The sequence below is a fragment of the Aethalodelphis obliquidens genome, unplaced genomic scaffold (genome assembly GCF_003676395.1).
Source record: "Aethalodelphis obliquidens isolate GAN/ISIS:26980383/991018 unplaced genomic scaffold, ASM367639v1 scaffold8, whole genome shotgun sequence".
In the NCBI taxonomy this organism is placed as follows: Eukaryota; Metazoa; Chordata; class Mammalia; order Artiodactyla; family Delphinidae; genus Aethalodelphis; species Aethalodelphis obliquidens.
The window spans coordinates 13,182,870-13,285,058 of NW_020837952.1; the positions used below are offsets into that span (position 1 = coordinate 13,182,870).

The 102,189-nt window shown below is 43.6% G+C and overlaps 1 protein-coding gene across 2 annotated transcripts; it reads left to right on the plus strand.

Annotated features, from left to right (window-relative positions):
• Positions 1-20,379: 20,379 nt before the first annotated feature.
• On the plus strand, positions 20,380-89,004 carry RASSF3 (Ras association domain family member 3). 2 transcript variants are annotated; one of them, XM_027106913.1, is made up of 5 exons: positions 20,380-20,622; positions 78,431-78,538; positions 80,770-80,998; positions 83,155-83,264; positions 86,311-89,004. In XM_027106913.1, exons 1-5 carry the CDS (start codon positions 20,512-20,514, stop codon positions 86,458-86,460), a joined length of 708 nt encoding a protein of 235 aa, XP_026962714.1. In that variant the 5' UTR covers positions 20,380-20,511; the 3' UTR covers positions 86,461-89,004. The 2 variants fall into 2 exon arrangements, with proteins under 2 accessions (XP_026962714.1, XP_026962715.1); XM_027106914.1 differs by lacking the exon at positions 20,380-20,622 and adding an exon at positions 73,761-73,856.
• Positions 89,005-102,189: the final 13,185 nt, after the last annotated feature.

Sequence of the window (102,189 nt, forward strand, 5' to 3'; positions counted from 1 at the left end):
GTTTTGAAGGGTTGATCCACTAGTACACAGTGGCGTAAACCCTAAGTACACATTTCAGAGAGCACCCTCTACTTTCTTGTTGCTTTCAACACGAGCAGTTGTCAACCCTCCAGAGATCTCCTTTACCCCACCTGCACTCCACTCCCTACACAAGGTAATGAGAGGGACTCAGGAACATACACAACGCACAGAGGATTTAGTCTGTCCCAAAGTGGGAACAAAATGGTCTCCACCCTCTGGCATAGTTAATGCAGCTGCTTTGTTGGGGCTCCTTCTGAAATGAAAAAGAAGCCCTTTTTTTACTTGCTGTTCATGGGGTAAAGAGCTCAAGTGTTCCATGTCAGGTAGGGGAAATCAGGCTTGTGTTTTAGTCATCCACACGATATTTGCTGGTACCAGGCACACTTCTCCACCCCCCTGTCCCTCAGGTCTTCCATCCTGGCAGCCCTCACTGTACTAGACTAGAAGAGACCAAGGCTCCTTCGTGGAGTTTGCTTGACTTGTCCCCCAGTCCTGTCCTATTCCCCCCCGCGAGTCCTCTTTTCTTTTGAACCTCACTGACAAGGTCTTATTTTGCATGAAAAACATGGTGGGTTTATCTGTGCTATCAATTTCTGATAAACGTACGTTTTAATCTTCGTCAGCCAATGTTCCAGGCTCTAACCTTGCTTCAGTGTAACTGCACAGCTCTTGCCCAGAAATGCTCTCGGCCAACTAAAAGCATGTATTCAGGCAGCTGATTACAGCCAGAGACCCTGACCTTGAGCTGCGTTGCTGTGCAGTAATCCAAGCCATCTGTACGCAGCAACAATTAAAACCTTCAGATCTCTCAGGCGTTTCCTTCCTTTGATGATAACTTATGGGTTGCAGCAAAACTCGGAGGGAAACAGCAGTCTTTGGTGCCAGCTTGATTTCTGCAGGGCAGTTCTAAAGAGAGAAATCCCCACTTGATGTAACAGTTCTTTTCTCAGCTGAATTGCAGGTACTTAAGGTCTAACAAACCCTGAACATTTAATTATTCTGATTGCCTCTTTTGCCCAGAGGGGCAGAGGTACCTTTTGTTTATGAAGCCAGAGTCAGACAAAATTATGAGGTAAAGTTTGTCGTGAAGAGCTCATTTCTCCCCTGTTGTCCAAATTTCTTTTTTTGGCCTCTCCTGCCAGCTTTCCATACCCTCAGAGGTCTTGCTGCCTTCTACTAATGAGATCCAAAAAAAAGAAAGTTATTGTTCCACTCCTTATCTCCTTACCTCCTTTCTTTCCCTTCAAATTTCTTGAATCTTTATGCTTGTGACCTTTCCTATGAATTCCAGGGGAAATGCGTATAATAAATACATTCAATCAAAGTGTCCAAGAAAGTCTGTCACCCTTGGGAGATGGAGGTGAGGAGTTATAAGGAAAAGTCCTTACAGGGAAAAGAATTTGAAAGAGAATAGTTATATGTATGTGTATAACTGAATCACTTTGCTGTACACCTGGAACTAACACATTATAAATCAACTACAGTCCAATATAAAATAAAAATTTAAAAAAAAAGAAAAAAAGAAATGTCCTTACAGAGAATTGCTTTCTGATGGAAAGCATCAAATCTTTAGCAAATCCCTGGGGAGGAGAAAAGGGTTGGTTGGCTGGAGTGTAGCAACTTACACTGTGTCCATTGCACTATTATTCTGTAGGAGCAAGCTGTTTTATCTATAAGACTGCTATGTTGCCTGGCCAGGGTATTGTTAAGTGGAATGTAAAATACGTAATTTGATTTAGTTTTTATTTGATTTTTAAAAATGTATTTTATTGAAGTATAGTTAATTTACAGTGTTGTATTTTTTTAATGTTATTTCTTTTTTAAAAAGTTATTTTATTGACGTATAGTTGATTTACAATGTTGTGCTTATAATTTAATTTTAAAGTCCTGGGTTTTGAGAGTAGTGGGTCACCATCCAGAGGACTAATGTGCCTGGAGCTTGGTGGTGTCACCCGACCTCCACCCCCATTTCACGTGTGGGATAAGGGACAGATGCTTCTAGTGCAGAGCGTGGTATTCTGTTGGTATTTGCCAGGCCCTTGAGCTTGCACAGTTGTGGCTTCTATACTAAGAGGCAAGGTCTTGGTTGGTTTTTATCATTCCAGCCACTTACAGCATGTAACTGTGTGAAGAAAATGGAAACTGTAACCGTTCTATTTTTGCTCTAGTTAAAAATACCTCAACACAGACAATGGCATCTCAACCCAGTATTTTTTCAAGATCATAGTATTCAGTTCTTTCATGGCTGACCTTATTTATTTCTTTAAATAAACATGGCTGCATCTTTAGCTTTCTATATTTATCAAAATCCATTTGATAAATTAGTACATCAGGGAAGAGCAAATTATTCCAAGTTTTACTCACATGGTTACTGAGAATAAAGAAAGGGAATAGAGGAAGATGTCACAGGGGAATATTTCTTTACATTTGGGCTTTTGCTGCTGTGATGGATAGAAAACTGGAAAAGTGAATTGTGAACTGTCCAGTCAATTGTACATTTTGTAGTGCATTTCTACATGCCACAGAGTTGTTGAGGGCTCTGTATAATCACTATTTAAAATATTCATTCATGTAGATCAAAATCTGGCACAGAAGATTTTTAAATATATTTTTCTTATGGTAAAAGCAATATATATCGATTATAGAAAATCCATTGAATGTAAAAAAACATAAAAAAAGAAAAGAAAAATGACCCATAATTCCTCCAGGCTAAGATGATATATATAAACATTCTAGGCTTTTAATCATTTTTCTGTGCATAAATTATTTTTAGACAAAATTGGGGTTGTGCCATGTATTTAGTTTTGTATCCTACATTTTTTACTTGATATGAAATCATGAATATTTCTCCATGATACTAAATAAGATGATTTTAATGTCTATATAATATACACATGTAAAAACCTGTTTTTATGTAACTTCTAATGTGGCTGAATATTTTTAATGGGGTAAAAATATTTACCTTTTAATTTCTATAACTTTTTCCATGACTTCTTTTTAGCTTTTAATTTGTAAAAAGTTTCTGTGACCAAAATTTTTAAAAACACTGAAGAGAAAACAAAACAAAACAAAACAAAACAAAACAAAAAACACTGAAGGGAATATAGCTGATATTTTATAATAACTGTAAATGGAATATAACCTTTAAAAATTGTGAATCACTATGTTGTACACCTGAAACATATAATATTGTACACCAACTATACCTCAATAAGAAATTTTTAAAATAAAAATAATAAAAAGTAAAAAAACTTAAGGAAAAATTAGAAAGAATTATACGGTCTTTTGAAAAATAGTAAAACAAAGTATTCAAATAATACCAAATGTGTTGGGCTTCCCTGGTGGCACAGTGGTTAAAAATCCGCCTGCCAATGCAGGGGACACGGGTTCGAGCCCTGGTCTGGGAAGATCCCACATGCCGCAGAGCAACTAAGCCCGTGTGCCACAACTACTGAGCCTGTGCTCTAGAGCATTTGAGCCACAGCTACTGCAGCCCGTGCGCTTAGATCCTGTGCTCCACAACAAGAGAAACCACTGCAATGAGAAGCCTGCGCACCGCAATGAAGAGTAGGCCCCACTCGCCGCAGCTAGAGAAAGCCTGTGCACAGCAACGAAGACCCAATTCAGCCAAAAATAAATAAATAAATTTATTTAAAAAAAGAAGAAGAAAAAACAAAAAAGAAGAAGAGGAGGTGTTCAAGACTTCGGCTTGCCCTGTAACAATGCATTCTGTGAAATGTTTGATGAACATTAACCTCCTAGCTCAATTCTTCCCTATATAAAGGAAAGGATAGTTTGTGCTATCTTGTGTCAAGATAGCACAAACACATTAAATAACCACTGTGTTCTACCACAATTATTTTGTAGACATATGCCCATGAACCTGACTTTCAAATTAATGGGAAGGGACACCCTTGATTTCCTAGTAGTGTTGAAAAGGAAGACAGGTGGACAAACACACACACACACACACACACGCGCACGCGCGAAGGGAAAGCCCAAATGCACAGCAAGGTTTTTAACTAGTTCTAGACTATTCATTACATATGAAATTTAGGGTTTTAAGGTGATCTTTCTAATGTGTATACTATTTAACCAGAGTGCTCAAGTAAAAGCTAAAATATTGTGAATTTTAATCTCATCTCTTGTTAATTTCCTCTGTAGTCAGTATAAAATAGTTGAACGGGCTGGTAGGAAACCTGACTCCCAGGGTCAGTTCAGCTGTGATCATGGGCCCATCACTGAAATTCTCCAAGACTCAGTTTCCCACCTGTGAAGTGACAGTAATTACAGAGCCTTTAGGTGAAGCTGAGATAACTACGTGAGAAAGTACCATGAGCATTTTAAAAACCATGGCCCAAGATACATCAAGCTATTATTATTATACTCCTATTGTTTAATTTAGGAGTATAATTATTATTATACTCCTATTGTTTAATTTAATTGCTGCATGTAGAAATGCAGCAATTAACTGAAATACCACCCAATGACACAATAAAACTCTCTTTGAGGTTTTTAAAGAGCTTTGAAGATGAAAGGACGCTAAGAGGTTTCTTCATAGGAGATCGGGTCGCAGCTGAATTTATTTTTAAATAATGTAAGAGAGTCAGTGATTGTATTCAAGTGGAGGTACTAAAAATAGCATCTTTTAAAAATTGTTATTATAAAACTTCACATGAGAACGAATTGTATAATGAATTCCCATGTACCCATCAGGAACATTTAACAGTTGTCAATATTTTGCCACCCTTGTTTTATCCATTCCCTTTTCCTTTCTTTTGCTCAAGCAATACCCAGACATCATATCATCCATACATACTTCAAAATATATTTCTAAAAACTATGCACATAAAAACAATGCCTTCATTGTCACTTAATAACTTTATCCTACAAATATTCCTATAATCATTTAAAAATAATAATACCATTATAACACTTTTGCAGCTTAAGAGCCCTTGGTAAATGTTTTATACTTAGAACATCTCACTAAGGGACATACAGTCAAAATACTTTTTTTTTTTTTTTTTTTTTTTTTTTTTGCGGTACGCGGGCCTCTCACTGCTGTGGCCTCTCCCGTTGCGGAGCACAGGTTCCGGACGCGCAGGCTCAGTGGCCATGGCTCACGGGCCTAGCCGCTCCGCGGTATGTGGGATCTTCCCGGACCGGGGCACGAACCCACGTCCCCTGCATTGGCAGGCGGACCCTCAACCACTGCGCCACCAGGGAAGCCCTCAAAATACTATTTTAAAGACTTCAGAACAATTATTTTCTTTGTGTGTCTCAATACTAAATATCATTAGTTTCATTTACCTTAATGTGTTTTCAATTTGTAGGGGGGTTGTTTCTTCCCCCTTTTGATAAAACTTTGATTTTAATTATGTAAACCTTCACACAGTTCCAAAATCCAAACTATATACCAAGATATGTTCACATAGTTGTGATTCTATCTCCTGTGCCTCCACTGGTTCCCTCCATCCCTCTAGAAGTAACTAATTTTTATTATTTATTTTGGTTTATCCTTCTGTTGCTTCTTTTAAAAAATATTCTCCAAATAGATAGCATGTGACAAACTGTTCTGCACTATTCTATTGGAATGATTAATGCTGGAGATCATTCCATAGCAATAGGTTGAAATTGTTCTCATTTCTTTTTATGGCTACATAGTATTATTTAGCCCATTGCCCAATTGATGGATACTTGGGTTTTTCCATTTTTTAAATTGTTGTTATAAATAATGGTACAATCATAACCTTGACCATGAGACATTTTATATTTTCATCAGTGTGTCTTTGAAATTGTTTCCCGCAAGAGGAAATGTATATGTAATTTTGCTAGATACTGCTAGATTATCCTCCCCTAGAGTTGTACCCATTTTGCATTCAAACAACCATATGTGATGTACAGCACAGGGAAATATAGCCGTTATTTTGTAATAACTTTTTTTTGTGGCCACACCACGCAGCTTGTGGGATCTTAGTTCCCCGACCAGGGATCGAACCCAGGCCCTGGCAGTGATAGCAGCAAGTTCTAACCACTGGACCGCCAGGGAATTCCCTGTAATAACTTTAAATGGAGTATAATTTATAAAAGTATTGAAACCCTATGCTGCACACCTGAAACTAATATAACATTGTAAATCAACTATACTGCAATTTAGAAAAAGAAACAAAGAGGAGTGTATAATTGAAGATGTAGTATAATGACAAGAATTAATAGAGTAAAAGACAAAATACGCTCATGATAAAAAAGAAAAAATAGTCACTGTGATGGTTAATTTTTTGTTTGTTTGTTTGCGGTACGCGGGTCTCTTACTGTTGTGGCCTCTCCCGTTGCGGAGCACAGGCTCCGGACGCTCAGACTCAGCGGCCATGGCTTACGGACCCAGCCGCTCCGCGGCATGTAGGATCTTCCCGGACTGGGGCACCAACCCTTGTCCCCTGCATCGAGAGGCGAACTCTCAACCACTGCGCCACCAGGGAAGCCCGTGATGGTTAATTTTATGCGTCAACTTGACTGGTCTGAGGGATGCCCAGGTAGTTGGTAGAACATTATTTCTGAACGTGTCTGTGAGGGTTTCTGGAGCAGATTAGTATTTGAGTTAGTACACTGAGTAAAGAAGACCCCCTCACCAGTGTGGGTAACAAATAGGACACAAATAGGACAGAAGGGTCAACTAGCTCTCTCGGCTTGAGTGGGGATGTTTATCTTCTCTGGCCTTCAAACATCGGCACTCCTAGTTCTTGAGCCATCAGACTCAGACTGGGACTTACATACATCATTGGCTATCCTGGTTCTGAGACCATCAAGCTTGGACTGGGACTATACCACTGGCTTTCCTAAGCCCCTGGCTGGCAGACCAGATCATAGGACTTCTCAACCTCCGTAACCTTGTGAACCAATTCTTCATAATAAATCTCTTTTTATATACCTAAAAAAACAAAAAACCAAACCAAAACAAGAAAACAATCATGTGAGAACACCTGCTTCCCTGCAACCTCAATAACAAAGTTGTCTAACTTTTTTGGATTTTTGTCAATTTGATAGAAAAGATGTTGTATCTTGCAGTAGTTTTAGTTTGCTTTTTTTCCCTTTCCAATTTTATTGAGATATAATTGACACACAGCATTGTATATGTTTAAGGTCTACAGCATAATGATTTGACTTACACGTATCATGAAATTATTACCACAATAAGTTTAGTGAACATCCATCATCTCATATAGATACAAAATTAAAGAAATAGAAAAAAATGTTTTTCCTTGTGATGAGAACTCTTAGGATTTATGCTCTTAACTTTCACATATAACATACAGCAGTGTTAATTTTATTTATCGTCTACATTTATATCCCTAGTACTTATAACTGGAAATTTGTACCTTTTGATTGCCTTCGGCCAATTCTCCCTCCCCCACCCCCATTTTGCATTTTTATTGTGAGGTTGCACATTTGTTTTGTAGGTGTAAGGGCTATTTTCCTTTGTTTTTCTGTGAACTATCTGAACTTATCTTTTGCCTATTTTTCTACTGGGTTACTGCTCTTCTTGATGTTTAGGAACATTTTTTGGATTATGGATATTTGCTGTTTGTTACAAAATTTGCATTATTTTTTTCCCCTTATTTAAAAAATTAGGGCATAATTTATATACAGCCCAACTCACCCTTTTTAGAGCACCGTTCAATGAGTTTTGACAAATGTATGCAATTGTGTAACCCACCATGACCACAATCAAGATTTAGAATAGTTCCTGTCATTTATCTTTGACTCTACCCATTGTATTCTATTTTGCCATGATTTTGTACTTTTTTTTTTATCTGCTACAACCATAACTTAATGTAAACAGTCTCTTTCAACAAATATCTCATAATTCTTTTATGGGGTTTTTTTTTTCTTTTTTAAAGAAGATGTTGGGGGTAAGAGTTTATTAATTAATTTATTTATTTTTGCTGTGTTGGGTCTTCGTTTCTGTGCGAGGGCTTTCTCTAGTTGTGGTGAGCGGGGGCCACTCTTCATTGCGGTGCACAGGCCTCTCACTATCGCGGCCTCTGTTGCTGCGGAGCACAGGCTCCAGACGCGCAGGCTCAGTAGTTGTGGCTCAGGGGCCCAGCTGCTCCGCGGCATGTGGGATCTTCCCGGACCGGGGCACGAACCCATGTCCCCTGCATTAGCAGGCAGATTCTCAACCACTGCACCACCAGGGAAGCCCCTCTCTTCTGGGTTTTAAACAAACATTACATAGCCTGAGTGTACATTCTACCTGGTAAGGACACATATAACTAATAAAGTGCATTTTTTTTTCTCTTAAAGCTGTTAAAGCAAAGCTGAATAGGGTTGCTCTTTTTTATTTGAGGGGTTGTGGGACAAGCAGTAGTATTGCAGGAAAGGGGGACCCCTTCCAGGGCCCCGAGAGTGGGAAATGAATTGTTCGAGGAGACACACATGCTGACAGAGCAAGAGACTTTATTGGGAAGGGGCACCTGGGTGGAGAGCACCAGGGTAAGGGAAGGCAGGAGGACTGCTCTGCCACGTGGCTCCCAGTCTCCGGCTTTATGGTGATGGGGTTAGTTTCTGGGTTGTCTCTGGCCAGTGACTCTAACTCAGGGTCCTTCCTGGTGGCGCACGCATTGCTCAGCCAAGATGGATTTCAGCAAGAAGGATTCTGGGAGGTTGGTAGGACATATGGACTGGAGTCTCCTCTCTCCTTTTGACCTTTCCCGAATTCTTCCCGTTGGTGGTAGCTTGTTAGTTCTGCATTCCTTACCAGGACCTCCGGTTTAAGATAACTCGTGCAAGTGGTTACTATCGGGCCTGGTGGTTCCCCCAATAGTAGGTTGAAGGTGCAAAAAGGAATATGGCAGCCTTTAAAGGACTTTTGGTAGTTTTGCTATTTCCAATGTGCTACTGAGGGGGATCAGGACACAACACCCCAAAATACTAAAGATCCTTTTGAGTGGAAAGCAACTGAGAAACAGCCAACTCCAGAAAAGCTCCAAAACCAGAGTGTAAATTTCCCTTTTGTAAAGGAAATTTCCATTTTTATAAAGGAGATTTCCATTTGTAAAGGTGTCTTCCTCTCCTGTAGGCAGAGAATGGCCAGAGACTCTTATCATATGAGAGGACTTAAGTCTGCTTAACTAATCCTACTTAAACAAACCTTATTTACCTGGTGCCTTTCCTACAACCGCCCCTCCTCCTTTGCCATAGTCCTAGACCCCTTTCACACTGATAGAAAGATATTTAAACCCTGGGTCTATCTGCTGCTTTGGGCTTTCCATCATTTTCTGGGAAGCTCCCTCCTGCCTATGTAACAAATCCTTTTCTCTAAATGTGTCTTTTGTCAGTTTAATTTGTAGGGCCCTAGAACCTGGACCTAAGAGGATAAAGGAAAAAGTTTCTTCCTCCCCCTGTGACTTCCCCAGGTAAAATGTACATTCAGTCTGTATAATGATCATTTAAAATCCAGAAGAGAAACATATTTGTTGAAAGAAACCGTTGACATAAGTCATGGTTGTAGTAGGTTTTTTTTTTAAAAAAAAGGACAAAATCATGGTAAAATAGAATACGATAGGCAGAGTCAAAGGTACGTGATGAGAAGTGTCCTAAATCTTGATTGTGGTCATGGTGGGTTACACAGTTGTATACAATTGTCAAAACTCATTGAATTGTCTTTATTACTTGCATTTTTTGAGTTTAGCAGGAGATTGAATTTTGCTAGGTTGTTTTTGACAGCAGCAGTCAGTGATACAAAGTTCAAGGATTTGGAGTCATGTCTCACAATGCAAAACCAGCACTCATCCTCTCTGCACTGTGAGAGTCCCTCACAAAACCACAGGAAGTTTCACAAGAGATGGTCAAGCTTGTTTGTTCTTCTCTGGTTGGTGTTACAACACAAGCCCCCGACCCTGCCTCCCAACACTCTCCTTCATGTCAAACCCGGGCTGGTAGTTCCCAAATGCCTGGAAGATAAAGTCTTAACTCCTTATATTTCTACACCGTGACCCCTCACCTCTCTTGTCAACTTTTCTTCTCATCTTCAAGTGTTTGAATCAGCCATTTAATAGGCTGTGCTTAAGTTTCTGCTGGTGACCTTTCCTCTCGTCCCCGAACTTCCTACTCTCTTCTCTGCCTGTCTCTCTGCTTTATGTCTCATCAGGTCTCTTCACATTTTCTGATCATTGGTTTATATTTTGATACATTCTTCCTAGATGGCCTTGGCACAGTCTGTCTGTCACCATTATGTAATGGTTCCCTTGGGTATGTTTTTCTCACCAACTGAAGTATGAACTTTTGAAGAGCAGGGAACCTACCTTACACTTCTTTTATACTTTACCTGGTTTCTCTGGTGCTGTGCACATAGTGAGGTCTGAAATGGTACTTAATGTAACAAAAGAATGGAGGTTACAGAGCACCAGAGGAGAGCAGGGGAGAGCTTTAATCCTCCTCCAGAAATCTAGCCCCATCAGCAATTCGTCTCTTCATTTTTTATTATGTAACTTTAAAAAATTTTTTATTTATTTATTTATTTTGGCTGTGTTGGGTCTTTGTTGCTGCACGGGCTTTCTCTAGTTCTGGGGAGGGGGGGCTACTCTTCGTTGCGGTGCACAGGCTTCTCATTGCAGTGGCTTCTCTTGTTGCAGAGCACGGGCTCTAGGCGTACGGGCTTCAGTAGTTTTGGCTCACAGGCTTAGTTGCTCCGTGCCATGTGGAATCCTCCTAGACCGGGGCTTGAACCCGTGATCCCTGCATTGGCAGGTGGATTCTTAACCACCGTGCCACCAGGGAAGCCCTCTTCTCTTCTTTTATGTGGACAATTTATGTAGCCCAGTTTATGCTACCCCTAAGGCCTCCTCCATAGAAATTCTGACCATTACGTTTCCTGGACAAAAAAAAAAGCATTAATATTTAGCTAAAGCAGTTGCCTTAAGACACAGATTTCAAAGTCAGACATTTGGGGCTCTGGGTATAGGTACTATTTACTGAAAAACAGTCCTCAGATCTCTGCCTTGTTTTTGTGTTAAATGTTCCACAGTCAACCAGTGTTGAGGAGAATTTTCCTCTACCCTTCAAAGGTTCTTTTGGCTGGTCTAATAAGCAAATTGACATCAGACAGATTAACAGGAGAAAAGCAAATTTAATTTCATATGTATGGGAAGTTTGAAGACAGAAGGCTAAAATGAGGTATAGATGCCATCCTGAGCTAAGGAATGGGAAAGGGGCCTGGGTCTTCACCGGGGAGGAGGGCAACTCACAGGACAAGTAGAAGAGCAAAAAATTAAAAATTAAAAAAATTAAAATAAAAAAAAGAGGAAGAGCAGATGTTTGGTAATCAGATGTTTGCCCTGCCATGCTGATAGGTCACGCAGATAAATTTATCTCTGGTAATAATTATCATTCTGGGAAAGACCCCCAATTTAAATTCTTCTAGCTAGTTAAGGCAGAGGCACACGTTTCTCTTGAGCCCGCAGGGTTTTGACTGCCTTTAGCTCAAAATAATCCACATGCCAAAGTGGCACATTTTGGGGAAGCTCGTTCTGAACCCCTTCACCACAGAACTCTCCTAATTCTCCATTCTTCCCTCCATCTCCCAGCCCCTTGAGATTAGTTACATTTTAAGCAAAAATTGCAGAAAATGTCCTTTTATTCTTCACAGGTTATAAAATGAACATGTCTGTGGAGAGAACATTGCTTGACAAGTAGGCTCAGCAATGGATAGTGACTTTTTTTTTTTTTTTTTTGGTGGTACGCGGTCCTCTCACCGTTGTGGCCTCTCCCGTTGCGGAGCACAGGCTCCGGACACGCAGGTTTAGCGGCCATGGCTCACGGACCCAGCCGCTCCGCGGCATGTGAGATCCTCCTGGACCGGGGCACGAACCCGCGTCCCCTGCATCGGCAGGCGGACTCTCAACCACTGCGCCGCCAAGGAAGCCCTGTGACTCCTTTTTTAAAATCTCCCAGTCACAGCTCTGCTTTTAGAGGCCCCTGCAAGAGATGATGCCCGTGTGAATGGGCCATAATAATGGTGACTATTCCATGGCCGAATGAATGCAGGTTCTCCCTACCTGTATTCAAAATAAAAGATCTGGAGCTAAAAGCCCTTGGCAGAAGTATCAGGGTAGGGTGGGGACTTAAATTAGTTGGAAGGACTGGTCAAAATAAATATTGGAAACTTTGAAGTCCCAGCCAATTGAATAAGAATAATCATTTCTCTCATTTAAAAACTTCAGATAGCAAATATTTTTCACACAAATACACTCTATTATAACACATTTCAAATCAATTAACTGCAAATCATTCTGGCTGGCAGAAACCTGGTTTTTCTCTGAGGCAGTCTGACTAGGTTGGTTAAGTCCCAAAGGCAATGTAGTACAGTGGTAAGGAGGGCAAACATAGAAGCTGAGACTGTTTCATCCAGGGTAGCTGTTACAGTTACTACATGCTTCTTTTTCATCAGGGGATAACGATGGGGCTTTGGGGGATTAAATGAGTTAATACAGACCAAGCACTCAGAATAGTGCCTGGCACATAGTAAAAGCTAAATAAATGTTCAGTGAATTTTATTTATTTATTTTTAATGAAGTACAGTTGATTTACAATGTTGTGTTAGTTTCCGGTGTACAGAAAAGTGATTCATACACATATATAATTTTTCAGATTCTTTTCCATTATAGATTATTATAAGATATTACATATAGTTTCCTGTGCTATACAGTAGGTCCTTGTTGTTTATCTGTATTTATTTTTGCCTTGTCTGAGTGATCCTCTATGGTAATAATATCTTAGGAATTAAAAAACAAGATACCAATTGCTTCAGGTTTTTTCCTGTAGGATTTCTTTCATTGAACGTGACTAAACTAGTACTTTAATGAAGGCAAACAAAGTATGTTTACTCAGTAAAATTCCCAACTATTTGAGGAACAACTCACCTAATTAAGTTTTAGTTTCAAATGCCCTCTGGAAGTATCTTTCCCAAAATGATTCAAAATGATGTTTTTAATGTTTCGTTTGGGGTTTTGGGTTTTTTTTGCTCATTTGAGGGCAACTAGAGTTTTCATTCTAGAATTTTCATTCACCATGTATAGGTCCATCTTTTTAGCTTGGCTTATAAAAATTCTCAACTGACCCATATGTAGTTAATGGTAAGTGGGAAATACCAATGAATGTCTTAGACCCCAGTGGTGGTTTTGTGTGGTGTTGGGTTTTTACAATTTATGAAGCTATAGCAAACAAAATTTTATTTTTGCTATATTTGGTTTTTCAGTCTTAAACTAATTTTTACTCTGCGGTATTTTTGCTTGTTTTCTTTTGAGATTTGCATGAGAAAAGAAATGTGTAGGCATTGAAGTGCTAAATGTTTTTTCTCCTGTCTTCATAATTTTCTCTTACACCATCGCAAACACCCAGAGTACCTAAACCAAGATCATATTAGATTTTTATCCATCTGGGCCTTATTGAAACTATTCTAGTATTTATTGCCTTTTTAAAATAAAATATTTTTCACAAAATAGTGAGTCTTCAGGTGTTTTAGGGCTGAGGCCCCCTCCTCTTATTCTATAATCCATGGATGAAGTTCCTTGTAGTGTTAGAATGTAATTGTTTAAAAAGTTGCAGTTATTATCTTTTAGTTTCCTTTTGATTTTAAAATTAAGAAATATTCCAGGCATACAAAAAATACAGAAAATACCATAAAAAAATCTCTTTTCAATACCTATATAAAATATTTATTAACATTTTAACATATTTGCTTTGCTCTTTTCCTTTTTAAAGAAATAAAATGCCACAGCTACAGTTAGAGATTGCTCCCCATTCTTCTTCTGAAGGGAAGCCTTCTCATCTGTCTTTTGTTTATCTTTTAATGGAGACAAGTAATTATCACTTGAGAGTTGTGTTAACTCAAGGGCTTTGAGGGTCCCAGAAAGAAGGTAACATGATAAAGTATCATAATGATAAAGGACTTTTTCATCAGCTATGTGCTTTCCCTTGGCCAGTTCTTATCAGAGTAATGAGGAAATGCAGAAGCCCAAGATGAAATCTACTTGGACACAGACACCAAACTATGGGGTTAATTTGGGAATAATCATGCCAGGTAGTATCCTTTGTGTAAAATATTTTGGCTCATTCTAGTAGGTCCTAGTTAGGTTGGATTAGCAAATCTAGCGATGGGAAAGACCATTTGTTTTTTCTTTCATCTTGTCCTATACACCTGGGTAACCTCCAGGTTCATAGGTAGTGTGCCATTTTCTTGTGTACTGGGGATGTGTCCAAACATGGAAATATTAGCCTTACCTGTAATCATATTAGCTAACGTTAATTGAGTTGTTTTTATGTGCCAGGCACAGTGTATTATGAGCCTCATTTTATTTATTCCCTGTAAGAACTCTTCAAGATAAGTACTGTTATCCCCCATTTTCCAGATATGGAATGGAAGGTTAACCAAGTTAGACAATATGCTGTTGGTTACACCATCTTGGCCTGCATTTCAACATAGGCAGTCTGATCTCCAAGCCCATATAGTTAACCACCAAACACACAGCCTTCCAGATATTATATTGTTTATTTCTGTTGTCATGAACAAAATGGATGTAACAAGAGTGATAGTTGATGCCACAGTCCCTGTTTGTGTTGAGACAGAAGAGTTACTGATTGTACTGGTATAGCTACCCTGGTGCATATCCTCTAAGTATCAGCCCTGAAGCGATGAACTGCCTCATCTTTAAGTTTGAGCATCATGGAATTTTTGAGAGAAATTTTAGCATGTCTCGTTTCCTTTTTTAAAGCCATTTTATTTTATTTTATTTATTTATTTTTAAGCCATTTTATTTTTTTTGTTTGTTTTTATTTTTGTTTTGTTTTGTTTTTTTAAGCCATTTTATTTTTTAAAAATTTATTATTATTATTATTTTAGGCCACACCATGCAGCATGCAGGATCTTAGTTCCCCAACCAGGGATTGAAACCGTGTCCCTGCACTGGGAGCACAGAGTCTTAACCACTGGACCACCAGGGAAGTCCATAAAGCCATTTTAAAGACCAATCCCTTTGGATGGGGTCTGTTTGTTTCAATGTGAGAGAATGGCCTTTCTAAATTATTTTCAGGGGAACAGTGTATCATTTTGAAAATCTTACTTCTGATTCTCTCTGTGTCTCTATTGATTCTCTCCAATGTCAAGGAGAACAGAACTTGGCAGGAACATGATGAGAGGGACTTTCCAGCAGGAAAAAAAAAAAAAATGATATGATGGGACTATCTCAAGATAATATGGGCTGACTCAACTGGCTTAAACAGTTTAAAAAAATATATTATCTCACATAACAAGGAGTCCTAATTAGGGCATCTTCAAAGTTGGTTAATTCAAGGACCCGTGCCAGTTCTTTGCATCATTCTGCTTTGCCATCTTTAGCCTCTCCGTTTTGTCTACAAAATGGCTACAGAATTCCCGGGAACCACACTTAGGCATGACAAGATCCAGTGGAAGAGAGCCTTATTTGCTGAGTCTCTTTTCAAGGTGAGGAAAAATTTCCCAAAGGCCACCCAGCTGACGTTCCCTCAGGTCTCAAAGTCTCAACGGCCAGGTCTGTAGGAGACCTGCTCACACCTTAAAGGGATCCCTGGGAAGGGCCATGGGACACCACAACTGACTGAAAAATCAGGCTTTTCTCCCAAGCTGGGATTGGATCACCTTCCCTGGGAGGGGAGGATTCCTGAACTAAAGCCCTTGTTTGGTTAACAAGGAAGTGAGTAGTGGATATTGAGTATGTAACAGGGTCTAATATTTAGGTCAAGAAAGACTAATATTTGCTTGGCCTTATTTTATGCTTAGGGCTTTACATGGGTTCTCTTGTTTAATCCTTAAAGTAAACTAAAGGAGCTAAAACAGGGACATTGTTATTTCCATTTTACTCATGATGAACCTGAGGCAGAGAAGCTAATTAAATTATTAAAGATCACACAAGAGTGAGTGACAGTATTATTCAAATTCAGGCCTGCCTAACCTCTGAGGCCACGCTTCTTCCACAGGACAAAGGTATCAAAGCAACAGTTGTCTGTCAATGTGACCTTTACTATAAATCTCCCAGATAAATTACCTCACTTTTTAGTATAACTTAAGAATATTACCTACAATTATGGTTACACAAATGTAGTCATAGCATACATGCTGTTTCATGACCTGTTTTAAAAAATACTTGCTAATCTCATGAATGAAAAATGTACCTTGTTGTTTTCATTTGCTTGAGTTTTCATAAGCCTTAACAGTTTATTTTCTGCCCAGCAACCAAAGGATTCCTTTAAAAAGGTAAGTCAAATCATGTCATTCCTCTGCTCAAAACCTCCAGTGGTTTCTCATCTCAGAGTAAAAAGCGAAATCAAAGTCCCTGTAATTGTTTCAAGGTACTATAGGAACAGTAACCTTTCTGTACCTGTAACCTTTTGTATCGCAATTCTTATAACTCTTCCACTCACCCATGTCAGACACACTGACTTCTCTGCTCTTATTCAAACATGCCAATGCACTCCTGCCTCAGGGCCTTTGCACTTGCTGTTCTCTGCCTGAAATATTTTCCCCAAGGATATCTGCATGGCTAGCTCCTTACCTCCTACATCTTTGCTGAAAAGTGACCTTTTTGGTGAGAGTGTCAACAACCAGTCTATTTAAAACATTCTTCATCTTTCTTCCATAATTTTTTTTTCTTCTTCCATAATTTTTATGTGAGAGTACTTATTACCTTCTGACATATTATATAATTTCCTTATTCATTTTGCCTATCTCCCTCTAACCTTCACTAAAATACATGCTCTCCTAAAACAAAGATTTTTGTCTCTTTTGTCCAGTGATATATCCTGTGCTGAAATTAGTGTTTGGCAGATAGCATGTGCTCAATAAATATTTGTTGACTGAATGAATGTTTTAATTTATAAGTGACTGATAAGGTATTTCTATTTCTCCTTTTTTTAATAGTTTTTATATACTTTAAAAAATATTTATTTATTTGGTTGCACTGGGTCTTAGTTGTAGCAGGCAGCCTCCTTAGTTGTGGCATGCAAACTCTTAGTTGAGGCATGCATGTAGGATCTAGTTCCCTGACCAGGGATCAAAGCTGGTCCCCCTGTATTGGGAGCACAATCTCAACCTCTGCACCATCAGGGAAGTCCCTATTTCTCCTTTTATAAACTGATTGTCATGTCCCTTGCTTATTTTTTCATTAGGTGTTGAAATTCTAATTGATTTATACGAGCTCCTTGTATTTTAAGGATACAGTTATGCACAAAATATTTCCCCCAGTTTTTCCCGGTCTTTTGCCATTATGTGTGTTAAAATATTAAAAATTTTACATAGTCAAACCTAGAAGTCTTTTCCTCTGTGATCTTGTGTTTTATTAGGACAAGTTGACAAAAGAAAAATTTTACCTCTAAATATATTTAGTCAAAGGGTGAGCTGTGTCTAAATTTTTTTTCTACATTTATTATATTGATATTTGAGTTTCTACTATTTGTGGATATATAGTACTTAAAGAATCTGATTTAAACTTCGTGATTTATAATCACATTTATAGGATTATTTTTCTCCTGGGTGGTTTATTTGGTGAGCAAAAAGGGTTATAACTGTTACTAAAGCCTCTTCTTACAAATTCTTACAAATTCTCCTGTGTATTTGACAGTAAGTCCATTCAGCTGAATTTGGTTGCACACATTTTAGTTATTCCATCCCCTTCCCTGAATTTTAAATGTTAAAAATGCTTAATCTGACATTTTGAATTTTTACAGAAAATTATTAATTTTTTTTTTTTTTTGTGCTACATGGGTCTCTCACTGTTGTGGCCTCTCCCGTTGCGGAGCACAGGCTCCGGACACGCAGGCCTAGCGGCCATGGCTCACCAGCCTAGTTGTTCCACGGCACGTGGGATCTTCCCAGACCCGGGCACGAACCTGTGTGCCCTGCATCGGCAGGCGGACTCTCAACCACTGTGCCACCAGGGAAGCCCCAAATACTAATTTTATGAACCAAATTTTAAATTCATAATATTTTTTTATCAAGAATACTACCAGGGGAACTGCCTGGCTGTCCAGTGGTTAGGACTCCACGCTCTCACTGCCTAGGGACAAGATTCAATACCTGGTCAGGGAACTAAGACCCCACAAGACACGTGGTGTGGCCAAAAAAAAAAAAAGGTACTAAAGTTTGCCCAAGTGTTTAAAAAAAAAATACTATCAGAAAAATATATGATTACTATGCTGATTTAGGAAACAGAATGCCAATTCTTCTTTCCTTTATTATTTATTGCTTTTTGTTGTTTAAAAGCAGTGCTTCTACTTCATTATTCAATTATGCCTTTTTGTTACACCTGATTCTAATGGTGTGCTGACAGGTATAAAAATTCTGTCCTTTGGAACTTAAAAACAATACCAGGAAAAAATCCTATTTATGGTATGGTGGATCACAAAGCACTTTAATGTATTTTTTCTTTTAATATGTTTCTTCAAAATATTCAGAAACTGCGTAAAATAATTTGTTCTGTGTGGGGTTATTTCCTTCTTTCCATTCACAGTAAAACACGTTGTTTAAATTCTTTAACATACACATGACTCTTAAATTGGAGTATTTAATGAGGATTATGTTAATGAAATAATGGAAACCAAATGACAAAAATCTATCATAAAGTAAGTATATCATCTCATTCCCTTACATTAGGTTATGTACATGGCATACATAGGGATCAGCTTAGACTGGGTGAAACAGTATAGAATTAGAATTCCTGGTTTCTAATTATTCAGTAGCTGTGTGGCTGGGAAGGCTTTAATGTTGCAGCATCTTTAAAATGGGCTGTAACTCCAAGGCCTGCCTCCTGGGGTTGCTGTGAATCCCTTGGGTTAATAGACAACTTTGCAAACTGGATGTAAGCCAGAAGGAAGATAGAGCAGGTATGCAAGCCTTCTTTCTGCCTGAAATAGGATGACTCAAGAGCCAATTCTCTCCTTCTTCTCATCTCTGGGCCAGCTGTCCCTCCCAGCTAGTCCACAAGCGACCATGGCTGACAAGGACCAAGCAGAGGACCTAGAAGTGTATCTGAAGATCTTTAGATCATAATGATCCCAGCCCTGCCACCTTACAGCTCCCTTCCTTTCTTTAAGCCTCAGCTGCTCTAGGTGTAAAATGAGCATAAAATAGTCCTAACTACCTTATAGAGTTGTTTTGAGGACTAAAGGAGATAATGCAAGAAAGTTTAGCTATAATGGCTGAAAAATTTGTTTCCTAACCCGTCTCTTCCCCTCCTAAGAAACCTCTCCTAAAGTCGGCTTACTGAAACCGGCAGGGCTGAAACTTCAAAACAACCTTTCGGTCAGGATCTCTGCAAGGAAATTAGTGTGATTTAAATCAATTCAATAACACCAAGGTGTAAATGGCTAACATCCACAGGTGGCTTGGAGGAAAAATTTGCATTTTAAAAGAGGATTAGCTGACAGAAAGGATTCAGAAAATAGGGATTTTTTTTTTTTTTTGAGGAGGAGGGTGAATAGAGTTCCCTGAACCCTTCACCCTAACGCTGAAATCATGCCTTGTAGCTTTAAAGAGGATTGTGGAAGGGGACATTTAAAAAGCACGTTTAATTAATACGTACTCGAACTGCAGAACTAGTTCACCCCCCTTCGCACCACGTGGCCTCAAAGATCATAATGACCTTGGCGGTCCTTATCTGGGAATGAACCCTCACTAGAAAGAAGGGCGAGAGGGAAAGACCGAAGCTCAACTGAATTTCCGGAAAGGATGTTTTCATTTGAATAAACTCAAGCCAGTCGTTACCTCCCCATTCGTCTCAGCTAACTTTTAACCCTCCTGGAGGGCCGAGTTGCCGGAATTCAGGACGGGGCGAAACGGCTGCGGGACGCCTGAGGGCCTTGTGGGGGGGGTCTCTCGGCCGGGCAATCTCCACTGCCACCAGCTGGACCCCGAAAAGGGGCGAGCAGTGCGGGGACAGCGGAGAAATTTCCCTGCTCTGCTTGGGCCCTCCCCCAAACCCGAGTTAGCCGGGCGTGGGGCGGGTGGACTGATCTCAGAGGAATTGGCAGGATCCGGGAGGCTGGGGAAGCGACCGGGTGCACAGACGCAGCCATCGTGGCGGGGCTCCCGGGGTTCCCCAAATACAGCTAGGGAAGAGCAGCACGCCTGGAACAAGCCGCCTGCACCGCCCCCACCTGCGGCCGCGCTGGGAGTGCCCAAGCAGCGTGCGGAGCGTCCCGGGCCTTTCGGGGCGGGGCCCCAGGGGCGGGGTCGCAGGGAGCTTCAGGGCCCCAGCCGCGCCCATAATCGGGCCGGGAAGCCGGGAGGCGGCAGGAGGGGCGCGGACGGCCGAATTGAGCGGCGGCCGCAGCTGCAGCAGGACGGTCCGCCGGCGGCTCGGGGCCGCGCGCCGGGAACCTCGCGGGGCGGGCGGGCGCGACACCCCCTGCCTGGCCGCCAGCTCCCCGGGGAGGCGGCCCGCGCGCGACGGGACCAGCAGCATGAGCAGCGGCTACAGCAGCCTGGAGGAGGACGCCGAGGACTTCTTCTTCACCGCCAGGACCTCCTTCTTCAGGAGAGCGCCCCAGGGCAAGCCCCGCGCCGGCCAGCAAGTGAGTGGCGTGCCCGGTAGGCGCAGTAGCCGGCGCTCGGTCGCTCCCGGGGAGTCCCGGCGCGGCGGGACCCCCAAGTCCACGGGTCTCCGCGGGGCGCGTGGGGGGATGCTCGCGAGGGAGGAGGAGGAGGAGGAGACCTCCGAGAAGGGATTTCTGTCTTTCCGGATGCCGGGGTAGTGCCTTGAGCTTGCGCGTGCGGGCGTGCGCGGGGCTCCCTGGGGAGGGAAGCCGGAGGGAGGGCGGGGAGGCGGAGGGTCCGCTCCCGCCTGCTGCGGCAGATGGCCTCTGTTGCTCTGCCTCCGGCGGTCGGCGGCTGGGGGGGCAGTTCTGAGAGCCAGGAGGCGTCCGCCGGCCACTCCCCGCTTTTCCCCTGCGCCTGGGGACGCCCTTCGCCCCCTCGCGGGCCTCACGCCGGCCCCCACTATTAGTCCGTTCCCTGGCCTGTGGCCCCTGGAGTGGCCTGGGGGCCGTGTAACACCCGGGAGAGGACGTGGGGACCTGGCCTCCCCTACCTTCCCGGTCCAGGCGCCTCTCGTGGCGGTATCGGTGGGGGAGCGCTGAGAGGAACGCCTGGCCAGACCAGAGCAGGCGTTCATTAAATCTTGGTAGCGGGAGTCAAGGTTGTGCGGTTCCAGTAAAGTCAATTGTATAGGTGCCTCGAATGTTTTGCAAACAAGTTCCGGTGCTAGGTAGGATCGGCCGGCGAGAGCTGAGCCTTCGGCTGGTTTCTTCCTTTTTTGGAGGAAGCGTGCAGTGTGGGAAGCATGACTTGGGAGAAGATGGGAAGACTTGGGCCGGTTTCGCCGACCGTGACAGTGTCAGGGAGGTTACCCCGAAACGGGACACTTGGGCAGACTTCGAAGTCGGGCGCTTGAACCCCGCGGCCTCCTGGCCCTGGGAGCCACACCAAGGAAGCCCTGCCAACCCTGACGTGCTCGTATCAGATGAGAGAAGGCTGGACCGGAACAAATTGGTTGCTCTTAAAAAACAGTAGGCGCGCTCCAGACATCGCCATCAGACTTACTTCTAGAGACTAGAAGCAAGGAAAATCGTTCAGGGCCGGGTGATGCCTTCTGGGAGGGGTGAGGACGGAGTAATGTGTCAGGGTTTCCTTGCCAGACTTTTAAAGTTTATTTAACCACTTTATGAGGTCAAATTTCTTGTTACGATTCGGAAGTTTTTTGAACCTCTTAACTTCCAAACCAGAGGAAGGGGGGAGAGGGGAGAGGGAAGGGCAAGAGTGAAGTCGGGTACCCTTATTCAGTAGCAGTTAACCCCAAGTGAAGTTCTGGTTCAGTAGGTCTCTGTTCTTTATTGTTTCTAAGGCTTAAAGCCATACTATTTACTAGTCACTTTAACCTGAGGCTGCTGTAACGAGTGCTGCGAGCTAGGTGACTTCAACAAGTATGTGTTTCTGACAGTTCTAGAGGCTACAAGTCTGAGATCTGGGTGCCAGCATGTCGGGTTCTGATGAGGGCCCTTTCCTGGCTTGCAGACAGCCGACTTCTGGCAGTGTCCTCACCCGGAGAAAGGGCTGCCTCTTTCCCGCTTAAGAGGACACTCATCCCATTGTGTGGGGGGCACCCTCAAGACTTGGTTACCTCTCAAAGGCCCCGCATCCCAAATCCTGTCACATTAGGGCTTCATCATGTGAACTGGGCAGGGGTGGGGCAGAAACATTCGGTCCATAGCAAGTGAAATCTTATTTTTAGTGGAGTGTATTTTAAGGACAGGAGTTTGCTGTGAGGTTTCGAAGTCAGAAATAACCACCCTCCAATCACTCGTAGAAGGATTGCATTTCCTTGTGCTTTTTTCACTTTGCTTTTCTCTTTCTTTCTTGACCTCCCCTTTCTTTCCTTTCTCTACTTTCTTGCTGTCATCATTTGACACTTGGAATAGAGATTGTCAGAGATGGTTGTGGTAGTTTGAAGTCTATTCCGGAGGTGACTAGTATCTCCAAAACACTAGCTGGTCTTGAATTCTCCAGGTGTGAGATGCTCCTTGACAAGGGCCGAAGTATCCAGGTTGAACTTGTATGAAAACGCTTTAAAGGTAAAAATAGGACTTCTCTGGTGGCGCAGTGGTTAAGAATCCACCTGCCAATGCAGGGGGGACATGGGTTCGAGCCCTGGTCCAGGAAGATCCCACGTGCCGCGGAGCAACTAAGCCCGTGCGCCACAACTACTGAGCCTGTGCTCTAGAGCCCGTGAGCCACAACTACTGAGCCCACGTGCCACAACTACTGAAGCCCGCACGCCTAGAGCCCGTGCTCCGCAACAAGAAACCCACACACCACAACGAAGAGTAGCCCCCGCTCGCCACAACCAGAGAAAGCCCGTGTGCAGCAACGAAGAACCAACACAGCCAAAAATAAAATAAATTAAAAAATTTATTTAAAAAAAAAGTAAAAATATTTTTTTCTGGGTTTATACACGGTGTTTCTATGTTACACTCATTAACTTATGTAATATTCATCTAGTATATATATATTATACTCATTTAATGTTACTTATTTAGTATTTAGAATTGGTTTGACATCAATATGTATTTTGAAGATTGTGCTGAAAATCAGGACAGTAAGACCTAGACCTTTGCTTAAAGAGCTTCACAGTATATTCTGAAACTTTATTGCCTGTGTATTTCCCCTTCTAACATAACACATACAGGGTGCTGAGTTAGAGGACTTATTTGCCAGTTGGAGAAGGTGTTCTAATTGAATTTTTGTGGGCATTTGGGTTTATTTAGAGTGAGTCTGTTAAATTCCTGATAAGATTTGTGAGTTAAATTTAAAGCAAGGCGCTCTTAATACAGAACATTTCTTTTACCTGAGGTTAGATAAGCCTTTTTTCATTTTTTACGCCGGTGATTGTAAGAATTAGGTGGGCACTCCTGCCATATGGTGTAGAAGTGAAATTTATCGTTTCTTCAGAGAGTTGGAAAGAGAAGTGTTGTCAGAAGGATCTATTATTGATAATAGTGAGTTTTTTTGGTGCTATACCACCTGGTGGAAAAGCCAGGAAAATGTGGTTTCTAGAACTCTTGAAAATATCCAGGGAAAGCAAGATGTTTGTGGTAAAAGCAGGATGGGGAGAAAGGGGGTTGAGAAATTTCTTTCTTCTCTTGCCAGGCAAAGGAACATAGCCCAACTTCTTTCTTTCTCCAAGAATAACAAAAATGTTATTTTCTTTCTTATTTTATATTGGTGCCCTCTTTAAGAATGAAAAAAAAAAAAAGGAAAAGGCTTAAAAACCGGTCTGAAAGATATAGAGGGAATGAACATGTGTGGCTTTTTGGTGGTAGTTTGAATGTCATGCTTACTGCTGTATCCCCAGGGCCTCCATCAGTAAATATTAGTTGAAATGAATGAATTCTTTCCTGGTTTGATAATTGTTGGCTCTTTATGGGTTTTCAATGTACCCTGTCTCATGATTCTTCCAAGAATCCTCTGAACATTAACCTAATGAAAGGTTAGGCCTTGTTAAGTGGTTCACCAAAGACCTCCATTTAGGTGGGGGAAAGGCAGAACTCGTTTTCCTGACTCAAATTCCGGTCTCCTTTTTGCTGCTTCTGGGCTATAAAAATAATTTTTTTTTTTTTTTTTTATTTTTGGCCGAACCATGCGGCATGCGAGATCTTGGTTCCCTGACCAGTGATCGAACCTGCACCCCATGAAGTGGAAGTGCTGAGTCTTAACCACTGGGCCGCCAGGGAAGTCCCCCAAAAAAATATATATATTTTTTTGCGATACACAGGCCTCTCACTGTCGTGGCCTCTCCCGTTGCGGAGCACAGGCTCCGGACGCGCAGGCTCAGCAGCCATGGCTCACGGGCCCAGCCTCTCCGCGGCATGTGGGATCTTCCCAGACGGGGGCACGAACCCGTGTCCCCTGCATTGGCAGGCGGACTCTCAACCACTGCGCCACCAGGGAAGCCCCTTAAATTTCATTTTATTTTTTTATTAATTAATTAATTTTTGGCTGCTTTGGTTCTTCCTTGCTGTGCGCGACTTTCTTTAGTTGCAGCGAGCAGGGGCTACTCTTTGTTGTGGTGGGCGAGCTTCTCATTGCGGCGGCTTCTCTTGTTGCGGAGCACGGGCTCTAGGCGCGGGCTTTAGTAGTTGTGGCTCGAGGGTTCCAGAGTGCAGGCTCAGTAGTTGTGGCGCACGGGCTTAGTTGCCCCGCAGCACGTGGTATCTTCCCGGACCAGGGCTTAAACCCGTGTCCCCTGCATTGGCAGGCGGATTCTTAACCACTGCGCCACCAGGGAAGTCCTGGATTGTTTTCTTTTAGGATAGATGTACAAAATAGAATTTACTGAGCATGAGGGTGTAACCATTTTATGGCTCTAGTTATTTATTGTCAATTTAAGACTATATTTTTCTCTGGTTTCACTGCACCCTCAGCTCCACTGGGTATAGTCATTAAGATAGAGGAAAAACTTCGTAAAGACATCTCATTGTTATTGCATTCCTTTAATTAACAGTGAATTTAGGGACTTCCTTGACAGCCCAGTGGTTAAGATTCCATGCTTCCACTGCAGCACTGCAGGGTGTTCAGTCACTGGTTGGGGAACTAAAGATCCCACATGCTGCGCAGTGCGGCCAAAAAACCCCCCAAAACAAAAAACAATGGTGAATTTAATTTTTTGTACTTCTGAGTGGGTCTTCCTCTTGGTGTGAGCAATGTTCATGGCTATTTTTTTTTTTTAATTTGTTCTATTTATTTATTTTTGGCTGTGTTGGGTCCTCGTTGCTGCGCGCGGGCTTTCTCTATGTGAGCAGGGGCTACTCTTCGTTGCACTGCGCTGTCTTCTCATTGTGGTGGCTTCTCTTGTTATGGAGCACAGGCTTCAGTAGTTGTGGCATGCGGGCTCTAGAGCACAAGCTCAGTAGTTGTGGCGCACTGGCTTAGTTGCTCTGCGGCATGTGGGATCTTCCCGGACCAGGGCTCGAACCCGTGTCTCCTGCATTGGCAGGTAGATTCTTAACCACTGCGCCACCAGGGAAGTCCCTGTTCTTGGCTTTTGACCATGTGTTAGGTCGGTGGAAATCTTGAGAACACTGCTCTTTGCGTCTCATGCCTATTTAGCTGGGTAGATGCTTCCCCTTTTTTGTGGTCAGCTGAACTTCAGGTTATTTTTGACTTTGTTTGTACCAAAGGGTGGTTGCATGTTCTGGCCTTTGGAAATACTTTAGAATGTGTTTCAGGCTGACATCACTGAAACTCAGAGCAAAATCCTTTTTTAACTCCTATAATTACAGCACAGGAAGGGCATTGCTAAGACAGCAGCAGCATCCTGTGAATACACTGTGGAATATTGAGTGTGGGGAGCTGGATGATGTGTCTTTGGTAACCATGTGAAAAAGGGTGACTGGGGGTGCCTGCTTATCTTTGAATTTCAATACATTTAGCATCAGTTTTCCAGCCACTATGGTAGAATTTTGAGGATTCTAAGCTCTCTTATAAACAAACTGGAAACTGAAAAAAAGTTTAGGACAAACTAGTAAAAATCCCACCTACAAAAGAGGATTTTTATACTGTTTACCTGTGAGCTTATTGTTTGTGGTTGAAAAATTGCAATTAGATGGAATCTGTCCCTACAGTCTGCTTTAAGGCTCACCTGTGTCCAAAATTGTTGCTTAATGTGTTATAATCTGATTAACCGCTAATTTGATCTCATTTAATTTTTTTCTTCTTTCAGAGTATTTTAATTAAGTGAATCTTTCAAAAGGATGTGAAGAGTTATTTCTGACTTTAGATAGATTATGAACTCTCCTTAATCCTTATATTCTTAGACAACTCAAATTTACCCTGAAAATTTCCTACAGTTGCTTGTTTTGAGGAATATCTTTTTTGGTAGTTTGCCATTTAGGTCATAGAAATTTATGTGTGATACAGTTCTTAAAGAGCAAAACAAAAACCAAAAAATTTTTATGAAAATAGAAAACATAGCTAGGTGCATTACATAGGAGAAAAAAAATACCAATACTAAAATGAAGTTTAACATTCCATGATGTTTTACAGTTAAAGGAGCTTTCCAGGGGAATTAAGGTTCAGTTGGTATATTTGGACTCTAATTTCAGTGGAGCTTTGAGATGAGGAACAAAACAGAAGTTATATTGGTTTAAGCAGATCCAGGTTTAATGGCAAAGGTGAATTCAGGGGTTGCTTGACTGTAGTCAGTGATTTCCCAGCTATGGGAAAATATAAATATTATGTAGGTGGCTTAAAGAAACAGTATTACTTTTGTATGTTTAAGGCCTGTTTCTGTTTGTTTAAACACGCTTGTGGATTGCTTTTTCTTGCCTGTTTTCCTTTGGGGGGAAGTACTGCCGTTTCAGATCTGTCTGAGGTTTGGGAATTCCTTTCTTGCTTTTCCTAATGGTCTGGGGTGGGCACGTAGTGCAGTTGGCTGGCATGAGTGTGGTCGTTCTGCTGTACTGAGGTGTGGGGTTGGATCCTCGGCTGTACCGTGGGTCTCGTCTAGAGGAAATTTGTCCTGTGAACTGTACCCAAAGCTTAATTATTCCTGCCATTCAGTGGAGAGGATTTGGAGGTAGGCCCTGTAGAAGAAGGAGTACCTTTCAAAAAGGCAAACCTAGCACCAATATCAACAAATCAACTTGAGATCCATTCTCACTGCACTAGTTCCTGTGCAGTTTTCATTAAAATGGATCTTAGCGGGGAGGGGCAAAATAGGGGTACGGAGTAAAGAGGTACCAACTGTTATGAATAAAATAAGCTACAAGGGTATATTGTACAAAATAGGGAATATAGCTACTGTTTTATAATAACTATAAATGGACTATAACCTTTAAAAATTGTGAATCACTGTATTGTACACCTGTAACATATATTGTACATCAACTGTACTTCAATTTAAAAATATCTTTATAAGAAGAAAAAATAAAATGGATTTTGTTCTTTTTAGGTGAGGCTATTACTATAAAGGGGGGAACTGGATTTTGTTACAGGCTAAAAGGGCAGTGTGTTCTTTTATTAAAAAAACTTATTTTTGGCTGCATTGGGTCTTCGTTGCTGCACGCGGGCTTTCTTTGGTTGCGGCGAGCAGGGGCTACTCATCATTGCAGTGCGCGGGCTTCTCACTGTGGTGGCTTCTCTTGTAGCAGAGCACGGGCCCTAGAGCGCGCAGGCTTCAGTAGTTGTGGCACACGGGCTCAGTAGTTGTGGCTCGCAGGGTCTAGAACACAGGCTCAGTAGTTGTGGCGCATGGGCTTAGTTGCTCCGCGGCATGTGGGATCTTCCGGGACCAGGGCTTGAACCCGTGTCCCCTGCATTGGCAGGCGGATTCTTAACCACTGTGCAACCAGGAAGGTCCTGGGTGGTGTGTTCTTGATTGACTGATTGCAAGCAGTCATGTGAGGCAGCCTGAGTTAAATCATTGCTAGCTGTGTTGTCTTGGGCAAGTCATTACACCTCTTTAAGCCTCAGTTTCTTCATCTGTGAAGTAGTAGCATGCCTGGCACATAATAAGCAGTAATTAATATTGGCCATTATTATTTGTAAAAGGTTCTACTATATATAATCATGTACTTTGAGTGTATTAGGTTGAATGGAGAACTGACAGTGGTTGAGAGATTTGAAGTGAACCTAATAACCTAGCCAAAGAATGCAAGACAGCAGGAAATTAGGTTGTGTCTCTGACTTTATGGACCAGAATGAATTGGGAATCTCAGTGTAATTGATCAGGAAGGCGTCATTCCTGGAGGCTTAATTTTCTTTTTCTTTTCTTTTTTTCCCCCTTTCTGTATCAGTGTGGTGCCTTTGTTTTCTGGTAAAGGGCTGATTCCTCCTGACCAAGCGTGAGGCCACCTATCCAAGTCTTCACCCTCTTCTTTTCTCCGTTAAAGCAAGCCACCCCAGTGGAAAGAGAATGAGCAGAAATATGGAAGTGGGATTCTTTTGCCCAAGCCTTTATGAAAAAGTTAACACATTGTACGAAAGCTTTTTTCTTTTCAACTTCCTCCGTTCTCCCTGTCTGATCTGCCTCTGAGTGCAGGATTTTAGTTGCAGTTTTGCTCGAGGCTGCTGGCTTGACCGGGTGACAAATTACGCTTCTTCCTGGGGGCTTTCCTTTTTCCTTCCAAAGGTCTAAATCGCCTTGTGCTCATTGTTTAGGGACTTAGTCACTGTCTTGTTTCTGGTTTTCATAGGGTGGAATCAAATGAGGTAATTGATGTGAGCTTTGTAACGTGCTGCAGGGGAGATGCTGCGGCTGCTGTGGAGGCCCGTTCCACACGCGTGGCTGGCTTCCCACCCACAGAGTGTCTGTGTCCTCTCTTAGGCGTTTCAATGTTGCTGGACGCATCCGCAGTTTGGAAACAAGCTCGCTTATGCAAAATTTGAATGCAGGCATGAAAGAAGCTCAGTGAGTCATGTGATCTGTTTGGCTAACTCTTCAGAGGTCACTTATGCTCTGTGAAAGTGGTCTGAGTGTTGGAATCTGGTGGGAAACCTCTTCCTTTGGGCCATGTGAGCGTCCTGGGGTTTGCTATTCCCTTTCTGCCCCCAGCCTCCCCTCCCTTTGGTGGTGTGTTTCTTACAATGAATTGGTTGTCTGAAACTGGCTTTAGATTAATTCTCGTTGTGAAGAATTTTAATCACTTTAAAAACCTCTGATTTGACTGAGCTGTAGTATTACTGATGTACTCTTATAAATAATATCATCAATTCGTATGAAAGACTTGGAACAGTATCTGGCATGTGAGTACATGTTTAATAAACTAATGTTAACTAGTATTATTTCTACCGGTATTGGCATTATCAGTTTAAAACAATTTGGTAGGAGCTTATACTGAGACAGTGAGGTTCAGTAGAAAAGCCTAGGGATCTAGAATTGGGAGACTCTTGCGTTTGGATCTGTCATTTATCAGTTCTGAGAGCTGCAGCAGGTCCCTTAACTTCCTTGAGTATCAGTTTGGTAATCTTTAAAAGAAACTATCATAGAGGGATTAAATGAGAAAATGCGTATGGAAGGTATTGCTAGACTATAAATTGTTTCATAATTGTAAGTATGACAGCATCACAGGTGTGTTTAGAGACTACTATAAAATTTTCTCCTATTTTTAATGTATATCTTGTCTTTTATAAATTGACTATAAATTCTCAGCCTGTCATAGCAGTGGAGGTGACACTTGACAAATAGCGTTGAAAAATGAATTTATTCCCCCATCTCATTCAGGTGTGTCTGTTTGTATCTGCAAAGTGGTGATTTGTGTTTGGGGACCTGAACAGTTACATCGACGCAAGTTGAATTACTTTATGAATGGACTGTGCTGTTTATGAAGCACTCGGATGCTTTGGAAAAAGACGGCATTCTGGTTCATTGTTGGCTGCATCAGGGAACCTGAGTACATTTCATTAGTTTTAAGCCTTCCAGATTATCCTGTCTGTAAGCTTCATGAGGGCAGACCACGTCTGTCCTGATCACCACTGTATCTTCACTGTTAGTGTGGTGCCTGGCACAGGGCACGGAGAGGGGCCATTGATATTTGTTGATTGACCAACTGATCAGACTTGATCAGACTTGCATCAGAGTTATAATCAAGAAAAAGAAGTTGGGTGACATAGTGAAACAGATGTCTTTTGGTTTCAAGAGTAGTAATGATAAACAATGGTAATAGATTCTCTATCATGTGAAAGTGAGACATTTAGGTGAAATGGAAAGTATGCTGGGCTGGGGATGTGGAAACCTCCTAGGCCTGCTCTTTGTTAAATAGTGGAGGTAACTATGGGAGTTACCTAGCTGCTTTGGGCTTTAGTTTCTTCCTCAAAGGACCTGTCCAGTTCTGTGACAAATAGTTAATTTATTCTAGAGCTGCATTCCTTATTGGAGGGAAAGTAACAGATAAGGCTTGAAAGGGATTCCATGAAATGTATTGAGATGCCAGATGAATTAGTTTGGAAACAGCTATCTTAAGTCGTATTTGGTTGGGTAGGGTTGAATTTAAGTGAGTTGATTAGTCATCGTTTGAGAAATGTAGAATTATTTCTTTTCCTGAAGAGGGAACATCTTGGGAAAGAAATCAAAGGGGCTGGGACTTACCAGGTGGTGCAGTGGTTAAGAATCCGCCTGCCAATGCAGGGGAAATGGATTTAAGCCCTGGTCCAGGAAGATCCCGCATGCCACGGAGCAACTAAGCCCGTGCTCCACAACTACTGAGCCTGTGTGCCATAACTACTGAAGTCCGCCCGCCTAGAGCCCGTGCTCCGCAACAAGGGAAGCCACCGCGATGAGAAGCCTGCGCACTGCATTGCACCACAACGAAGAGTAGCCCAGAGTAGCCCCCGCTCGAGGCAACTAGAGAAAGCCTGTGCACAGCAACAAAGGCCCAACGCAGCCCGCCCCCACCAAAAAATCAAAGGGGCTCTTGTGTGGGTATTTAATTCATCCATGTATAGTGCCAACAAGAATGGGTTTCATGCAAGTTGAAGGGAACTGTTAATTGTTCTGAACTTCTATATTGCACGATTTATAAATATAGTGTCAAGAACTATTTAGGAAAGAGCCCACCAGGAGTGCCACATTCCTCAAAGACAGGGCAGGATGAGTGTGTGAGAGTCATCTGCTTGCTGAGAATGCTGAGACAGGAGCCACTGTGCTCATTAAGCATGTGTGCTTGTGGGCTGGTGCAACATTTGGGAGTGAGGAGCAGTATTCATTTCCTCTGGAAAATCTAATTTTTTCTTTTGTTTCTGGTGTCTGCTTTATTCCAACTGCACATACCGTTGCCGGGTAAATGTTCCTTGAAAACTTCTTTTAGCGGGACTTCCCTGGTGGTGCAGTGGTTAAGAATCCACCTGCCGATGCAGGGGACACGGCTTCGAGCCCTGGGCGGGGAAGATCCCACATGCCACAGAGCAACTAAGCCCGTGCGCCACAACTACAGAGCCTGTGCTCCGGAGCCCACGAGCCACAACTATTGAGCCCACGTGCCACAACTACTGAAGCCCGCGTGCCTAGAACCCGTGCTCCGCCACAAGAGAAGACACCGCGATGAGAAGCCCGTGCATCTCAACGAAGAGTAGCCCCCGCTCGCCACAACTAGAGAAAGCCTGCGCGCAGCAATGAAGACCCAATGAGGCCAAAAATAAATAAATAAAATTAAATTATATAAAAAAAACCCAAAACTTCTTTTAGCAAGTTAAATCCTATTATGAAATGTCAGAGTCTATTGTCTAACACATCATAGCCAAATGCCAGACTTCTAGAGGCTTCTCTTGTCCACACTCTGTGTTGAGTGCCTTAAGCAGCCTCTCCATTCACTGATCTGAAAAATACCCAGTTGAAGACTCATTTCTTACAATCTCTTGTCCTCTGATTGCTACACATGTATTTAAGTATTGCTGTCGTGACAGTGAAAATTCTTGAGGGCTAGGGACTTTTGCTTCATAGAGGCCATGTCGAATGATTCATGAATGTGATGATTAACTTGGTTCCTTACTGAGGCATTGTCTTTCCAGAGAAGTGGGTTATTTTTGTTTGTTTGTTTGTTTTGGTTGTACCAGGGGTCTTGTGGGATCTTAATTCCCCAACCAGGGGTTGAACTCGGGCCCTCAGCAGTGAAATCACGGAGTCCTAACCACTGGACAACCAGGGAATTTCCGAGAAGGATTATTTTTAATCTGGGCAGTTTATTTAGGACTTTCCTCTCATATGATTATTTTTTTAAAAAAATTTACTTATTTATTATTTATTTATTTTTGTCTGTGTTGGGTCTTCGTTGCTGCACGTGGGCTTTCTCTAGGTGCGGCGAGCAGGGTCCACTCTTCGTTGCGGTGCAAGGGCTTCTCATTGCAGTGGCCTCCCTCGTGGAGCCCGGGCTCTAGGCGCGTGGACTTTAGCAGCTGTGGCACGCGGGCTCAGTATTTGTGGCACACGGGCTTAGTTGCTCCGTGGCACGTGGGATCTTCCCGGACCCACTGCGCCACAGGGAGGCCCCCTCTCATATGTTTCTAATTTCATATGTACTTCAGGGGATATTTCAGCAAGAAGCTATGGGGGAAGCTTTTTCCTTAAAATTGGACTTTTAAACATTTGAGGGATTATTGATAATTTAGAATGATATAAATCTAGGTGGAGTGGTTCCTTTTCACCTGAGGAGTCTGAGGTTTTCAGGTGTTCTTTTAGCTAGAAGGAATATGCTTAAATGTATAATTACATCAAGTTTTGCTTTCAGCCATGGAAATCATAAAAAAATTATTTTTCTAGCAACAACTGTTTTTTTCATTAAACGTATCCTAGTATTCCTGAAGTTCTGTGGTGCATTTTCGGTTTGGGAAACGTGTGATGTGATAATACAGAAGAGACGGTTGATGTAGTTACCTGCTCACATGTTGTGTTTGTTTTAATTTGAAATGTTGGCCTTATAAAAGTCAGTATCATGTCAGAATGGTTTATGTGAACTAAAATGTTAGCATTTTGTGGCAGTAAAGCACTGAGTCTCCGGATCCTAAATGTTGTCATTAAACATTATTTGCAGGATCTCTGAATTTACACAATGGCATTCCATTCATTTAGACACTTACTGCTTTTAACAATTTTAGTGATCAAAAGGGAAAATATGGGCTGAACTATAAAGTAATAGATTTCTCCCAGAAGTATAATTTATGTCTCCCAAAAGGATAGAAATATAAAGTTAAAAAGCTGCTTGGAGGACTTCCCTGGCAGTCCAAGGTAAGATGCTGTGCTTCCAATGCAGGGGGCACAGGTTCAGTCCCTGGTCGGGGGGCTAAGATCCCACATGCCGCGTGGCATGGCCAGAGAAATAAGATAAAATAAATAAATTTTAAAAAGCTGCTTGGAAACACTAAAAGTTCTTTGTGGCTATCAGAACATGTTATGTCCAGTCATGTCTACAGCAGGAGTCAGTTCTAGCCAGTCCCCAGTGGCTGTTTAGTGATTGAGGAGGAATAAGGACAGTGAGAGGGGGATAGAGTGGAGGCGGGGCCAGGTTGAAGATACTGCTGACTTGGGAGGATTTGGTAGCATTGAATGTCGGGGCAGTGATGGGACGTCAGGGATGAATTGTGGGTTTCTGGCTTGGGTGACTGGGAAGATGATGCTGTCACTCACCAAGAGAGGGAATATAGAAGAAAGACCAGATTTGGGAGGGAGGGTAAGTTCAGATAATGTATTGACTCCATGCAGTCGATAAATGTGGGATGAATGAATCTGGGAATGTGTATTTTGAGATGTCTGTGGGGTATCAGCGTTTACTGGGTTTGTCATCCTGGAGGTAGAGAAGGTAGACATGCTCTGGAGACAGAGCTTTGGGATTTGGTGAAGCCATGAGGTCTTCAACCAGAAGCATGGAGAATACCAGCATTTAAGCGGTAGGCAAAGCAGAGTGTGCTCACGGAGATGAGTCAAGAAGGAGTGGCTGGGGCTTCCCTGGTGGCGCAGTGGTTGAGAGTCCGCCTGCCGATGCAGGGGACGTGGGTTCGTGCCCCGGTCCGGGAAGATCCCACATGCCGCGGAGCGGCTGGGCCCGTGAGCCATGGCCGCTGAGCCTGCGCGTCCGGAGCCTGTGCTCCGCAACGGGAGAGGCCACAACAGTGAGAGGCCCGCGTACCACAAAAAAAAAAAAAAAAAGCACAAGAGCTTGGTCAGTAGGACAAGTGCTGCAGAAAAGCCAAGAAGGACTGAAGTGGAGCCAGTAGGAGGTCTCTGGAGACCAGGAGGAGAGGCTCTTCAGTGAACTGGAGGGGCAGTCAGACCGCAGTGGGAGGAGGAGTGAGTACCTGTGGACGGACTGGGGAAAGTGGGTGTAGGCTGTGCCCCCAGGAAGCTTGGCTGGGAAGGAGAGGACAGTGTAAGAAAATGAGGAGGCCATAGGTCAAGGAAGCTAGTTGGGGTGTTGTCATTTTTAGTTGAGAGGCTTGAGTAGAAAGAAAGAGTATGGGCAGTGAGGATGCAGGTGAGGGGAAGGGGATTGTTGAAGGGGATAAGCTGCCTTCCCCAGTGGAAGGGATGGTATTTGGACCGTAAGTGGAAGAGCGCTGCTTAGAAAGATGGCTTCTTGGAGAACAGATGGGGAGTGAAATCTGGAAGCATGTACATGGTACAACAGGAGGTGACTGGGAGTTTGAGTCGGTGGCAGGTGGACTTGGATGGAGGAGGGTGTTTGCATGGAGGTGGGGCGGGGTGTGGGCAGAAACCCGCAGAGGCAGAAGAGGGAATGCTGGTGTGCCTGGACAGCCAGCTGGTGTTGTAGATGGGGCAGCTGGTGTCACCCTGTGGGCGTGGTGAGAGCCTCGGCTGGAGAAGGAAGTTTGGCTGGCTCTAAAGGGCCTTACTTGCCAGCCTGACGACTGTGGATTTTGTTTTCTGGGTAAGGAGTTGCAATTTAGGGAGGAATAATGTAGTCTATGGTTTTGAAACCAATAGCAGTTTATGGCAGAGTTGAGAGAGAGACAGGGCTGTTGTCTGGGAGGCTATTGCAGTAACCTGTGTGAAGGTCGTTAGGGCTAGAAATAGGGCAGTTGCCTTGGGAGAGATGAGGATTCCAGAAGTTGAGTGGGCAGATTGGCACCTGCTTGACTAGGTGAGGGAGGGAGAGGAAGGAGAGGAGGAAAAAGGAGAAGGAGGTGTGGAAAGCGGCTGGGAGGATGGCAGCACCGTTGTGGAAGCAGCACAGGCGGAAGAGAAGCGGGTCTAGTGAGGAGATGTGGGACAGTTCAGTTTCAGGCACATTTACAGAACATTTATGTAGTATCCAGCTGACAACCAGGACCAGGGGTCTGGAGCTCAGGCGAGAGGTCAAGGCAAGAGGCAAAGATTTGGAAGCATGAGATCATCATCCTTGAATTAGAAGTGGTTAAGATTTATTTCAAGGAACAAGAGAAAAATAAATCTTGATGTGGACTGTAAATGTAAACTTCTCAGACCATTGCAGTATATTTTTAACTTTCTTAGAATAAAGCCTTTGATGACTAGACTGTGGAAATGCCCCCAAATAGCTCAAAATTAACATGACAAGAAGATGTTAGGAAATATATTTAAGAAGTTTCGGTAGAAATGCTGGTATCTTGATAGTTTTTTCTTCTCCCATTAAAATCTGTTTCTTTAATCCTTTTATTCTTTTTGATGAGACGTCAGACGACTGATGGGGACTACTTGGTTGTATTTTTGAAAAGCCTTTGAAGGTGAAATATACTGTCCTGAGTGTGGTATCATTGCATTTTGTTTCCTGGGTTTGGCAACGGTGGATACTTAATAATTAGGTAGTCTAATGCAGTGTCCAGGGATGGATTTAAAAAGAAAACAACTGAAGTGGTTTATAGATATTTTTAAAAATTTATTTTATTTATTTATTTATTTTTGACTGTTGGCTCTCCGTTGCTGCACGCGGGCTTTCTCTAATTGCAGCGAGCGGGGGCTACTCCTCATTGCGGTGCACAGGCTTCTCATTGCGGTGGCTTCTCTTGTTGCAGAGCAGGGGCTCTAGGTGCATGGGCTTCAGTAGTTGTGGCACGCAGGCTCAGTAGTTGTGGCGCACGGGCTTAGTTGCTCCGTGGCATGTGGGATCGTCCCCGACCAGGGCTCGAACCCGTGTCCCCTGCCTTGGCAGGCGGATTCTCAACCACTGCACCACCAGGGAAGCCCTGTTTATATTTCTTTTCAGGAAGTAGGCTGATGACAGTTTGTATTTAGCGAAATACTAAATGAGCCTTGCCTTGGGATCTCCCATAAAATCTACATTTTCCTGCTTTCCTTCCTAAAATGTATAAGCAGGTAATATTGCTGTTCGGTGGAAATGTTAATTACACAGAAGTAAATTCTTTAAGTCTCTGGAATGTCCAGCAGTGTGATGGGCATTCTAGAATTTGTGGAGGGATGTGAGTGATTATCCTCCCCTACCGCCAGCTACTCTCTGTCGAACTCTCTCTACTACTTCCATTTTGATTTAATGCCTAAGAGAGATGACTGTGCCTGCTTTTCTGGTGTCAGTAAACATTTATTGAGTGCTTGCTTTATACCCCAGTTGCTGTGCTTGGCCATGGGGATTCAGAGAGGACTAAGCCAGTGTCCCTTCCCTCCAGAGGACACTGTGCAGTGGAAAGTCATAAAGAGCTGTTGTGATTTTGTGACATAAAAAGAAGTATGTCTTTGTGCCTGGTACAAGACTTCTAAAAACTCTTGGGATTTCCTAACTGTTAAGAGTGAGAAAAGTGAAAGGAGTGTCTTTTTTTTTTTTTTTTTGCGTTACGCGGGCCTCTCACTGTTGGGGCCTCTCCCGGAGGCGCAGGCTCAGCGGCCATGGCTCGTGGGCCCAGCTGTTCTGCGGCATGTGGGATCTTCCCGGACCGGGGCACGAACCCGTGTCTCCTGCATCGGCAGGCGGACTCTCAACCACTGCGCCACCAGGGAAGTCCAGGAGTGTGTTTTATTATTCATAATAAGTTCCTTTCAACCACCCTGAGTTTATGTCAATGAGGTGACTTCCGGGAAGCCCCTGAGGTTTGAGGGGCTGGTTTCCAGGGGAACCAAGCACCTGATTCGAGGGGCTAGAGATTGGGTTCAATCACCAGTGGCCAATGAGTTAATCAATCATGCTTACGTAATTAAAGCCTCCATAAAAATCTTAACTGAAAGTGTTTGGAGAGCCTCCTGGTTGGTAAACAAGGACAGGTGCTGGGGGGGTGACGTGCATAGCCGCTCTTAGCCCTTCCCACACACCCTATCCTGTGCTCTCTTCCATCTGGCTGTTCCTGAATTGTATCCTTTGTAATAAACGGAATAGTAAGTAAAGTGCTTTCCTGAGTTGTGTGAGCCACTCTTGCAAATGATCAAACCCCAATTGGGTGGTTATGGGAACAACCTGATTTACAGCCAGTCAGTCAGAAGCACAGGTGACAACTTGGACTTGCCATTGGCATCCAGAGTGGGAAGGAAGCCGTGTGGGCCTGAGCACTTAAGCACAGGTGACAACTTGGACTTGCCATTGGCATCCAGAGTGGGAAGGAAGCCGTGTGGGCCTGAGCACTTAGCCTGTGGGGTCTGCTAACCCCAAGGTAGATGGTGTCAGAATTGAATTAAATTGTAGGACACCCAGGTGGCGTCTGCAGAGAATTGCTTGGTGCAGTGGGGAACTCCCACAGAGCTGGTGTCAGAAGTGCAGTGTTGTAAGAAGTGGAGCAGAAAGTACAGAAAGAGTTTTCCTTTCAGAGACCATTGTGGATGCACAGGGAAGGGGCGTCCTGATGGTTGATAACAACAGTGGCTCGTGTTTATGGCCTGATGACAGTGCATTTTACCTTGATTGCTTTATTTCATCCTCACACGGACCCAGTGAAGTAGGCATGGCTGTTATCTTTGTACAGAAGAGGCACAGAGAGGCTCAATAGTAGATGGTAAATAGAGGAACCAGGAATAGAAACTGGGCAGTCTGGTGTGAGAACCCACACTTTAAAAAAGTGAGGAAGAGAGTAGGGGAAGCGGCAGTCTAGTTAGGGTACCTCCGCCGTGTGTGCAAAATCAGGGGAGGAGTGTGTGGAGCTTGGGCTGGGGGTAGGGGATGGTGGGAGGAGAAATCATAAGGTTAAGGTTAAATTAAGCCTGATGAGCTAGTCTGAAGTCAGGTAGTGGCAGGTGATGTTAGAGAGGGGGATGGAGACCAGATTGTGAAAATAGGCTGTGTCTTGGGACTTCCCTGGCGGTCCAATGGTTAAGACTCCGTGCTTCCACTGCAGGGGGCCCGGGTTCCATGCCTGGTTGGGGAACTCTAAGATCCCACACGCCACGCGGTATGGCAAAAAAAGAAAAGGAAAGGCAGGGCTTCCCTGGTGGCGCAGTGGTTGAGAGTCCGCCTGCCGATGCAGGGGACACGGGTTCGTGCCCCGGTCCGGGAAGATCCCACGTGCCGCGGAGCGGCTGGGCCCGTGTGCCATGGCCGCTGAGCCTGCGCGTCCGGGAGCCTGTGCTCCACAACGGGAGAGGCCACAACAGTGACAGGCCCTCGTACCGCAAAAAAAAAAAAAAAAAGGCAGTGTCTCCTTTTATATCAAGGTCTATCATGAAATTCCTAAAAGTATCCTTACAGTTTTGTGTCTATCGCACATTTACTGTGGACATTCAGAAGAAGCCTTTTGAATTTATAGCATTCTTATTTTCATTCCAGTTGTACTCACTGTCATCTAAAAAATATGAGTGTACCATGTGGGTGGAAATTATAATGATCTTGATTGTCGCTCACAACTCCAAAGAAGTTGGGGGTTTCCATGTGGTTTATTGTAATTTAAAGAGCAGTCTGTAATTAGCAGGCTTTGGAAATTTGTTTCAAGAAGTGGTAGATGAAGGAGCTCTAGAGGCTGGTTGTACATTGTACATCACTGAGTGTTTTCCTCGCAGATGAGAAAGAAAATTTAAAGGATATGAATGAGTTTCAAGAATTAAAGTCAGGGCTTCCTTGGTGGCGCGGTGGTTGAGAGTCCGCCTGCTGATGCAGGGGACATGGGTTCGTGCCCCAGTCCGGGAAGATCCCACATGCCGCGGAGCAGCTGGGCCTGTGAGCCATGGCCGCTGAGCCTGTGCATCTGGAGCTCCGCAACGGGAGGGGCCACAACAGTGAGAGGCCCGCGTACCGGAAAAAAAAAAAAAAAAAAAGAATTACAGTTAGACACTCACTCACCCTTATTGGCACACTGAGATGGCTCAGATGTTTGCAGTAAGGATTATCGAGCACAGATCATGTGCAGAGTTTAGTACTACATGTAACTGGGTTATTATGAAAGCGTCCTGCTCCCTCCCTATAAAGAACTCTGGGATTGTATGGGGAGACCTACGTAATAGGATGCAATTTGTGAATAGTAACAAATAGCTGTATAAATGAGCATAGAAGAGATTAAAATAAATACATTTAGGAGACATTTAAAGTAAACACGTTGTAATACTACCCCTGATCTATTCATCTGTGCAACTCTTGTGAAGCATGGGGGCGCCAGGAAGCAGGATAGAAAAGGGCAGACCTAATTAGGAATACCTCCTGAAGGTTGTAGCTTGCTTGGATTTGGGTGTTGGAAGGATAAAAGCTCAAATAATGTTGGAGTGGGCGTGTCTTTTATTTTTCTGTAGAAAAAGCACTGGTGTCTTTTTTTTTTTTTGGTGTGTTTTTAAAAGGTTTAGATTGCTTCCAAAACATATAATAAGTTTTATAGACTTATTTTCAGAAATGCCATGTGTGTCTCTAATTGAGGTTATCTCCAGGGGTAGGTGGTTAGTGAGTACTTTCTAGAATCATTACAGAGTGTTATCCATGAGATTGGGATTGATCTTAAATTAGAATGTTCCTTCCCACTCTTTCTCCATAGTTATCAAATCAGATATTTCTGCTAGGGAATCCAAGGTTGTAATAGAAAAGGAAATTATTATTATTATTATTATTTGAGGTACGCGGGCCTCTCACTGTTGTGGCCTCTCTCGTTGCGGAGCACGGGCTCCGGACGCGCAGGCTCAGCGGCCATGGCTCACGGGCCCAGCCGCTCCGCAGCACGTGGGATCTTCCCAGACCGGGGCACGAACCCGTGTCCCCTGCATCGGCAGCCGGACTCTCAACCACTGCGCCACCAGGGAAGCCCCGAAAAGTATTTTTTAACTGTTACATTGTCGAAGTAAATAGTAATTTCTTGAAGCAGGTCAAAATGCTAGGAAAGAATGTTTTTCTTTTTACTATTGTAAAGTAATTCTGAATACAGTAATTATGTAAAAGGAGTATGAATACCTTTGTAGCTGCCATCCAACTTAAAAGATAAGACACTGCAGATAAGAGTTGAACTCTGGGTTTCACTTTTGGCCCCATTTTCTCTCTCCCTCCCTTTCTCTCCTTTTCTTTTTTTTACCACTGCCACCCATGTATTTTATAGTTTTTCCTACGGGTGTCTATGTAAATATTCATCATCAATAGTTAGTGTTAATTTTACATGTTTTTAAAACTTGTAGCTGTGGTGTCATAGTGCATGTTTTCATCTGTCACTCACTTCTATTGTTCAACCTTGTTTTTGAGGTTTTTGCTGCTCCAGTTCATTCTTTTTAACTGCTCAACACACTATAGTGTATCCATTTTCCTGTTCATGGACATTTAATTATGATTTCCTCCCATTTTTCTCTAATACAAATGATACTGCAGTACACATTTTTACGTGTGTGTGACTTTCTGTAGGTTATAATCCCAGGAGCGGACCTACTTAGTCATAGGGAAGGGAATGCATCTTCATGTTCTTTGGGTACGTTCCTCAGTCCTATCTTTGAAATGGAAGCTTGAGGATTAGGACATTATTCCTTTTTAACTTGTATACTGATTTTCTTGTGTTAGTGGTTTGTAACTTTTGGTGATTTATGTAAAGTTCCATTTAACTGAATAATGTATGGTTGCATATCTTCACCTAGGAACTATAAAAAAGAAATTCCTCAGCTCTGTTTGTTTGATTACCAGTACCCACTTGAAGTTACAGTGAGTGTGGCTTGGTGGGGCAGGGGAGACTTTTAAAAAATTTTTTTATTTTGTATTGGGGTATAGTCGATTAACAATGTTGTGTTAGTTTCAGGTGTACAGCAAAGTGATGCAGTTATACATAACATGTGTCTATTCTTTTTCAAATTCTTTTCCCATTTAGGGTATTACAGAATATTGAGCTGAGTTCCCTGTGCTATACAGTAGGTCGTTGTTGGTTGTCTATTTTAAATATAACAGTGTGTACATGCCAAACCCAAACTCCCAATCTATCCCTCCCCCCCACCATTCCCCCGGGGGAGACTACTGAATAGATTATAACAGTTTTTGGTGGTGTTTAAATTTTATACAGTTTACTTGAAAATCTCTTTAAATTAAAAACATTCTGTTGAGGTATAATTAACGTACAAACATTATATTAGTTTCAGGTGTGCAAACATAGTGATTCAATATTTGTATATATTGCAAAATGACCACCACATTAAGTCTAGTTAACATTCATCACCGTACACAGTTACGTAATTTTTTTTTCCCTTGTGATGAGAACTTAAGATCTACTCTGTTAGCAGATATGCACTACAGTATTCACTACAGTCACCATGCTGTCCTGAATATCTCTTTTTAAATCCTCATTATGTCTCAGGGTGATCAAGTGGTAGGGAACAGGTGCCTGAATTATTAAGCATGGCGTAAATCACGGTAGGATCTTATTGAAATAACCTGGTGTGCTCTCTCTGGGTGAAAGAGTGTTCTGTTTTCTTATCATAGCCTTCCTGATCAAGCTGCCTACGTGTAATTTGTGGCTTCCAAGATACCCATTGGACTGGGTTTAGGCTGATAATATCAGTTCCTTCATGTTTCTTCCGCAACTTATTTTTTAGAACTTTTTTGTAACTCTCTTTTTAATAAGATCCTAAAACCATTTGCCATTATGGTTTAGTTGTTTCTCCAAACATTTATTTCCTTCTGACAGGAATCAATAAGAAAGCTACTTCTCATGGCTGTTGGCCACAAGTTCTGTGATATGTCATTATTGACAGAGACCTTTTTTTTCTAACTTTATTTTTATTGATTGATTGGTTGATGTACAATATTGTGTTACAGGTGTACAAGATAGTGATAAACATTTTTTTTGTCAGTCCCAAACTCCCTAACTATCCCTCCCCCACCCCCACCCATCCCCCCGCTAACCATAAGTTTGTTCTCTGAGTCTGTTTTGTAAATAAGTTCATTTGTACCATTTTTTTTTTTTAGATTCTGCATGTAAGTAATATCATACAATGTTTCTCTTTCTCTGTCTAGCTTACTTCACTCAGTATGACAATCTCTAGGTCCATCCATGTTGCTGCAAATGGCGTTATTTCATTCTTTTTAATGGCTGAGTAGTATTCCATTGTATATATGTACCACATCTTCTTTATTCACTCCTCTGTCGATAGACATTTAGGTTGCTTCCATGTCTTGGCTATTGTAAACAGCGCCGCAGTGAACATTGTGGCGCATGTATCCTTTCGGACCATGTTTTTCTCCAGGTACATACCCAGGAGTGGGATTGTAGGATCATATGGTAGCTCTATTTTTAGTTTTTTAAGGAACCTCCAAACTGTTCTCCATAGTGGCTGTACCAATTTACATTCCCACCAACAGTGTAGGAGGGTTCCCTTCTGACAGAGACTTTTTGAGCAGCATAGACAATCTCCTGTTATTTCTATGATGAAGAAATGAGGGATAAACTTTGCATTTATGGATTTAATGTAGATCACTAGTTCATCTGAGGCTTCTGAGGGCCTTTTATATTCTTCTCCACTGTCCCGCTGGTTTGGACTTGGAATTTTAAAGTAGGTGATGGTCAAAACTGACACAAGTGGGAAATCCTGTGGATGTGGTATCCTAGGAGTCTGTACCGTTGTTGACACTGGGTTTGAGAAGTAACTGACTCCAAGGAATATTTAAGCAAGTAATCTGTTCTTGAATACCCGAATTTCTTTGGTCACGTAGAAGTACATAGTGATTCTTATTCCTATACCTGGGGCCATCTAATTACAGTTATTTGTTGCAAATTATCTTTTCTACTGCATTAGGCTTCCCTGTAAGCTGATCAGAATGAGCTCTGGTTGACATCTCACCTGGTTAAATTGTTTGCTTTATCCTCTGACCTAGCACTTATTCTAAAAATTTATCCTTAAAAAAACAAAACTATGTAGGGACTTCCCTGGCTGTCCAGTGGTTAGGGCTCTGCGCTTCCACTGCAGGGGGCGCAGGTTCCATCCCCGGTTGGGGAACTAGTATCCCACATGCCTTGCGGTGCTGCCAAAAAACCCCCAAAAACCCAGCTATGTAAAGATCTCTTACAAGAAGCCTCATCAAAGTCTTGTTTTTAATAGTGGAAAATTTGGAAACAATTTAAAGGCCCAGCATCACATTTGTCAGGTATATAGAGGTTCTACTGTTTTAAATTACTTGCAGATCACAGTGGTTAAAAGTGTGTGTGTGTGTGTGTGTGTGTGTGTGTGTGTGTGTGTGTGTATATAACAAAATTTACCATTTTAACCCTCTTTAAGTGTATAATTAAATGGTATTAAGTGCTTTCACACTGCCGTGTGGGCAAGTTTCTTAATGGAGTTGATAATTGTAACTTTGGGTTATTTTGGATATCAAAGAAGTTAATACATGTGAAAAGCTTAGACTGTGCCTGGTCCATTGTAAATATTCAATAAATACTAGCTATTTTATTTTTATATAAAAATAAAAATTTATATAAAAATAAAATGTGTATACATATTCATTCTTTATTTTAACATAACATTGTATATAAGGTCTACAACATGATGATTTGATATACATAGTGAAATGATTACTACAGTCAAGCTAATTAACATGTGATTTCCTCACATAGGTACCATTTTTTTGATGTGTAATGAGAACACCTGAAATCTACTCTCAGCACATCTCCTGTATTCAGTACAGTATTCTTAACTGTAGTCATTATCCTGTACATTAGCTCTCTAGACTTATCCTGTATAACTGCAACATTGTATCCTTTGACCAACAAACATTAGCTGTTGTTAAAGTATTCAATACGCAGATATTCACGGAATTTTTTTAAATGGAAAAGATTTTTTTTTTTTGCGGTACGCGGGCCTCTCACTGCTGTGGCCTCTCCCGTTGCGGAGCACAGGCTCCGGACATGCAGGCTCAGCGGCCATGGCTCATGGGCCCAGCTGCTCCGCGGCATGTGGGATCTTCCTGGACCGGGGCAGGAACCCGTGTCCCCTGCATCGGCAGGCGGACTCTCAACCACTGCGCCACCAGGGAAGCCCTGGAAAAGATTTTTAAAACAACATGTGTAGGACTTCCCTGGTGGTGCAGTGGTTAAGAATCCGCCTGCCAATGCAGGGGACATGGGTTTGACCCCTGGTCGGGGAAGATCCCACATGCCACGGAGCAACTAAGCCCATGCGCCACAACTGCTGAGCCCACGTGCCACAACTACTGAAGCCCACGCACCTACAGCCCATGTTCCACAACAAGAGAAGCCACTGCTGTGCGAAGCCCGTGCACCGCAACGAAGAGTAGTCCCTGCTGTTGCAACCTGAGAAAGCCCACATGCAGCAACGAAGATGGCAGGATCTCTCTGGGTGTAGCAGGTTAATCTCCTTTTGCTTCTGTGCTATTTTTTCTCCTATAATTGTCCTGTTTTTCTTTTGTAATATATAGAAAAAAAAATTTTGCATACGAATTTTTTTCTGGAGTCTTTGGGTAAAAACACCCAGAGGTTACTGGCAGGTTAATCCTAAAAAGGACAATTTGATTTTCCACTTTATCTCAGAGTTTCATTTGTTGTTGACTAATTATGTAAATAAAGTTAAGGTTTATTGTGGCTTGCATACAGTTGTGTCGAAAATATGCTTTCATACAAAGGCCACTTCCTTAAGGGTACCCTTAAAATTGTATATCGTTTGTTAATCTTACTGTGGTATTTTGTTTTTCTTAACTATAGTTTCCTGTTCTTCCGATTTTGCATGTCAACATTGCCGAAAATAAATATTTTGCTCTGCAGGGTTAGTAAGCCAGATGGAGTGGTGTTTCTAACTCAAGGAAATAGCCTAAACCGTCATCAGTTAAAATGGCATAAAAAGCCAGGTGTACTTTGATTAGAGTAAGGTAGAGAGCCAGGAAGAGTCTAGATTCCCTGTGCCCATGCTGTTAAAACTGCTCCCGAAGTAAAGGTGGAGAGAATATAGGAAGGGGTGGGGAACCAAAGACCGAAACATTTCTCAGCAGGGCCATGTGTTAGCTTAGCAAATGTTGTAGTCTTCTTAATACCTGTTTATTTTATTGTATTTATTTTTTAAAACACGTATTTATTTGTTTATTAATTTGGCCACGCCGGCAGCTTACGGGATCCTAGTTCTCTGACTAGGGATCGAACCCAGGCCTCGGCAGTGAAATCATGGAGTCTTAACCACTGGACCACCAGGGAATTCCCTTAATACCTGTTTAAACATCAGTAAGTTTTCTTCTCAGTTTTTAGTCAGATTGCCTTAGGCATATGTGCCATATTTGTCCTGACTTCTAGCATACCTTGGAATGCCCAGAGGCTTGTGTAGGTGCTGGTATGAGAAGCAAGGCCCAGACAGCTTGGGTATTTTCTTATGGATTCAGGTGGAATTGTTGATGGTTTGCATGCTTTGAGAGAGCTTCTCTGAGTTTATTCAACAAATATCGAACACTCGTTGGGTTGAGAATTTTTGTGGGTTGGGCCAAAAGGGAGTGAAGGAAATGGACAAATAATTAACACAAACAGTTATTAAGTGATGAATATCCTGTACAGTATTAATGAATGTGTACTGAATGAGTGAATTATTAAGTGATGAATAGGCACTGTATTAAGTGCTTAATTGTACTATCAGTTCATCATCATCACAGCAACCCTGTGAGACAGGTACTATTATCATCTTCACTTATAAGAGAGAGTACATTAGGGAAGAAGTTATCCTTTCTTAAAAAATATTTTCATCTTGAAAGTTTTTATGTACTTTTGGTATATATTCTGGTTTTTTGGGTTTTTTTGGCCGCACAGCATAGCATGTGGGATCTTAGTTCCCCGACCAGGGATGGAAGCCTCGCCCCTGCAGTGGAACTGTGGAGTCTTAACCACTGGACTGCCAGGGAATTCCGTATATTCTGTTTCTTTCTTTTTTTTTTTTAAATAAATTTATTTATTTTTGGCTGTGTTGGGACTTTGTTGCTGCCCGTGGGCTTTCTCTAGTTGCGGCGAGCTGGCGCTACTCTTCGTTGCGGTGAGCAGGCTTCTCATCGCGGTGGCTTCTTCTGTGGCGGAGCACGGGCTCTAGGCGCGGGCTTCAGTAGTTGTGGCTCGTGGACTCTAGAGCACAGGCTCAGTAGTTGTGGCGCACGGGCTTAGTTGCTCCACGGCATGTGGGATCTTCCCGGACCAGGACTTGAACCCGTGTCCCCTGCATTGGCAAGTGGATTCTTAACCTGTGCCACCAGGGAAACCCTATATTCTGTTTTATAAGGTAAAACTTTTTATTACTAGCCCTCTGTCTTGCCATCTCTTATCAAAAGAAGAAAAAAGGATCAAGATTTTATTCCTGAGGTTAAGAATGGAGTATATTGTGTCTTAAGACACAGACGCTTCATCTTTATTTGTGTAGATATATGAATGTTAAAAATTGAGATATAACTAATATAAAGTAAAATATACAAATCTTAATGGTACAGCTTAATGTGTGTCTCTCCCTGCCCCTTCCTGTCTCTACCACCAACTATCACCCAGATCAAAATACAGTACATTCTGCCACCCCAGAAAGTTCCTTTGTGTCCATTCCCAGTCAGTAATCTCCTCGTTCCTTGGCTAAAACCACCATTCTGACGTCTGTCCCTGTAAATTAACTCTGCTTCATCTTGAGCTTCATATAAATGAAACCACGCACTCACTATGCTGTCTTTTGCCCAGTGCAATATCATGTGATTTATCCATGTTGTTGCATGTGTCAGTAATTCTTTATTGCTCTGTGGTATTCCATTGTATGAATGTGTCATAATGTATCCATTTTCTTCATGAACATTTGGATTATTTTCAGCTGCTTTGAACATTATTGTAGTACATGTCTTTTGATGGACATATGCCCTCATTTCTCTTGGGTATGTAACAAGGAGTGGAATTGCTGTGTCATGGGGTGAGTGTTTGGCTTTAGTAGATATGTATTCTGACATGGTTAGACCAATGTAAATGCTCACCAGCAATGTATGAGAGTTCCTTTGCTGCACATCCTTGCCCACAGTTTTTTTTAGATGTTTGAATTTCTGCTGCATCTTCAAGTACAGAGCTTGGGAGAAGTTTGCTGATTGCTGCAACTTGGATAAGATAAAGATAAATTAACAATATACAATCAGCCATAAGATTTTGCTCAGCAACTTATTCAGATGTAGTGGTTGTTTAAATGACAGTTGAAAAAAGGTTGGTCGCACCCCATCCATCCACTTTTTCTTTAAATCAACTTTGTCAAAATTCTAGCCCAATTATGCTTATGTTTTTCCAGGATAAGAGACTCATCATTTCCCCCCTCGTTTTCATGCTGAACTATTAAAAAAAAATTACTTAAAATTCTTGTAAGAAACCTCGTACTTCAGAAGGGATCAGTGTTTGATTTATCTCCTTTCAACACATATTTAATAGTTGTTGCAGCTTTTGTTGAGGGCCTCCTCTGGGCCAGGCTGTGTTCTAAGTGATTTGTATTCCTTAGCCCCTTTATTTTCCATCACAACCCAGTGAGGTATACTTACTATTCTCATTCCCATTTTACAGATGAGGAAACTAAAGCCCTGGGAGGTTAAGTAATTCGCCCAGGTTTATCCAGTAGTACGTGCAGAAGCTGGAATTTTAATCTAAGTCTATCTAGCTTACAATGAGCAAAATTAGCTTCCCTCCTTATTATTACTAGTTTGTCAATCATTAACTAAATGATAGATCTCTACATAGTTACGATTTACTAACTCAGTTTGTTTTTAACCGAACATCCCCCTTCTTATCCCCATCTTGGCAAAAGATAAATGAAGCCCATATTTTTTTATTCCCAAGATTAATTGTTTTTAGGCCCTCCAAGGAATATATGAAACAGAATGAGCAGGAAATAGGTCCCGTCTTCAGCAGTGCTATATGTAGTCCCCAAGATGAGAGATGCGTATGGCTGACCGTGCCCTAGAAAGTGCGTGACATGGATGAAGAGCTGTGACTCTCGAGGTACCAGGCTTTGTGTAGGAGATGTCTGGCCTGCGCTTTGAAAACTCGCTGGACCTTGGACATGTGGGCACTACAGGCTGGGCCGGGGGGATGGGGGGGTGGAATCTGTGCCCCAAGTTGCAGATACTCGTGTTTGATGGGGCATGAGGTGTGTGTCAGGCATAAACTTGGCGAGTAGTGGCCTCCCAGATCCTGATCCGGTCAAGGAGGCTCTTGAATGTCTGGCCGACCAGCCTCTTGAGGTATTCCCTGCTTTGGGAAGATGAGTGTGGGCAGCGGTGTGGCAGCATGTGGAGGTGGAGAAGCCTCTGGAAGGTTTGCAATAGGATGTCAGCCTTGTGGGATGGAAGGTCAGGAGGGAGACCTGTGCTGGAGAAAATAGACACAGAACTGGTTGTAGGAGCTGTGGGAGTGGATGGAGTCACCTGGCTAGCACTCTAGAGGAGGGGCGTTAACCAAGGGTGGATGTCAGAATTGTTCATAAAACTCTTGAAGATACACAGGCCTGGGCCGACCTCGGAGCTTCTGATTGGTGGTTCTGGGATGGATTTTTTTTTTTTTTTGCCATACGCGGGCCTCTCACTGTTGTGGCCTCTCCCGTTGCGGAGCACAGGCTCCGGACACGCAGGCTCAGTGGCCATGGCTCACGGGCCCAGCCACTCCGCGGCATGTGGGATCCTCCCGGACCGGGGCACGAACCCGTGTCCCCTGCATCGGCAGGCAGACTCTCAACCACTGTGCCACCAGGGAAGCCCTGGGATGGATTTTAATAGGAGCCTCTGCTTATTCTAATGCACTTTCCTTCCCCACCCTGCAGGTTAGAATCTGAGGAAAACGGGTCTGGGAGACCCCTTTAGGACCCACTCACATCTCAGGGGCAGGAGAGTCAGGAGACAGAAATTCTTCTGTCTTGAGAGGCAAGGGAGCAGCGTTAAATATCTCCAAAAAGGCCTTGTTTCCAAAGTGGTCACGCTGTTGCTGTTCAAACACTTCCAGAGCTTGCCAACTTCCCAGGCAGCCATTTTTGGACAATTTTGAGGATCAGAAAAGCTTTTTGGTGAAATAAGCCAAAGTATCTCCTTGTAGAGCTTTCACAGGGTGGGCCTTCCCTGCAGGGAGCACAAGGCTGGTCCTGCCTACAAGTGATTCTCTTTATGGTTATAAAGACAGTTTTCACGTCTCCCCAGTTTCCCTTTTTCCTACCCTAAACACCACCAGTGTACTCTCGTGGTGTTTTCAGAGTCTTCACTATTATTACCCCTTTGAGACTGTTCCTCTTTGTCACTATTGTTCTTCAAAAAAGGCCTCCCCGCATTTAGGCATTTTGACCTGCACAAAATAGAGGGGGCCGTTTATTCCTCTCGTTATATAGGTAATACACTTCTGCAATTTTTTTTTTCCCCTGAGGGAGTGGAGGGATCCCAAGTACAGACCTTAAATGTACATTTAATTTCATCTTGGATTCATCCTGTTCTTTGAGCCTGTGGATCTCAACTGTGTTAGCTGGCCCACCTTCCCAGATGTCATTTTGCCAATTTGATAAGCAAATTTGATCCTCTCCCAGCAGAAGAGGAAGCAGGCCTCAAAGTCAGGCTGAGGTAGCCACACCTGGATATCTTTATCACATGACCTGTGAGTTCAGTTAGGAGCTGACAGACCAAATGCTAATATCTAATCAACGCTGACTAATATATCACCTCACACCAGAATGGCTATCATCAAAAAATCTACAAACAATAAATGCTGGAGAGGGTGTGGAGAAAAGGGAACCCTCTTGCACTGTTGGTGGGAATGTAAATTGATACAACCACTATGGAGAACAGTACGGAGGTTCCTTGAAAAACTAAAAATAGAACTACCATACGATCCAGCAATCCCACTACTGGGCATATACCCTGAGAAAACCATAATTCAAAAAGAGACGTGTACCACAATGGTCAGTGCAGCACTGTTTACAGTAGCCAGGACATGGATGCAACCTAATTGTCCATTGACAGATGAATGGATAAAGAAGATGTGGCATATATATACAATGGAATATTACTCAGCCACAAAAAGAAATGAAATTGAGTTATTTGTAGTGAGGTGGATGGACCTAGAGTCTGTCATACAGAGTGAAGTAAGTCAGAAAGAGAAAAAAAAACACCGTATGCTAACACATGTATATGGAATCTAAAAAAAAAAAAAGTTCTGAAGAACCTAGGGACAGGACAGGAATAAAGACACAGATGTAGAGAATGGACTTGAGGACAGGGGTATGGGGAAGTGTAAGCTGTGACAAAGTGAGAGAGTGGCATGGACATATATGCACTACCAAATGTAAAATAGATAGCTAGTGGGAAGCAGCCGCATAGCACAGGGAGATCAGCTCGGTGCTTTGTGACCACCTAGAGGGGTGGGATAGGGAGGGTGGGAGGGAGACGCAAGAGGGAGGAGATAAGGGGATAAATGTATATGTATAGCTGATTCACTTTGTTATACAGCAGAAAGTAACGCAACATTGTAAAGCAATTATACTCCAATAAAGGTGTTAACAAAAAAATCATCCTCATAAAAAAAAAATACTGAGTTGAGCTCCGGATGCCAACATAAAAAAATTGCTTTTGCACCCTAGGAGATGTTTACTAGGAAAGGAGTTTTAGGGGTCTTGCCTTTTCCTGCACCTTAAAGAACCAATTGCACTAGAGAGATTTACTGTTGTAGGTTTCATATAGATTCTTACACAGTTCTGCTTCAAATATATTACGTGCATTGGAATGTGCCTGCACTGGATGTTTACTTTTAGTCACACTGTTCTGCAAACTTTATATGACTCGGGCATGTCAGATTGTTTGTGTGGCTAGTTCTGCTTCTACTGCTGTTGACACTGATTTCTTACATGCTTTTAGATTAGTGTCCAAGAGGTATTTGCTATATGTGCTTGGCTGCATTTGATATAAATAGATTTCAGGTCGGTGTTGGAAAGTGCCCTATAACCATATACAGAGCTAACTTATTAAGGATATGCTATTGCATTTCAGACACTTAGATCTAATAATAGCAAAAGCAGTCTCTTAACAGGCTGTACCTCTCTCTGATGCCCCTTCATTTTTATGTTTTTAACGTGCGGACTAAATGTCAGGAACTCTGGCAGCTTACCTAGTTTAAGGCCCAGGATATTTGGAGAGGCAATAAAAATGATAACGACCATGGTGCCTTTTAGAGGCATATATTGAGAGTTACTTTTAAGGTACCATTTAATGTTTAATTGTAGACTTGGTGATTGTTATGTGTGAATTATTAAACATTCTTGCTTTGAATTATTGGAAGTGCGAAGACAGTTTTGAAGTTTGCTACGAGCTAGTCGGTGGTTCGATATAGATTACTATGCTTTTCAGTATAACAGCAGTTTCCTTTTCTTCACTTATTGAATAGAGATGAGGAAGGGTGGTTATCTTAGCTAAAAACTAGAGGACAGGGTTTCTAATGTCAGAATAAACATTGTAATCTTACGGTTTCTTGAATAATGTAATTTTCTGAATAGATAGTATATTTTTATTTTGCTTTATAGAAACCCATCTGTGACTTGTTTAAAGACATTTCCATTTTTAAACCTTCTCTATCTTTCAGTGTGTGCTATATATATAGCACAGTGTTTTTCTTCATGGCAGGTGCTCAGACTTTTTAAAACACACATCCCTGGACCATGGTTTACAGGCATTATGTCCATTTTGTAGAGGAGACAGATTAATTTATTTGCCTGGCCAGTGCTTGAGCGGCACTCAGACTCGGAGACCGTCCAGTACTGAGATGAATGAGGCCTTTGCACTTTTCACTTAGTGTTTTGCTGCCTCTTACCTCCAGGAGAGGTCCTTGAATATATGATGGAATTATGTCAAGGTTATCGCAGTAATCCCATACTTACATTACCTAATTGTGCGGTGCTTGGAGATCTTTGTTTCAATATGTAATTCTCTTATCTTTGAAGTCCTGGCATCTTCAGCCACCACCAGCATGCCTACGGAGTGATGTCTGAGGATGATGACCCAGCTCAGGTTGACTCTGAAGGATCACCAGGTTGGCGGAGGGCAGTTTTTAGTGGAGCTCCTTTTCTGGATCACGTGCAAGTCCATTTTGGAAAAAGATCTGCCTGCTCCGGTGCCAGATGGTAGTTTTTCCTCTGTCAATTAGTAGCACCGGAAGGAGTCATTTCTACCTGGGCATAGTGATCTTGCCAATGGTGTGACTGATTTTTAATTAACACTCTATATTCCACCTGGAACGAATTCACCAAGATTGCCTTCTCTCATTTCCAAGTAAACGATTTCAGTAAGCGTCCCGGTCTCCTTTCTTGCAGTGTTAACTTCTGTGAATGCTATTGAAAAAAATTACTTATTTGCTAAGATTAATTGACTGTCAAGAACAAATGAGACCAGTACCTGTCCCAGGAGGAATCGGCTCCCACGAGAAACGAGGGTAAGGGGAGATTTTAAATTCAAAACTGGTTCATGGACAGGGCCCGTGATGTCCTCTAAGCAACACTGGTATAGATCCACAGAGGTATTGAAATCGACAGAATGCTCACAATTTTTTTATCTAGTATTTAGCTCTCTGTGATTATGAGTAAATAATTAGCCTTTTTTTGTTTTTTTAAAAGCTGTGATGTCCCATTTCTTTGATATTGCTTTATTTAAGAGGACACAGCATCAGAACTTTAAAGCACACATTACCAATTGATGTGTCATTTCATAGCCTGTACTGTCATTGTTGGGAGAGAGGCTGGAATCTCCATAGAACAGGTGGGCAGATCTAGTCTCCCATGGTGTCGGTGAGGCAAGGCCCAGAGAAAAGGAACACTGGACGTTCTGCAGAGGAGGCCTCTCCTGAAATGCTTATCTTAGCCACTGTTACTGCTTTAAAATTATTTAATTGTAAAAAACGCATCAAAAACAAGTTACTTTTTTAGGAACATACTTTTTTAAAAATCATAAATGCTTTTATTCTTAACTAGAATCCAAGTTATTGGGGGAGGAAGAGATCTTGGGATATGCCTAGCAACAAAATTTCTGAACACAGTGTTTACTGGAAGGAATTATTTTTGAGGTTATTTGTGGTATATGTATATATGCATTTGACAGTAGTAGACAAGTATTTATGGGACTTTCAAGTGCCTGCTAAGGACTTTGGGAGATGTGGAAGGAATATAAGACTATCAGCTAGAGACAAAGTTTAAGATCGTATTAATGGGAAGGAGGGAGGTGCCAACTACTAAGGGGTATAGGGTTTCTTTTCGGGTTGGTAGAACTGTAAACTTGGATTGTGGTGATGATTGTACAGCCTTGTGAATATACTAACACCATTGACGTGTACGCTTCAAATGGGTGGATTTTATGGTATGTGGATTATATCTCAATAAGGGTGCTTAAGAAAAGATCCTATTAATGAGTTCACAGTGCAGAGAAGATTCCAGTATCGCCTGTGACTTCCTGCTTTCCTTTTTCCATTCTCCAGGTCTCCCAAAGTAGTTGAGACGAAAGATAAAAAAGACCAAACACTCTTCTCTTCTGGTGGTGGGGAAATGCTGAGCCAGTGGCCCCAGATCTGTGCAGTGAAAGTTGTTTACACAAGCCTTGAGGCTGTAAGCCCAAGAGATAAGAAAAATCAGGCTGAAGGCCCACGCAGGCAAAAACTGACCAGAGAAATAGGCCTGGCTGCCTGCTGGGAGATCTGGGGTTTCCTGAAACTGGTCCCTTAATTTATGGACAGTGCTAGGCCGTCAACAAAGTAGTAGTGCAAGGTAAGAGTAAAATTGTGGCACGTGCAACAACATGGAGGAACCTTAAGACGTGATGCTAAGTGAAATATGCCGGTCCCATAAGTGTGTTTCCACCTCGGTGAGGCACCTTAGAGTCGTCGGATTCATAGAGACAGAATGTGGAACAGTGGTTGCCAGGGCCTGGGGCGAGGGGAGCATGGTGAGTTAGTGTTTAATGGGTAGAGTTTCAGTTTGGGAAGATGAAGAAATTCTGGAGATGGTTGGTGGTGATGGTTACCCAACGGTGTGAATGTGCTTAATGCCACTGACCACTTAAGATGGTTAGTTAGAATGGGGACTTCCCTGGAGGTCCAGTGGTTAAGACTCTGCACTTCCAATGCAGGGGACGTGGGGAGCTAAGATCCCACGTGCCGCACAGCCAAAAAAAAAGGTTGGAATGTTATAAGTTCAGTGTTAGGTTTATTTAACCACAATAAAAAATAATAAAGTGAGAGGGAAAAAGGAAGAGACAGGGTATTTGGATTCTCTACTAGACTGGACACCTTTTTTGGTGCCCTTGCCTCTGCTGCTGTCGTGTGTGTGTGTGTGTGTGTGTGTGTGTGTGTGTGTGTGTGTGTGCGTGCGTGTGTGTGAGAGAGAGAGAGAGAGAGAGAGAGAACGAACCAAGGTCCACTTTCTTTCTGATCCTTCCACCAGCCCCTCATGCAGCATCCCCTGTGTTCCAGAAGCTGGGCTGGGCACTGGAGAAGGACAAAAGTGTGCCCACAAGGCATTTATAATGCAGAAGGAGGTTGGGAGAGGTGCATTTGCTTTGTTTTTTTTTTTTAAATGTGGCATTGCCTTGTGCTCATCTGTGGTAGGAAGTGTGGGTGGCACTATTTAGGTAGTACGGGATGGGGGTGGGGTGGGGCTGACTGTAAGATGGCTGGAAGCCTAATTTAAAGTGGTAAAATCAGCTTGTGGTTGAAATTTGATAGTTGCAGAGGTACTCTTTGAAAAGACACAGTGTCTCTAGAAGAGTAAGACTTGTTGCTAGCTTAAAAATTCTTCATGGAAGAAAGAATTCCTCATGGTGCTGGAGGAACCACCAGGATGATGGTGAGGTAATCCATCTGATGGCTACTCTTTCCTGAGGTAACAGAAGAAAGACACAGTTAAATTTTTTTCTTAAATAAATTTATTTATTTATTTTTGGCTGCGTTGGGCCTTCGTTGCTGCACGACGGCTTTCTCTAGTTGTGGCGAGCGCGGACTACTCTTCGTTGCGGTGCGCGGGCTTCTCATTGCGGTGGCTTCTCTTCTTGCAGAGCACAGGCTCTAGGCGCGGGGGCTCAGTAGTTGTGGCGCACGGGCCTAGTTGCTCTGCGGCATGTGGGATCTTCCCAGACCAGGGCTCGAACCCATGTCCCCTGCGTTGGCAGGCGGATTCTTAACCACTGCACCACCTGGGAAGTCCCAAGGGAGGGACCTGTTTTTGTGGAGTACTTTATTCTAATTTGAGATTTGTTTATGAATTTCACAATACAAGTAAATAACAGTTTATTTTCCTGTCACCTTTCTACTCTGTGTGTGTGGTGGTTTGCAGCAATTCAGAATATAGTAAAATTTGAAAGGATGTTTAGAAAAATCAAACGGTAAGAATTATTATTGTAATGTTGCTGGAAACAAGTCCTCTGTTTTTTTCCAGAAAAGGAAAACTAGAGAATAACCGCACTAGTGATACTTCTTTCTTTCCACTTGCTCACAATTCCCTTTTCCTTAACCAGTTACATTTAGAAGTCATTGTAACAGGCATTTTAAAGGAAGCGGGTAACGAGCTATCTCATTGTGTTTAAAGCTGTGAATACTGAGGACTTGGCTTTGGCCCGTGTCTTGAGAAAACTGCTGCCTGAACCTGGCTTGGTGCTGTTAGCTATGGAGGGACAAAGGCTACTACTTTGTCATTATACTCAAATTTCTTGACCTTTAAGGAGTAGGTCACAAATATATATATTTAAAAAATAGGGGGTGACACTATCATTTGTTTTTCCTCATAAAAGCAAGGGAGGGCTTCCCTGGTGGCACAGTGGTTGAGAGTCCACCTGCCAATGCAGGGGACACGGGTTCATGCCCCGGTCTGGGAAGATCCCACATGCGGTGGAGCGGCTGGGCCCGTGATCCATGGCCGCTGAGCCTGTGCGTCCGGAGCCTGTGCTCCGCAACGGGAGAGGCCACAACAGTGAGATGCCGCGTACTGCAAAAAACAAACAAACAACAACAACAACAAAAAAAAAGGGAGTTTCTTTTTAAAATAGACTTTCCCCAATGACTAAAATAATATATACCCAACTCAGAAAACTTGGAAATTAGACAAAATGGATACGTTTTTGGAAATCTCTTCCTTTCAGGGAAGCTGTTGGTTTTGTTTTGAGCAAACTTTGTTTCTGCTGACTTGCCTCTCTCTCATCCCAGCAGTTCTTTCTGGTTTGGAAATCTCCTTTGTGGAGGGGCTTGTCAAGGACATGGCTCTCCGGTCTCTTGAGTTTGGAGGACTTGGAAGGCAGTCACCTGGCTTTCTCGCCCCATCAGCGTCCTGTCTTGCAGTTTGTTAAACGCTGAAATCTGTAGTCTGGTTAGTGGAACGTCCCTTGGCGGTTCCTCACTTGCGAACATGTGTCATGAGGGCTTGTGTCTGAGTTTGAGGCTTGACAGTCAAGAATGCATCTTGCAAAGGGAAAGAGCCCTTGTGCAGGAGGCCCTGGGTCCGGATTCTGGCCCCACGACTCAGTTGAATTGTAGCAGTGACAAGTTCAACTCAGAATGCTCATGTGTAAGTGGTGTCGACTGAAACTAATGCACACCCTAAAAGCTGAGAATTAAAAAAAAATTAAAAAAAAAAAGCTGAGAATTATGTTTTGTTTGGTGGACCTACTGAGGACTTAAGCCTGGGAGGCAGCCTCTTAGATAGGTATGAAGAGCTAAGGGAGGAGCCAGGATATTTGCAAAAGAAACAAAAAGCCCCAGGTAGTTGGAACATCAAAAGATTACTGTGTTTTTTTTTTTTTTTTAAATAAATTTATTTATTTTTGTCTGCGAGGGCTTTCTCTAGTTGAGGCAAGCAGGGGCTACTTTTCCTCGCATGCGCGGGCTTCTCATTGCAGTAGCTTTTCTTGTTGTGGAGCACGGTCTCTAGGTGTGCGGGCCTCAGTAGTTGTGGCACATGGGCTCAGTAGTTGTGGCACACGGGCTCAGTAGTTGTGGCACATGGGTTCTAGAGCACAGGCTCAGTAGTTGTGATGCACGGGCTTAGTTGCCCTGTGGCTCTGGCTCCGTGGGATCTTTCCGGACCAGGGCTCGAACACATGTCCCCTGCATTGGCAGGTAGATTCTTAACCACTGTGCCACCAGGGAAGTCCCCAAAAGATTACTGTTAATTAAAGAAAACCAGACCTCTCAAGTTAATGCATTTAGTGCTTTTCTATATATGGGAAGATGCAAGAGTCTGGCTCACTGACATAATTCCGTTGATGTGCACCTCAGCTATCCAGAGCCTGTATCCTGTGCTTTCCCATCCTGAGTCCCCTCAGGGTGTACCACTGGGGGTGCCGCAGTGGCTGAGGGCTTGCTGGCCACATTCTTTGTCCACGGTGGTGATAACATTTTTTTAGGTAAAATTATCTGACTTATCTGCTAGGTAGCAGGTTCTCAGAAAGAATCCTTTCTATGGATGTTATGCCCACCAAAACCTTGTTTCTTTTGTTCAGAAATGTTTACTGAGCACCACCTGTGTACCAGGACTTGCCCTCGGGACTGGATCCCAAAACAGAAAAATCTCTGTCTTCAGGGAGTGCAGATTCTTGTGGGTGAGGCAGTAATAAATAAGATGACTAAATATATGATATTTTAAGTAGTGGTAAGTGCTGAAGAGAACCGAGTGAAGCATGGAAGGTGAGATACGGGGTGTGTGTGGGGGTGGGGTGGCGGGGGGAGAAGGCGCACTGAATTATTTAAGCTGTAATGTAGCTGCGTGCTGTTTCCGTGTGTGATGGGGTCTTTAGGCTCTAGCTGGAGGCCAGCACTCACCCCTCTGTAGAAGTAGAAATTCCTTGCTGTCCCTGGCGTGGTGTTTCTGGGAGAAGGTGGGTTCTGGATCTTGCTTGGCTGGGAATGAGGGCTCCACAGCAAGGTTTAAGGTTTGAGAGGTGCGTGCGTGCGTGCGTGCGTGCGTGTGTGTGTGGTCTTTGGATATCCATGGAGAGTGCTTAGAATAGTGTCAAGTGTTCAATAAATTTTAGCTGTTATATGTTAACAGTGTGTTGTGTCTTCTGTTATAAAACTGAAAGCTTTAAATAGAAACCGGAGGGGCCACTTTCTTGGGAAAAAAGTGCCCAGTGCTAGAAGAAGAAATTACGTAAGTACCAAATTTGGAGCAGAGATGTAATGTTGACCGCCCCCCCTCCATCTTTCCCACACTGGTACTTCTCTTTTCAAACACCCCAGTCTTCTCTCCTCCTTCCCCCTTTCATCCCCTGGGGCCATTTTGGAGAAATAGGTTTTTAAAGCAGGAACCACAGTTAATATTTGCGACAAAGGCCGCCTTGTGTGATTATCTACTGAATCAATAGGTAGAAGGAAGAAACTTTTCAAAGAACAATCAGTTTTCTAAATATGTACATGGATAAAGAGAAGAGGATAACAATCTAGTAAAGATGTGGTGTGTGCTGACTGGTGAAAAAAAAAGATACAGTGCTTTCTTAAACTTTGGCCATCTCTTGTCTAGTGGCTAAATGTGGGTTTTAGAAAATACAGAATTCCATTCAGGAGTGCAAGCTTATTCTGTGTGGTTTATACCTGCAATTTCTCATTACTTCTCAATGTTGTTTTTTAGTTTAAGGAATATGGATTTCTGGTTTTAAAAGTTATACTGGAAACTTTATTGAAGGCTACTGCTAAATCATCTTCTAAAATCAGAAAAGCAGTGAAGTATTGTGGAAAGTTTCAGAATTTGCATGGATCTGGGTTAGAATGTCAGCTCCCGTCTCAGCCAGTTGTATAAAATTTGGGCAGATTCATCTCTATCTCAGTTTTCTCGCATGAGTAATGATTTCTCGATCTTTTTTTTTTTTAATTAATTAATTAATTTTTGGCTGAGTTGGGTCTTCGTTGCTGCGTGTGGGCTTTCTCTACTTGTGGCGAGTGGGGCTACTCTTCGTTGCGGTGCACGGGCTTCTCATTGTGGTGGCTTCTCTTGTTGCGGAGCACAAGCTCTAGGCACGCGGGCTTCGGTAGTTGTGGCACACTGGCTCTGTAGTTGCGGCTTGCGGGCTCTAGAGCGCAGGCTCAGTAGTTGTGGCGCATGGGCTTAGTTGCTCCGTGGCATGTGGGATCTTCCCGGACTAGGGCTTGAACCCATGTCGCCTGCATTGGCAGATGGATTCTTAACCACTGCGCCACCAGGGAAGTCCCTCACGGGTGTAATGATTATTATTATCTCACAGGGTTGTTGTGATTATTAAAGGGATTCATATATGTGTGAATGTTTGGCACAAGGTAGATGCTAAAATTTAACCTGATTTATCTGACTTCTGTCAGAACTAGTTTGTTCATTCTTAATATTGATTTTGAGAGCCCTCAGTCAGACCGCCCAATTGACAGACGTTAATTTTTAATGTTAGCTTTTCACTTAATGTTACTATTAAACACCAACTTTAATAATAATAGTAATAGTAATGATGGTAGCCAGCCATCATTATAAGGTGCTTTGTGTGTGTTATCTTGGTTACTCTGAACAAAGACCACCCGAGGGCAGGTATTTATATCATGTTCATTTTGCAGACAAGAAACTGAGGACAAGAAACTGAGGCTGCTTCGTGAGATTAAGAGATTTAGAAAGGAAGGAAGGAAAAATATTATGTTAAAAGATCGATCTTTATTGATCAAGATAACATCTGAGCAGAAAAGTCGTTGGAGGTTGCTTATACAAGATAGCATTTTGAAGCAGTCAGCCTTTTGCAGGGCAGAGGCCCAGTCCTCCTGTGGCTACAACGTGGGGCCACTGTTTGTTTCATGCATACAGTACTGGGCCCTTTGAATGCTGATTGAATGGAATCCTAAAGGTCTGGTATATTTGCATAGTCTTCCTGAAAATTCCCAGGAAGTTTCTAGCTTTGCTTTCTCCTACATGGATCTGTTCCCCTGGGAAATAACTGGATTACTGCTGATTACTGTCAGTTCTCACTGGAATGAGAGTCCAGCCTATAATCTCTGTTTTGCAGGAAAGGAAATCGGTTGGAAAACAACAGATAGGCCTGCCCAGGGTGTCTGGTGACCAAGCTGAGACGTGCATGATTTCTCTCACTTGCTCTCTTCCTCCAGGATTGCTGAGGCTCTCCAGGCCGTTGGGAATTTGTGGTGAATCAGCGGTTGCCTGTCCTTAAACTTAGCAATTTAGAACTTTTGATATACCCAATGCTCCAGTTACCTGCAAACGAAAACTTTAAAGTTCTAGAACGTGGCATTGCTCCCCACACTTATACTTGTGCTCATTTCTCTCTTTGAATGCCAACATTTTAGTGAATACGCAGAGAAATTATTTTTGGCTGTGTTGGGTCTTCGTTGCTGCACGCGGGCTTTCTCTAGTTGCGGCTAGGGGGTGGGGGAGGAACCTCACCGCAACAGCATTATGAAAATAAGTCCAAAGGGACATAACAAACCAAGGTAAGAACCTTGACTGGATCAAAAACAGCTATAATAGATATTTGTGGGACAAATAGGGAACTCTGAATATGGAATTGATATTGGATGATGAAACGAAATTATTGATTTTCTTAGGTATGATAATAAGGGTGTTTTGATTATGCAGGAGAATGACCTTATTCTTAAGATATTCATGCTTAAGTATGAAGGGGTAGAACGTCATCATGTCTGCAATTTAGAAATGATTCTGCAAAACATAAATAAAGCTCACCCCCTACACAGCGGTGGCATTAAACCCACTGAGGGCAGTCACTGCACGGGCCCGAGCGCCTGACACATGGTGACATGCACAGTAACTGTTGCTGAGTGGGAGTTCATTACAGAGAAACTGGCCAGCACTGCCACCTCTTCCCCTACACTGAGCTCCTCCAGGGTCCGGTCTTTGAGTCTTCCCCAAGCACCTTGCACAGTGTCGGGCACTCATTAATCTCTGTTAAAGGAATGGGGAAAATGCTCAACTAGTATTGACATAATAGCAGTGACCATCTAAAAGTGGGTTGCTTCTTCCTTGCAGCCTCACAGGAATCCAAGGATGAAGGGGAATCTGTCTAGTTCTAGGGGGCGTTTTTAGGGAAATGAGGCTGAGTTAGTAACGGATCTGAAGAAGGAGCCGCAAGGTACTGGGTGATGCAGCCGAAATCCCCGAGACTGATGTATTTTTGCAGAAAATACGCAGGTGCCATTGTGCATCGTGAAAGCTGAGCTTTCTGGAACTTCCCATCGTTAACTTTGGAATTTGATTTGGTCTTAGGCTGGGCTAGTTTTTAGGTTTTAAGAGCATAGGGTAGACCTGCAGTTGCTCTCAGGTTATGAAACGTGATTAAGCCCCTCCTTGGGTGGTATTGGGAAGGGAAGGAAAACAGCATTTTGTCCACATTTATTGCCTGTTGCTCATGTGTGTTTTACATTGTTCAGTGTTTTCTCAAGACATGCAGTGAGAAGTTCAGGCTGTAGTCAACTTTCTTCCCCAAGTACTAAGTAAATACTTGTGGTATTTAGGTATAGAATGGAATTAGTTACAGATTGCCTACTGCCGATTGTTTATTTTCTGTTTTAGGATGAAAGAAATGGGACACAAAGAGGGAAAACCATTTTTTATTTGTTACAAATTGGAAATCTTCCTCCCTCCCTCCCTTCCCCTTGTCTTTCTTTCTCTTTTTCTTCCTAACTACCGGTAAGTCAGAGTGGTTAACTGAAGCAAGCTCTCAACATACCCTTTAGCAGCGTGCTGAAGTATTTTCTCTTTGTCTAAAATTAGCTGATTCGAGCTAGGCGCTCTGGTGTTCAGAAGCCTTCCATCAGGAGCCTGCAGCCCCTCCCCTCTGGTTTTAGAGCTCTGGGTAGCATGTTTGATGGGGAAGCAAACTGGGAATGACTTTATCTTTTGCAGAAGAATTTGCAAATATCTGAGGCAGGTTCCAGCTTAGATCTCACCTCCTCCAGGGAGCCTTCCCCAGATTTTTCTCTCCTGCACTCTCTTCTGGACCGTCTGTCACTTTATCCTCCACTAGAACCACGTTTCATGTCCCACCCTGCCCTGAAGGGCAGATGCTGTGCTCTGCTTACTGTCCTGTCTCCGTGCCTCACACAGCTGTTGGCTAAATATTTATGTGCTTAACAGATATTTGTTGAATGCTAAAATTGGTCCGTTGACTCAGCAGATAGAAAGGAAAATGCTACTTGGTGGTGAGGTTGAGCAAGAGACTTATCTTTTCACATGAAAATTAAGAAGGAAGTAGGGATAGAAAAGAAAGTGGGAGAGCAACTAGTTGAAATGGGAGTGGCTCAGAAGTGTTGACAAGGTCAGAATGTGGTGGGAGAAGCCCCTTGCCTGGAGGAGAGCTGGAGGAGGGTGGAAGTCGGGGTCTCACACCCACCCTCCTCCAGCTCTAGGGCCCATCCTCCTCTGCCTGAGCCCTAGATGGCTTTGTGCATTTCTAAGTTGTGTTTTGCTTTCCAATGTTTTTATTTATTTATTGATTTGGCTGTGCCGGGTCTTACTTGCGGCACCTGGGATCTTTGTTGCAGCAATGAGGGCTCTTTTAGTTGCGGCATGTGGGCTCTTAGTTGCAGCACGTGGGATCTAGTTCCCAGACCAGGGCTCGAACTCTGGCCCCCCCCCCCCCCTGCATTGGGAGCGCGGAGTCTTAACTACTAGACCACCAGGGAAGTCCTGTGTTTTGCTTTTTAAAACAATGTCTGTGCTTTCAAAAATATGGTTTACCTGCTTTGATTGGGAAATGACATTTATTTTTGTGAAATTATGTGTACCTAGTAAACAGATTCCATTTGTTAGTGTCGGGAAATGCTTTTCAGTTGGGGGGTGTGCGTGTGTGCGTGTGCGTGTGTGTTCTTTCGATCAGTAGTTCCTTGAGAGAAGGGGGCTGTAGCTTCTACTCTAGACCAATAGAATTTCTGTCTTAGACATGTTCCCATTTTACAGGACCAGACTACATCCCATTTCCCTGCCTGAGTTCTGAATCAGTTGAGAAGACTGGAATAAGGATAGAGACCAAAAAATTTACCTGTACTGCTGGTAACAGATAAAGCCGATGTGGAGAACGCAGCTTATCCCTGTTGGCAAGGGGCCATCCCGAGGCTGACCTCCTGTGCTGTGCTGGGGATGGCCCCCCTACAGGGTCAGAGCAGGATGCTGGCCCCCACTGAGGACAGAGGGCAGGGCCAGCTATGCATGCATGCCCACTTTCTCTCCTTCCAGAGTCACTGCTCCCATTCTCTTTCCTTGTGGGCACGGAGACTGACGGGGTGGAGAGAGGAAGCCTTCTTTTCCTTTTAAGAGGTAAGAAAATGACACCTGGAGAGGTTATGTACTTTCCTAAGGTCACCCGGCTAGTTGGCAACAGATTTTTCTCCTGGCCTCTCCAGGCCATCTGGTATGCGTAGAAAGGACATGGTTTTGGAGTTGTCCAGGCCTCATGTTCACGTGCTACCTCTGTGACCTTTGCCTGGGGTTATGCATCCATACAGTGGGGTTAACTTTCTACCTCAAGGGTTCTTGAGGGTTACATTAGCTCTAACCTGTGTTTAATAACCTGGACCAGGGACTTCCCTGGTGGTGCAGTGGTTAAGAATCCGCCTGCCAATGCAGGGGACACGGGTTCGAGCGCTGGTCTGGGAAGATCCCACATGCCACGGAGCAACTAAACCCAGGCACCACAACTACTGAGCCTGCGCTCTAGAGCCTGTGCTCCGCAACGAGAGAAGCCACCGCAATGAGAAGCCTGTGCACTACAATGAAGAGTAGCCCCTGCTCGCCGCAACTAGAGACAGCCGGCGTGCAGCAACGAAGACCCAAGGCCGCCAATAAATTAAAAATAAGTAAATAAGTAAACTTATATAAAAACCTGGGCCAATGCTCCATTTCCTTAAATAAGCATCGCACATGTCACCCTGCCAGCCTGGGGCAGTTACCAACCCACCAGTTCTTTTTTAAAAAAATCTGGCTTGGAGCCTCAGATAACTTGGTGATTGGGGAATGGTTCTCAGCAGAGTGGGACTTGGAAGTTGACTTTTAATTTTCATGTTTTGGAAGGAAAAAAAATGCTTCTAAGGAAGAAAAGTCCTAAATTGAAAGAAATTCACATGTCACACGCACCCTCGAAAAACTTGCATCACATCAGAATTGATTTTATAGTCAGGAGTTGAATGCGGCCTGTTTAACCTTGGGGAGCTAATGCCTTTCAAATCTAAATATTCTCATTTCTAGGACATTCTTTAAGTAGCTGTTTGAGAAGCCTTGTTTTGTCATGTGTTAGAGGAGTCTATGAAAAAGTGTGGGGTGGAGGGGTGGTGTGTGCACATTAGTGGCCTAAGTGAAGGGGTGGAAAGGTGAAACAGCCTTTGTGCAAGGGATCCGGCCCAGAATTTGTACGCTGTGATGGGATGTCGTCCCTGTCTTTGAGTTTCCTTAGATGTACTGGATGAACCAATTACCCATGCCCTCCCGGACACTGTTGTTTCAGGCGATGCCCCACCTGGGGACAAGGATGCAGCTCCAAGCGGGCGCATATCCTGTGTTGAATCCTGTGCATTGACCCTCCACTTGCAGTGTCTGCTGTTTGCTTCCTGTCCAGATATTCAGTTGAGTGAAGTACGCACAACTTTGATCCACATGTTTGTTTCAGACCCCTAATGCCAGTATATTCATTAAGTTAACTTCAGTTTCTCTTCTTTCTTCCAGTTCAGGTCTGCCTTTCACTTTATAGCCCACACCTCTCAGCTGAGCAGCACCCCAAAACCGGCTTCAGGTGCCAGGGGGAGGAGCGGGGGCAGGGCAGCCGGGCTGCCGAGGACGCCTAGTACTGAGGAAAGGCGGGGTGGGAGGGCGCTTCCTCCAGGCCTTGGGCTTCCTGTGCACGCCTGGAGGAAAATGGAGCTGGAGGGTGTGTGAGCCCTCCCCTTGTGCAAGTGACAGAAACATTCCTGCACAACAAAGAAAATCTAAATTGCTTGTAAATCACCCCTCCCCCCCACTGCCAATTAATGACAATTCAATTTCCAGGGTAACTAGAATACAGCTTTTATTTATAAATTAGTCCATTAATAGGGTAATGTTTAAAAAGCTACTTTTCCTTTTGTCAGCCCTTGGCAATAGCAGTCTTTTTTTTTTTTTTAAATAGCTAGGGAAACCTTTATTTTCCAGACCGCAGTCGCTTATTGTCACCTGGGAGATCTCTTGTTTGCTCTCTCCAGCAACTTCCATATGTTGACCTCTGTAAGTGCGTTTGGCTGCCCATGTTAGCTTTGTCACTTCGGTGCCTCTGTTCTCAATGTCAGAGTTGTTTCCCTGAGGGTGGCTGTACTGTCAGGGGCAGTCGGCACATCAAAGTGTGTTCAGTCACTCTGGCAGAGTGTTTGCACTGCTTTTGTTTACTTTTGTTTCCAAGGCTGTTTTTTAATTTAAATTTTTTTTAATACATGAAAGTCTTTTTCTCCCACCCCACTAGATTTTACTCCCCACTCCCTCCCCGGTTAATAGTCATACAGACCAGAGAAGTTTTTGAAAATTTTGTAAAAGTTTTTACAGAAGGAAAAAAAAAAAGGCCTTAAATCTTACCAATCAGGCATAAACGCTCTTAACATTTTGGAATATTTCCTTCTAGTCTTGAGGCACAGTTTGTAATACTGGATGTGCAGTTTCTCCTCTTTTTTTTTCCCCCCCGTTAAAATCTCTCTGTAGGCTTCATGTTAACAGCTCCTGTATGGTCCCTCTTAAGGTGTATGAAAGTATTTAACCATTTCCTTAACGTTGGGCATATAGTTTGTGATTTTTAAACTGATTCTCTGTGGACCTGGCCGGTTTACCAATTCCCTAGTAAATTGCTAGTTGTGTTAGTACCTCAGCCTCCGAAACTCAGGATGAATACTGTGTATCAAACGCCGGAGCCTCCGGAAGCCAGTGATGCCCAAAACTGAGGGTCTCCCCACGCACTTTCACTGCCTTTGTCCACGGGTCCTTCTCTCCTCTTTCTCCTTTCTTGACTGAGTTGGCTTTGCATCAGACAGACCTGCTGTGAACCTCAGCCCCTGCACTAACTGCGTGTTCGTGGGCCCATGAACTCTTCTAAACCTCCATTTTCCTATTTGCAAAATAGGGATAAGAGTGATTCCCCATCACAAGTTATTTATTTATTTTTTTCATCACAAGTTATTTTAAGAATTGTGAGTCAGGTGTGAAGGGTGTGGCGCGGTATCTGGACCTGGGGATGCAGCTGCTTCCATCCCCCTGCTGCTCAGCCCCTTCCAGGGATTTGGCTTGGCTAATTCTGCCCGTCCAGTTTTGGAAGAAGAGCAGAAAGGAAAGGGAAGCAGAATGGGGGAGGTGTATTGAGAAGAGTGTGAAGTTCTCAAAGTGTTTGTTTCAGCACCGTCTGGGCCGGGACTGAGCCCCCTGGCTGGGGTCAGTGAGGTGGGAGGCGTGGCCCAGGGGTGCCAGGCCCCTTGGGTGGTCACCTGGTGGGGGGCGGGGGTCTGCCTCCCTGGTCTCTCTTCTGGCCTGTCTGTGGGTGTCACCTGACTCACCCCAAGACTCTGACTCTGACGGAAGACTCCGCCGAAAGTCTTCTCCTGAAGTCTTCCGTGTTTCTCACCCCATCCACAGCGAAAAAGGAGGGCAAGAAGGGATTTCTGTAGAAAAGAGTATCTTTAGCAGTTACTTGTGTGAGGCTCTTCAGGGCACTGATCCCCCTGATTTCTGTATGAATTGCTCTGACTTATCTTTTAATTACTCCAGAGTCCTGTCACCTCCTTGGTAGGAAGGAGGAAGGTGATTCCTCAGATAAAACCCACACCCGGGACAGCTGAGGTAGAGCTGAATCTGTAAATGTTCTCCGTGTGCCCATTTTCTGCACAGATCACGGTCCTTCTGAGAGTGGAGCGCATCATGTATTGCCTATGAAGAATACATGGGTACCGAAGAATGAGTCCTCGTACACTTGGTACTTCAGCCATGCCTTTTAAGGGCTATGAACAGACTTAATCAGAAGAGCCATCTGGAGTGCAGTGTGGAGCGCGGTGGGGAGGAGAATTCAGGACGAGGCTGTGGATTGAATTAATGGGTGCAAGAGTGATACAAAACAGCTTAACTCCTCATGGGCCCCTTCAGACTTTCACCGTTGCCTATTAAAATAAAATGTTCATGGTCTGGACACGTGGCTTGGAAGGACTGCCGATTCTCTCCCTACTCCTGTGGTGCTATCTCGGCACCTCAGTTGGCATGAGAGCGAGCTGTACAGGTGTGTTTGGACTAGTGCATTAGTAGGGCTGCACTGAGTAAGAATTGAAGATTTACAAATCCGGGCCTTAGAGGAGCTGGATGTGATTGTCTCCCTGGACGTTGTCAACCTGAACAAGTTGTTGTCATCTACGTTTTTAAACTCTGTCACCTGAAAATGGAGAATCTAAGTTGCTTTTAAGTCTCCTTTTATTCTGTGGTGGCAACTTTAAAAAAAAATTTATTTTTGGCTGCGTTGGGTCTTTGTCGCTGCGCCGGGGTGAGCGGGGGCTACTCTTCGTTCGGTGCACGGGCTTCTCATTGCTGTGGCTTCTCATTGCGGAGCACAGGCTCTAGACACGTGGGCTTCGGTAGTTGTGGCACGTGGGCCCAGGAGTTGTGCCTTGTGGGCTCTAGAGCGCAGGCTCAGTAGTTGTGACTCAAGGGCTCAGTTGCTCCACGGCATGTGGGATCTTCCCGGACCAGGGCTTGAACCCGTGTCCTCTGCATTGGCAGGCGGATGCTTAACCACTGCACCACCAGGGAGGTCCTGTGGTGGCAGCTTAGACTCCGTATTACAATTGGCAAGGAAGAAGACACCAAGCTTGCTCCTGATAGTTTTTCTTGGAGTGCTGGTCTACAGACATTTCTTACTTGCTTGAGGCTCTCCGTCCTCTGTTCAGATTCGGTTGCAGCTGGCAGGGGGATGACTCCGTTGGTCTGCAGGCCTCTGCGCTTCAGTCTCGGATCCCTGCTGTCGTGGAGCTGGAGCCTGCTGCGTCCCCCAGATGGGCTCCACCCGCCTCCTCCCTGGCTGCTGCAGTGTTCCTTCATACTTCCTGTCTGGCTTCCTTCCACACGAGCCTGCTCACTTCCTTTCTCTGGAACCTCCCCTTATTGCCAAGGTTCCAAGGTTTCACCAGGGATGTGGTGGTCACCAGACCTGACCTCCACACCCTGACCTTTGAAAGAGCCCCTCTTGTCCCTGGGGTAACCTGAATTAGGGAGCTGTGGCTCCTAATTGCTGCCAAAGGAAATGGACGGCTGCTGGGTGACCCGCAGAGCCTTGAGCAGTAACACAGGTCTTAATCTCAAATTTAGGGCGGGCGTTATGTCACTGCTCGACATTGTAGTGCCAGTCTCCCTTCCCTCCTGGGTTCTCAGCCATCTCTTATATGTATTTTTCCCACTAATCTTCCTACTGCCCAGTGGACTTCGTAAGTACTTGATTAGGGTGGTGGTGTAGATGGTACAGAATCTTAGAAAACTTACTGCTGAAAGGGACCATAATCCAATGCTCTCTTAATCAAGGAAACTGAGTTTTTGAGGCCATGCCTTCCTTTGGAAACCTGAGTCTCTTCTTACCGAGATCTCAGAGAGGGGGGCCAGAGGGGGGTGGGGGCAGGGGCAGGAGTGCTGGCTCACCTCAGGCCACATTCTTTTTCTAATTATCGAGCAGGATTTGGAAGTGCTTGGCTCTGAGGCCTTTCATAATCTTTCCTTTCTTTGTTGCCTAGAATTTAAAGAAACTTAAGCCAGTTGTGAAATGTATCACCTTTCAGAAATGAATAGCATCTTAATTGACTCCCTTTGAAAACATGTCAAACTGGGATTTTTAAGTCGGAGTGTAATCTGGTATGCCTTGAGGTTGGGACCTCCAGCTGGGGCACGCTGGGGAGACTGGTCCACCTCCAAGTTTGTTTTCTGGCTCCAAACAAATGAGTGGCTGTTTGACGATTGGCACGCGACCCGGTTTTAAAAGTACAACCATATAGGGTATGGCAGACTGGTAACTGGGGGGTTTACAAAGTGAGGTCATGGAAGGCCCAGATGAAACGCTTTTAATGTGTATCACAACTGCAATTAATCTTATTAACATGCTGGGCCTCGGCCTGCTCTCCTGCCCTGGGTGTGCAGGGGTATTCGAGGGGCATGCTTTGAAGGACTCTCTTCTTTGATGGTGCAGATGGATAGCAGAAGCGTATCAGACTTTGTATCTGGTACCATAAAGGCCTTTTGTGTGCCCGTGCAGACGCATTCAGTTTTGAGAAGCAAACAAAACGATGCAGATCGATAAGATATACAAAAGAGGACGGGTTTTAAATGCAGTCTTGTAGCTGTGGGCTCTGGGACCAGACAGAATCAGGTGAAAAGGGATAGAGCTCCCTCCTAGGTTCCAGGCATCCAGCTCGTTCCAGTTCTGGGAGTGAAAGGTTTAAAAACATGACTTGTTGGGAGGCAAGAGTAAACACAGGAAACAGCAAACCGTAAAAGGTGCTGCGATGCTAAGTCTGAATTGATGGGGTAGCGCAGGGGTTCCTGAGGCTGCTGTGGTTAGGATGGCTTCCTGGGTGGGGTGGCCTTGTGACCCTTGGGAGGGTCACAAGGTGAGGGGGGCCAGTGGGGGGCAGCACATGGTACTCTTGGAGGAGAGATAAGTGGGCTGAGTGGTAGGGCAGTGCAGTGGTAGGGCTAAGGCTGGGAGGATTTAAAGGCAATAGATGGCAGACTTTGATCTTTCCATCTCTCTCTTTCACAAGTGCATGTAAGAGAAGGCTAGTACAGTATTGCGTCCTTATAAGGCTGCTGCCCAGTTGTTTTTGCGGCCCATTTTTTTTTTTTAGAAGTCCTCTAAAATACCCATCTAGACTCCCTTCTGACATTCTCTTTGTTATTGTTTAACAAGTAGCCTTGCGGACAAAGAGGTTGTTTAAAATTGTTGGGTTCAACAGATGTGGTTTGGGTATGCTAATATATTCTAATGAATCCAGAATCTACTCACTAAGTGAATAATTGATGAGAAAAGAAATATCTGTACCTGTATAATGTACCCGTTTGCTCATAATTAATTCATGTCACACTTAAAACATTATTAAAGGTCTGTTCTCTTCAGGTTTCCTTGCTGTGTGCACCCTATGCGGGTTTCTCACCTGCAGGACTTCTCAGAGCCTTTAGCATTCTAAAGTGCATTGGGAATCAGTGCAGTGGGAGGTAGTGGAGGAGAAGGGGGGCAGCCCTTTCTGTCCACAGGACATCTTGGAGGATTAGCGGTCCATGGGGCACCCTGCTGTTTGACAGTGCTGTGTGCGTTGCCCTTGCCCTTTTAGCTGCCCTCCATTTGTCCGTTTACTTTTCCTACCCCAAGGTAACAGTGATGCATATCTTGAGCCAGGGAGGGTGAGGGGGCTGTTACATCGTCCCTCCCTTCCTTTTTCTTTGCTATTGGAGCAGCGAACATCTTAGATGGCTGCATAGAAGAGTTGCCTACAAGCTAAATTTGGGCAAGATGAGTCCCCGAATCCTCATATAAATGGAAATAGAGTCCTAGCTCTATATCCTGCCATTAAAAAAAAGAAAGAAAGAAAGAAAGAAAAAATCTTCCCGTGTGGCAGGGGGAACAACCTGAGAGTGGCCAGGATGAATCAGCATGCCGTGGCCAGACACCAAGATAAGCGTGACTCTAGACGTGGCACTCGTCCTGCGATCAACCCTGGTGTGGTGAGAACGCAGCAGCAAGCTGTTCTTTTAAGGTCAAGAACAGCAACAAGTGTTCTGGTTCCTTCCTTCAGGAATAGACTCTTCCTTGCTCTTAGAACAGTTGTCTTTTTCCTGTAACATGTTATTTTTACTTTGCTTTCTTATGGCTTTTCCTCCCTAGTTGTTCATTTACACCTGTGCACCTTACAGTACAGCTTCACACTGTCCACTGGAGTCCCACAAGCTGCGTGGGGCTATGTACACTTCAATTATTTAAAATGAAATAAAATTTAAAACTCAGTTCCTCATCTCAAATGTTCAGATACCATGTGTGGCTGGTAACTGTTCCTTTTTGGACAAGGTAGATATAGAATGTTTCCATCATAGCAGATAATGCTGGTGGATGGCACTGATGTATATCAGCCATACTGACCCTTGTGTGGGAAAACTTTTCTGCGTCCCCTCATCACCTCTGGCTACTTTTTTTAAAGTTGTTTTTGGTTGTTTTGTTCTGTTTTCGCATTTTAATGTGCTTCTGATTTTTATTTTGGCTGCATCTTGTGGCATGTGGAACTTCCTGGACCAGGGATCGACCCTACGCCCCCTGTAGTGGAAGCATGGAGTCTTAACTACTGGACCACCAAGGAAGTCCACCTCTGCCTACTTTAACATCTTAGAGCTTGTGGTACCACAAGTGAGGAGTGTCTGACAGACATCAACTGTAAATGCGAAGCTGTCCCCCGTGGCCTTTCTTGGCATATTCATCAGGGTTGAGCAAGACACGCTCCCGGCTTAAAAAACCCTCTTGGGGCTTTGCAAGCTTAGCTCTGTGTGACAGCCCTTCCTGTATTCATCACAGGGTTTTTCCACTTTGCTCACCTAAAGGACATCTCAGGACAGTGTTTTCCTGCTAATCACACTTTAAAATCTAGTTCAGGAGCATTTAACCTGACTTGTTGAAATTTTCTTTTGAGCCCCCCAAACGGCTTGCTCACTAGTTCCTGAAAATCACTGCTGCATACTGTGCTTATGTGCAAACCTGCTTTGATTTGCTTGTAGGTCCCTCCCTGATTGCAGTAGAAGGATCTCTCCCAGAGGAGATTTTTCTGTTTTGTTTAGGTACATGATACTTGGTTTGATGTCTTTGTTGGAACAGAGCCTAGAAGAAAGACATGTGAAGGAGTCATTACCTAGACTCCATTCCATTTGAGCTATCCCTGAATTCCATTTGCAGCAGGGCTGACTGGTCCAGGGAAGTGTGGTCTTAAGGATGAAAGGTGCTTGATGTTTTATTCCGTACACAATAAAAGGCTGGCATTTGTTCTATCTGTAATTGCACCGGGTACCCCAGTCTGTTTGGGACATTAGTAGGTGACTGCCTGTTTCTACAACTGGAGAGAAGATGAAAAGTAGGAATTCATGAGTTTGGAATGGAGCCTCACTTAGAGAAGGCACCTGTTGACTTGGTAAGTTTACCCTTCTCCACTGACACAGGCTGGACCCCAAACCTGGCCAGGAGTCAGAGCTGCTCCCCATGAGAGCGGCAGGACCCACCAGTGGGGAGGTGATGACACTCGTATTGTCTGTCAGGCTCCTGTCACGGGCACAGTGCATATATTGTCCTCCACTCAGTCAGGGAATCTGTGCTATTTGCCTTTTTAAAAAAGGGTCAGTAGTTTTATTTTTTAAAGAGGTCTATGATGCAAACAAAACAACCCCACACATGCCGGGGCGGGGGGCAGAGAGTAAGACAAACTTGACTAGACTGTGAACCAAGAAAAGGCAGAAAGGCAGGGACCACAGTGGTCTCTCCTGGCTTTATGTGCTTGGTACAGAGATGGGCACCAGTAGGCAGGCAATAAATAGTTGTTGATAATAAATGAGTTCTATTTTCATAACAGTTCTATAAAGTCCATATTGCTTTTCACATTCTAAAGAGATAAGAAAACTGAGACTCAGAGAGGTTAAATAACTTGCCTATGGTCACACAGCCAGAACGTGGCAGAGCTGTGATTCAGACCTAAGTATACCTAAGCCGTAGACCACATACCTTCACCAGGCTCGAACAGAGGGAGAGGTAGGGCCATATTCACCTTCTCGCTCTCCCTCTTTCTCTCGCACATAGTTACTCTCAGATGCTTTATATTTGTTAGGTTTATTTTTATTGTTGCATTTTTAACTTAAATTATTTTATGCTGCATTTTATATAGTCCTGTCTGTCAATTATATCTCAATAAAACTGGAAGGAAAAAACTTTAATTTTGATATTATTTCAAAATTACAGAAAAGTTAGCAAGAAGGGTATACACAGTGTCCAGACCCTTTGTCCAAGTTTGTAGGGGTCTGTATAGTCTTGGACAATCTTGATTCGCGATCTGCTCTAGCCTAGGGCGGGGCCACACTGCCTGGGATTCCTGTGTGTCTGCGAGGTAGGGCGTGTCCTTTATGAAAGGTCACCGGTGTAAAAACAGTGATGTGACCCCACCCAGGAACTGAGGCAAACCCTAGAGCAGCCATACAGGGCTTGCTTGCTAGATGTAAACATGAGAGAAGAGTCTAGGGTTTATAATTTTGCATGGAAGAACTCTCCCTCTGAGAAACCGGAGGGTTTGGGGAATGTAAAAGAAAAGTGGCTTATAAAAAAGATGACTTGTAACTTCCCAAACACTCTCAGGCGTGGCATCATACCCTCCTCGGCTGCCAAGAACAATAATGGATGCGTTCACAGACGCATGCGCCCATGCCATTTCCTCTCCTCGCCATACAGTTAAAGATGAACGTCTGTGCTCTGCCGTCTCTGTTCCATGCCCACCACACGGGTTTTTTTTTAACCCTCTGCTTCTTGATTTCACTTCTGTACGCATTGTACCTACTTCCTCCCTTCTGGGTTCTGTCCTGCCCCGCGAAGATAACCGTGTTCCCAAAGGCACTGTGTTTGGAGGACAGGCAGGATTCTTACCTGTGTGAGAGGAAGAGGTGGCGGGTGTCTTTTAAAGGGGCAAACTATCCGGACGTTTTCCAGATCAGGAGACTTTCTCCAGTTCTGACACTAAAAGAAACCAGTGTCCTCTGCTCCAGGGCCTGAGCTTGCGACTCCTGTGCCTTTCCCTCTGCTGCCAGACTCCTTCACTCAGTTATCTTGGAAGCCTTTTTTCTTTGACATTCCTCACTCATACTCCACCTGTGCTGGACCGGAAGTGCCATGAGGGCAGAGGTGGTGTCTGACATCCCCACGCAGAGCAAGGCCTGGCACACAGCTTCTGCTCAGCAAATATTTGCTGAATGAATAGGCCTTGATCTGTGGCCTTGGTGTACAGTTGCTCCCTCAGTTGACTTAAATATACAAGATCACAGTGACTTCCTTGGCGGTCCAGTGGTTAGGAGTCTGCCCTCCCACTGCAGGGGGCACGGGTTCGATCCCTGGTCGGGGAACTAAAATCCCACAAGTTGCGGGGTGCGGTAAAAACAAACAAGATCACAGAAGAGAGTGTAGATCTTAGAAGTTCTCATCACAAGAAAAAAAGAATTATGTATGGCGATGAGTGTTAACTTACTGTGGTGATCGTTTTTATATACATATAAAATTACGCTGTACCCCTGAAACAAATACAATGTTATATGTCAATTATATCTCAACTGAAAAAAGAAGACAACTAATGTCTCATCAGAAATAATGCAAGCAACTCTTTTCCTGTTATGACTCAAGACCAAAAAAAAAAAATACAGTGGTGATTGTTTTCTAATGTGTAAGAATATTGAATCATTATGTTGTATACCTGAAACTAATATAATATTGTAAGTCAATTATACTTCGATGAAAAAAATACAGGATCATAGCCTTTTAGGTTTGAGCTGCTTCTCTGGGATTTGCTTTCCAGTTGATCTCACTTTTAATAGTGAGATTTTAGCTTTGGAAGGGACCTTTGGGTCCACCTGTTTTCTGTCGTTGCTTCCTACAGTTTCCTGAGTTTTTAATCTCTGATGAAGGTAGCAGAGTGGTTATACAAGCATGTCTCAGTTATCTGTACTTGGATGACCCAGAGCAAGTTTCTCTTCCCAGACTGGCTTGCTCCTTTGACTTTGCTCAAGCTTCTGGGAAGGCTGACTTGAGGAGGCCTCAGGGTGGATGCTAAGTCCAGTAGCATCAGCAAAACCTGTGATTAAGAACTCACCAGGGCTTCCCTGGTGGTGCAGTGGTTGAGAGTCCGCCTGCCGATGCAGGGGACGCGGGTTTGTGCCCCGGTCCAGGAAGATCCCACATGCCACGGAGCGGCTGGGCCCGTGAGCCATGGCCGCTGAGCCTGCGCGTCCGGAGCCTGTGCTCCGCAACGGGAGAGGCCACAACAGTGAGAGGCGCCCGCGTACCGCAAAAAAAAGAAAAAAAAAAAAAAAAGAACTCACCAAAATGGGGCAGTTCCCTGGTGGTCTCATGCTTAGGATTTGGCACTTTCACCGCTGTGGCCTGGGTTCAGTCCCTGGTTGGGGAACTGAGATCCTGAAAGCCTCGTGGCATGGCCAAAAGAAAAAAAAAAGAGGCAAATAAATTGAACAGACATTTAAAAACAAAAAACTGACCAAGATAACTTGACCACCCTGCCCTTTGCTCTTAATCACTCCTATCACCCCTTCTCCGTCTCTTCATTCTTAGACTTCTTCCTTCTTCTTTAAGTAGTAAGCCCCTAGGGTGTATCTGTGCTATAGTATTCATGTAATTTGCTGTTTTATATATTTTTAATGGTGAGCCTTTGGTTTCCTCGATTCCTTGAGTGGAACCATCTTCTCCCATTGGTCACACTGGGGAAGCAGATCTCTGCAAGCAGGAAGCACCTTGGAGATGTCTACTCCAGTCCCTTTATTTGATAGGAAACAAGGGAGCAGATGCAGACAGGTTAGTAGCCCAGGGCACAGGATTAGTCAGTGACAGACCCGGACTAGGCCCAGGTCTGGCTGGAATGCGGCACTTTCCCAGCACCCGTTGCCCTGCCATCATCACATCCCACCCCCATGAAATGGAAAATCTCTTATTGTATACTTTTTTTTGGTCTTTAAAAATTTTTTTGTTTTATAATTCTTTTTTTTATTGAAATGTAGTTGACTTACTATGTTTCAGGTGTACAGCAAAGTGATTCAGTTTTATATATCTATAGATACATCTATCTATCTATATATTTTAATTTATTTTCCTTTTTTTTTGGCTGCATCGGGTCTTAGTTGCGGGACACGGGATCTTTGTTGAGGCTTGTGGGATCTTTTCGTTACGGCGCGCGATCTGCTTGGGCTTCTCTCTAGTTGTGGCATGCGGGTGGGCTTCTCTCTAGTTGTGGTGTGCGGGTTTTCTCTGGTTGTGGTGCACAGGCTCCAGCATGCGTGGGCTCTGTGGGTTGCAGCACGTGGGCTCTCTCATTGAGGCGCGTGGGTTTAGTTACCCCACGGCATGTGGGATCTTAGTTCCGTGACCCGGGATCGAACCCGCGTCCCCTGCATTGGAAGGCGGATTCTTTACCACTGGACCACCAGGGAAGTCCCCAGATACATATATTCTTTTTCAGGTTCTTTGCCATTATAAATTGTTAGAAGGTATTGAATATAGTTCCCTGTGCTATACAGTAGGTCCTTGTTGTTTATCTATTTTATATATAGTAGTGTGTATCTCTTAATCCCAAATTCCTAATATCCCTCCCCCCTCTTACAGTATACTTTTTAGGATATGCTTTGAAGAGTCTTTGGACAGTTCATAGTGAAAAATGAATGTTGAAACAGAGACTGTCTCGTTTTCTACTTTAGCTATGGCCTGTAGCTGCCTAATTGTGGATTGGAAGGGGCAGGGCCAGCAGAGCAATGTGAGAGACACGTTGGAGATAGTCATTGAAGCTTCTGAAAAGTTATTTTAATCTACGGCTTTTTCTCCCCCTAACCACTGACACCAAAAATAAGACTGCCTTGGGGTTTTACATTGGTAGATAGGGTGCTCCCAAGGGACTTCGAGGCTTGCTCCTGAAGCTGGGCCGTGACCATGCCGTCCCCCAAACACTTACCCCTCAGTCCACACTAGGACAGGTCTGCAATCGAAAAGTTACTGAGATGACTTGTAGTCAGCACACCCCTCTCGGGGTCTCCAATCCAGGAACTGGAGACCTGAATGGATTTCATACCCTTTAAAGCTCTCCTGCAGTTTCTGTCGTGGCCGTTCCGTGTGTATCTATCACGGTAGCTCACAGTGCGTAGGTGGGAGCAAACACCTGCTTGGATAACCTCCAGCTGTGAGGTTGGGGTGATTATCTGGCTGGAAGAGAGGTACCTTTTTAAAGGTTTTATTTTGGGGGAGAAATCATCCGATCTTATTGTTCTTCCTCTCTGTCCTGAAGATTGTTAGGACCCTTCATCTTTTTTGAGTTGCTTCTCAGGTTTGAATCTGATTATGCAGGCTTTCCTTTACGTTTTCAAACACCCACACGGGAATGGTGGAGATTTAGTGGAAATAACATAGAGGACCTGGATTAAAATTGAGCTTGGTCTCTTAACCAGTTGGGTTGTCCCCGGCAAGCCACTTGACCTCTGTGAGTCTCAGTGTCCCTGTCTGTAACAAGGAGATGCTAATTAGTGAGGATTAAATGGGGATCCCATATGGAAGTACTTGGAGTTACTGAGGGTTGGTGGGCTTTGGAATCAGGTTTTTCAGGTAAGCTCCAGCCCTTCTGCAGAGCAGTTAAGTTTTTGTTAGTAGGTTGATTTACTTCTTAGAACTTGATCTCATCTAGTAAAAATGCCGACTTGGTTAAGTTGTTGGGAGAAATAAATGCAATATAAGTCAGGTGCCTGGTATACTGGGCTTCATGGGGCCAACAGATTCTGGAGTGTGGCCATCAGTGATTGCATATTAGCCATCGCATGATGTCATGCACTGGTTGAGCTCTTTAGACAAAAACAGTTAGTGAATGTTTCACAGTGATGAAAGGATTTAACTAAAATCTTCCCCTCCAGAGTGTGGGGGGAGGCAAGGGTGGGGTGAGACTGGGAGGGGCAGGGGTTGAGAGTGGGTGGGTCCAGGAAGTCTGGTTACTTCTATCTTGGCATGAGGATTTGTTTGGAAGATTAAATGACCTTCTTGGTAGTTGTATAGAATTTGACAGGTCAGTGATTAGTGCCAGTTTAACACTTATTAACTACCATACTTTTTGCTGGTAAAGATTGTAAAGCTATAAAGATCATAGGGGGTGTGTGTGTGTGTGTGTGTGTGTGTGTGTGTGTGTGTGTGTCAAGGTAAAGTGCTCCGTAGTTGTTGTTATATGGAATGTGAAAAGAATCCTGGCTTATCTGCATTTTTTTCTGTGATTGCTCATGTGTGACTGGGCTTATTTTTCTTCTAGGATGTGGAGAAAGATAAGGAAACCCACAATTACCTCAGCAAAGAGGAAATCAAAGAGAAAGTTCATAAATACAACTTAGCAGTCACAGACAAGTTGAAGATGACCTTGGTGAGTACCCATACTAATACTACTGTTTAGGTTGACACGTGTTGAAAGACAACTATAAGTTGTTGGTACTACAGTCTGGATGTTTTAAAATCTCTGAATCATACTTGCAGAACCTTAATGGTCAAGGTCTACAGGACCGGAGAATGGGATATTTCTGCATCTTTCAAATGAAAGCTGTATTTTGAAGTAGCTTTATCTCAAAATCAATCAGCACTTCCTAAAATTTTATTTTAAAACATGTTATGATCCCCAAAGGATTTTTAACACTGAGTGTAATCCCTTGCCTGTTTTTAACAAATGGGCAGTAACTCAGATTCTAATAAGGCCTTAGATAAGTTTTATCTTGTGTAAATAAATTTGGAAGTGTCAGGAAAAGGATCTTGTGCCCCTGGATTGGGATCTAATTGAGCTCGGATTTCTCTCAGCTGGAGAAAAATGTGTATTATGGAGTATGTAATGCTCGGCTTTCTACATTGTTGTTTCAGGCTCCTGCAGCTTCGTGCCGATGCTGTTAGAAGCTCGGTGGGGAGCAAGGGGGTAGGAGGGAGAAGCACAGGCTTAGTGACAAAGAAAGGGGGGACCCAAGGCAGAGCCAGATGTACGTTCCTCTAACTGGTCTGGCCTCGCCCATCCACTTGATGACTTTCCTCGAGGCACCTGCCATCCCTCGGTGCCAGTGTCCAGGGCCCTTGGACCCCTGCCTGGCACTCTATTGACTGTGACCTGACAGAGGTCAGCAAAGGACAGGGCGACCGGTTAGAACAGGCCCTACTGAATTCTGTGACCCTTGGGGAGGAGCTTTTAAATATAAACCCTTGTGATAAAGGATCCCTCCCTAGGGGGACTCCACCAAAAAGGGGAGACAGTGGATGATCTCAAGATTATTCCTCATTATTCCAGCAGTCGTACTTCTCCTTCTTCAAACACGGTTTTTATCAAAGCAGAAAAATTCCACATCCCTCCTCTTCCCCTTGGAGATGAAAACAGATGCAAGTTTCCATGTCGTTTCAAAGATTAAAAAAAAATGTGAAGTGTTGTATAATACTTTCCACAAGAATGAATGAGTGAATTAGTATTATAAATTGACCTTGTGGAAAGGAAGAAAAATAATGGCCTATGAAGGAGATTTTTCATGTTCTGTTTTAACTGTGTCATTTATTTATAACACCTGAAGATTTGTTTAAATAAAACATTACAATGTTTTTTACCTAAACATACTAAAAGTTAAAAGTGAAGACCAGACTATTATAACTATTTTTGGCAACTAAGAAATAATAATTCTACATCAGTTAAGATAAGTGCTAAACTCATCAAATTGTGTATATTAAATATGTGCAGCTTTTTGTGTGGAAAAATTGTACCTCAATAAAGCTGTTCAAAACATACTTATATATAGAAGGAGACATCAATACCATGTTAAATCAAAAAAGACAAGTGCTTGGGAATTCCCTGCCCTTCCAGTGGTTAGGACTCCATGCTTCCACTGCAGGGGGCACGGGTTCTATCCCTGGTTGGGGAACTAGGATTCTGCATGCTGTGTGGCCTGGCCTCCCGCCGGCAAAAAAAAAAAAAAAAAAAAGACAAGTGCTTGTATTATAATGTCTATAGTTCACATCATAGCTTGAATTTGTTTTAAAAATGTTGCTGCTTGAGGTGTCTGAAATGCCTCATCATGTATCCCATGCTGTGGCAGATCCCATGCTATATAAAATAGGTTAAGCAAAATTGGTAATCTCTGGTACCACTAGGAATGAAAATAGCTTGTTTTCTTCCCGTCTGCTCCTTGTTACTTGAGTATTTCAAAGTCCTAATTGTGACTTTCCTTTTCTGTGTAATAGCTGGTCATCAGTTGATGTTGTTTCCTTTGTGCAGTTAGCCTGGACATATCCCCAAGCTTTAATAAGCCCTGTGGTTTGGCCAGCATCTGTGCCAGGGGATTGTAACCTCACCCGTGGACCCTGACCTTTCACATGTAGCTTCAGTGCCATGAGTCCTGGACTTTGGTCCCCACATCTGCCCCACAGACCTTGCCTCTGGAAGCACTTTCCTGGAGTGTGTTAACCTCCCCCGAGGTCATTCCCTGAGGGGCAGTCTTGAGTGAGGTTCTGTCACAGAGCTGAAAAAGAAGAGAACAAGAGAAGGAGTGTTTCACCTTCCTTTTTTGTTGTTGTTTTGATATGCTCCTTCCCTGAAATGCCCAGCTAATGTGTGTGTTTTTATTCCTGCTTCAGAATTCAAATGGGATTTACACTGGCTTCATTAAAGTACAGATGGAACTCTGCAAACCTTCACAGACTTCTGGAAAACTTGCTCCCAGTAGCAATGGCTGTATGAATACACTCCACATCAGCAGCACAAACACTGTCGGGGAAGTGATCGAGGCCCTGCTCAAGAAGTTTCTTGTGACCGAGAGCCCTACCAAGTTTGCACTTTATAAGCGTTGTCACAGGGAAGATCAAGGTACCCTGCCACACTTAAAATGAAAACGGTCCCTGCTTTTGTTTCTGTCTTTTGGCCTCGTTAGTGGAAGGGAAGTGATAGGTGTGTCAGTTATGTCAGGGCCCAGGGCCAGATTCTGGAATAAATGGTGATCACGGTGTGTGCTTAATGCTTCTTGGCTGTCTGTGTCTTTCAGTTGGACAGTTGTGGGTCTTAGGAGCCCAGATACCAGATACCCATATGTGATGGGTATTTATGGAGGATTTGTGATGTGCACAGGAGGATAGCCTTTTTTCTTTTCTTTTTTCCATCACTTTGATTTTAATTCTCTTTCGGACAGAAAAGAATGCATCTGAGCTTGAAGTTTTCAGTAGCACAGCGACATTGGATGTGCATCCGAACATGGAGTCATTGGTGGCCTTGCATTCCCGAGACCCGAGGATCGGAGGCACATGTGTATTAGTGCACGTTGCAGACTTATGTAAATGGCACAGCCTTGGGCTCTCCTTTTCCCTTAGCCTGCCTTGCACTAGGTGTTACCCGGGGGCATGTTGGCCCCCTGGCCCCCCAGGGGCTCATGCAATGCGCAAATAACATTTTGATCTGAGGTCCGCCTGTCTGAACTTAATACCCACAATCAGTGGATTAAAAAGAGAATCTTTTTTTTTTTTTTTTTTTTTGCGGTACGCGGGCCTCTCACTGCTGTGGCCTCTCCCGCTGCGGAGCACAGGCTCCGGACGCGCAGCCTCAGCGGCCACGGCCCATGGGCCCAACCGCTCCGTATCATGTGGGATCTTCCCGGACCGGGGCACGAACCCGCGTCCCCTGCATCGGCAGGCGGACTCTCAACCACCGCGCCACCAGGGAAGCCGCCAAAAAGAGAATCTTAAATTACTGCATGAAACTGAATAAGATATTCCAGGTCAGGTCATCATTGAACAGAAATTGATATCAATGGTGGACAACAAGTGATTCAGTGAGTCACTAAGTGCTAATTTGAAAATGGTGTGTATATGTGAACATTTAAGCTTTCCCTAATTTTTCTGGGTTGAGCCTATAGCAGCTGGAGCAGAAAATAAACACACCTTGGCATGATGGGAAAATCCTTTGGTTGCCTGGGGATGAAACCCAGCTAGATGCTGAGTATGCTCATGTTTCTTCAAACCGTATTATGGGCTGGGCCTGCAGAATACAGAGATGAACAGGGTAAGGTTCCTGTCCTCCAGAGGACACAGGCTCAGCAGTGGGGGGAAGTTTACATCTACAGGGAAATCAGCACCTACAATGCAGTTGTATCCGGAAGTACTGAAATAATACAGGTCAATTGATGGTATTTTGTCCTGCCAGCTTCTTTGCCTGCCCACCTGGACTTTAGCTGCATAATCTGACAGTGATAGCATCTTGCTGATATATTACCCACATGGCAAATCTTTCAGCCCTACAAGGCAATGCCAGTACTGTGTGTGTGTGTGTGTGTGTAGCACAAGATACATGTAGCTGGGCTTAAAGCCACCAGAGCCTGTGTTTGGATGGACTGCTTCGTTTGTTTGCGGCTGCTAATTCTAAATTAATCTGTAGAGAGATTTGCTTCTAGAGTTCTGATTTCATGTTCTTGGGATGGTATTTTTTTTTTATTGTTTTTAAAGGGGTGTGCAGATCCTTTTTTTAAGTTTATTTTGCTTTTTTTTTTGTGGTACGCGGGCCTCTCACTGTTGTGGCCTCTCCCGTTGCGGAGCGCAGGCTCAGCGGCCATGGCTCACGGGCCCAGCCGCTCCGCGTCATGTGGGATCTTCCCGGACCGGGGCACAAACCCGTGTCCCCTGCATCGGCAGGCGGACCCCCAACCACTGCGCCACCAGGGAAGCCCTATTTTGCTTTCTAAAAGGAGGAGCAGAATTAATCATAAGCCCATTTGAGGAGTGATACTCATTTAAATTCATTCTTGAGAATGGTTTCCTATTTAATCAAGGCACAGTTTCTATTATGCAGATAGAATGGAAATAGTATAGAATTCATTCCACTGTGGGCTATTTATTGGTAACAAGATGAGGAGGATGGTGCCTTGGTAGCCAGGGTAATAACACTGTTGCCTTGGTCTGGGCACAGGGTGGTGAGGGGTGCTGGTCTGGGGAATGATGTTGTGCTCTGTCTGTGACATGGCGCTTGTTCCTCACCAGTCTACGCCTGCAAGCTCTCAGACCGGGAACATCCACTCTTTCTGCGTTTGGTAGCAGGGCCCAGGACAGACACACTCAGTTTTGTTCTCCGTGAACATGAATTTGGAGAGGTAAGTGATTGTTCCTTCTTGCTTTGGACTCTGCAGACCAACTGGCCTTGTTTTATTGGTCTGCTCTAGTGACTTTGCCATTGCAGAGGAGGACGGGATGGGGGCGGCGGAGGGGAGAGGGAACGTGTGTGCCTGTGTGTCTGTCTGCCTGTCATGGGAGGAGATGTTGTCCTGTGGAGGGAGGGTGCCTTCCTGTGTGTTTTTGAGTTGTCAGAAATGAACCCAAAGTTAGCCTACAAGATAATTCTTTTATAACACTCATTATGTTGGTCTGTGATTTTCAGAGGTGGGAGGAAATAAATTTTTTTTTAACTTGATCTCCACCCAGAGAGTCATTTTCACCCCTCTACCTCCAAATTACTCTAATCCAGCTGAGCTTTGAAAGTCGACACTCTCCATATGTTTGCTGCTAACCAAAGCCCCCAGGCTCCTTCGCTCTAAAGGGAAGTAAAAGGAACCGCCATCTCTTTACTACAAAAGACATTTAACTTTCTAGAATCTTTCTTTCCTCTTTGCCCAGATGATTAAGAAATTATGTTTCTACATGCATCATTTGCCATTTTCTCTTCAGGGAGGATTGTATTTAGGTCAACTCAGTTGAAGGAAAGAGCACTTCAGACTGTCCTTCTAGATCAGGTGTCACTTGAGATCTCTCAAGCTCTGGGTCTCAGCCTTTTGTCTGGACTCGGAAATGGCATGACTTGAATGGCATGAATTGTCCGTGTAGAACATTTTGTAATGCAGCGAGAATAGAGTTTCTAGGTTAAAAGTTAGGAAACCAAGACTCTGCTTCCTACCGTTCCTCTTGTTAGATTAGGAGCACGACCTTGGGTAAATGTTCTAATCTTTTCAGTCCTCAGTTTTAAAATCTGTAAAGTGGGATTAAAGACTTGAAAAGTTGGTTTTGAGTCGCAAATTAGGAATGTATGTAAACACGCTTAGTAAAGAGTATGTTTATGTGTCAGTGTAAATTGGAACTTAACTAGGAAGTTTTAGGAAGACAATGATTTTGGACATTTTGGAAGCTTCTTTCGATTCTCATGTTTTGAAATTTTAAAAATCCACTCTCATTTTGGGGAGAGAGCTGGGTGCAGAAGTCTAAAATTTGGCCTCTGAGTTTGGCACATGGCAGCCTTCGCTCTGCAAGCCCAAGCCAGACGCATCAGCATAGTCTTGTCAGCGTCTTATCTTTCTTGGTGCTGGTTTCTAAGTGTTGCACATAGTTTAGTGCAGTTGGAGCTACATTGTCTGGGAGGGAATTATGTTGGCTTATTTTTATTTTTATTTTTTTTGCGGTACGCGGGCCTCTCACTGCTGTGGCCTGTCCCGTTGCGGAGCACAGGCTCCGGACGCACAGGCTCAGCAGCCATGGCTCACGGGCCTAGCTACTCTGCGGCATGTGGGATCTTCCCGGACTGGGGCACGAACCCGCGTCCCCTGATTCGGCAGGCGGACTCTCAACCACTGCGCCACCAGGGAGGCGCTTGGCTTAGTTTTGAAATTCACTTTACATTGTGTTCTAATGCTCCGGACTGCTGTTCTGACTTCTATATTGTGTTCTGATTCTCAGGTTTTCAAGGTTAACTGACTTGAGGGAAGAAACTTTCCATAGCTGTCAGGGAGTGGGAGGGAGATGATATTTTATAATGTCTTTACTTTGAAGAATTTATGTGAAAAATAAGATGTTAATTTTTAAATTAACAGAATATTCTAATGTAGAAAGTTTTGCTCTCCTGCTTCACTTCTCATTTTCTTTAACAACTAGCTCACACTCAATCTCTGAGAGCCTTCTGTCATTGGCCCACTTGGTGGTTTTATTCTGTCTCCTCTCTGCACCTGTATTTGGTTATCTCGTCTTTTCCCTACCCCATAACCCTGGGAATCCCCCATCAGAAATTGCTCCTGGCCCAGACAGTGATTCTCAGCCCAGGACCCAGGGCCTCCTTTTGGGTGGGGAGGACGTGTAGGTTGAAAAATAAAAAAAACCCTCCCAGGTGAAGCCATATACCCTTCTTGATACTCACTGCTTAAATTTAAAAATATTTTAAAGAAAAACCCGACAAACATTTATTTTGTGCCTGCTAAGTACCAGCTGCTATTAGAGAAAGAGAACGCAGAAACTCAAGGGCCAAAGACAAAGCCCAAATAGTGAGAAGTACAATAGCTGCAGTGTAGGCGAGAGAGATACTAAGCAAATAATTATAATAATTTTTAGATCTTTTGTGATCAGGTTGTGGTCAAGGCTACCAGAGATCAGCGAGAGCCTCTAATAGACTTAATCCTGGCTGGGAGAGAAGGGGAGGAAATCATGGCAGGCTTCCTAGAGAAAGTGGCATTTAAGCTGGGACTTGAAGGTTGAGAAGTAGTTCGCCAGGCGAAGTGGAGGAAGGGAGAGCATGTGCAAAGCCATGTCAGGTAATGAGTGAGGGGCACAGTGAGAGAGATGTGGCTGGAGAGGGGAGGGTCTTTCAGACTCAGCAGAAACAACCAAGGGAAGCCATTGAATGATTCCAAGCAGGGGAGGGTGATGCTTAGATTGGCATTTTACAGAGAGTATTCATATTCAGGCTGGCTGTTTGGTGGAGCTGGGAGGCTGTCCCAGGGATGGAGGAGAAGATGGTGGTGGACAGCACTAGGGAGAGCTGCCTAGGAGGTGGTGAGATTGATCGTGGGAGCTGGGAAGGAAGGCAGTGACAATGAGGGCTCCCCGTAGAGGGAAGGTGGAAGGAGTGTGGAGTTATCTCTCATGCCTCTGGGGGTCAGAGTGTCTAAAGGAGGACTTTGGTCTTAGAGCCCTTTTGGAGGAGGCTGGAAGGAGGGAAGCAGAGGGCGTTGGGAGTGAACCAAGCAGGGAGTGGACGGCGTGGAGATCTGGTCGGGAGGCTTGGCTCTTGTCCACCAGGACTCCCGAGAGGGCCGGGCAGTGCTGGGCAGTGTGCGTTGGGAGGGGAGGGCAGCCACGCCTCCCTGCGCTGGCGTCCGCATTCCTAAGTCTTGATGCTGAATTAAACACCTGGCATTTTTTCATATTTGTGTTCTCTCACAGTGGGAAGCCTTCAGCCTGCCAGAGCTACAGAATTTCTTGCGGATCTTGGATAAGGAAGAAGATGAGCAGCTACAGAACCTGAAGGAGCGCTACGCGGCCTACAGACACAAGCTGGAAGAAGCCCTCAGCGAGGCCTGGAAACCCGGGTAAAGTGTGGGGCTCCCTGCCCCTTGGGGACAGTGCGGGACCTGCGTGCAAACCAGCAGCCAGTGTGTCTCTTGTCGGAGGGCGGTTTTCTTGCCCCATGATGCTAGGGCCTTTCCCCTTTAAAAATCTCTAGATCTAGTTCCCCAAACCGGTCACGCAGCAGCATCCTGCACCTTGGGCATCCTCTGTAAGGGATTCTGCAAGCTTGTTCTGTTAAGGCACTGCGGTGTTACCTCTTGGCAAGCTGTGAACCTGTAGTCTCATCTGGAGCATTCTAGAGTGTTTTGAAGCATGGACTCTGGGGTTTTTTTCCCTTTTCTCTTATTTTGTTTTAGTTATTTTAATTATGTGATGATGATGTTAAGCTTAAGGTTGTGCAAATGATTTTTTAAAAGCTTAACGAGGAATCTATCTGAATACTTGTCAAGTTGAAACTACCTGTTACGGTTTGTTTTTTCTTTCAAATGTCACAGGCAACGGTCCACATGAATTGAAGGGCACAGGAAGCTAGGAACTCTGAGGAATTGGTGAAGGATTTTGGAGGAGTCTGACAAAGAAAGTAAAGAGCAAGTTTGGAAGAAGGTGGGGTGGAAGTGGGGAGCCCTGATGGGAGGTGTTTTGGGCAAGTGGATGGTAGAGGAGAAGGTGAATTTGCTTGTAGACGAGTTAAAAGCTTTCAGTTTAGAGACGTGAAATCCCTTGTCATATTGCTTGACAATATGAGTGGGTAAAACGTGGGAGCAGAACCAAAGAAAGTAGGAGCTGGACCAGAAGGAGGGACTAAGTGTAGCTGACCGAGAAGGCAGGCAAACCTTTCAAACAGGGACAGAGCCGCCCTCTCGGTGGACCAGCGCCCATTCTGCCTTCCTTCCCGGAGTGGAAGGTCTGATTGGTGCAGCTTCTCTGGGCCGATGGGGCAGTGAGCATCTGCTATGACTCCTGTGAAGTGACAGTTTTCCCCCGAGGTCCTTTTCAAAGTGGAAAAGGAGTTTGGGGAGGAGGCACTCGCCCAGATTGTTAGCATCCGGGGCATTTGTCAGGTGAGGCGCTCCCAGTATACTTGTGAATGTCACTCCCTCCGCTCCCTCGGTTTCCCTTTTGTCTTTCCCTCCCTTCTTCCTCCTACCCTCTCCTCCCTGCTTTCCCTTCTCCCTTTGTCCTATCAATAGAAGTGCGATCTTACATAATGTAGAACAGGGGTATGGATTAAAGACCCAGGACAGTCAGACCCTCAGTTCCAAAGGGTGACCTGGCTGTAAGGCAGCGGGCAGTGTCCACCCACAGCGAACCACACAGGAGGGGGGGTTCTTTATGGAAACATTTTAACAGAAGTGCATGTTCCTGCAAACCAAAGAAATGCATGTGCAATAAGAGCCTTCCTTAAAGCAGGTTAATAACCTCATTTCACGCAGCAGTTAATCTGAAAACAACAGGAAAGGTGTACTGTGCCAGTCTATTTTTAGTCTAGATATTGTTTGTTTATAAATTCCCAAGGAATTGTTGACACTTCGGTGACACCTAATGGATTCTTTTTGAAATTCCAAGGTGCTTCAGTTCTTTGCCTCTTAAGTGAACTGTGCCTTTTTTATTGCATTTCTGTTCTCTTCCTGGTGGCTCTTCTGACTCTGCAGAGAACACCTGTCTTGCTGGAGGCAGATCTAAGTGTCGCTTCTGCTGTGCCACACGCGTACTGAGACAATCATATCTTCCTAAGATTTTTAAGGAAAGTTGGAAAGAAAAAAAAAGTAGAAATAGCTATAAAATATGTATAGCACATCTTGTTTAATTTTGCATGTAAGTTCTTTTCAGCGCATCAGTGAGGTTTTAGTGACATTGTCATCCAACGCTTCTGCCTTCATTGTTCAGGGAACGCCTTCATGATTTTCATACTGGTTTTACTATTCAGATGATGGCTTGGGTGTGAGTATACTGTTATCGACCACCTGGTCTTTTAATTACCCATCCCAGTAAGTTCATATTTTGTGAAGCCTTTGTTTCTCAGATGAAGACACTGTTAGAACCTTAAAGTAGTAGCTGATGGGTATCTGTGAAAATTTTTTTTTTTTTTACTTGAAGTAGATTGTCTAAATTAGGCATCCTCGTCTGTATTATCCAGGACCTTGCTCACTGTCATGTGCACTACAAGTTGCAATTTGGAAAACTTAGACTGTGTTGAAATTCTGTCGGTTCATGGTTCTTGAAGACCGACGGTCTCTCCCAAACACTGGTGACTGCGGCAGCATTTTTAATGTGTAAGAGGCCACTGAGGCCAAAGATTTTTAAAAATCATTGTACAAACTCTTATGTTAAATTAAACTATCTAAGCTTTGCTGTAATACTGTTTTCTCTTCAATATGTGATGGTACAGGAACGAGGTTAAATGAAGCGGTAGTGTTGCAGGGGAGCATTTTAAATCGCAGAAGTAAAAAAAATTATAATATTTATAATTTTGATGAGCTTATTTTTATGGGGAAGAGTTTTCTTCCCTAAAATTGTTTCTGGTATGGCAAATCGTTTCCATTATTAAAAGTTGAAGTTGTTAGTTGATGTTTGTGTGTTTTTATTTATGGTTATACGCCAGGTAAAAGAAGGTCACAGGGGTGGGGAGGAGCTGCTTTTGTAGATACTTGGGGACACGGGCTGGAATATTGACAACTTTCACTAGGTTTGAATGGGGCACATTTGTTCTCCCAAATGTCATTTTTTCCTTTGCCTTATCCTCTGGGGCGAATAACCAGAGGTGAGTGTCTGCCCATACAACACATTCCTAAAACAATTGTTTTGTGAAATATACATATATTTACAAGTTTATAAAGCATGTGAATAGGTTAGAAATTATTATAAAGTGGCTGCCCTGTGACCACTACCAAAATAGAACATTGTCTCTTTCTTAGCCTCTTCCTTCACCACCCATTCCTGCCCAGAGGCCTCCTACCCTTAAAATAGACCACTTTCAACATAAAAGTATCTTTTTTGGGGTCAGTGTGACTGTCTCACATGGGATGGGTGCACAGCTGCTTCTCCTCTTAGGCTTCCAAGCCTGCTGGAGGCAAGTGTTCTTACTACTGCACTGCTCTCTAGAGGCACTGGCGAAGCAGGTGCAAGTGTTTGTTTTTACTACTGCACTGCGCCCAGAAGGTGCAAGTGTTCTTACTACTGCACTGCCCCCTAGAGGCACTGGTGAATCGGTAAGGAGGAAAACATTTCAAGTACCATAGCTGCTTTGTAAGTGAAAATATTATGATAGAAATGATGGCTCAGTATAGATCTTTTTCACCAAAATAGCCAGAAGAATCTAGTTTGGAAGTTTGGCCTGGGTTACTACCCAAGGTGCAGTGGGAGTGTCTTGGAATTTTTATCCCTTAAAGGGAGTTAGCTTCCTGCCCTAGGAACTTGTTACCTGTTGATAATAGTTTAAATGAATATTCTTACGTTGCAAAATTAGTTCTCAAGAGTTGTACACTGTTTTGGGACTCTGTCAGGTAATCCTGATCACGAGTTTTGTGTTTTTGAAAGAAGGGGGAGAGTCTCTATACAGATCTTCATTAATCTACAGTGGGGTTATGTTCTAATAAACCCATTGTAAGTTGGAAATATCGTAAGTCAAAAGTGCATTCCATCCACCTGACCTACCGAACGTCATCCTTCTGCCTAGCTTACCTTAAACCTGCCAAGAACACATACATTAGCCTACAGTCGGGCAAAATCATCTGACACAAAGCCTATTTTATTAGAATAAAGTGTTGAATATCTCATGTAATGTGCTGAATACTGTCCTGAAAGTGAAAAACAGGATGGTTGTCTGGGTACAGAATGGTTCTAAGTATATTGGTTGTTTACCCTCGTAAACAAAAAATGTCACTAGCCCGGGAAAAGATCACAATTCAGAATCCAAGTACAGGTGCTTCTCTGGTGGCACAGTGGTTAAGAATCCGCCTGCCAATGTAGGGGACACAGGTTCAAGCCCTGGTCTGGGAAGATCCCACATGCCACGGAGCAACTAAGCCTGTGCACCACAACTACTGAAGCCTGCGCGCCTAGAGCCCGTGCTCTACAACAAGAGAAGCCACCCAATGAGAAGCCCGCGCACTGCAATGAAGAGTAGCCCCCGCTCGCCGCAACTAGAGAAAAGCCCGCGTGCAGCAACAAAGACCTAACGCAGCCAAAAGTAAAAATAAATAAATTTTTAAAAAAAGATCCAAGTACATTTTCTATTGAATGCGTATCACTTTCACATCATCGTAAAGTCGAAAAACTGTAAGTCAAACCATCATTAAGTTGGGACCTTCTGTACTATAATAGCAAGTTCAAACACAGTGTTTACCATGTGCCAGGTATTATTCTGAAAAGCTTTAATATGTATTAACTCATTTTCTCTCCCATGAGATAGGTATTGTCAACATCCCCATTTTACAGATGAGGAAACAAACGCATTGAGGTCCAGCAACTTGCCCACGGCCCCTCTGGGAGTGACTGGCAGAGCTGCCCTGCCTGTCCACCCGCTTTTCCTATAAGCTCTACCGAGTTTTTCAGTAAAACTACCTGTGAAGGGCCCATTAGGATGCCTCGAATGGGCAGTTCATCTGAAAGCAGGCCTCTTTAGGCACAGTTGGGGTTTGTGGCTTGATGTCAGAGTGCTCTATCCTTTTGTTGTTGTTCATTTAGGATTCCATTTAAGTGATTATACTAAGTTAGGTAGAAGGAGACGCCTACCTGTGTTTTTGTTTACAGGTTCTGTTGCGTGCAAGAAACTGACAGAGAGCAGGTAACCAAACCCCGTGTTCTCACTGTAATTAGTAAAATAATTCCCTGGAAGCACCAGAATAATAGCTTCAGGGAGAAGTCACAGTTCCCAGGAGCCACCAAATACTTACAAACACTGGAGTTTTATTCCCTCATCAAGGATGGTCCTCTCCAAAGAAACATGGGAAACTATTCAAAGCCTTGAAAGTATACACCTGTCTGGTGTGACTCACTACTTGCTTAATTAAGTGCTAAATTAAGTAAGCAGCTTTGTATAAGGATGGGGGGAGAAGCGGGGCGGGGGGGGTTGGTGGTGGAAAGGAGTGGGCAGGTTAAATAACTGTGAGGTAAGATGTATTAACTCCATCTGCAGGGTTAGTTTGTTTTTTAATTGGAGTACAGTTGCTTTACAATGTTGCGTTAGTTTCTGCTGTACAGCAAAGTGAATCAGCCACATGTATACATAGATCAACTCTTCCTTGGATGTCCTTCCCATTTAGGTCACAACAGAGTATTGAGGAGAGTTCCCCGTGCTAACAGTCTGTTCTCATTAGTTAATCTATTTTATACATAGTAGTGTATATATGTCAATCTCAATCTCCCAGTCCATCCCACCCCTGGGTTTTTTAAGTTTTGTTGGTTTTTGTTTTTTGGGGGTTCGTGATTTTGGTTTCATTTTGGTTTTTTGACAGATCTTTCCCTTTAATTCTGTAAGGTGAGAATGACCAGGTAGAGGACAGACCTTTTCATCTTAGTTTCCACAGTCACTTGTGACTCACCTGGTGGCAGCTGAACTCCAAAAACTCGTCTTTTCTCCTTTCTGAGAAAGGTGAGTATTGGCATTTGAAAATGTTTGCACACAAACGAAACATCAGGACTCTTTGTAAGTTTCAAGAGAAGTTGGGTTTTGGCTTTGTGTTTGGGAGAGAGTTCCTTTTTTTTGGCTGTGCCGCCTGGCTTGTCCTCAGTGGTGGAAGTGCAGAGTCCTAACCACTGGACCACCAGGGAATTCCCAGGGAGGGAGTTCCTTTAACCAGGAGAGTCGGTATTGATTTTTCTAAACAAAGAGGCTTACCTTGAACGCGCCTCTGTCTTCAGCGGCACAGATCTGGTTGTTTGCCTGGTGTGTGCACCCTCCCCTCAAATTAGCCACCCTGTGTGGACACGGGAGATTAATTAAACCCCGTGCAGTTCCTTCTCTCTGAAGTGGGATTCTAGGGGGCTCTGCTCGAGAGGGCTTTCTGGTTTTCAAGTGTGATAACATTTGCTGAAGTTCTAGTAATTCTGGAGCAGCACACTGAGGTGTCTTTTGCCAAAAGTTAGAATCCTTGAATTATTACTCTGTGGGCGGGAGGCGATAGCTTAAATTCAAATCTTTTATTCAAAACCACAAATGGTGTCTTCAGATTCTTTTTAGAATGGCAAACATTTCAAATGTTTTTTCTTGCATGTGTGATCTCTCAAGGAAGATGTTCCAAGGCAATGACTTAGGTAAAATCAAGCATGTCACCGAATGCCTTATCAATAAAAGATGCTTATCTGAGCATATACCTGGCTGTCAGCCTTCAGAAAAGCCCAAGCCTCATTGCCTTTCTTCCAGATAAACTTGCCGCAGGAGTTGTGTGTGCTGGGGAAGGGCGTGTGCTTCAAGGAAGGTAACAAGCTAGTGTGTAGAGTGTGGGTGAGGCTGCACCAATGTTCCTGTCCCCGTGTCACCTTCCACCCCCAGCTTGATTTTTAAATTTTTGTTCTTTTGCAAGTAAGGTGATCCAAGCAGAGGCGCAGTAGGTCTTGGGGGAAAAGTTGTTATGAAGCTAATAGTTGGGAAAGGGCAGTGTTTTAATTTCTGTTGGAAGAGATTTCAAGACAAAAATGAAGTTATTACTCTGTCTCTCTATGGACCACCTCCAGAACTACTGGAGCTGCTGAGTTTTAAACGGAGGATTTAAAAATCTTCCCCCACGCCAAAGCTAATACTAGGCCCTGAGAATCTGCTACTCTAATAAGCACCCCATGTTTTTTCAAATACTAACTGTAAATCTTAGAGCTCTCCAGAGTATTTCAGAGACGGAAAGGATATATCCATGTGCACAGTTGTACCTCTCTCTTTTTAAACAAATTACTTCCATACTGAGAGTGATGGCTACCCTGCAGAGAGGCTCCCTGACCTGCCTCATGGAGCACTGGAAAGGATGATTCTACACAGAGCTTGACCCTGTGCCCTGACCATGGCTAATTGGATCTTAGTTAGACCTCGCATACAAGGCTGTCGATCAGTTAAACTTTCTTAAAATTTTAAATAAAGAAACAAAGGAATTGTAGTTAGTCTGTGATGGGTACTTATAAACCAGGGAACTGAACCCACCATTGGGCCTTGTTTCAGGGGCAGAGAAAGACTGCAGAGAAAGCAGGAGAAGCAGAGAGGAGAAGGCCGTGTGGCCTCTGGGAGATGGAAAGAGTAAATTCGGAACCTACTTGGTATTTGTTAGCTGTTGGATGCCTAATCATACCCTCTTCCCTCAGGAAGGAATTATCTTTGTTTACGTGAGCTCTGTACTCGTGTGCCCATTTCTACGATGGGATCCAGCGTAGAAATAGAGGGAAATTTATAGTATCAGGTTGGCCAAAAGTTTCGTTCGTTTTTTTCCGTAAGATGGCTCTAGTAGCACTTAGTTGTCTTTAACTTCATTCAAAACAATTTTGTTAGATTGTATGTGACAGCTGTCATATCAGCGTGCATTTAAAAAAAGACATCAAAATTGGTGAGTTTTTGTGTAGCCATTTTCACACATTATTGACTGGGGGATTTTTGCAGAAACTAACGCCTGTGGCTGTAATACGTCTCCGGTCAAAAATGTGTTAATATTGAAGGTGGAAATAAAAAAACAACATTTTCGGCATACTATGCTTTATTATTTCAAGAAAGTTAAAAACGTAACCGAAATGCAAAAAAAGATTTGTGCAGTGTATGGAGAAGGTGCTGAGAGTGCTCGAACCTGTCAAAAGTGGTTTGTGAAGTTTCGTGCTGGAGATTTCTCACTGGACGATGCTCCACAGTCGGGTAGACCAGTTGTTAGCAGTCAAATGGAGACATTAATTGAGAACAGCCAACGTTATACCATGCGGGAGACAGCCGACATACTCAAAAAATATCCAAATCAAGAGTCGAAAATCATTTGCACCAGCTTGGTTACGTTAATCACTTTGATGTGTGGGTTCCACATAAGTGAAGAAAACCTTGACCGTATTTTCGCATGCGATTCTCTACTGAAACGTAATGAAAATGTTCCGTTTTTTAAAACACTTATTTATTATTTATTTTTGCTCATTGCTGCATGTAGGCTTTCTCTAAGTTGAGGCAAGCAGGGGCTACTCATTGTTGCAGTGCGTGGGCCTCTCACCATGGTGGCTTCTCTTGTTCTGGAGCACGGGCTCCAGGCGCGCGGGCTTCAGTAGTTGTGGCTCGCGGGCTTCAGTAGTTGTGGCTCGCGGGCTTCAGTAGTTGTGGCTCGCGGGCTCTAGAGCACAGGCTCAGTAGCTGTGGTGCACGGGCTCAGTAGCTGTGGTGCACGGGCTCAGTTGCTCCGTGGCATCTGGGATCTTCCCGGACCAGGGCTTGAACCCGTGTCCCCTGCATTGGCAGGCGGATTCTTAACCACTGCGCAACCAGGGAGGTCCCGGTGATGAAAAGTGGATACTGTACAATAATGTGGAATGGAAGAGATCATGGGGTAAGTGAAATGAACCACCACTAACCGCACCAAAGGCCAGTCTTCATCCAAGGAAGGTGATGTTGTGTATATGGTGGGATTGGAAGGGAGTCCTCTATTATGAGCTACTTCCAGAAAACCAATCGATTAATTCCAACAAGTGCTGCTTCCAATTAGACCAACTGAAAGCAGCACTTGACAAAAAGTGTCCAGAATTAGTCGATAGAAAACACAAAATCTTCCATCAGGATAACACAAAGCTTCATGTTTCTTTGATGACCAGGCAAAAACTGTTACAGTTTGGCTGGGAAGTTCTGATTCATCCACCGTATTCACCAGACATTGCACCTTTGGATTTCCATTTATTTTGGTCTTTACAAAATTCTCTTAATGGAAAAAATTTCGATTCCCTGCAATATTGTAAAAGGCACCTGGAACAGTTCTTTGCTCAAAAAGATAAAAAGTTTTGGGAAGATAGAATTATGAAGTTGCCTGAAAAATGGCAGAAGGTAGTGGAACAAAACGGTGAATACGTTGTCCAAAAATGTTATTGGTGAGAATGAAAAATGCGTCTTTTATTTTTACTTAAAAACCAAAGGCACTTTTTGGCCAACCCAGTACTAAATGCCTATTAGGAAAGATGAAAAGGCTCAAATGGATGACCTCAGCCTCCACTTAAAGATACAAGAAAAAGAAAAGCAAACCCAAAGTAAGCAGAAGAAAGGAAGTAATAAAGAGTGGTAATAAATGAAATAGAACACAGAAACAAAATCAGTGAAACCAAAAGTGGATTCTTAAGAGATCAACAGAGTTGCTAATCCTCTAACCATAAAGACCAGCCAAGAAAGAGAAGATGCAAATTACCACCTCAGGAACAGGACAGTTGACATCACTACAGATTCTACAGATATACTTGGTATGTTTGTATTTAAGGTCCTTGCATTGAAGTAAGTTTCCTTAAAAATTAGTGTTATTTTGTGCAAAAAAAAAAAAAAAAGGTCTACACATTCCTAATTTGGCCTCGTTTTGAAAAGTTTGCCAAATGACAAGTGCTGATGTCGCTTGGTGCTATCAACTTCTTGGTTCCCTCAGAAATTTAGTTATTTACAGTATGTAACTTTAATGCATATGATCAATAATATTCTAACTAAATAGTTAAGCCTACTTTCATATTATTAGAAATACAGTAGGGTTTATGCTTATTAAAATGTGAATTATGATTGTTTCCTTCCTTTCTTCCTCCCTCCCTTCCTTCCACCCCTTCCTATTCCCCTCCCTCCCTCTTCCCCCACCCCCACCAACAGCTTAGAACAAATTGTAATCATATTTGAGGAATGAGTGTATCTGTTTACTGTTGGGTTCTGTGATAGCTGTATTCTTACAACTATCCTTTTCCTTTCTTTTTCTTTTTTTTTCCTGTCACTTATATGAGTTTGTTCTGTTCTTTGCATAAAAAGAAACTTGAGTAGAACACCAAGTGTTTTAACTTCTTTAATTCGTATGTATAAATTACCCAAGGATGTCAGGTACTGGGTAGATTATGCTGAGCAGGAACATCACGGTCCTGTCTTCACGGAAACCAGACTATGAGTAATGCAAACCGGTAAGTGTCACAAAGGTAAAGTACAGAGTGCTATGAGAGTCTACTACTTAGGCAGTTAGAGAAGGCTTCCTTGAGGGAGTGACTTATAGCTAAGATTTTAAGGATGAGCAGGAGTTACCTGGCAGAATTCATGATTTACATAAAAATTTTCGACACAATGGCCACTGGTTTCTCAGGCCTTTTTTTGGCAGCCTGTTACATGGGCGTCACTCTAGCTGTTTTGCCTGTTACGAGAAAGGAACTTCCATAGGTCTAAATAATTCTCCACAGGTTAAGAGTTCATCTTTGGCAAGGGCAAGTTAAAATTTACAATGGCAATTGCTCTGGATCAAGCTCAACTTGTTTCCCCTGTAAAGTGGGAGTGTGTTTGCTTTCCTCACAGGGCTCACGTGAGGACTGAATAAGATAATGAAGGTCAAGGTACTCTGTACACCGCAAAGCCTGACATAGTGTAAGGTGGTATTATTCTCCAAGTTCTTCTTCCTGTAGTGGTATGGCTGCTTTACTACTGGGCCAAGATGTTGACATATCATGTTGACACTAAAATTCATCTAAGAAGCAACACCTAAGGATGTAATTTCCAGGAGGGACATTTTTTCAAACAAATATTTTCTTGGTTTTTGTTTTTTAGACTCGTGTTCAGGGACGGCAAAACAAAAGATTCTAGGGCAATTCGTAGACCAAGAAATCTTCATTCAGTGTCTTTGCTTGTGCTCCCCATAAATACAGTGGCAGAGTGTTGTCTGTCTTCTCTTACAAGTTAGACCCAAAATGCTCAGAGCAGCTGGGACTAGGGCTGCCCGTGCTGTCATGTTACTGTGAGGTGCTGAGCGATTCGGACCGGAGGGTCACACGTAGGTGATGTCTGGGGGCCTTTGGCCTTTGTTTCTGCTCAGTGTTTTCATGCATGTGAATTCTCACCCCAGATAGGAATCTCTGTGGGGACTGGAGCATACCTTCAGCTCTTTCTGTATCTCTCTGAGCTGCAGGGCATAACATCTGTGGGACTAAACATTTCACAGTGTCTGGAATCAGCTACTTGGGCAGCTTTGAGAAGGGACGGGGCTGCTCTACAGGCAGACCCTGAGCTACAGCTCCCTGCCTCTCCTCGTGAAGTCAGTGGTCACCCCTGGCTGAACCCTTAACTAGGGCCTTAAGTGGCATTACAGGAAGAGGAAGGGGGCAGGATGACCGAGGTCCCCAGTTTTTGCTTTCTTCTGCTGTACAGAGGACTAGACTCGGCACCCTGGGCTTCATTTTTTATGGGAGTATCCATAAAAGTGCAGTCACAGGCTGAAGGCTGCCTGATAGATGACTCAGTTAGTAGTCACTCATTGCAGACTGCTGAAAGAATCCAAGATGTCATGTTGACGTCAGGCCTAATAAAGGTGTTCCTCACCTGATCTGGGAGGAGCTGGGAAAAGCCGGAAGGATTGGGGAAGAAAAGGACACAGGGCAGCCACTTTCTTAGGGACTTAAGCAAGAACAGCATCATTCGCATTTCTGAGCTACTTTCCTAGCATTAGGATAAGGCAAGGGAGTAGCGTCTGATGATCTTGGACAACAGGTGCCTCAGAAGGCAGGCCAGGGGCTTCCCTGGTGGCACAGTGGTTGGGGGTCCGCCTGCCGATGCAGGGGACACGGGTTCGTGCCCCGGTCCGGGAAGATCCCACATGCCGTGGGCTGGGCCCGTGAGCCATGGCCGCTGAGCCTGCACGTCTGGACTGTGCTCCACAACGGGTGAGGCCACAGCAGTGAGAGGCCCGTGTACTGCAACAACAACAAAAAAGAAAGCAGGCAAGCATCTTGGCCTGTAGCAACTGCTAAAAGAGCAGCTCCACCCCTGTGCTGTGTTCTCCCCTGCACCAGCCTTTGTGGGTTATGGAGAACCCCTGGAGGGAAGACTTGGATTTGTGTCTGGGGTCTGCCAGCCGAGAGAGTCCACTAAAATATTTTCCAGCATGTGCTGAGACCAACAGTTTAGCAACCATTCCAGCAAAGCAGCTTCTACTTGTTTTTAGTAATTACAGCTGCAAACTAGCGTTTGCTTATACTCTTCAAGTATATAATGTATGTAAGACTTTTTTATTCCCCCTTGGGAGACAAGTCGAGCCTCTACCGCTGGACAGCTTTGCCCTGTCCCAGGTACCTACAATTGGATAGGTTTTGGCAAAGGTTGGCGCCAGTTTCTCTTGGTAAACCAGGTTTGGTCATTATATTAGTCATACATTGCCATACATAGTTACAATTTTTTTTCTTGTGATGAGCATGTTTAACATGTACTCTTAGCAAATTCCAAATATGCAATTCAGTATTGTTAACTATAGTCACTGCGGTGTACATGACATCCCCATGGCTTGTTTTGTAACTGGAACTCCGTGCCTTTGGACCCCCTTCACCTATTTCTCCCACTCCACACCCCCACCTCTGGCAACCATCTATCTGTTGTCCATATCTATGAGCTTTGTTTTTGTCCTGTTGTAGTTTTTTTTTTTTTTTTAATTCCACATATAAGTGAGATAAGAAGGGAGATCAGCTCGGTGCTTTGTGACCACCTAGAGGGGTGGGATAGGGAGGGTGGGAGGGAGACGCAAGAGGGAGGGGATATAGGGATATATGTCTACATATAGCTGATTAACTTTGTTTTACAGCAGAAACTAACACACCATTGAAAAGCAATTATACTCCAATAAAAATGTTTTTAAAAAAGATAATAAAATAGGTTTCTTTCTCTTATTTCACTTAACATAGTGCCCTCAAGGTCTATCCATATTGTCACAAATGGCAAGATTTCATTCTTTTTTTTTTTTTCATTCTTTTTTAATGGCAGAATAGTATTCTGTTGTATGTGTATATATACACATCTTCTTTATCCATGCATCCTTTGATGGATAGGATACTTAGGTTGTTTCCATATCTTGGCTCTTATAAATAATGCTGCAATGAATGTGGGATTTCAGATCAGTGTTTTGTTTTGTTTGTTTTTTCAGATAAATACCCAGAAGTGGGATTACTGGATCATATGGTAGTTCTATTTTTAATTTTTTGAGGAACCTCCATACTGTTTTCCATAGTGCCTATATCAATATACATTCCTACCAACAGTGCACAAGGGTTCCCTTTTCTTCACATCCTTGTCTTTTATTATTTTATTAAAAATTAAATTTTTTAAATTAAAATTTAAAATTAAAAAGTTTTTAATTTAAAAATTAAAAAAAATTTTAATTAAAAAATTTTTCTTTTATTTGGCCATGCTGCACAGCTTGTAATATCTTAGTTCCCCAACCAGGAACTGAACCCGGGCAATGGCTGGTGAAAGTGCCGAGTCCTAACCACTGGATCTCCAGTGAATTCCCCCTTGTCTTTTTTTTTTTTTTAACATCTTTATTGGGGTATAATTGCTTTACAATGGTGTGTTAGTTTCTGCTTTATAACAAAGTGAATCAGCTATCCCATACTATGTTGAATAAAAGTGACAGTGGGCATCTTTGTCTTTTTCCTCATCTTAGAGGAAAGGCTTTCAGCTTTTCATTGTTGGCTGTGGACTTGTCATCTATGACTTTTATGTTGAGGTATGTTTACTCTGTATGAGTTTTTATCATGGACGTTGAGTTTTGTCAGATGCTTTTTCTGCATCTATTGAGATGATCATGTGTTTTATCCTTCATTTTGTTAATGTGGTATATAGCACATTGATTTGTGGATGCTGAACCACTCTTGCGTCCTTGTACTAATTCCACTTATCATGGTGTATGAGCCTTTTAATGTATTGTTGAATTCAGTTTGCTAATATCTTGTTAGAGAATTTTTGCCTCTATGTTTATTGGGGATATTGACCTGTAATTTTCTTTTCTTATGGTGTCCTTGTCTGGTTTTGGTATGAGAGTAATGCTGGCCTCATAAAATGATTTTGGAAGTGTTCCTTCCTCTCCTGTTTTTGGAAGAGTTTGAGAAGGATTGGTATTAGTTCCACTTTGAATGCTTGGTAGAATTCACCAGTGAAGCTACCTGGTCCTGGACTTTTGTTTATTGGGAGGCTTTTTTTTTTTCTTTAAATTTTATTTATTTATTTATTTATGGCTGTGTTGGGTCTTTCTGTGCGAGGGCTTTCTCTAGTTGCGGCGAGTGGGGGCCACTCTTCATCGCGGTGTGCGGGCCTCTCACTATCGCGGCCTCTCTTGTTGCGGAGCACAGGCTCCAGACGCACAGGCTCGGTAGTTGTGGCACACGGGCCTAGTTGCTCTGCGGTATGTGGGACCTTCCCGGACCAGGGCTCAAACCCGTGTCCCCTGCATTGGCAGGCAGATTCTCAACCACTGTGCCACCAGGGAAGCCCTGGGAGGCTTGTTGATCACAATCTCCTTACTAGTGATCAGACTATTCACATTTTCTATTTCTCCATGATTCAATCCTAGAAGGCTGTGTTTCTAGGAATTTATCCATTTCTTCTGGGTTATCCAATTTGTTGGCATATAATTAGTTGTTCATAGTACTCTTATGATCCTTTGTATATGTGTGGTACAGTTGTAATGTCTCCCCTTTCACTTCTGATTTTACTTGAGCCCCTTTTATTCTTGGTGAGTCTAGTTAAGGGTTTGTCAGAGGAGCTGTTTTCACTTTGAGAAGCCACTTGAATGGTAGTGTCAACTGAAACTGTGTTTTCCCTGTAACTACAGATATCAGGGATGAGTTTTCAATCTACACAATAATGTCCTGGGGGTCAGGAAGAGAGTAATTTCCTTTCATAACCCAGCCCACGTCCAGGCAGAGTAGGCAGTCACTCCGACATATGAGGGAGGGTAAAATCCTTCTTAGATCAGAGAGAGAGCAGAGTTTAATAGATGTCTTCAAAGCCACATCTTTGAAACCTTGACTCTTTTACTAATGAGCTTTGTGAGCTTGGATAAACTAAGCTGAGGAAAGCAGCTTGTTGGCAGAGCCATTTTTATCACAATAAATACTAATTACAACCATTCTATGTATTTCTCCGCCCTTTGAGGACTTATCAGCATCAGTCTGAGGGGCAGGTGGTGAAGATATATAAGATCTCAGGTGTCACCAGCAGAAGATGGTAATGAAAGCTTCCTCTCAAAGACTAAGATTTAGAACTGTCATCTACTCTGGTACTCCTGAAGCCGGCTCCCATGTCCCACATGCAAATCTTATATAGTAATTCCTAGGCCATCAGTAAAGGTGTCTGCACAGTGCGTTCAGCTTGGGGCCTTATATAGTAATTCCTAGGCCATCAGTAAAGGTGTCCGCACAGTGCGTTCAGCTTGGGGCCCCTAGGTTCTCTGCTCTTGCCACTAGACTTCAAGGTACACACATGACTAGCCCTTTAAACCCATGGCAGGCCGAGAAAGGAGGTGAAACAAATACTCAATCTGTAGTGTTTGGTTCTGCAGGGCAGGGTACAGTCTCAGTGGAGATGGTGGGGGGGGCTACATATTAGAGAAATGGATTTAGTAGAGTCTGTACTTACCCTCACTTTGAGTCTAAGTAAATAAATGTTCTCTTCCTTGGTGGCTTGATACTGTGATAAACTCAATTACTTGTTTTTCTGATAGTATAGTAGTCTGGAAACTTTATGGTATGGGTATCTTCTAACATCTTGTTTTTCTGCTTGGTCTTCAGAACTTATAAGAGGCAACCTACTAGGTCTGGGGTTGGCAAATT

Bases quoted from the DNA above. Each gene is read 5' to 3' on its own strand.
- RASSF3 (XM_027106913.1), top strand. From the start codon at position 20,512: ATGAGCAGCGGCTACAGCAGCCTGGAGGAGGACGCCGAGGACTTCTTC. The intron at 78,539-80,769 runs GTGAGTACCCAT...TTCCTGCTTCAG, and splicing joins ACAAGTTGAAGATGACCTTG to AATTCAAATGGGATTTACAC. The intron at 80,999-83,154 runs GTACCCTGCCAC...GTTCCTCACCAG, and splicing joins TTGTCACAGGGAAGATCAAG to TCTACGCCTGCAAGCTCTCA.